The sequence below is a fragment of the Rhododendron vialii genome, chromosome 7a (assembly GCF_030253575.1).
Source record: "Rhododendron vialii isolate Sample 1 chromosome 7a, ASM3025357v1".
Lineage (NCBI taxonomy): Eukaryota > Viridiplantae > Streptophyta > Magnoliopsida > Ericales > Ericaceae > Rhododendron > Rhododendron vialii.
The window spans coordinates 14,026,338-14,152,565 of NC_080563.1; the positions used below are offsets into that span (position 1 = coordinate 14,026,338).

At 37.8% G+C, this 126,228-nt stretch overlaps 9 protein-coding genes and 1 non-coding gene across 16 annotated transcripts; 8 read left to right on the plus strand and 2 right to left on the minus strand.

Annotated features, from left to right (window-relative positions):
• The first annotated feature begins 6,663 nt into the window (after positions 1-6,663).
• On the plus strand, positions 6,664-8,180 carry LOC131332678 (uncharacterized). The gene is made up of 2 exons (XM_058366976.1): positions 6,664-7,171; positions 7,902-8,180. Exons 1-2 carry the CDS (start codon positions 7,007-7,009, stop codon positions 8,178-8,180), a joined length of 444 nt encoding a protein of 147 aa, XP_058222959.1. The 5' UTR covers positions 6,664-7,006.
• A 1,112-nt stretch (positions 8,181-9,292) lies between these two features.
• Positions 9,293-13,484, plus strand: LOC131332679 (uncharacterized). Its single transcript, XM_058366977.1, has 4 exons — positions 9,293-9,349; positions 9,510-9,574; positions 11,800-11,973; positions 13,010-13,484. The coding sequence occupies exons 1-4, from the start codon at positions 9,293-9,295 to the stop codon at positions 13,203-13,205; spliced, it is 492 nt and encodes a 163-aa protein (XP_058222960.1). The 3' UTR covers positions 13,206-13,484.
• Positions 13,485-16,679: 3,195 nt separating this feature from the next.
• LOC131332097 (bax inhibitor 1-like) lies at positions 16,680-20,683 on the plus strand. Its single transcript, XM_058366164.1, has 6 exons — positions 16,680-16,987; positions 17,798-17,941; positions 18,041-18,132; positions 19,734-19,920; positions 20,030-20,185; positions 20,348-20,683. Exons 1-6 carry the CDS (start codon positions 16,874-16,876, stop codon positions 20,396-20,398), a joined length of 744 nt encoding a protein of 247 aa, XP_058222147.1. The 5' UTR covers positions 16,680-16,873; the 3' UTR covers positions 20,399-20,683.
• Positions 20,684-25,348: 4,665 nt separating this feature from the next.
• Positions 25,349-39,229, plus strand: LOC131332098 (uncharacterized). The gene is made up of 2 exons (XM_058366165.1): positions 25,349-27,877; positions 39,093-39,229. Exon 1 carries the CDS (start codon positions 25,452-25,454, stop codon positions 26,910-26,912), a length of 1,461 nt encoding a protein of 486 aa, XP_058222148.1. The 5' UTR covers positions 25,349-25,451; the 3' UTR covers positions 26,913-27,877; positions 39,093-39,229.
• A 1,744-nt stretch (positions 39,230-40,973) lies between these two features.
• On the plus strand, positions 40,974-46,505 carry LOC131332099 (uncharacterized). Its single transcript, XM_058366166.1, has 3 exons — positions 40,974-41,307; positions 44,257-44,367; positions 45,925-46,505. Exons 1-3 carry the CDS (start codon positions 41,191-41,193, stop codon positions 46,198-46,200), a joined length of 504 nt encoding a protein of 167 aa, XP_058222149.1. The 5' UTR covers positions 40,974-41,190; the 3' UTR covers positions 46,201-46,505.
• Positions 46,506-66,011: 19,506 nt separating this feature from the next.
• Positions 66,012-73,934, plus strand: LOC131332100 (GATA transcription factor 26-like). The gene is made up of 8 exons (XM_058366167.1): positions 66,012-66,523; positions 68,401-68,769; positions 69,211-69,646; positions 70,534-70,600; positions 71,001-71,104; positions 71,635-71,821; positions 71,919-72,039; positions 73,372-73,934. The coding sequence occupies exons 1-8, from the start codon at positions 66,484-66,486 to the stop codon at positions 73,674-73,676; spliced, it is 1,629 nt and encodes a 542-aa protein (XP_058222150.1). The 5' UTR covers positions 66,012-66,483; the 3' UTR covers positions 73,677-73,934.
• An 11,046-nt stretch (positions 73,935-84,980) lies between these two features.
• LOC131332101 (uncharacterized) lies at positions 84,981-92,292 on the plus strand. 6 transcript variants are annotated; one of them, XR_009201592.1, is made up of 5 exons: positions 84,981-85,072; positions 85,927-89,434; positions 89,525-89,682; positions 91,410-91,623; positions 91,821-92,292. XR_009201592.1 is itself a non-coding variant. In XM_058366168.1 (2 exons), the coding sequence occupies exon 2, from the start codon at positions 85,979-85,981 to the stop codon at positions 89,396-89,398; it is 3,420 nt and encodes a 1,139-aa protein (XP_058222151.1). In that variant the 5' UTR covers positions 84,981-85,072; positions 85,927-85,978; the 3' UTR covers positions 89,399-89,508. The 6 variants fall into 6 exon arrangements, 1 of the variants encoding a protein (XP_058222151.1); XR_009201589.1 differs by lacking the exon at positions 89,525-89,682 and having other exon boundaries at positions 85,927-89,456; XR_009201590.1 differs by lacking the exon at positions 89,525-89,682 and having other exon boundaries at positions 85,927-89,456; positions 91,882-92,292.
• A 2,466-nt stretch (positions 92,293-94,758) lies between these two features.
• Positions 94,759-102,119, minus strand: LOC131332102 (ATP-dependent Clp protease proteolytic subunit-related protein 4, chloroplastic). 2 transcript variants are annotated; one of them, XM_058366170.1, is made up of 9 exons: positions 101,811-102,119; positions 101,647-101,682; positions 101,330-101,536; positions 99,342-99,397; positions 97,104-97,230; positions 96,821-96,898; positions 95,755-95,868; positions 95,562-95,666; positions 94,759-95,051 (listed from the first exon to the last, which is right to left on the minus strand). In XM_058366170.1, exons 1-8 carry the CDS (start codon positions 102,066-102,068, stop codon positions 95,592-95,594), a joined length of 951 nt encoding a protein of 316 aa, XP_058222153.1. In that variant the 5' UTR covers positions 102,069-102,119; the 3' UTR covers positions 94,759-95,051; positions 95,562-95,591. The 2 variants fall into 2 exon arrangements, with proteins under 2 accessions (XP_058222153.1, XP_058222152.1); XM_058366169.1 differs by having other exon boundaries at positions 94,759-95,057.
• Positions 102,120-111,712: 9,593 nt separating this feature from the next.
• Positions 111,713-114,769, plus strand: LOC131332103 (light-harvesting complex-like protein 3 isotype 1, chloroplastic). The gene is made up of 3 exons (XM_058366171.1): positions 111,713-112,353; positions 113,902-114,039; positions 114,284-114,769. Exons 1-3 carry the CDS (start codon positions 111,990-111,992, stop codon positions 114,523-114,525), a joined length of 744 nt encoding a protein of 247 aa, XP_058222154.1. The 5' UTR covers positions 111,713-111,989; the 3' UTR covers positions 114,526-114,769.
• A 3,300-nt stretch (positions 114,770-118,069) lies between these two features.
• Positions 118,070-118,141, minus strand: TRNAW-CCA (transfer RNA tryptophan (anticodon CCA)). Its single transcript has one exon. It is a non-coding gene; the product is annotated as a tRNA-Trp (tRNA).
• Positions 118,142-126,228: the final 8,087 nt, after the last annotated feature.

Sequence of the window (126,228 nt, forward strand, 5' to 3'; positions counted from 1 at the left end):
GCTGCTGAAGTAGAATTGTTTAGTAGTTCTTTTTTTTTGCTTTAGCTTAACTGAAATCCATGCGGATGACGATATGTTAACTCGTTTCCCTAGTTCGATGCAATCGATTGACGTGCTTGTATATCTGTATAGAATTTTAGATGTTACAACCAGTTGAATCTGTTTTAGGTTTGGACTCTGTTTTCGTATATTCTGGCAAAAAATCTCTCTCTCTCTCTCATCTAATTGCTGCCGAAGTATAATTGTTTAGTTCGTTGTTTTGCTTTAGCTGCTTCGAAGTATATCGCATACAATTATTTACGTACTTGTATCCACAATGATATGATGATGTGTTAATTCATTTCGGTAATTATCAGTCACTGGCCGACGACAACGTGTGTACTCGTTTTGGTATCGATGCAATCGATTGACGTTGGCGATGTGTTTACTCGTTTGATCGCCGCTAATTGCTGCTGAATCAAGTATAACTGTTTAGTTTGTGTTTTGCTTTAGCTGCTTCGAAGTATATCGCATGCGATTATTTACGTATCATGCCATAATTTAACGGGAACGACTTCGGTGTCCCGTAATTTTTGGCATAACAAAATCATTACAAGCATAACCAAACCAATTATATGTATAACCAAGCCATAACAAGGCATAACCAAGGCATAACCAAAACTCCGATCCAACGGTTGAGATTGTGCCACGCATGCCAGTTTGACCAAAAAAAACCGGTCTAACTGGTCACCCTAACAGGTCATCGAATTTGGCATAACAAAATCACTAAATAGCATAACAAGTAAACCCAAAAAGACATAACACGTGAATTTAATGGCATAACATGAGTATAATATTTCCTAAACAGGTATAACATTAACCCAAAATAAGCATAACAAAACCATTAAATGACATAATTGTTGAGTTATAACCATGTGGGCATAACATAAACCATTGAAAAGCATAACACAAAACCAATAACAAGTATAACAAAAATCATAAAAGGCATAACAAAAAGCAAAAAGTAAAAGAAGCATAATATGACCACATAAAAGCATAACAATAATCTCTAAAAGGTATAACAACAACCTCTAAAACCATAACAATACCACCTGTCATTTTTTCATTTATTTTTTTATTTGAAAATGTTTAACCATGGTTAAGTGGGAAAAAAATTTAAAATGTAAATGTGTCTTGCGATTATGTTCAACAGTAAAATATAATGGACCTCAATAAATCATTTATTTTAATAATCAAGGCCGTTAATTTGGTTCTTCTTGTTGATTTAGTTATTTATGAAAATTTTGGGCTCCATCCGGATTATGAAACTCTTTGATTGGTACAAAAATTCAACATAAGAATGATAACTTATATCCGATAAAGTTTGTAACGATAAGCAATTTACTTATTTTTTTTGCAAGAATGATCTAATCTCTCTTACGGAAATGATAGACGGTTCTGATTTTTAAAAAATTGATCAAGCGGTCATCGAGTTGTGAATTATAGGACTTTAATACCTACGTAAGCATCGAATGTGTTCCAATCATGTGGTTGCCGATATCTGATCATCACTAAAGTTGGCGAAAAATATAGAATCGATAAGATGTGCAATCTTAACGGTTTAGATCGGTCATCAGAAAAAATTATTGAATAGCTTCCTTTAAAATCTATATGTTGAATTTCATTGTTTCTAAACTAAGGTCTTATGCTTTTGTGTAATGTACAATACTCATACTATCGCAACACAATCACAATGATCGATACCGTTCAGATTGTTTTGATTGGTGTTTTAATTGTTCTCGTAAATTTTTGGGACTACCGGGTTTAGAAAGCCCTTTTATTGGAACGTAGATTCATTATTATAATGACATTTTACATCCGATCAAGTATGTATTGATAAGAAATTTAATTCATTTTTGGCAAAAGTATTATAATCTTTGTTACGTAAAGTATAGACGGTTCCGATTTGGAAAAAAATAGCCGAGGCGGCCCAAGAGTGGTGCAGTATGGGACTTTAACGCTTCTGGAAGCACCAAATGTATTCCGATTATGTGGTTGTTGACATCCGATTATCACCGATTTTGGTGACAATGATTAAATGAATAAGATGTTAAATCCCATCGGTTTAGATCGAGCATTTGAAAAAAAATTAGTTGCCAACCACCTTTAAAATCTATACATTACACTTTTTTGATTATGAACCAAGATCTTGTGCTGTAGTCTAATGTACAGTAGTCACACGACCGCATCACTATCACGACGATCGATACCGTTAATTTTATTGTACTTGTTGTTTTATCATTCTCATAAAATTTTGGGTTTAACGGATTTTGAAAACCTTTTCATCGGAATGCAGATTCAATATTGTATGTTCGATTTTCCGATTATGTATGCAATTGGTCCCGCCCATACAAGGAGAATCCCCCAAAATTTTGAAATTAGACTTTTTTACGGCAAAAATTTTGGGATCCGGATCCTCTATGAGGATTTCTCTGTTAGGATCATGTGATGCTTTTAATATGGAGCTGCCAACATATTAATGAGAAGATCGAAGGGCCCAAAACAACTCATCTTTCTTTTTGACAAAATACGCTGCTATAGGGAATAATTGTCTAACGGAGAAAAAACCCTATGTCCTAATCTTCTTCTTCTCCGTCGCTCTCAGTCCGTATCTTCATCCCCATTCAGGTTCTACCTTCTATTGTGGATCGTTGCTTCGTGACAAGGTAACCATTGCTACTGTAAATAGGGTTTCGTAGGGTTTTTTTCATTTTCCTGCACTTTTTTTTGGTTTCTTTGTTCATTAGAATAGTTAGGTTTCTCCTGCAATTCATCCGAATAGTTTTGTACGGCCGCGTGTTTAGATCTTCGGGGCTACGTGGTAGGAATATTTGTCGTATCAAACGCGTGATGATACAAATGCACATGTGCTCGAGCACACACTACCTCCGCGTGATGATACAAACGCCATGGATTCAGCTCCACCAACCATAAACGATGGGGTGGTCGCTGTCGATCCTTTCTTGGTTGAGGCTCTTCAAAACCCTTGTCATCGTCTCACCAGTGAGTCCTCCTTTTTTTCTGTTTTCAATTTCGCCCTAATTTCTCCTGTCATAGCTCCTTTGTTTTTTGTTTTTTTTGGCATGTATCTGAAATTTCGGTCATCTGTTACTTCCTAGACTTTTGAATTTGGGTTTTTTTGGCATGTATCTGAAATACAGGTAGTTGGACTGGTTGTATAGGTTGGTATGGATTAGGGTTAGGGTTAGGGTTTTGGAGGGCAATGAAGTTGGGGTTGAAATTCTCAGAGCAAGTCAACCCATGTGCCAAATCCTGTGATCGAAAAATGGGATGAGTTTAATTCAACAATATGAATTTGAGATTGTGCTAAAATGGCACCAAACCGGTGCAGTGATATTGCTATATTTATTGGCTTTTCGACACTGTAGCAAGCTCGAAAAAAATGACTTTGGCAATGTCATTTTGGCACCAACAGGTGGACCTGGTCTGGGACCAATAACTAGTTTAGGTCCAAACGGATATGTAAGCAACATTTGCAGGTTTTGAACTTTTAGATGGGTATTCTTTTTCAAATATCAAGCCGTTGTGGTTGTATGTCTTCAGCTGAATCGTAGAGCTTTTGGTAGCTGGAACTTAGGAATTGGGATACCTGGTAGGTTATATGGTAGTTAGTTAAAAAATATTTATGTGCTTATGGATATTTAATGTGTAGTTATTTATCTTATCTATATGTTCGTTTATGTTAGTTCTGCGAATGGAACTTGATGTTCAGAAGTTTCTGAAGAATTCCGACCAGCAGCAGTTTGAGTTCCAACATTTCCCCACCTCATACCTTCGTCTTGCGGCACACCGTGTTGCTCAACATTATGGTCTGCAGACTATGGTTCAGGATAATGTCTTATATGTATCCTGTCGTATCCCGTATCCGTATCTGTGCTTTATAGGTTACTTGTGTTAATTGTGTTACTTGCGTTTGAAGTGGTTTACTTTATTCCTATCTGCACATTTTTAGGTATGATTGTGGGCTATTTGTTATAAAATTCATGCAAGGGTTCAATTTCCCATCCGGTGTACACAAGGTTAGTGCTCGTAAAGTAACATCGTTATGTTGTATTTAACTGGTTGTGATAGTGTTGGATTTCTAAGCTAGCTTTGGGTTTTGTAGATGGACAATACCGAAAGGCCAAGGTTGTTATTGGAATTGTGTGGTGACAAGAATAATCGGGATGCCTTGGAGGTTTTAAAAAAATTTGAGGCATGGAAGGCAGAAAGAGGAAAAACGGGCTTTGTGTACGCAGGTGGTCACGTGATTCGTATATAACTAACAATCTGTAGGCATATTTTGTAAAGGTTAAGTTTTTTGGGGGCCTGATTTTATATGGGTTATCAAGCATCGTTCCTTATGGTAGTTTTAACTTTTTAGGGTATTCCACTTTGTATTATATGGCGCATAATTGGAACCTAATGCTACGTTGTTTCGTATTTATTTAGGTGCAATATTTTGGTTATGTAATTTCCTTGTTCCCTATGGGTGATCAAACTTAATGGGTATTCATTAATGCCTGCATGATGGGAAAGAGTTACCTCACTACTTTCGAATACTTCTCGGGGATTCGCACACATGGTTATCCAAATTCCTGATTATACTATCATTACCCGTTCTTTCCATGTGAATCAATTGGCAAAGATAGTGTAATAGGAATTTGGACAACTTGGGGCAGGACCGGCAGGTTTTTGGAGGAGTTGAAAGATTACAAAATAGTAGGTAGCTGTTTTTTTTTCTGTCTGTTTTCGTTTTGCAAATCCAGGAGCTGCTTTTGTTTAGGTAGAGTAAGTTTATTGGTTCATGTGAGTTGTATACAAAGGTTTTAGCAGTTCATAGGAAGGGAAGTTCTGGGGGTGGCCATGGAAGTGTGTTAATGAAGTATGAGTTTTTCCCGGCTGGGAAAAGTGGGTGCAAAGGAGCTACTAGCACTTGTTCCAAGGCTGTGGAATTCGGGTTATTACCACCAGAAGAAGATTCAGTTGCAGTTAGAGTAGTGGATTGTGGTGATTATGATGATCAAGGGGGTTCTTGCTGGGCCCAATCTGTCAAGCTTTATCATTGAACTAATTGATTACAATCACAAGCATTAAGCGAAGGGGCTCGCGCTCTTAATCAGCCATTCCTTTTCCTAACAACTTGAGCACTTGTTCAAAACCATTCCCATTGCCTTTTCCTAACAACTTGAGCACTTGTTCAAAAAAAGAGGAACTGTGGTTTCTTGTTTGCAGAATGGTGTTGCTAATGGAGTGATTACTTCTTTTTTACTGTGGAATTCTGCACTTGTTCAAAATATTCTCCCGTGGAATTCTCTTTGCTTCCAAATGCCCAGATTGGCTGGAAATTAAGACATCTTAAACCAAAAAACATAGGCGACTTGGGATATGAAACTCCTAGTCTTCCTTCAATATTCATAAGCTTTTTTTCGATCTAAACCCATATGGTTGTGTTTAGATTGTGAAACTGACAATGAAAATGAGAAGATCCACATAATTTTATTTGAAAGAATAGAAGTTCCATTTGATACACAGGAGGGAGAGAGAGAGAGAGAGAGAGAGAGAGAGAGAGAGAGAGAGAGAGAGAGAGAGAGAGAGAGAGAGAGAGAGAGAGAGAGAGAGAGAGAGAGAGAGAGAGAGAGGGAGGTGTGCTAATGACATAAATCAGCTGCACTTTCACCATTTTCAACTCTACCATTCAACTCGTTCCATCTATCAGATCATAAGAACGAAATACCATACGGAATACAAAGAGGTTTTTCGTTGATCCCCGACTTCTAATCTAATCTCTGAAAGACCATATATGTAAGCTAACGTTGCTTTAAGTGATATTCACTTGATAATAAGTTGTTCGACAACCTATTTAACCGACAGTTTGAGCTTTGATTCTAATTTATGAAAAGTTGCACAAACCATATTTACAACTGATTTCAAGGTTTTAAGTAAATAACAGGAGTAATAATTACCAAAATCTAAAAGTAAAACTTTCAAATAATAACAAAAGCGACCGATTTCTTAACATATACTCCCTCTGTCCCATAATATTTGTCCGGTCCGCGAAACGAGGGCTACAAAATAATGCATTTCTTTCGAGAAAAAATTAAAATTTTTTTCATAAGTTAAAAGAACTCGTCGAGATCTAGTAAATTGTTGAATTTTTTTTCAACTTTTCTTACAAAAATAGTATTTTTTTTACGTCTTCATTTTGCGGACCGGACAAATATTATGGTACGGAGGGAGTAAAATAGAGGAAGAATTCAGAATCAATGGAATTTATTATGAATAATTGTGAAAAGCTCGCCTAAATTCTTACATCATATCTTCCCTGTGTAGTCCGTCACGGGACATTTGGTGGCAGTGCCCCATCCAGACGGGTTGGAGATCCAGGTATGACTAAATTTTTAGCTACTTCACGAGCTTTAACAAACTAAAGAAAGAAAACAATAATATTTGCACATAAATCTTAGCTTGGACTTGAGTTAATTCACTAGCTTTCACAAACTAAAGAAATTTCTGTCCTCTCAAAAACTTCAAAAAGTGAAGTTAGCAGCAGCCAAAAAATAGGCTTTAGTAAATCAACCCTTTTGTAATTTTAGTTTGAATTATTATTAGTTTTTGCTGAGTATATTAGCTGTTGAGGAATAGTTAAGAATTTGAAATTGAGAGAGAGACTTGTATTTGACCTTCTCTCATTCACCCCGGTCACTATCGACCCTCATTCAACCCGTGACTCATTTCAAGTTTCAACTCGCTAAAATCCACCCATTTGATACCTCTGCCTAAATTTATTGTACAATGAAGTGCACCTATGCATGTTGACTTTGCTTTCTTTGTTTGAAGGGTTACTGTATAGGGCTTTTATATGTTTTGTGGCTTTAAACTCTGTTATCTATAGGTCCTGGGATTACTGGTCGAGGTAACGGGGGAAGATTTTAAGGAAGAATATATCAATCATGTGTTACAAGTAATGACAAGCATTTTCCAGTTGGCTGTCAATGTTTTGAAAAATAGGCAGCTGGGTCTCTCTGTTGAAGCTACAGATTGCTCTTGGAAAGAGACATACTACTCATTAATTTTGTTGGAGAAGATACTGCATCAATTTCATGGTACGTGCCTAGCAGGGCATCTTGAGGTATTAAACCTTTTTATTACATCTGTATGGATGTGCATGGTTAATGAGTACGTCTGTGTATTGTATGCTCAAATATTCACAACATGCGAAACATAGTTCTTCAAAGCCTGGTTGGGGGCGTCAGTGGTTGGGCATGGGGCTCTAATAGGGGGTGGTCTTGGTGGTGGAGCTGTATGGTTGATAGAGTTGGATTTGCGGTCAGCTAGTTGCAACGGGAAGGTCAAAGAGTTTTAGAACTCAATTGAGAATGACTCTTTGAGTGCCTGCTCTCATAATGTCGTGGTCTGCATGTTGGGCTGGCATCTTAGAAGGTTTTTTGTTGGTTGGTTATGGTTGTGCAAATTTTCCAGTGGCCATCACCTTATCATGAATTATTGGCAAATCAATTGCAGTACAATGTGCTGGTTAATTATTTTTCTGAGAAATAACCATTATGTTAAAGAGAGGCATTAAGGGAATGCTCTGAAAAATTATGAAGCATATCCTCCCCAATCAAGTGAGCTTTCGTGTTATTCACAATTCTTCTTGTAGCATTAATTCCAAAATCCGTATATTTCTTCTGTCTTTTGATGTTGGGGAGCCTTACCTTGATTTGTCAATTTGTCTCTTGTTCACAATCATCTGGTCTAAAAGCTTAAATTGTAATGTAATGGATCTAATAGTATGTACGTAACTATGTATATGGGTCTAACGGTATTCATTTATTTTTCTATGATTTATCAATTAACAGGATATGTGTGAAACAATTTGTGAGCTTCTGTTGCGCCCGCATGTATGGTTGCGTGATGTATTGAACCGCTTGGTGGCCTTTTACTGTGCTTCTGTGACTGAGGCCAACAGAGCGAACCACGAGAAGTCATTAGGAACGTTTTTTCGTATGACACCAAGTAAGCTTTTTCTCATAGCTGTTTCTCTCTGCTGCCAACTAAAGGCCCCCGCTAATCGACGATGCAGCCAGCACCCTAATAACACGAAACCTCACCTTCAAGACTTGTGCTCTGCGTGCTAGGTTATGGTTTGAATACAAGCAATAATACATCATTTCTCTTTTCTTCACAGGCATATAGCTTGATTCCAAATTTTACGTTCGTTGTTAATGGGTTTACCACAGCGGTTTTCATCAATTCGGCTAATTTGTAGTTTGGTGGATATGATATTGGCACAGGTGTTTTTTGCAACGGTACGTGGTGAAGAATTTGGTTGGATAGATTGTTCAAATTGAAGTTCATGCGATTAACCAATTGCTCAAGATCCCATCATTCAACCAAAAAGAAAAGGGAAATAATTTCACACTCCTTTTTTTTTTTATATCTACACTCCTTTTTTTAATTATAATAAAAAAATACACTAAAAAATAAGAAAATGAATGTGGATATTAAAATTGGTTTATTGATATCTGCACTCCTTTTTTTAGTAGAAAAAAATGCTAAAAAAGAATGTGGATATAAAAAAAAGGTAGATAATTGTATTGGACAAGGGTTGTTTGGCCTAATTAGCCAAATGGCTTATTTTTTTGTCCTTATTCATATTTTTACTCATTTGTTAGTTTTTGGTTATTAGCTAATTTTTTCATCTTTATTCAAAAAAAAATGAATTTTGATCGTAATTTTTTACTTTTTAGAATCCTTTAGACATTATGAAGTATTTATCAACAAAAACTGACGAAAAATTAACAAATGTGAAAAAAAAATTGAATAAGGACAAAAAAAGAAGAAGAAGCCATTTGGCTTATTAGGCCAAATAAAGAAAAATGATTTTTGCACTCCAATAATTTTTTATGGTGGCACTTCAAAACTTTTAGTATAAAAAATATACATAGCCAGACATACTAAAAGACAAATTTTGAAGTGCCATCGTAAAAAATTATTGGAGTGCCAAAATTATTTTCCCCAAACAAATTGATGATGGGATATATTATTTGTGTCAATTATTTTTGGATTATTTGTTTGATTTCGTGAGAGGAACTTAAAACATAAAAAGTTTCGGTAAATATTTTTAAAATTTCATTGAAGAAAAAGGGTCCTTAGTGAGCTTTTTGCCCTAGTGGTCAGGGCCTAGAATTTAGGAATTTGTTTTCTCTTAGATTTCATGTTCAAAACCCTCCAAGTGCAGTAAACTCCTATGGGATTTTGCTCGGTGCTGGTTGATATTAGGATTGATTCTCCAAAATTAGCGGAGGTATGCACTCACCTGAGTTATTAACAACTAATAAAGTTCTCATAAAAAAGTTTTAAGCAAATGGTAAATAAAAAATTAGTCCGAACGTGTCCTAAGTTAAACAGCCTTAATTGCTCTAAAATCTAAATAATGCTAGAATGATATTGTGTGAAAACTTTAGTCGGCTTGTTTGGTTATGGGTATAGTAGGATATGAACTTGAGCTGATTCAGCTGAAACAAGAAGGGTAAGTATCTGTACTTACCCCTTAAACTATCCAAAATATGTTTGTTTTGTCTTTAAACTATCAATTGCACACACTTGCTTCTTAAAGTAACCAACCGTTACTTACTAAGGACAATTCCCACTTTCCACACATGTTTTGGACGGAAAATTCATGCCTTTGATGAAAAAGTGGTGACCTAACGTTACCAAATAGTTTGGTGCCCAAAAGAGAGTTATTTTAGACTTTTACTCTCAAAACCAAACATTATAGAAACAAAATTGATTTGGGGGTTTTCAACTGAGAAAGCCCGAACACCCCACGCGACCAAGAGAGAGACCGATTGCTCACACCGGAAGGTTTTCGATTGGTTTTTTATTGGATTTGCCAAACCGAACACAGTCGGCCTCTTGACATGTCAATTTGACTAGCTTTTCACTTTTGACATATGTGAAGGGTAGTATTATTTACTTTACACGGACAGAATTGTCCTGCTCCTGGATGGTCAAATAGATGGGGCAATATTCATCTCCTATTATTTTGGTGGGGGGGGGGGGGGGGGGGGGGGAAGGAATAGACGTGTTTTTCAAGCCACAAGCTCTAATGCCTGTTTGATTATCAGGTTGTCTCTCATATTCGTGGCTATGTGAGTTCTTGAAGGTACATCGGTTTTTTTTTGTTTTTCCGGAATATTATATGCATGAGCGGATGTTAGTAGATTAGTCCATTGAGAATTTCAAAGGTCTTTCATAATCTTAAATCTCAAACGCCCACAACAGAGCTCGACCCTTTGCCTCCCACTTGGGTAGGACAGGAGTTATCAAATGATACTAGCAGGGTTTTTTTATGTGCTTGGTTGGGACATTTCTACTAGGGTGTTTGAGGTCTATTAGAACATCTCCAATGCAAGCCACCAAAATAGATACCCGAATCTTTATTTTCATCTTTATTTAATAAAAAAAATGCATATAAAAAATGCATATAGTGACTTTACTATTCATTACAGCTCCAATTCAAAACTCTATTTTCATCTCTATTTGCAACAACTTTTCCTTCAAAAGTTCAAATTATGAATTTTCAATTTTGTATGAAGTATGTCAAATATGGATCTCATCTTGAAGCTCTCATGAATATCTACATAATAATATGGGGATGTAATAATTGGACTGAAAATACAAAAGTCATTATTGTTATAGCCACAAAAGAAGGTGAATTTTTTTATAGACACTCATTTTCTTCTTGGATGTGCATTCAAAATTTGAAGACTTAATTAGTGCTCTTCTTATATGTTGTTTCTTTTTTTCCAAGTGTGTAGGGCGCTGGCTGTGTGCCTTGGCTGTATTTGTCTGGAATATGCCTACTATTTGGTTTGTTTTTAATAAAATTTCAATTAACCAAAAAAAAAGGGATAATATATATATGATGTAAAAATTTGATTCAAAAGAATCGAGCAAAAAAGTCAAAAAAAAATTAGGCATCCTTAAAAATAACTAAGTTCCACATCTCCTAATTTAAAACAATGGTTTTTACATTTGACTTCCATCAACGTTAAATTTGTACTCTCGTGATCAACACAAATCTATTTCACATTTATACCACAAAATAATTTTCAAAAAACACATTGGAAAAACAAAATCAAAAAGCGTAATTTTTGAAGCAAAAATGCTACACACACAACCACTCCCACACAACAACTCACACAATCGATGATGTCATGACGTCATTAAAAAACGGCATCGTTTTAATTATTGAAAAAAAAGAAGCCAAGTCGGGAACAACAGCTTTCAGCTTTCCCTTTCCCTTTCCCTTTCCCTTTCCCATTCCCCTTCGCGAACAGAGCTTCCCTTCCAAAGTTGTCAAATCCGTTCCGTACCGGCCGGTAAGTACCGTACCGGTGCGTAAACGGAACGCAAAAAGTCATGTTCCGTTCCGGTTGAAATACCGGCCTGTTCCGGCCAATACCGGGTGTACCGGACAATACCGGCCTGTTCCGGACATATTCCGGTGTTCCGGCCGGTACAAAATTACCCTCTCTCTTTTTTTTTTTTTTTACATTTTATTTATGTTTATACTTAAAATATGGTAGATATATATTAAATATATATAAAAAATATTAATTGCGGTAAATCCGGAACGGTATCGGGATACAGCCCGGTACCGGTACGTACCATTCCAGTAGTGAAAACGGTACGCTGGCCGGTACGGTATTGACAACTTTGTTCCCTTCCCCTTTCCCACCACCGGAGAAGCAAGAGGGGCTCCCACCCCCACCACCGGCGACGACGCTTCCCACCTCCACCTGTGACCACGCTTCCCACCTCCACCTCCACCACCAAAACCCAACCCCGGCGCTCCCCACCGCGGAGCGACCGCCCCCACCACCGGCTTCTGGGCAGTCCGACGTTGTTACATCCACCACAAAGGTCTCTCTCTCTCTCTCCTTAAACTGATTGCTGAGTTGCTCCACCATAAATTGAGTTTCTTGAAGAAAAAAAAACCCCAAATTCGAAAATTAGGGTTTTGATTTTTTTGCTAATCATGAACTTTGATGATGGAGGAAATTTCTGTCATTGTGTGTGGTTATTTATAGATGATTATCATGCCTTTGTTCATATACATACATGAAAATGAATGTCTTTTTTTTCAGTTGGGAATTCATGCTTTCGTGAATTGAGTTATTTTGGGGTTTTGGAATCAGTTGGGTTTAAGAACCCTAATTAGGGCTTTTCTTTGTTGCTTTTTCCTATTGGAACTGAAATTTGTGATTAGAAGCAATAGAAATTAATATTAAGAGTTGATTTTGATAACTAGGTCACTATAATTGAGTGTTCAAGTGCTGTTACAGGTTGAACCTGAGAACTAAGCACTGAAAAGTGTAGCTTAGGTGCAGGAAATATGTGTTTCATGCTGAAACTGTGATCGCTAAGTGCTGAAACTGTACTTAAGTGCAGTATTTTGATGGTTATATGCTGGCAATTGGCCCTAATTGCTGGAATTAGATCCTAAGATGCCAAAACTGAGTTCCAGGTGCAAAAGAAAGTGGGTTTTATTTGCTGAATATAAGACCATAAGAGTTTTTTTTTTAAAGAAAAGCATTGAGAGGATTGTTTTGATTGATGGATCAAAAACACTAACATGAATACAAATTTCAGGTGCAGATATGGGCACATCAGAGGTGCCGAAACCATAGTTGTACATTCCTGTTTGGAAACCACTGTGAGTGTTGGTTAACGACCAGTAATCGGGCTGTGTGCTGAAATTGCTGACCAATGGGTCGTTTCATTGGCTTATGCTAGTTTGGGGCTTAGATGCCGGGCAGACGTGCCGTATTTGCTAGGCTTAAATGTTAATAATTGCCTATGCTTATCTACTGATGTTCGTGGATGTTTAAGTTTCATTTAATTAGCATTCATGTCTCACTAACACTCCTGGAATCTGTTTTGGGTTCCAATTTTGCAGGACTAGAGTCAGAGTCCACTACGGGTCACGTTTTGGTGGTTGTGTCTCACTCGGGCATACTGGGATGAGTTCAATCATGTCTTTGTTCATATGGCGCGGCCAATGGAGAGAGATTGAAGCTATTCAGGTGGAGCATATCAGGAAAAGTATCACACATCCCAGTCCTTGGTTGATCCGAAACAAGTTTCAACATTAGCTATGGGACCAATTGCTTTGCAAAGACTAGTGGAGACTCGAAAAGGCAGTGAAAGAAATTGAAGCTATTCAAGTGAATCAAAGGCCAAGGAAAATGATCAATTTATTGTAGTTTGGAAGATCAATATGTACTAAGCTTTGTAATATCAAGTTGTAGTATTGCAAAACCTAACTTCATATGTAATTGATAATTGTGATGAGAACAGCCCGGCGTGGGTTTTAAATTTATTGTATTATGGTTTTCGTTGTGAATTGATAATTTGGCAATAGATTTTGGCTATGAATGTGTCTTGTGAATGGTGAATTAGAATGAGAAATGTCCGGGGTGGACATAGACATGTTAGAATGTTAAATTGGCTTCTTTTTTTTTTTTTTGCTCTGTTTTACGTTGAGATCATGATATTATTATTATTGAACATGAGATTCTATTCGATTCGACATTATCATTTCGTGGCCGGAGGAATAGAAGGTCAATTGAGTTTTTAAAAGCTTTTTCTAGAGTAAGATTTGGTTAGTTGAGATTCTTTTTGGAAGATTGAAATTGAATTCAATTCATAGTTCCAGCGTCATTTTTTTTATCCGAAATCCTATTGCTACCGACGGTACCATAGGGAAAATGCACCGACGGCCACCGGACGGCCGATCCGAGCCGTCCAAAAATTTTAAAAAATAAAACCGAGTGGGCGCACGCGAGAATCAATGGCATCCGAGGTGTGTAGGGTACTTGATCCGAGCACCCATTTTTCGTGTATATTCGGGTATATACATGAAAAAGGGGTGCTCGGATCAAGTACCCGGCACACCTCGGATGCCATTGATTCTCGTGTAAGCCCACTCGGTTTTTTTTTAAAAAATTTTTGGACGGCTCGGATCGGCCGTCCGGTGGCCGTCGGTGCATTTTCCCTACGGTACCGTCGGTACTAATAGCAGTACTCTTTTTTTATGGAGGATGATTTGGTCAGTTCAAGCTGTTATCGATAACTTAAAATAAAAACAAAATAGTACTAAGTTTGGATGGGGAATTTAGTCAACAATATCAATACTAGAATTATGCTAGTGTATTTGGTTCTGGAAAAAATAAGGCATAGTCTCCCCTGTTTTTTGGTCCTAGCCCGACTTCTTCCCTTCTCAGTCCGTACAACAATAACAACAATAGAAACAACATGAGGTTACGCATAAGCCCATCCCGGGCATTTCTCATTCTAAATCACAAGTCACAAGCTATATTCATAGCCAAAATCTCTTGCCAAATTATCATTTCACAATGAAAACCATAATACAATAAATTTAGAACCCACGCCGGGCCGTTCTCATCACAATTATCAATTACATATAAAGTTAGGTTTCGCAATATTATAACTTGATCTAACAAAGCTTAGTACATGTTGATATTCCAAACTACAACAAATTGATCATTTTCCTTGGCCTTTGATTCACTTGAATCGCTTCAATCTCTTTCACTGCCTTTTCGAGTTTCCACTAGTCTTTGCAAAGCTATTGGTCTCATAGCTAACTTTCGCAGCAACTGAGCTATCCTTTACAGTTGCATGATCAGATGATTTCTTTTCCCATCCTCTAGATTTAACAGATGGCTCTCTCCATTGGCCGCGCCATATTTTTACTCCGCTCGAACTCCACCAACGAACATCTACAGTAATGAAAAGAATAACATTACAAAGTTGAGCATTATGCGACCAACTTAAATTGGAGACAGAGTAGCAAGCCATCAAAAATAAAAGATGGTCAACGGATTCATCTAAAGATGGTCAAGCCATTAACTAAGTCCCAGTTTTGAACGAGGTTATAAGTGTTTATGTTGGATTGTATTCATATTCAGATTGGTGGACTGTTTTGGTGGTGTGTCCGGTTTGTGTCCAGTGTGTATCCTACAAGAATCCCCAAGCTTCGTGAATTATCATATGAAACTATGGAATGCTGGGTCCTGGAAGCAATGATCAGTCAGTCCATCCATTTGAGAAGGGAAGAAGGTATCCTATAGTCAAAGCAGCTGTTGCTGCTCATTCTTTGCTGCTGTTCCGTCAGTCCAACTCAGTGTGTTGTTGAGCCATGGCAATCTCGAGGGCACGTTTAGTTGTATCTCATGCTGTGCAGTTGGTATCTCAAATCTTGTTTTCTCTTTGTTTCACAATCCTACCCTTATCTTTGTATAGAACTCATCACTCCAAGATTTCTGTACTCCAATCCATTAATCGTAGAAACTCTTCAATACATGTAGGTGGCGATTCGGTACTACAAACTTGCACCTAGTGATAACAACGGAAGATGCTGCACTGACATGATGTCTTTGAGGAACTGTGAAGACGACTATCAAAAGACTTACAAACAGGGCCTAAATAAACATGAGCTGGAGACAGTGAAAAGTTTGGGGCCTGATAGACTCAGCATGTTCAATACTACTCATTGAGCAGCATTTCAAATCAAAAGTAGGGGCTACACAGCAGTTGCTGATAAAACGTCTTGGAACTGTTAATGTTGGGTAGCTTATGTTTTTTTTGCTAAGCAATGGGTACCTTATGTTAGTAAACCAGCGAAGTTGAGGAAAAATAACGAGTAAGATTTTACTGTCAAATGCCAATCCAAAAAAATGGAGACTTAACTAGTAAAAATGTGGAGACAAATGACACAATTATGGAATAAACATCAAGAGAAACTGCATCCGAAAACCTGTATAGTAACTGATCTAATTTATGTTCAATCAGAATACAATGATTTCAAATGCGCTTCTCCTTTCATTAGGGCCCAGTGATACCAACCAAGTATTAGTGTAACAAGATGACAAAACATATACAATTATTTACCTGCCGTTGCTCGAGGCACAACTTCTCTGAATTTGCCATGCCAAGAACCTCTGATCGGGTATCTGTGGGTGGCAACTTCTCCTGCATAAAGTTACTTTGGGAGTCAAATAGAATTTCAGGGATTGACTTTGAACGCCCACCGAAACAATTTAGGGGTTTTTTTTCTTCAATAAACTCAATTTAGGTTTTTTTCCCAGCAACTCAGCAATTAGTTCAAGGGGAGAGAGAGAGATACCTTCGTGGTGGGGTAACGTCGGACTGCCCAGAAGCCGATTGTGGTAGCGGTCGCCAATGGTGGGTAGCGCTGCCCTCGTCTGCGGTGACCAGGAGAATCAGCCTGAGATAGGGAGAGGGGATTTGAGAACAGAAGACTTGGGGTTGGGTACCGGTGGTGGGGGTGCGAAGCGTGGTCACCGGTGGAGGTGGAAGCGTCGTCACCGGTGATGGTGGTGGTGGGAGCAACCCTCTCTCTCGATTGTCTTCTCCTCGTGAATGTGGGGATGGAAGGAAACGGGCATTCGTTTCAGGAGCTGGGGTTTTTTCCTCTTTTTTTTTAAAATCAAAACGACGTCGTTTTGATGACGTCAGCATGTTGTGTGTATGGTTGTGTGTCCGTACGTTGTGGGTGTAGCATTTTTGTTTTGCGAAGTCGAATTTCAAAATTATTTACGTTGATTTGTTCAATTTCGACCCGAAATACCCTCAAATGGTTTCTTCCTGGCCAAGAAATTGCGGGCTTCGGAAACCACCGCCACAAAACCCCTATATATATGGCTGAACTACGTACAGATGTACCCAAAAACAAAATAAAAACAAACAGACTACGCTTGTCCTTGATTGAGGGAAAAAAATGGAAGCTTTCTCGTCCTTCTTCGAATCTCGTTCGGCCAGCTCCAGTTGGACCTACGATTCTCTCAAAAACTTTCGTCAGATCTCTCCCGTCGTTCAATCTCATCTCAAACAGGTCTCTCTCTCTCTCTCTCTGTCTCTCTCTCTCCGCCTTTTTTATTTGGGGGGGATGCGAAGGTGCGAATTTTATGTTTTTTTTTTATTGATGATAGTCATGTGGACGGAGGAATCATCATATATCAGGGGAAATTTAGTTGGAACGTTCGGGTTTTCGTTCACGATTTGAGGAATTAGGGTTTGTGCTTTCGATTGAAATCAGGGTTCCTATTTGATTATGTTGCCGAAATGTAGTTCTCTTTTGAATTTTTTTTCCCCCTATGGTCGTAGTTTTGTTCCGATTCGATATGCTGTTCTCGATGGGATACAATTTGCGAGGATTTTTTTTCTCTCTCCCACTAGTGCTGCGGAAATTAGAGAAGTTTCCGTTTCTCGGACGAATATTTTGTGGTGCACTGGAATGGAAAAATAAGGAATCAACAATAGTCTTTGGTGTTCGTGTTTAATCGCTGTTGGACTTTTTGGCCTACAGATTATTAGATCACTGTATCAGCTAATTTAACTTGGGAGTTAGGAACTTAGGACTGTTGCGAATGTGACCTACCGTATAGGCTAATGTAATTTCTATTGAAAGCTATTTCTTCAAATTATGATGATGAGGGTAGTTTATATTAGTTTCTTTGTGTTACTAACGAGTTGATAGAGAGAATTTAGACGTGATTTTGACTGTGTCGACAGAGACGCTAATCTTTTCATGTATAGAGCTTTAAGCACTGATTGGTGGATGAGTAAAAATTAATGGTTTTTATCATACAAATTTCAGTTTCATTTTTACGAGTATTAGCTAACGTATGTTGCTGGTTTGCAGGTTTATCTGTCTCTATGTTGTGCTCTTATCGCTTCGGCTGTTGGAGCTTATCTTCACATCCTCTGGAATATTGGAGGCCTCCTCACGACCATAGCTTCTATTGGAAGCTTGGTTTGGCTACTCTCGACCCCTCCATACGAAGAGGTAGTCATCGTTGCAATTTTTTTTTTTTTCCTTTAGTCATTTTTTGGATCTATCTTTTGATCAATTGAAGTTGCTTTCCTGCCGTTTCTTGGTAAGCAGCGAAAAAGGGTTGCCCTCCTCATGGTGACTGCTCTTTTTGAAGGGGCTACAATTGGTCCTTTGATTGACGTGGCTCTCCAAATTGATCCAAGGTGTGTGTTCATTTTAGCCATTCTTTTTTCTTTTGAACTTTTTTAGTGTGTTTAACAGTTGTTTGAAGTTGAGAATGATGTCGTTTTCCTTCGTCGAACTGTAGACCCTTGGAGTAGTTTTTTAGTATTTTACTCTCTTTTCCGGTTTTAGCCTATTAGTTAATGGGAGTGACTTTTTGCCTTTATAGCCATGGGGGAGTAATAACACTGAATGATTCTTGGGTTTTGAGCTTTAAAAAGTTTGAAGTTGGGTTTTTATATTTCTGATTGTATCTTTTAAACATGTATACCCCTTGATCCTGATAAGGGAACATGTAAAGCTTGCTTGTCGGTATGACTGGTTTAGTGTCCGGGCGGTGGATTTATTTAATTTTTTTTATGGTTAAATGGAATATATTATAAATTCTGAAGACGAAGAACGGGGATAAGAAACACCCCTCTTGTCTTCGAACAATTGAATTTAATACAATTAGGAATTGACGGATAATTGAAGATAGAACAACAATGCACTTTGGCATCTCTGACAAGGAGGTCGGTACATTTGTTGCTTTTGCGAACGATATGGCTAATCGGCGGGTTCCCCAACTCCTGAAGGATTGATCTGCAAGTGAGGATTAAGACATGGAGATAATGATTGTTATCCACAGTGTTAAATAAACTCACAACATTAGAAGCATCTGATTCATTAAGAACCGAAGTGATGTCAAGATTTTCAAGTGTTTTTAAGCCGTGCAACACAGCCCCACACTTCCGTGGTGAGACTTGAGATGTTGCCCAATTGGCGTGAGAAGCCTCCTATCCAATTACCCATCCAATCTCAAATCAATTGTACTGCGCATGCTTCTGAGTTCAGAGTACGACCATTCCCATCAATATAGAGTTTATAAGATCCATGAGGTGGTGGCCTTCATCCAACACGGGTAAGGGTGGGTTCGGCTCGGGAAGGTTGAATGAGATATTGCCACTCAAAGGCTTTGGATATGATGGTAGCTTGTGTTTGTTCGGGAGGGATTGTTTGAGTATCTCGGTGGATTAGGGAGTTTCTGAGGAGCCAAACATGCCAAATGGTTAAAAGGAAGACAATGTTCCGACATGCTCCTGAAATATGAACGCAGTGGGAGAGGGAGTTAGATATAAGCCACACATGGATATCCTTGTTGAAGGAAGGTGTGCAGGAGTGGCGAATGGTGATGAGTGACCAGAGTTTCTTAGCAACCACACAATCAAGAAGGGAGTGGGTGGCTGAATCTAGACTGGTCTTTTTTTTACTCAAATCTCATTTTTTATTTTAGTCTGTTTATGTCTTTAAAACATTGCCTGTTTTACATAAACAGTGTGTGGAATCATTCTTAACCTTATGTTGGGTTGAACCTCTTGCTTGCCTGCTTGCTTTGTGACCTTATGATAAGGGTAATGCATTTTCATTTTTAGTTGCAGCAACACACTTTGTACTCGTCCATTGTTCTCAGTTATCTCATAGTGTAATTGGTGCATTTGCGATCTTTGTATGCCCTTACTTTGATTTGAGACTGGTTATTATGTTTTTGGGTTCATATCTGGATAGCCCTATTGACTCAAGTCTTCTACCAACTTGTATACAGCATTCTGGTCGGGGCTTTTGTGGGAAGTGCCGTGGCTTTCGGTTGTTTCTCAGTGGCAGCAATGTTAGCAAGGCGTAGAGAGTACCTTTACCTTGGAGGCTTTCTTTCGTCTTCGGTCTCCCTACTGTTTTGGTTGCACTTTGCATCCTCTGTCTTTGGGGGTTCTGCTGCCCTCTTCAAGTTTGACGTATGTCTAGTTGTCACTCTGTTGTCAGCCTTTGTTCTCTTAGTTAGAGAAAATTGATTGATGGGGTACTGATATTCTATTCATGCTTGCTTATTGACTCTTTTTGCAGTTGTATTTTGGGCTCTTGGTGTTTGTGGGCTACATTGTAGTCGATACCCAGCAAATAATTGAGAAGGCTCACTTTGGGGATCTGGACTATGTAACGCATGCCCTGACCCTTTTCACGGATTTCTTCGCTGTTTTTGTCCGAATTCTGATTATCATGGTGAGTTCTGATTAACTGCATAATTTATTTGCATTTGTAACTACCCAACTGCTGCTTCCATTACGATGTTTGCAACCGATTTCTGTGCCAATCAGTGGTGTACTCTCCCAAAGTTATCTTTTTTAAACAACTGAGGTTTTCTCCTGTATTTTTGTTGTGCAGCTGAGGAACTCTGAAAATGACGAGAAGAGAAAGAAAAAGAGAAGATGCTGAACTTGGCCGAGGAGCTGCATAACTGAAGAAGATTGTCTAAACAAGGTCAAAATGGATCTTTTTCAGCTGTCTATATGAACCTGTGTTTTTTTGAGGCCTTCTTCCGGAAGTTAAAAGGTGTTAATTAGGTGTTAGTACTCCGAACTTGTCAATTGTTGGTTTAGATTGCTAACACCTATGACTAATGGTACATGTCTTGGATTTCTTATGTTAAACATGCAATGTTGAATTTCTTTTCCACTAATATGAGATTCTCCTGTGTGTGTCAGAAGTTCAAATGTTCAACTGTAGCAACCAAGCTCTGTAACCTTTTGGAATCATGATATTGCTTTTGTTGGGAAACTTGCCAGGTTATGATCATTCTTGTTTCTTTCATATTGGAGCTAGAATAAAAGGAGTTAACATGTTAGTAATCACAAATCCACTGGCAATTTCCATGTAGAACACTCCTTGGTCTTTTTTAGAGAGAGCAGATATAAGAATGTGAAAAAGGATGGGGAGATGATAAAAGAGTGTATAGTGAAATCTAAAGGGATGTCCATTCTATTCCTCTATCGTTCAGAAAAAAAAATGGTGGGTGTTTCTTTGGATGTCGTACATTTTGCCGCTCCACCGAAAGTTCCTCTACACTCTGCTTGGTATTAACCGGCCTTGGATTTGGCTTTACTCATCTGGTTCGGCTGGTTCATTTATACCCATTGACCTGGTGGTTCTGCTATGTTATTACTCTTCTGGTATTTTCATAGTAGAAGTGTAGAACTGGCCTGGAATCCTTGCATCCTTTCACATGATCAGTCCCATCCCATGTGAGAGAGGCGTTACAAAAATAACCGTTGCGTTGAAAATTTTCTCTAACAAAGGAGTTCCTACTTGTTTGGGGGGGGTGAAATGACAGCCCATGACGTGTTTTGATAATTAATACCTGCCAAAGACAAGTTAAGAACATTTGTTAATGCTGAAAATGTCCTTAGTGGGTATTAATTATTAAAAGGGAGCTAGATAAGATGGGAATGGGACTAGTCGGGGGACTCGGGCCTGCACCATCTCATATGAGAATCCATAGGCACACCTCAAAACGGAATTAAATTATATCTTTCATCCAACCCCTCCTAGGGCATTGTGATTACAAGTTGGTGAATTGAGATTATTAGGCATGAATCTCACCATACAACGCCCGCAAGAGCTAATCTCCAGGATTTTGACTTAAAAAATCAGTTGCCTCGTAAAATTGAGTTTGATCTAACTTAATTTTTCTTAAAGAAAGCAGATATTTATGATTAGTGATTATTGTTGGGAAATGATTTTGTCACACCATTTTTTGATAATGCCACACCCTGCAAGTGTATTTTTGCACCAAAAAATACACTTGCAGGGTGTGGCATTATCAAAAAAGGGTGTGGCAAAATCACTACCCTTATTGTTTGATATTTTGGCTCAATCATTCGTCTCGATGAGACTAAAACAGGAAAAAGAGAATATTGTTGACTGAAATTTGAGAAACTTCAAACAAAGACGATCCTGAAAAAACATTAAAGACAACAAAACTGGTGGGCCGGCTTCATTCTAGTTCAAAAATTGAAGGCCATCAAAGATAGGTTGAGAGTCTGGAATAAGGAGGAATTTGGGGATGTCAACTCTGCTCTACAGGAGAATGAAGCTAAACTACATCAGCTCGATTTGGTAGCCGAAGAAAGACCTTTTGATCATGATGAAAAGGCCCTCAGATGCAAAGTAAGAGCAGAATACTGGAGGCTCTATAAGCTTTCAGAATCTTTATGGAGACAGAAATCACGGGTTAAGTGGCTAAAGTTGGGGGACAAGAATACAAGGTACTTTCAGATCGTGGCGAATAACAGATTTAAGCGGAATATGGTAGGTTCGGTCAGAGTTAATGGTAGAGCCGTGGAGGACCCCAATGATATTAAGGAAGCTGCAGTTGTCCACTTCCGAAGTAACTTCACAGAGGAAAGGAAGATTAGACTGACTTTGGGGGGACTTTTTCAGAGATCCTTGTCCGGCGATGTCACCTTGCATTTGGAAAGACAGTTTGAGGAAGGGGAAATTGTGGCTGTTCTAAAAGGGTGCAATAGCTTAAAGGCTCCAGGCCCGGATGGTTTTAGCTTTTCGTTTATCAAGAAGGGGTGGGATTTCATGAAGGACGTAATTATCCAATTCTTTTCAGAATTTCACAGGAATGGAAAGCTCACGAGAGGTATTAACTCAACCTTTGTTGGTTTAATTCCTAAGGTTGATTGTCCTACTTCTTTTAAGGATTTTAGACCTATTAGCATGGTGGGGAGTGTTTATAAAATCCTATCCAAAGTGTTAGCTAATAGGATTAAGGAGCATCTTCCTGTTATCATTGGTGAAGCCCAAGCTGCTTTTGTAGGGGGTAAACAAATATTGGATGGTGTTTTGATTGCTAATGAGGCTATTCACTGTTGGAAAAATTCTGCTCAAGGAGGTCTAATTCTTAAATTAGATTTTGAGAAAGCGTATGACTGTGTGAATTGGGGTTTTCTTTTGGATATGCTTAAGAATGTAGGTTTTGGGGAGCGGTGGTGTGAGTGGATTAAAGAATGTTGTTCCACAGTTTCTATGTCTGTCTTGATTAATGGATCAGCTACAAGGGAGTTCCAAACCCAGAAAGGATTGAGACAGGGGGATCCCTTATCACCCTTTTTGTTCAACATAGTAGCTGAAGCACTCAATATCATGCTGGAAAGAGCTCGTGCGAAAAATATCATTAAAGGCGTAAAGTTGGGGAACAATGGAGTAACTATTTCCCACTTGCAGTTTGCCGATGATACGATTCTTTTTTGCAACAACGATCTGGAGGAAATGGGGAACATTAAACGAATTCTTAGGTGCTTTCAATTAATGTCTGGCCTAAAGATCAACTACTCTAAGAGCTCCATTTGTGGTATAAATGTTCAACAGGAGGATATTGAAGCGCTTGCACATGTGATGGGCTGTAGAGTGGAGTCTTTGCCCATTAAATACCTTGGGCTTCCGTTAGGTGCTAATCCAAGGAAGGTCAAAAAGTGGAGCCTATTCTTGAACGGACTCAAAAGAGGCTAAGCATTTGGAGATCGAGAACCATCTCTACCGGGGGAAGACTTACGCTTATCAACCATAATTCTAGCACTCTGCCGATTTACTACATGTCCCTATTCAAAATGCCAATGGCAGTTGCAAAGTCGCTGGAGAAATTACAAAGACAATTTTTTTGGGGCGATACACCGGACAAAAAGAAAATGCACATGGTGAATTGGGAGAAGATTACTTTGAGAAAGGAAAATGGGGGCTTAGGGATCAAAAGATTGATACAACAAAATTTGGCTATTCTTGCTAAGTGGTGGTGGAGATTTGGCAGTGATAGAAACTCTTTGTGGGTAAAAGTTATTCGTGGGAAATATAATTTGGACCGAAGGAGCTGGCTTCCATATACACAGGGCTCAGGTTCAATTTCTAATGTATGGAGGGACATATGCTCAGTGGGAAATATTGATTCGGCCCTGGGATTTTCTCTCCGAGAGGGCTTCAAGGTGCAAGTAAACTTAGGTCATGATACTCTATTTTGGGAACATAGCGGGCTGGGTTATACTACGCTTAGAGAGGAATTTCCAAGACTATATCGCCGGTCCATGCAACAGGATGTGGTTCTGACCAATATTTGTGAAGGAAGGGGCAGTGGAGATTGGAATTTGCAGTTTAGAGGAACGCTTCGTGTCCGGGAGAATCAACAGTACGAGGACTTAAAACAAAGACTGAATGGTGTGACATTGGATCCCTCAAAACCAGACTCGCTTCAGTGGATATGGACAGCAGATAAAACCTTCTCGGTGAAATCGGTTTATAGGCAATGGGAATCCCTTACACAGACTCCAAACACTCTTCTGGGTTTGATGTGGAGGAACTTGAGCCCCCCTAAAGTGGAAATTTTTTCATGGATGGCCACTCAAGATAGAGTTGCAACTCGGTCGGTACTTGTTGATAGGAATGTAATTTCTGAGATTCACTTGGCAGTGTGCCCATTCTGTGCTCTTCATGTGGAAACCCCTCAACATCTTCTCCTACACTGTCGATTTGTGTGGGTAGTATGGTCAGGAATTCTGGAATGGTGGAACCTACAGTGGGCATGCCCATCCGCAGTAGCAGAGTTGGCGCTTTGGTGGTTTGGGAATAGGTTTCGCAACTTGGAGAAAGCTACATGGGAAGTTTGTTTTTATGCAACTCTTTGGTCCATCTGGTTAACAAGGAATGATTATATCTTCAATGGAGCAACAACCCAGGCTTCGGAAGTGGTGGAGTTAGTCAAAACTAGAGTAGCCATGTGGATGAAGGCTAAGTTTGACATCAAGATTTACACAGTGGAGGATTTTAAAGGTTATTTGGTTGGGATACGAAAAGTGAAGGTGTAGAGTAAGTATTTGAGGGTGTTTTATCTAACTTTGGTTGGATAGATCTTTGTACTTTTGGTTTCCTCATCGATGTACCCCTTCGAGTTTAATAAAAAGTTCCGTTTGCCGAGCAAAAAAAAAAAAAACAAAACTATATGTTTCACTTTTTTTTGTCTTTACCGAACTTTTAGGTTTTTAGTCATAGTCATAATTTTTAACCTTTGAGTTTTGTATCAAGAAAATTTAATACAAATCTGAAAAATATGAGACGAACAATGACAATAAGTCAATAATAATTTTGCCTAAACACACCCGGCAAGGCCATTACCAAATGACTGTACTCGCCTTCTCAACAGGTCCATCTCTGAGTTTTCGGAGGCCCTATGCCAATTTTTTAAACGACCCCCTATATATTCTACTGAAGTAGATAAATTGTTTTTGAAAGATCAACTTTAAAGATAAATATTACAAGTATTCGGAATAAAGGTAAAACAAAACGCTACTCTCTCTCTCTAGAATGCTCCTTCCCCACCCCCTCCTTTTCTGTACCCCTTCAATCCTAGTCGAAGGAAGAACTAGATCAGATTGAGAGAAGCACAAGAAAAGTGAAGAATAATCTTGATTCTAATTCCTCTGAACTCTCCAGTCCTATGGACACCGAAATCCATATCTCTCAAGTTAGTGAAACTCCAAATACGCAAGTGGATACTGACATGGAAACCCACCCCTCTGCCAAGGTCGCTTCAGACCAGGGATTGCCACACGCTAAAACTACTGAAATCTCTTTCAAAGCTGCCTTGGTGCAATCTAAAGCACTGACTAAGGATGATATTGAAAAAAGAATTGCTGAATTTGGGGAAAGTGACGATGAAGACGAGGAAATGGAGGAGAGTGATCCTCCCCCCACCAAATCCAAAATCAAAATCACCTTCTCAAAAGAACGACTCAAGCGGAGCAGAGCTCAGTGGAGAGGCTGCCTAATCATAAAATTGTTGGGGAAAAATCTAGGATTCAAAACCCTTATGGATAGAATTCACCGACTCTGGAATTTGGAGGGAACAATTGTTCCGATCGATGTAGGACTGGGTTTCTACATCATTCGTTTCGAAACAAAAACAGACTACCACAGAGTTTACACGGGTGGTCCTTCGATCATCCAAGACCATTATCTCACTGTAAGGAAATGGCACAGCAACTTCAAGGCAGATATGGCAGAAGCCATTAAAACGGCTGTTTGGGTTAGGGTTCCACTCCTACCCATGGAATTTTATGAAGAGGACAACATCAATGAGATTGCTGAAAAGCTGGGAAAACCATTGAAAGTGGACAACAAAACTATGGTCTCGGTTCGGGGTAGCTATGCCCGGATCTGCGTTGAGATGGATTTGAGCCAGCCGCTTCCACCATCGATTGCAGTAGAGAAATATGATTATTATCTTGAATATGAACATTTACATCTTATTTGTTTCTCTTGTGGTAGGGTGGGTCATCGACGGGAGACCTGTGGAGCGTTACCGGCGACGGAGATGACTGGTGGTGTTGCAGAGCCTACCGTTGACAATCACATCAGGGCTGACAACAAACCAGTCCGTTTTAACGGACAAATTGCTCAGGAGGATCCAAAAGAAATTGGGTATGGGGATTGGATGGTTGTCTCTAGACGGCCTAGAAAACTAAATAGCCCAAATGGGCCGAGAAACCCAGAAGCCCAAGCACAAAACCACCCCAATGCCAGGAATACAAAGCCTATGGGACAGCCTCGAGTAGGCCAAAGATATCAAAATTCAGAGCCCAACCAACAAAAACAATACAAGGATAAAGGCCTAGCATTACAACAACCTGCTACTAGTAAACCAAACAAGCCTAATCACATTGAACAAATTCCTAGTGGTTCCAGATTTAGCCCATTGGTTGGGCAAGCCTCTACATCTAGCCTAGTTCCTACCTCGGATCAGCCTACTCCAGTTTTAATTCCCATCCCCAAAAAGGTTACTCCCAAGAACGCCAAACCTAAACAGCCAAACCCTAACATCACTATCAACCTGCCCTTTACAACCCCTAGCCCCACTCTCATCCCCACCACCAAGCCGCTACCCAATCAACATACTTAAACATCTAAACCACCGGATTTGGCAGCCATCACCACGGTAACTTACCATGAATTTGCCAGGAATGCAGAAGCTGCTGCTCAGGGACGACAAGGAGAGGGTGGTACTCAATGCAAAGACAGAAGCTCTTCTCCACATCGCGACCGTATGGTGGGCGGAAGGAACAAGCATGAAGATAAAGATAAACGAGGCTATCGGAGGAGGTCAGTATCGGTACCACGTGAAGCTCCATCCCTTGTGGAAACCACCAGCATACCGCATGAGGATTCTTAGGCTTCTAGACCTTGGTAACGGATTTTCTTTGGACGATAATTTCTTAATGCCCAGTTTCAATATTTTGCTCTGGAATTGTAGAGGTGCAGGTAATGACAACTTTAAGCGTCATTTTTCTGAGCTTGTCCGAATGCATAAGCCTGAGATCGTGGGCCTCCTTGAAACAAAAATTACTTTCAAGAAAATGGGGCTCTTTTTCAAAAATTTGGGTTTCTTCGGTTCGGCTTATGTGGACCCTAATGGTAGAGCTGGAGGAATTTGGCTTGTATGGGATACCTCCAAGGTATCCATAAACATTACCCATGCCTCCTCTCAAGCTATCCATTCTGAGATCACGAAGGATGGCTTTGAGGATTGGGTTCTTACTACTGCTTATGCCAGCCCTAACCCCAGAAATAGAGAAATTATGTGGGAAGATATGGAAGTCCAAGCCCATAGCAACAATAAACCTTGGCTGGTGGCGGGCGATCTAAACGACACATTAAATTCTTCTGAAGGTCGTAGCTATTCAGTGGATACTAACTCTAGCCAAAGACGAAGGTTTGCCGACCTTGTCAATAACTGCAACCTGGTAGACTTGGGATTCTCAGGCCCCAAGTTCACCTAGAACAATGGGAGAAAAGGTATGGCAAATGTCCAAAAACGTCTTGACCGTGCTCTCTGTAATGAGGAATGGCGAAATCTTTTTCCAGAAGGTATGGTCCAAAGCCTTCCTCGTACTTATTCTGATCATACACCTATATTGATTCATGTTTTCGGTAAAAATAGATTTAATCCCATTAGAAGACCTTTTCATATGGAAGCTGCGTGGTTAACGAATCCTTCTTTTGAACATCTGGTTGCTAACGCTTGGCATGGGCTGAACATTTTTGATAGCATTAAAAATGTGTCTAAAGAAGCAATGGTCTGGAATAAAGAGGTTTTTGGCAATATTTTTAGAAGGAAACATTGGGTTCTTGCTCGTTTGGGAGGGCTTCAAAGATCTTTTGATTACCATTTCTCTCACAGCCTTCAATGTTTAGAAAAAGATCTTATCGCTGAATTTAATGAGATCCTTAATCAGGAAGAGATTCTTTGGTATCAAAAGTCCAGGACTAAGTGGATCACTTCGGGTGATAAAAACACTAGATTTTTTCATCTATCCACCATAATTCACAGGAATAAGGCAAAAATCACATGCTTGAAAAATGCTAATAATAGTTGGATCGAGGAACCTAGTGAACTTGCCAATCTTGTTCAATCCCACTTTACTGACCTTTTCACTAGGTCCCCTATTTCTTCTTCCAGGGCTCACTCGTCTGGGAATCACAATATTATTCCTGATTCTGACCATTTGCTTCTTAACACTTGCCCTTCTAATGCTGAGATTTGGGAAAGTATTAAAAGTATCCAACCTTACAAAGCTCCTGGTCCTGATGGCTTTCAAGCTATTTTTTACCATAAATATTGGAACATAGTGGGCCCGGAGGTTTGTAAGTTCATTCAAACTTGTTTCACTACTTGGACCATACCGATTGAGCTGAATAGAACTTTCATTGCTCTTATTCCTAAATGCAAGAAGCTTGATACTGTCAAATTGTTTAGGCCTATTAGTTTATGCAATGTGATTTATAAAGTCATCACCAAAATTCTTGTTGCTAGATTGAGGCCTTTTCTCAAATCCATCATCAGCCCCACTCAAAATAGTTTCATTCCTGGGAGATCCACCTCGGATAATATTATTATTATTCAAGAAGTTCTTCACACTTTGAAAAAAAAGAAAGGGAAAAAGGGAGGAATGATTTTTAAAATTGATTTGGAAAAGGCTTATGACAAGATATCTTGGGATTTCCTTGCTGACACTTTGGGATTTTTCAATTTCAGCCCTAATTGGATAAAGCTCATAATGACTTGTGTTACTAACCTATCCACTTCTATTCTGTGGAATGGAGAGGCTCTCCCTGAATTTTCTCCTGGACGTGGGCTTAGACAAGGGGATCCCCTTTCCCCTTATCTTTTTCTGCTTTGCATGGAAAGATTATCAATTCTTATTAATAAGAAAGCTAGTGAAGGTAGTTGAAAAGGAATCAAGGTTTCTCGTCATTCCCCTCATCTAACTCACCTATTTTTTGCCAATGATTTGATCTTATTTGGTGCAGATAATTTTAATACCTGCCATGCCATGATTGACACCCTCAACACTTTTTGTGATATGTCGGGTCAGTGCATTAGTTTCAACAAGTCTAAGATGTTCGTATCTCCTAATGTGCCTAGGGATAGGGCTAATCGGTTGAGCAATATTGTGGGAATCCAGCTTACTAATGATTTGGGAAAATATCTTGGTATTCCCCTTATACATGGTTGGGTGAGCAAAAATCACTTTATTAACATTGTGGAAAAGGTCCAGCGTAAACTACTGGCTGGATAAACAATACCATGAATCTCGCGGGTCGGGCTACTATGATACAATCTGTGTCCTCCACCATCCCTAGCTATTCTATGCAGACCATGTGTTGAAAAATGTATGCATTATAATTTGTGAAAATTTATATGCATCTCTATTAATTATTTTGATGATTAATTCAATGATATTTTTATTCGGCAAATACAAAATTATCGAAAAGTCGATTCCCGAATTAAATATTTTCGTGACCTTGAAATATAGCATAAAGTCTCTTGGATTCATGATTTATATTTACAAAGACTTTATTGAGCTCAATACATGCTTTAACGGTTTATTTAGATGAAATTGTGAGCCACAGGTTGACGAACCGGCTGACAAGCCGGCTGTCTGAACAGAAAGCTGTGACAACCGGACGACCACCCGGATGACCACTCTATCAAACGGCTAGTTTCCAACGGCTAGTTTCAAACGGCTAGTTTCCAACGGCTAGTTTCAAACGGCTAGTTTCCAACGGCTAGTTTTCAACGGCTAGTTTCCAACGGCTAGTTCCAACGGCTAGTTTCCAACGGCTAGGAAGCATATGGATGGCTATATAAGGCATCAAGAACTCATTAATGAGTACATACACAAGCTACAACATTCCATATTATTGCAAGAGCAAATTCTCAAAAGATCAAAGCCAAAAATTCTCATTGTTCTTCCACTTTCATATTATTCTTGAGAGAAAATTTGTACAAGTCGTGAGCGATAATTTTCATACCTTCTTCACATACTTGTATTTCCTAAGTGAGTGTTTGAGTCAAACACTTGAAAGCTTAGAAGACCAAATTCGGGTTGGAATTTGGGTGTTATTGTTTTTGAGAAGTTTTCGGAGAAAATTCTTGCGGTTGTGCTAGCTCCTCGGGAAAGCTAGAGGCATTCGGTTCTTGTAAGCACCCGCAAGACTTACAAGTTGTAATCTTTTAAAGATTAGTCTAACCTTCAAGTAATTGCTTGAGGAGAAGTGGAGTAGGGCCGGACCGTGGACATATCCGGACCGAACCACTATAAACGGGTTCTATCTCTCTATCTCTCTATTTTGATTGCATACTTATTGTTTGCATATATTGTTAGAGATAAATTTTTATTGGTAATTATTACTAGCAATCCTATTCACCCCCCCCTCTAGGTTGCATAATTTGGGTAACAATTGGTATCAGAGCCTCGGCTCTTGTTTGTAGATTTAACCATCTAAGAGTTAAGATCCATGGCAACCACTAGTAATGTTTCTTGTATCGAAGGTCAATCGTCCAATAGACCTCCCTTGTTCACCGGAGAAAATTACTCTCATTGGAAAAATAGAATGATGATCTTTATTCAATCCACGGATTATGATCTATGGAAAATTATCAAAAATGGTCCCATTATTCCTACTAAGAAAGTTGGAGAAGAGACTATGCCTAAACCAGATTATGAGTGGAGTCATTTGGAAAAGGCTTCAATAGAAAAGAACTATAGAGCTATGAACCTTCTTTTTTGTGCTATTACTCCCAATGAATATGATTGTGTTTCCGCATGTGAATCGGCTAAAGAAATATGGGATAAGTTAGAAATGTCACATGAAGGAGATAGTCAAGTTAAGGAGTCCAAAATTGATATTCTTGTGCATAGCTATGAGCTCTTCAAAATGAAACCGGATGAATCTATATCTCAAATGTTTGCTAGATTTGCTAGTATTACTAACGGTTTAAAAGCTCTTGGAAAGATTTACAGTCAATCCGAAATGACAAGGAAGGTGCTCCGTTCCATGCCAACCAATTGGGACACTACCACCTCCATCATCCTACAATCCAAAGATTTCTCAACATACACGATGGACAAGCTCATGGGATCTCTCATGACGGAGGAAATGCATCACAACCTCAAGGGTGAAAAAGAGAAGAAAGTTAAGGATCTTGCCTTCAAAAGTACAACAAGCAAATCAAAAAGCAAGGAGGATTCAAGCAACGAAAGTGAGGATGATGAAATGGCGCTCATCACAAAAACGTTCAAGAAACTCCTCAAAAATAGAGCATCTCACAAAGGCAGAGGATTTTCAAGAAAAGATGGAGGCAAAGAAGAAAATAGTAAAAAGGATCCAATCATTTGCTACGAGTGCAAGAAGCCCGGCCACATCAAAAGTGAATGTCCATATGCCAAAAAATATTCAAAGAAGGACAAAAGGAGAGCTATGATGGCCACATGGAACAATAGTGACGATAGTAGCTCCGATGAGGACGATGAGCAACAAGAGGTCGCTAACTTGTGTTTCATGGCCATCGAAGAAAACGAGGTAGATCTCGACTCATCCTATTCCTTTGATGAATTGTTTATTGCCTATAAAGAGTTGAAAGTAGAATTTGAAAAAGTTGTTTCTAAAAACAAATTTCTTAAAAAGGTTGCTAAAGATCTCTCACTAGAAATGGATGATTTAATTGAAGAGAAAGATATTTTGGAGGAAGAAAATGAAAGTTTAAGAACCTCTTTGGCAAAAGAAAAAGAGTATTTGAAGGATACTTCCAAAAACGAATCTTTAGAAAAACAAATTGATGATTTAACTAATTCTCTTTCAAAACTCACTAATGGAAAAGAAAGTTTAGACATTCTTCTTGGAAAACAAATGGTTTCTTTTCACAAGGCCGGAATTGGTTATAATCCCACTCAACACAAAAATCTTTTTGGAAAAGATGTTCCTCCTTCTAGCCATTCTAAATTGACATGTCATTATTGTGGTAAAATTGGTCATATTTCTCCTACTTGTCCTATGAAAGGATACTCATCTTCTAATGCAAAAAAGGTCTGGGTTCCTAAGAACCGTATCAATGCTAACCTTCAAGGACCCAAGATGATTTGGGTACCAAAAGTCAAGAAATGATGTGCTATTGTAGGTATGCTTCAAAAGTTCTCTCAAGGAAGGAAGTTGGTACCTTGATAGTGGATGTTCAAGACACATGACCGGTGACAAGAGGGCTTTCAATTCTCTTTCGCCTAAAGATGGTGGACATGTCACATTTGGAGACAACAACAAAGGCAAAATCATAGGAATCGGTGATATAGGTAATTCTCCTATTATTGAAGATGTTTTACTTGTTAGTGGTTTAAAACACAATCTTCTTAGCATAAGTCAATTATGTGATAGAGGAAATCGTGTTATCTTTGAAAAATCCAAATGTATCATTGAAAATGTCAAAAGCAACAAGACACTCTTCGTTGGACAAAGACTTGAAAATGTATATGTTTTTAATCTCAATGATTTAAGTAATTGTGATATAAAATGTTTTTCCGCTTTGAGTGAAAATAGTTGGCTTTGGCATAGGCGCCTAGGACATGCAAGTATGGATGCTATTTCAAAACTCTCTAGAAAAAATTTGGTAAAAGGTCTTCCTAAAATCAAATTTGAAAAAGATAGACTTTGTGGTCCTTGCCAACAAGGAAAACAAACCAAGGTTTCTTTTAAGTCCAAAAATGTTGTTTCAACTACTAGACCTTTGCAATTACTTCATATGGATTTGTTTGGACCAACTCGCTCTCCAAGTCTTTGTGGAAACTATTATTGTCTTGTTGTTGTTGATGATTTCTCTAGATATACATGGGTGATGTTCCTAGCTCATAAGAATGAGGCTTATCCTAATTTCACTAAACTTTGTAGAAGAGTTCAAAATGAAAAAGGCTTTGTTATTTCTAACATTCGTACGGATCATGGAAAAGAACTTGACAATTCTTTATACGAAAAGTTTTGTGATGAACATGGTATTGGTCATAACTTTTCCGTACCTCGTACTCCTCAACAAAATGGAGTAGTAGAGAGAAAAAATCGTACTCTGGAAGAAATGGCCCGCACTATGCTTTGTGAAAACTCTTTGCCAAAATATTTTTGGGCGGAAGCCGTTAATACCTCATGCTATATTTTGAATCGAGTTTTAATTAGGCCTATCCTCAAGAAAACTCCTTATGAGCTTTGGAATGGTAGAATACCCAACATTAATTACTTTCATGCCTTCGGTTGTAAATGTTATGTATTAAACAATGGAAAAGATGACTTGGGTAAATTTGATTCAAAATCGGATGAAGGCATCTTTATTGGTTACTCTCTTACTAGCAAAGCATATAGAATTTATAATAAGCGCACTAATCTTGTTGAAGAATCTATTCACGTTTCCTTTGATGAATCTAATCCTTGTGCTACTAAGGATGTTGTTGATAATGATGACTTAGAGATTACACATAAGATTCATGACTTGACAATTCAAGAAAAAGTTGATGGTGATACTCAAGTAGAAAGCTCTCAAATCAAAGAAGATGAAGTTATTAATCAACCTCAAGATGTCATGGGAGACAACCAAGATCTTTCCAAGGATTGGAGATTCGTGCAAAACCATCCAAAGGACTTGATTCTTGGAGAAGTTTCGAAAGGGGTAACCACTCGCTCGTCTCATAGAAATTTTTGTGAAAATCAAGCTTTTGTTTCTCAAATTGAGCCTAAAAACTTTCCGGAAGCTCAAGATGATGAAAATTGGATTTTGGCCATGCAAGATGAGTTAAATCAATTTGAAAGGAATAAAGTTTGGGCATTAGTACCTAAGCCTCTTGATCACACTATTATAGGTACTAAATGGGTTTTTCGTAACAAGCTAGATGAATCCGGAAATATTGTTAGGAATAAAGCTAGACTTGTTGCTCAAGGTTATAATCACGAAGAAGGTTTTTGATTTTGAAGAAACTTTTGCACCGGTAGCTAGATTAGAGGCTATTCGCATATTACTTGCCTTTGCATCTTTCAAAAATTTCAAGCTTTATCAAATGGATGTGAAAAGTGCATTTTTGAATGGGTTCATAAATGAAGAAGTTTATGTCAAACAACCTCCCGGCTTTGAAGATCATGTATACCCCGATCATGTTTTTAAACTCTCAAAAGCTTTATATGGTTTGAAGCAAGCACCACGTGCATGGTATGATAGACTTAGTTCATTCTTGCTTGACAATGGCTTTACTCGTGGAAAAATTGATACTACTCTTTTCATTAAAGCCAAAGGTAAAGATATGCTCATTATTCAAATATATGTTGATGATATTGTCTTTGGTGCCACTAATGATAATATGTGCAAAGAGTTTGCTAAGTGTATGCAAGGTGAGTTTGAAATGAGTATGATGGGGGAGCTTAACTTCTTCCTCGGACTTCAAATCAAGCAAACTAATGAGGGGATCCTAATCAACCAAGCCAAGTATGCGAAAGAACTTATTAAGAAGTTTGGCATGGAAGGATCAAAGCCAACGAGCACACCAATGAGCACATCAACTAAGCTAGACAAAGATGAGAATGGTAAGGCCGTCAATGAAAAGATGTATCGAGGTATGATCGGCTCATTACTTTATCTCACAGCAAGTAGACCGGATATAATGTTTAGTGTCTGCATGTGTGCTAGATTCCAATCATGTCCTAAAGAATCGCATTTAAAAGCCATTAAACGTATTTTTAAATATGTTGCCGGTTCTCATGTCTTAGGATTGTTTTATCCACGTGGAGTTGCATTTGATTTAATTGGTTATTCAGATGCGGATTTTGGAGGTTTCAAAGTTGATCGTAAAAGTACAAGTGGGACTTGCCAATTTCTAGGGCACTCTCTAGTGTCTTGGCATAGCAAGAAACAAAATTCCGTAGCTCTATCTACCGCCGATGCGGAATATGTAGCGGCCGGAAGTTGTTGTGCCCAAATATTGTGGATCAAACAACAAATGGAGGATTTCAATTTGCAATATGATCATATTCCTATTAAATGTGATAATACTAGTGCAATTAGCTTAACCAAGAATCCGATTCAACATTCTCGAACAAAACATATTGAGATTAGACATCATTTTATAAGAGATCATGTTCAAAAAGGGGATATTGAACTTAACTTTATTAGTACCGACAAGCAATTGGCGGACATTTTCACAAAACCCCTTGGTGAAGAACAATTTTGTTTCATTCGACGAGAACTCGGCATGTCTAATCATTTATGAAAAAGTTTTGTGTTCTTGATGTCAAAAGTTTTTTTTTTGGATTCAATGTTGAGTTGATTGAATTCGTAAATATCATACTTGATGGAGAGTACAAATGATCTTGATAAAGAAATCACCCTCCAAACATTTTATCATATGTTTCATTTTCCTGTGTTTGGTATGCAGAAAATCAGTTTTATGGTCTTTAATGCTACTCCTCTTAAACGTTTTCTGGACTTAACCTGCATTTGTCAGTCGGATGTCCAAGCGGATGACCAACCGGACGACCGTGAGGTTGAGACTTATTCAAGCTTTTGCGTTGCTAACTCTGATTTATTAAGTCTGTTACACTTAGTTTGTATGAACTTCATGGCTTAGTGCTTAAATTGTCTCTTATATACTTCGCCGATATGAATTTCTTGTCTCTAAGTTTGCAGGGATAATCATTCTCGATAATACCCCTCGCATTCTTTAAAAAACTCTCTTTTAGGGGGAGCATGTATTAAGGGGACACAACAATAAACACCCGAACACAATTTTCTTCCCCTATTCTTATCTCTTTCGGCGCCGCATCTCTACCGCATCCCCTATCCTATCTCTATCTCTTCATCTATCTCTCTTTCGGCGCAGCATTTCAAACAATTCGGCAATCTCATACTCTATAAATTCAACAACACTCTCTCTATCTCTTCATCTATCTATCTTTCCTTCTCTCTCGGCCTAAATCTCTCATCAAGCAATGGCAAACATACCGCAAGGGTTACCGTTTGAGTTTTACGAAAGAGATGCCGAACGAGCAGAGTTCAGGTTGTTTATCCAAACCATTTGGATGCAACTCTTTATCTTCATTCTGCTGTGTGCGTTACTTACCATGAGAATACCACCATGGTTCGGATGGAATGTAAATGTGGATACTCTGTGGTATTGGATTGGCATTATAGCTGCCGTTGTAGCAGCCATTATTCGAGAATACGAAAATCAAGGACGCCAAGCTCTCAATGAACGAAGATAGAGTGCTACAGGGTAAGAGCGGCATGGTGCTGGAACCATGGCCCTATTGTTTTTCTCTTTTTAGTTTTTTTTATGATGTCACAGGGGGAGAAAAAGCCAAGTTTTAATTGATCTATCTTGCCATTTTGGGCAAATTTAAAAAATTGCTTGCTATGATCTGATGATTATTGCTATTACTCGTTGATCATAGATAACTGCTTTGGTGCATGTATTAAGGGGGAGATTGGCATAACTCCTACTTGAATAAAAACTATCATTTTGTGTCATCATCAAAAAGGGGGAGATTGTTGAAAAATGTATGCATTATAATTTGTGAAAATTTATATGCATCTCTATTAATTATTTTGATGATTAATTCAATGATATTTTTATTCGGCAAATACAAAATTATCGAAAAGTCGATTCCCGAATTAAATATTTTCGTGACCTTGAAATATAGCATAAAGTCTCTTGGATTCATGATTTATATTTACAAAGACTTTATTGAGCTCAATACATGCTTTAACGGTTTATTTAGATGAAATTGTGAGCCACAGGTTGACGAACCGGCTGACAAGCCGGCTGTCTGAACAGAAAGCTGTGACAACCGGACGACCACCCGGATGACCACTCTATCAAACGGCTAGTTTCCAACGGCTAGTTTCAAACGGCTAGTTTCCAACGGCTAGTTTCAAACGGCTAGTTTCCAACGGCTAGTTTCCAACGGCTAGGAAGCATATGGATGGCTATATAAGGCATCAAGAACTCATTAATGAGTACATACACAAGCTACAACATTCCATATTATTGCAAGAGCAAATTCTCAAAAGATCAAAGCCAAAAATTCTCATTGTTCTTCCACTTTCATATTATTCTTGAGAGAAAATTTGTACAAGTCGTGAGCGATAATTTTCATACCTTCTTCACATACTTGTATTTCCTAAGTGAGTGTTTGAGTCAAACACTTGAAAGCTTAGAAGACCAAATTCGGGTTGGAATTTGGGTGTTATTGTTTTTGAGAAGTTTTCGGAGAAAATTCTTGCGGTTGTGCTAGCTCCTCGGGAAAGCTAGAGGCATTCGGTTCTTGTAAGCACCCGCAAGACTTACAAGTTGTAATCTTTTAAAGATTAGTCTAACCTTCAAGTAATTGCTTGAGGAGAAGTGGAGTAGGGCCGGACCGTGGACAAATCCGGACCGAACCACTATAAACGGGTTCTATCTCTCTATCTCTCTATTTTGATTGCATACTTATTGTTTGCATATATTGTTAGAGATAAATTTTTATTGGTAATTATTACTAGCAATCCTATTCACCCCCCCCCCCCCCTCTAGGTTGCATAATTTGGGTAACACCATGGAATTTCCTGTAAGTGTTCGTGAGAAGCTTGACAGACTTAACAGGAATTTTCTTTGGGGAGATACTGAAACAAAAAAGAAGATTCACCTTATAAACTGGAATCAAGTTTGCATGAATAAGCCTAATGGGGGTCTAGGAATTAGAAAAGCTAGGCATCAGAACATTGCTCTATTAGCTAAGCTTGGCTGGAAGATCACTAATCAAGAAGAAAATCCCTGGATATCTTTGATTAGGGATAAATATTTGCAGAATACTTCTATCTTTTCTTGGACAGGTAAGAAATCTGCCTCTTTTGTGTGGCGTAGCATTATGAAATCCAGAAAAATCCTAGAAAAGGGGATCAAATGGGTCATTGGAGATGGACAACGCATAGATCTTTGGTTGGACTGGTGGTATGGAGATGGTCCTTTAATTCATAATTTTCCTGGTACTCACTGTTTTAACAATACTAAATTGAGTTCTATCATTACTACCAATGGTACCTGGGACCTCTCTTCTATATCTCAAATTGTGGATATTGCTACTATTGATGGTATTGTTGCTTTAAATCTGTCTTTGTTTTCCATTTCCCCTGATCATCCTACTTGGGTAGGTGCTTCTAATGGTACTTTTACAGTAGGGACAGCTTATAACATTACTAACCCTGCTTCTAGTACTACCTCTGAATGGACTTGGATTTGGAAACTAAAAATTCCTTCAAAACTGAAATTCTTCCTCTGGATTGTGTTACACAATAGTCTCCCAATGAACTCTTTACGAGTTCGAAGGGGCATTATTCCCATGGACTACTGCCCTAGATGTGATGAAACCCCTGAGGACATTAATCACATCTTTCGCACTTGTCCTAAAGCTGTAGATTTTTGGAAATGCCTCCGGCATCATCATTGGTTAAGTGCGAGCCTTAATTTACCAGTCAAAGACTGGATTATTTTCAATGCCAAAAAGAAAACTCCTTTTCGTTTGGATGTTAACATGCCCTGGGCCATGGTTTTTGTGGTTTCACTTTGGCAACTGTGGAAAGCTCGCAACAAGATGAGCTTTGACAATGTTGAAACAACATCAACTATGTGCTTAAGGCAAGTTAATATCTACGCTAAGGAAATTTTTATTGCTTTTAAGGCTTCGCATGCCAATGATAAACATCATGGGACTCTGATATTTTGGGTTTTACCCTCACCAGGACATCTAAAGTTGAACACGGATGGCTGCTTCTATGAGTCCACCAATACGGCTGGCTTTGGAGGAGTGATAAGAGATAGCTCGGGGAACTGGATCCTAGGTTATTATGGCAAAGCAACCTGCACAAGCAGCTTGGAAGTAGCGATATGGGCTATTTACAGAGGTCTCACGACCATTTTGGAAAAGGGCATGTCAAATGTTACCATAGAGTCTGATTCGAGTATGGCAGTTGGTTTTTACAATGAAAGACCACCTGTTGATCACCCTCACCGTCACGTAGTTGAAGAAGCTCGAAGAATTGCTGCTCGGACAAATTCATCGGTCGTCCACATCTATCGTCAAGCCAACCAAACTGCCGATTGCCTGGCCAGACTTGGATCGCAGCAGAATCAAAATTTAGTAGTCTCTAGCTCCATTCCTTTTGCAGCTGGGGAATTTGCCTTGGCCGATGCTATGAGTGTTGGCCATCTTAGGATCTAGTCTACGACTCTCGTAGTCTTTTTGAACCTTTATGAATGCCGGTTATCTGGCTTGTAGACTTTGATTGTCTAAGTTAATGTATGATTTTCCGCTTGACCAAAAAAAAAAAAGGTAAAACAAAACTTGGCATCACTATTCTCGCATTTTAGTGACAAAAAGAATAATTAAGCTCTTATACTTACCAACGCTGCTACACACAGATTTTCACACACAAATTGTGCACAGATCACGGTGTGGGGCCACTACGGGTCCCATACAAACTATCCAAACCGTTCATTAAATTTAAAACATTTTTTCAAGGGCCTCCGCGAAAAATCAGCTTAATTCGATACTTACAGGTGCTCGATTCAATCATTCAATTTTTCAATAAGATTTTCGGATAATGAAAAGTTAGATGATTGAATCAAGCACTTATAGGTATCGGATTGAGCCAATTTTTAGCGAGGGCCAATTAACGGATCGGATCGTTTGAGTGGGACCCATAGTGGACACCACACCGGACTTAGGGGTTGTTTGATAAAACTGAAAACTGAAACTGAAAGCTGAAAAATTAAGTACTGAAAACTGAATGCTGAAATTTTTAAGCTGAAAAACTGTTTGATAAATATATTAAGTACTGAATTAAAAAAATGATGAATTAATTTTGTTCCAATTCTCTTTTAATTTACTAACAGTCATAATATACTTATTGTAATGGTGGAGGTGGTGGTGGTGGTGGAGTAGTGTTGGCGATGGTGGTGTCGATGGTGGCGGAGGTGGTGGAGTGGTGGAGGTGATAGAGTGGTGGTGGTGGTGGAGTGGTGTGGTGGAGTGGTACGTGGGAGTGGTGGTGGTGGTGGAGTGGTGGTAGTGGCGGTGGTGGTGGAGTGGTGGTAGGAACGATGGTGGTGGTGGTTGTGGTGGAGCTGGTGGTGGTGATGTGGTGGTGGTGGTGGTGGAGTGGTGTAGGTGGTGGAAGTGGTGTAGTGGTGGTAGGAGCGGTGGTGGTGGTGTAGCGATGGTAGTGGTGGTGGTGGTATGATGATTGAACGTAAGTTCACAAAAATTCAACCAAAATTAAGTAGCTCAAAGCTACTTAATTTTTTTTAACTTTTTAGCCTATATTTTAAGTGGTACTTAATTTGTTAAGCAATGTAAAATATAGTTATCAAACCTACTGAATCACTTATTACTTAATTGATTTAATTTTAATTGCTTAATTTAAGTTATCAAACAAGCTCTTACTGTATACCTATTTCTTGTATAGGAATATATATATAATGTACAAATATACGAGTAAAAGCTTTGAGGCCTAAAATTAGATAAAATTCGAGGGTTGGATGCGGCCGCATCCTCGGCTTAGGTCTACAATCAGCTATGCTTCTCATCATCAAGACATCAACAATTAAACAAAAGGGCTTTCAAAATTAATTGACGGTGCGCGTAAGAACCAACGTTACGCCAAAAAAAAAAAAACCGACCCGACGAAGCCATTAGCAGCCCCCGTAATCCGAATCAAGCACTGTAGAAGAACACTCAAGTTGCGTCAATGCGTTGTGGTGTTCATTTCTATCGTTTGAGAGAGAGGGAGATCCATTCTATAGACAACAATTCCTTACGTTATCGGAAAATTTGAGACGATGAATAAGTTATTGGAGTTTGGGAGGAAAGCAATGTTCTACGTCAGGGTTTTGTCTGGGTACGAGGAACGTCGAATCCGATCGTACAGATTGCAGCTTCAAAAGCGTCTTCAACACGTATTTTTCCTACTCTACCCATATCACGCATATTCTTTTATTTTCTTCTTTTTTGTGTATCTTGAATTGGGTTTTACAATTACAATTACGACCCAACTAGAAAAATAAGGTTTTTGGATGTTCTTTGTTGTGGTTTTCTTTGTTTGCGCTCGTTTTTTTCGGGTTTAACATTTTCTTGTTGTGGGTTTTTGTTTTGCACTTTGTTTGTTGGGTTTAAAGATTTCAATTGAGTTGTGAAGTGCCGATATCTTTTATTGGGATCGTTTTCGTGTTTTGTTGTTAAGACTGTGACCATGTTATGCAGTAGATTTGTCAGTGTGGGAAGAATTTGAGGGGTGTAGTGTTTGTGAGGTTAGTGAGTTTGAATGTGAATACGAACTTATCAGCAGGTAAATATATCACAGGAGATGATTTGATCCAACTCACTGACTGATTGATTGATAGTTTTCAAGGTTTCAGTAGTTCATGTTAAGATAATCGAAACCAGATGCTTGATAGGTGTTAATCACTTTTGAAAACTTTGAATACTTCTTTGTAAAGGTATTACAACTTGTACCATACCAACTGAGCTAATTTATGTTGGTCTCATACTCATACAAGGGTGCAGTGCTAAGAAGGTCTTATTATGGCATAAGAAGGTATTCCTCAGGCAAAGAGGAGAGCTTTCTACATATAAGCTATAGCTATCAAGCAAGATACCCGCAGCCCTAAGTTGAATAGAAATGCGAATTTTGGCATTTATTCTGAGCCCTGGCTTCAGTGTAAACCCGACTAAATGCTGCTTTTCTGGTCAATTCTCTGGTGGATTGGTTGATTTTGGTCATACGGTTCCCTCATTTGTCGTTCTTGATCAACAAACTAGCTTGAATCTACCTAATAAACACATTTATGCTCTTTACTAATTAGTAATAGAACTAAAAATGTAAAAGGGCAAACCCAGTGCACGAGGCTTCTGCCATTACGGGGTCTGGGGAAGGGTTGATGTACAGCCTTACCCCTACAAGCAGAGAGGTTGTTTCCACGACTCGAACCCATGACCTCCAGGTTACAATGAACTAAAAATGTCTCATGTGCAAAAGAACAGGAGAGCTGACTACTAAATGGCATTTACTCTCTGTGTTACTTTCCTAAGTTCCATTCTACTTTCGATGCTGTGCTCTGTGGTTTCAATCTGACTATTTCAGTGTGAGTAGTCCTTGTAATACCTTGTGGGTAGCTAATAGTAGTTCAGAAGTCATCCCTTGCAGGTCTTAGGCTTTCGTTAGCTTCATAAGAGGTAGTTTTTGTTGGTTGTAGTGGGGCAGGCTGCAGGCGGTAGCGGCCTGGTGTTACTTATATCTTGGTTCTTCATAGTTCCTGTGGCTTCGTAACATTTATAGTAAAATGACATTCAAAATTTGAAGGGCAGCATACAACTCATTTGAGTTCCATTTTCATGTTTTTTTTTTTTTCATAACATGAAAATTATAACATACTACTTTTGAATCATTATCTTTTGTCTGGCTTCTCCAACCGTGGACTCCTCTTCATGGGAATCATTTGTCGTTTTCGTTCTGTTTAGGATTTAAAAGCAGGTCTAAACTGTTTATCACAAGCCTGCTTAAACATATGTCCGGATACAAATTCCATTCACCTTGTCTTATTCCGAACTTGGGGCTTCCCTTCAAACTCCCATGATGTGTGGGTGATCCATAATGTAACCTTATAGCCCTAAAGCCGAAGCAAATATGAGTCATATGACTCATGTTATTTGCTTAACCTTCTTTTGTTATAATTATCTCTTGACCTCAATCTTATTGGGTAATATTCGTGATTGTCAAGAGATAGCATAAGCAGTTCAAGTTTATTGGGTTTTTTTTTTGTTATTTACTTATCAAAAAATGATAATAAGCTTGAACTACTTATTCTTTCACATGCATAGAACGAGAATAACAGGTGGTAGTTTAGGGGGATAGTGGAAACTGCTTGCATTTTGAATGTTCAAAAGAGCACAGTGTGCGGGGATCGTTAGAAGAGTGCTATCGATAAATTGATACGTAGGCGGAGAATCATTGTTAATAGGTGTTGCATGTGTAAAAGGGATGCAAAGATGGTGGATCATCTTTTCATTCATTGCCAGGTAGCATGGGAGCTTTGGTCTGTGGTGTTTTCTTGGGTTGGGTAAATGGGCCATGTTGAGGAATGTTATGGAACTCTTACTTGCTTGGAACGGGGCTAGAGTGGGCAAGAGAAGGAAGCGTGTTTCAGCCATGATCCCTCTTTGTTTGATGTGGATTATATGGCGCGAAAGAAATTCGAGATGCTTTGAAGGGTCGAAAAACCTTTATTTAGAATCAAAAGTTTTGTGGTTAGTAGTTTGTATAGTTGGGACAAGGGAGAATTTAATCCCTCTATTGATCAAATTTTACATTGGTTTGAGCTTTTATTGTCGAATAGGGGTGGTGTATAGGGCCTTTTTGTGTTTGTGGCCTCCTTTTTGTATACGGGCGGCATTCCCTTAATGCAATCTTTCTATTATAATTACTTATAAAAAAAAAATTGATATGTAAGATACAAGACAAATATTGATGTGTAATTCTGAAGAAGTCTGTATGTGCAACCGCTGGTGGTCGGTTAGGCACCTAATATGAAGGGCAAGTTGATCCAGATTTTTAGTTTCAAGGACCTGAGAAAAGTGTTCACTTTATTTTATTCCCAAGAACTGAGTTTCTAAAAGTTGTAGTAAATGTCTTTTGCTTCTCTCATGTGTTGTATGATGTGCCATGCAAATGAAAGATGGCATACAAGTTTGTAGACATACATTTGGTGCTGAACATTATCTGACAGGCTGATAATTAACTACTCAGAAAACTATGTTACGCACTTGAGTAGTATTTTTATTCCACTCAGATTCCTGAGATTTGCGATGTGTTCCTTTTAGATTTGTCTTTATGATCTCTCTCTCTCTAGGCAGAAGAAAGGAAGGCAGCTGTACGAAAAATCCCTGAACAAATCATATTAACAGAGGTTCGCCGCATGGTAGAGGATATGCAAGCGATGAACAGAAAGTTAGAAGAGACAGTGAGCTTCGCTTTCCTTCTAATTTATCTTTGTACAAACATTCAACTACTACTACTTAGGGTGAACCATATGGCTCTACTTTAACTTGCCTGATCTTGATATTTATATGTGTTAATTTGTTTAAAACATTGTGAAATTCAAGTGGGAAAATGGTGTTTGAAGGTGGATGATAGTGTTGGGGGAGCTTTGATGTGGCCAGATAGTGTGGCTAGTTGCCTCGGGGTGAGAAATAAGAAGTTGCTGGGTGTCGTGTTTTATGTTAGCACTTGGCATAATTAGGTTTGGGGAAATTCTTTCCCTAATTGGTGGTCCATCCTTGGGCTCTGGTGAAGGATTTGGAATGTGATTCAACATTATGTATGTTACCTCATTTGCTTATACACAAATGAAATTATTCAGTGTGGCCAATTCACCATTTGGTTCTATTTACAACCCATCATTGGAGAGGAGAGGTCCTATTTTACCCCTAACTACTTTTTGGTGTTAAAAGGGGCAAATGGCTACCCCATTGGACATGCTCTAATGTTGGTTATTGTCGGTAGGGTGATATCTTTTCTTGCTTCGAATAGTTTCAGACAATATAAGCCAAATTAGAGTCTCTATTGGTGATCGTATCTGTTAGAAAATGACAATGACAAAGGAGTGCAATTTTGTTCACCTTCCTTAAAAGAGGGTGAACATTACCCTTCCTCTTATTGGTTGAAATGGTGTAGGTCCCACCCGTGCAATACACTTTTTGGTAAGCATGACATCACTTTGTGGTGGGATCCACACCATTTCAACCAATAGAAAGGAAGGTAATGATCACTCTCTTAAGTGGAGGGTGAACAAAACTCAACTCATGACAAAGGGTAGAAATATTTTGTTTTGTTGCTGACTATATCGGTTAGGATGTTTTTAGAAGGTTTCACTTCTCTTTGGCCCTATAAAATAACATGAATAATGTTCTTGGATAAGACAAAACAGGAGGCCCTGTCCTGTCTCAGGTGAATTGCTAAAGTTATTGGCATCTAGGATTCTATCCAGTTCTAGTCGATGATCCTTTTCTTCATTTTTGCTTGTCAAATGACCACTTCAAGTCATGGCGGCAGTTTGATCACTTGTTCGCTTGTCGTCCTTCTCAATTGATTTCAAGCAGATAACTTCCATTGATTTGTTTCGTCATTTATGTTTGCCAACTGGAAGAATTGGGCATCCTTTCTTAAAAACTTAATGAAGCCTAGTATTAGTATTTTCGTTTGAATCACTCTGGAAGGGGAAAGAGCAACCTCTCGATTGTACTAATGATTTAAGTTTAAGATGAACAGTGTATGACATTCCATTGAGAGATTGGAATTGATTGTTTGTGTAAATATCTTTCTAAGATGGAAAAGGTTGTTGGTGTTTTGGAATCTGAAGTTCTGAACTCTCCACATGGAGTTAAAATTCTTTGTTTGATGCTTGCTTTCACAATTTCATATCTTTTATCACAGCTTTAAAATTTGGTTCTGCCTTGATCAAGGGGGTGCTTTGCTTTGGTATACTTTGATTTGATGTTGTTGATGTCTTTGTGTCCAGGAGGCGTCTATTAACGAATATTTCAAGCCACTCGACAAGGAGGCTGAGATCATAATGAAAACGCAGCTTGATGGAGAGGAGAAGTCAATGAAGGAGATGATGAAAGCCATGCAAACACAGGCTTTGCTTGAGAAAGCTGAAGCAGATAGAATTGCGACTTTGAAAAACGCTGAAGCCGATGGGATCGAGACTGCAAAAATTGCAGAGGCAAACCAACATATTGAGGAAAAACCATCTGCATCCACAAAACAAGCTGAAGTGCGATCATTCACATAACGTTGATGGCTACATATACAGAATTTGCACTTAATGGTCCGTCCTCTTCTATTCACCCCCCTGCTGTTGTTGAAATTTGAAATGATTTTGGCAGTGCCAAACCGGCCATATTTACCATTTAGCCCTTCAATAAGGCCTTTTTATTTGATCCTCCCATGTAGAGATGAAATTTTTTTACTTCAACGTTGAAGGGCTAACTCTTTCCTCAAGTTTGTAGTATAGGTTTGCAGCTGTTTTTAAATTGTACCTCTAATTTCGTGTTGGTGTTGGAAATTTAAATGCATTTCGGCCCGCTGTTTCGGACATTTAGGAAGCGATACGAACATCCCCTTTGCATGGTTGTTCTGTTGGCCCATGGGCATTCCCTAAGCATGAATTCATGCTAAAAAATACAAATACAAATAACCTTCTATGGGCTAATGCATGCCAAGGATTTGGGAAAATATTTTCAAGGAGATCAGTATTAATGCTATAAAACGGTCTTTTACCTTTTCTCCCAAACCCTTCTTCTTTCGACAAGTTCGTATCGCTTAACACAGTACCACTCGGGTAATCGAAGTATTGAATTATAGGCCTTGTAACGTCCAAAAAGAGAAAACGGGAACTATAATTCTGGTAAGAAACTTCTTTTGATATTTATGTGCAGTTAACTTTTTGTTCTTTGATTTTAGTGTACAAGAGAAAATTTTGACTCAGTTTTTTTTTTCTCTTTTTTGTGGGGGGAGGATTCTTATGGGTATCCTTAGTCATTGTTCCCAATTTCTGTAGTTAGGCTAGAAATTGTCAGGCCATTTTCCTTTTAGTCTCATGGGTTCCAATCAGCTGTGGTTATTGGTAGTCAATTCTCAAGTTCCATAGAAACGTACTCGGTTTGGGTTCTGAGGGAGGTTTTTTAGAGTAATGAGTGGAGAGATATAGATAAAAAAAAATTATTGGAGACCGTGTCCAGGAGTTACCCCCAAATGAACAAGGCCGCGTGACTCTTCCGGGTTATTTTCAATTAGTTTTAGTTTTTAGCTCAAGCAAAAATTTTAAGCTCTACCCAAGCAAACCTTTGTTCAGAATCCAATTATGATATTCACCCACAGACCCGCAGATAGACTCACACACATCAAAGAGAGAGGGAGAGAGAACGAGGTACTAAGTTATTGATGCAAAAAGGAGTAGTAGCACTGTAGTGAGTGTTGCTACAGGGACCGAATTGGGGGGACCGAATTCGGACCGACGGCCGCCGGCGGGCCGTCTCCGGCCACCGGACGGCCGATCCGAGCCGTCCAAAAATTCTAAAAAAAAAAACCGAGGGCCCCGCGCGGGAATCAACGTCATCCGAGGTGTGTAGGGTGCTTGATCGGAGCACCCCTTGGACGGCTCGGATCGGCCGTCCGGTGGCCGGAGACGGCCCGCCGGCGGCCGTCGGTCCGAATTCGGTCCCCCAATTCGGTCCCTGTAGCATTTTTGCACTGTAGTAGCCCAAAGGGTTGGTCCGGTTGGTTGATGGGTTTGTTTAGCACATCATTAACCAGGGTTGATTCTTGGGGTTAAGCCGTAGAAAGTAATTTTTGGTGAATCCCCGGCATGAATGGCTTGCTTTTGACCGAACCGGGGAGGGGATAAATCGAGGTACGCAAAAGGTGGCCCGGACACCCTGACCATCGAAAGAAAAGAGTAGCAGCGGGGTGGACATTATCCTTTGTTGGATTGACTAGATGTGCACATGGAGAGGGTTAAACAAGCAGGGATGGAAAATGACACCCATCTGTGTGCTCTCTTTCCCTAACCACAACCAATAGCAAGTTTGGATGGCCCCAAAGAGCCATTTGGCCATTAGGAAAAGCAAGAAAATTTTGCCCATTAGGAAAAAAGCAAGAAAATGGAATAAACCCCGAAATGGTATGGCATATTAGGATGTTGGAATAACACTGATAAAGGAGAAGAATATGTTCAAAATTGTATGGCATATAGGGAAAAGGAGATAACATTGATAAGGATCAACACTCGGTTCAAAACCAACCACCCAAAGAAGAGATGGAATTATTACTTGGGACAAAATGAGATGACGCATATTAGATGTTAAACACGTTTAAGCCGTTAGAGGGAGGGGTAATCTTATTAGTCGGGTCATCAATACGCTTCCTCACATGTTAGCCAAACTCAACTGTATAAGCGGGCAAAACACGTGCTAGTATTTTATAATTATTAGGTATGCGATGAGTTTCGAACCAGATCAATTGTCTACTATGATATCATATTGGATGATAACTATCAACTCGTCTAAAAGTTTAAACTGTTACAGAATTGTGTAATTTTATTATGGGAAAAAAACCGAAATGGTCCCTGTAGTTAAATATTTGTGTCAACTTGGTCCCTGTAGTTGTAATTGGCTCGATTTATACTCTGTACTTTTCATTTTGTTCCAATTTGGTCCAATTCCTAACTGCCGTTAGTCCGCCGTTAATCCTTTTAAATAAAGACAAAAATAAGCCAATAAAGACAAAATTAAACCAATAAGCCAATTTTTTCGTCTTTATTCAAAAAAATTGAATTTCAATGGTAATCTTTTACTTTTTAGGTTCTTCTCATCATGACGAAGCAATAATCCCGAAAAAAATTGACAAAAAAACTAACAAATGCGAAAAAAAATTGAATAAGGACAAAAAAATAAGCCACTTGGCTTATTTAGCCGAATAACCCCTAAGTTTATGTAATATTCTAACTTTTGGACATGGTTCTTTATCATGTTGTAACTTTTGGATCTATATCATGTTGTGACTTTTGGACATGGTTCTATATGCATTTTCAGTATTATGCACAAAAAAAAAGGCATCTCAGCATTTGTCCACAAGTTGAACAGGTAAACATCACTAGTGGTTATGTTGTCTCATGGCTGATCATGAAAATGCTGAATTAGAGGGCAACTTTTTGCAGAAAACTATAACCAAATTTCATTTCAGGTGTCTCCTTATCAATGGAGAATGAAAGAATAAGCTATGTTTTGATTCAGAGGTATATTAGGTAGGCCTGTGCAAAAAAACCGTCCACCCGCGGACCCGACCTGACCCGAAGGGTCCCGGGTAGGATCGAACATGTGCTTCAGATGGGTACGAGTTCATTTTCTGTTAAAAATCAGATTTTGGTTTGGGGTGCGGGTTGGTGCGTTTCTTACCCGACCCGACCAATTCTTAAAGATTAATTTGGTTTTTTGTCAAACCTGACCCGACATAAAGAATCGGGCTCGCGGAATGTTCTTACCCCTTTTCGGTTTCGGTTTACGAGCCTAAAACATTTGTTACCCGCCATGTCGGGTCGGGGTCGAGTTCGGGGGTCAAACCAGACCGTCCGACCCGTGCACACCCTTAATATTAGGGCAAGAGGGGAATGAGAGAATTATTGTTTTAAACCCCCAAAAAAGGGGCCATTTGATTTTGCAGTTAAAAAGACTAACGGCGGACTAACGGCGGTTAGTAATTGGACCAAGTTGGAACAAAATGGAAAGTACAGAGTGTAAATGGAGCCAATTACAACCACATGGACTAAGTTGACACAAACACTTAACTATAGGGACTATTTCAGTTTTTTCCCCTTTTATTATTTAGCTAAGATATACTATAATCAATAAAGCTATGAGTACATATGAGAATGTACATATGTACGTATGAGTTTTGTGGAGCCCACCACGGGTCCCACAAAAATGATTCTAAATTTGCAATGATGAAACTACTTAACTGCTTGGTTTTGTCCCTATGCATTCCGGAAAAATCCTTACCGATATCGGATTGAGCTGATTTTTTACAGGGCTTCATAAAAAATATTCTAAAAATAATGGGCGGTTCGGATCATTTTTTGTAGGACCCCAAGTAGACTCCACAAAATCCATTTGTACATGATATGTACAATACATATGTACCTATACCAGTACTCTAACAGAAAGTCTACTCACACATACAATCTGTGCACAGATTTTGTTGTGGGGCCCACCACGGATTCCACAAAATCATCCGAGCCGTTCATTAAATGTAAAACAATTTTTCAAAGGTCTCCGTGAAAAATAATCTTAATCCGATACCTATAGATGCTCGATCCAATCATATAACTTTTCATTATCCGGAAATCTGAATGAAAAGTTAGATGGTTGGATGAAGCACCTATAGGTATTGGATTGAGCTTATTTTTACGGGGACCCTTGAAAAAATGTTTTACATTTAATGAACGGCTCGGATGATTTGTGTGGGACCCGTGGTAGCCCCACAACGAAATCTGTGCACAATCTATGCACAGATTGCTGTGTGTGTAGCGCAGTTCGTACTCTAATAGTGGAACTTGAACTACCTAAAGGATCCATTGGAATTTGTGGCAAAAACCGAGGCCCCACGAGAGAGAATTATGATGCGGTCCTTTGGATTTACATCTGAGACAAAGTCCAATGCATAGGTTCTATCAACTGCATCAAATTAACTACGAAATAGTAATAACCTATTCTCCTAGTGGAGTGACTAGGCTTCTTGTTGGTTTGAGTACTTCAACTAGTAACCAATTAAAGATAGGCAAACATAATCCAGAGTGAAAAAAACAACTTAAATTTCTTTCAAAACTGTATTTTTTTTCAAGAGTAAGGGAGTTTGTATATAATATGAATCTACATCAAGGTGGATGTTTGACAAAATTATATCCACATACTTAGCCGATCAAAAGAGTAAATTCTGAATAGTTTAGCACCATTTGATTAAAAAAAAAAAGTACTATAATACTATACAAACATGTTAAAAAGTAAAAACTGTGTCGGTACCGGTATGTACCATTTAGAACCTTGTAAACTAGGGAGAGCATCATAAGGGTGAAGATAGCCTCCACTTGCTAGACCTAGGTCCTTGATTGATTTCAGAGGATGGGATGGTGAGATAATTTGTATAATTTGCTTTTGTGTTAGCTATGGAGATATGTGAAGAAAAGTTTGTTTTATTCAAGTCAGTGCTTTGTCATGGCCTAATACTTGCAAATAGGCTTTTAGACTGCCCAATTAAACTTTTAAACTTTAGCTTACTCCGTATCATGTTGCCAAGATTTCTTAGCTTTTCTGGCACAGCCATATGGAGAATAAGGGGAATTAAAGGCATCAATATAGGGCTCACACAAACCTGGTGTGGGTGGATTGGAGTGAGCAGATGATGATTCAAAGAGGAAAAATACATTTTTTTAAAATAAAGAAGCAGGATAAAGAGGGTTATATGTAAGTGTTCTAAAAAAAAGGAATTAATTGGTCAGCGATTAATCACTAGCGGGGCTTATCTGACTAGATCCAACTAATTGCTATGAGCCGATTAATCACCAACTACTAATTTTCTATGCGTCGATTACTAGGTCTCGAAGTTCGAAGGTAACCAACCATCCGACTAGTATCTAGCGACTTTTAAAATATTAGGTGGGCTTGGAATCCAGCGGACAAGTGCCGAACGAGAGTAGTAGGGACGGATGTCTAGTCCACAGATATTGCATCCACCTCCATCTCTCGGCCCCTCAATGCATAAATGACACCACAAATACTTCTAACTAATTTTGGCACCCATTTTCATCTGACCAGAGGTTGGTCCTACTCAACTTGAGCAGCATTTTACGTCAAAATCAAGATCACTTTTTTTGTTTTTGGTTTAGCTACGAAGAGTGTCTGGATGAACTTATGTGCACCTCGATAGAATTAATCTCCAGTTCGGTTAAGAAAGATCATCCACACAGAACTAGAAAATTCACGAGAGAAACTCACGGATGCTCTTGATGAGAATTCGACTAGAGACTTGGCACTTACAAGGCACTTATCTTCTCCTTTCTATCACTTGAGCTAATCCTTTGAGTTCATCATCATGATCACTTGGAATCTTTGTTACATAAATAGTACGTACTCATTCTAAAGAGGTATGGCCTGAGGTAGACTAGGTCCTTTTTTTTCCCTGTTTAAGGAATTGCGGTCCTAGCATCCCTTTTTAGGGTGGTATTTGGTTGGGATTTTTGGCTACTTTGGAATTATAATTGTGTACGAGCGTGTCAGAAAAGACTTGTAATTATTCTTTTCAGATTTAACTTATAAAAGCCAAACTTAATCAAGCTTTTGTGTGGTCAGTTCAATTATCTCAATGAAGAGGATTTTTCCTTTGAAGTATTAAAACAGCACAACGATTCATTAGAAATTCAACAATCAAAGAGAAACAAGATGCCTTGATAAACTCAAAACAACTTGCTTTCCAAATGATTCTCCAACTTCGAAAAAACAAGAATAGATTACAATGTGACTACTACAAACTACTTCTGACTATTTTGAACCAAGTCTAAGTCCTAATTTACTGTCCATGGACAAACCAAGCATAGCATAACTGTTTGTTGATGATTTGTCTGGGGTTTTTTCCTTCTACAATTTCTTCTATTTACAAGCAAACTCTTGGGTCTTTTTAACTGCTTCCAATCTCCTGCCAAGTTGTCTTCGAAGGCTTTCTTCTTTTGAATTCAAATTTTTCCTCCAAAGTTCTTCAGCATTTACTTGAACTCTTTTAGTAGCAGACCAGCTTCTCCATGATCTCCACTCTTTCTGATCCCATCATGGTTGGTTCGGGTAGTTTTTTCGCACACATCCCAACTCCCTTGATCGTGTCCTTTAAGCATAATTGCCCATTCATGTTTCCTTAAAACGTCAACATTTGTCTCTCTTACTTCGAATTGGATAGTTACTTCTTTTTATTCATTTCTTGAGTGACACCTGGCAATGACTGCTTTTACCCACAAAACGACAATGGGTTAGTCAAAACGTCACCGTTTTTTTAAGTGCATGATTCCATGCATTCCAATCTATACGTGTTCTGTTTTGTTCAATGCAAATGGCCACTTATCACTTTCTAATTGGGCCGATAAATTCCTCATGCAAACAGGTGGTCCAAACTTGTGTATGATCAATGCAATCTATTTCAAATCTATTTTCAATCAATCTGATAATAGTCCCCTATCTATTTTGGGTTATGTTTGGGCGGCATCTCTTTCCAATCTCATATCTTTGTTTATTCATGGTTCTATCACCTGAGTCTCAGTCATATTTTGGACAAGTGTGTGTGCGCAGGGATTTTAGCCAAAATACTTTAAATAGAATGAGTGGTTTCAATTATATTTTTGGGATACAAAACGAGCCTAGAGCGAATCTATTATGGTTTGTACAGATTTTTTATTTGTACCAGTAGCAAGGGCTCTTTGGGTTACTATTTACTATTGTCTTCTATCACAACAAAGGGGGAAAAGGGAGAGAATAGAAGTGAGTGAATCCAAAATACTTTAGCTTAGAAAAGCATAATATACATCTCTACCTGTCTGCCAATTTCTACCTGTCTGCATAATATTATTATTAAAATGAGCTTATAATATACAGTTTCGAGTACCTGTGCTAATGGGTGGTTGGACTGGCATGAACCATGATGCAACAAAAAGCTGAAAAAATGGGTTTGGTCAGCTGGATGTACTAATTAATCGAACTGACGCAGAATTTTAACTTTAATTGGTTCAAAGATCTTACAGATGTAGGTATTTAATTTTTGGAATCAGCATGGACTGGACCGTCCAATTAGCCCATTTGTGGGCCCTTCCCTCCAGAGCCCATAATTATTCAAAATCGTCTGTATTCTAGAGCTAATCGAGAACATTAGTCACATCAAGAATCATGTTAATCAGATATCGTTTGATATCATTTCAGCACATATTTTTGTTAGAACATAACTAGATTAAAATACCGAATCAGAACCATTTAACACATATATCTCGAGACAAATACATGTCGGAATTATATTAACTGGTTTCCGATCAACCTAGTTTTGACGTGGTTAATATGCGATCGGCAAGTTCTAAATCGTGAACGGTTTGGATCATCAAAATGGGTCCGAGAAGGCGCACAAATGGGCCAACTCGAAGGTCTAATCCATTTTCTCTTTATTTAAAATGTGGATAAAATGATCTTTATTTTATTTTATTTTAATCTTTTTACTGTCGAACTTGTGTAATGTTTATAGTAACCTCTTACTTTCTCATGAACTTGTGGCCATCTATTTATAATTATATATTAACCATGTGGATCCCTCTTCCAAAAATCTCTATGTTATAAGTTTGTGTCCTTTTTCTAGTTGCACGATGCGATATAAAATCTATGTTATAACCAATTCATTTGTTACATCGTGAGACAAAGAAAAAGACTTGAAACAAGCCATAAATTGATACATAGGACCTCTCCTTCAATTAATTAATTACTCTCCCATCCAAGTTTGAAGGAACGATCATAACTCTTTTAGTCTTTTTACATTGTGGCCCTAGGCATGAAAATGCCATTTTAGGAGATCAATTTATGCAAGTGGAATGCGAGCCCTCTGGGACGGCTCTATGCTCCCATGCATTTGGGTGAGGTTCAAGTCTCATACACCCGATTCCTCTTCGCCTTTAGCTCCAAACATTTGGGCCGGAAATCAATTTCCAAGATCAAAAGAATAAAGGAAAGAAAAAATATTTCGATTGATCTAGTGTTGAAGTTGAGCTAAGAGCTTCAAGTGGGAATTACCTGGCCAGCTTTGAGCAAGAAAGTGGTATGTAGATTTATGGCTTGTCTGTTTCGCCATTTTATTTTGGTTGCTCAAGTAGTTTGACAAGTTATATAAAGCCCCCAAAATTTGGTTTGTAAATTAAAAGAATTTTGTAAAAATATGGACTAAACCAAAACTTTTCGAATCAAAAGGACTGGGTTTAGTACTTCAATTTGATTTTTACAACTCAAACGGTCGATAACACTTCCGATTTAAAAGTAGAGTACAAGATTAACGAACTACAAATTACAAAGCCGACATCAGTACTGGTACATCCATGGCTCCACTATTTCTGCAAAACCTACATACTCTATGGAAGCATCGTTGGGAAGTTTTTCTCCATGGCGTGGAATGTCAGGACAACGTAGTACCGTGAGTGACAATACTCAGTGAAATAAGGAAAACTACCCGATACCCATAGCATGGCTGATGACACACATAGGAAGTGGTAAATCAAATAAGTTTGAAAATCAACACATTTCGTCCCTAAATATTAGTCCAATATTCCATTTTGACATATCCATTGGTAAGTGTCTATTTTGAAAAGTTAATGGGGTAAAAATTTGTATAATTATCATTTTGTCATTTTGAAAACTACTTAATGGGTAAATAAAAAGGATAATTTTGAAAAGTGGAGTAAAAGTTTATGTAAAAGGGGTAATGATGATATCTCATTAATAAATTTAAATTACAAAGCTGGACACTTAAAAGGACACGGAGGGAATAAGAGTTTGTATAGTGCATACATCATTTCAATCTCAACCAATCAAAATGGTGCAACAAATTGAACGTCAAGAGTGTATCAACACATAGGCCAAACCACAGGGGTGTGAGTGAAGTACTTTGTCCTATATTTCAAACCAACTACCATAATGGCATAATCAAAGCATATTACGCAAGTAAGTTGATGTTTTAGCCAAACAAATTGTACTTGCTTCAAGTTTCGTTTACTTAAAGTAATAAGCAAATAAGGTAGGGAACGAAATGGGCCCCATCACCAATTGTTACCATCCAATCTATTCATCGTCAAACTTGTGAGTCTATGGCACAATTGTCATTATCAGAAGTTTTGTGCATTTGCTAAAATTATTTAGGTCAGTAATCATGACTTGGCAATTTCAACCGAATGACTAAGAAATACTAATCGGAACTTTGAATTAGAAGTTGAATGCGAAGTTATAATGCGTGTGCCGTGTGCGCATGCATAAGTGACAGCAAGAGCAAAAGCGTCTTCCAAGAATATCTAAAACTACTGATATTCACGAGAATGAAAATTAAGCGCAAAAGCATAGAATGATAATTGAGAGCGAGAGCGAATGGTCCTACTCGAGAATTATGCGACCTAGATTGGGAGGGCAACTTGGAATGAACTTTGAATTCAATTCTCCTTAGGAGTTGCACTAGAGGAGGGAAATTCCTTACCCAAATTCAACCTCCCACCGCTTCATTTTACAACTAATAATTCCACCCCTTGGTGGAATATTGTGGACTTCCTTACCCAAAGATTAGTTTAGCTTCTAAAAAATTTTGTTTTCTTGATCAAATTGTACATGTTACTTGCCAAAAGAAAGGGTTCGACATGCCTCTCATTGCATTGGAACATATACATGAACATTCTGAGTGAGATAATGCTATGGTGTCTACCCTCCATTTGGGAATACCGTAATTTTTGACATAACTGGACCATTACAAGCATAATCAAGGCTAGTGATATGTATAACCAAGACCTTACAAAGGCATAATCCCCCAAATCCCCAGAATTGATAGACACTGTAGCATTTCCCTTCTGAGTATAGTTTTTAATGGGAAATGATATTGGCACTCCAAAAATTGATGCAAGCACTCCAAAATCAGTGTAACTCCAAAGCCACTTTCCTTTGTTTTTTTGGAGTGTCTGCATCAATTTTTGGAATGCCAATATCATTTCCCTTTTTAATCAAAATAGTACAAGCATTAGATACATCGGGGTTGTGCAGCTATGATCCGTTGATTCACAAGCCTAGACCATTCATATGTACAACTTAGGTTTAACAAGGAGTGCTACAATAGATTACCTAGCACCATGACTTCTTATTTCTTATCATTCTCAAACATTGTGCATAGATCGATTTCGGACACGAACAACTCACGTGGCTGATTTTCATATTGAACTCCTACAACGGGACCCGTTCCTTGTGAGAAGTTTGTGCAGTTATAGTGTCTGACCTTAACGTTGTTTTTTATTATCAATAAGGCAATAACCACAAACAAACAGAGAAACACTTACACATACTCATAAGGTATGTTGGGTCCACAAACACTGCAAACATCCGGTATGTGAGACTCACATCTTTGTGAGTGTGTGTTTGTGTAATTAATTTTATTTATGGTTCTAGATTTTTTGCTTTTTTATGATAGCATAACTTTGACATCACATCAACTTGTGTTTAGCATATCGAAAATGTCATCCAAGTAACTTCTTGCTCCTCCGATACCTACTTGTTTGGTTTGGGATTTGGGATTTCAGACTCTCTCTACACACGGTTTTCAATAAATTTTCTCTTAATCATTACTCACATTTCTCTCTCTATCTCTCTTCATTCAAAATCAAAAATCCAAATACCAAAACGAACAAGCCCAATATTGATTTGGACATGTGTATAACGACCCACGCCAGCTAATTTGCTAATTTTTTGCCGAACTACGTAATTCAAAAAATTAACCTCAAATTATATATACAATAATTTGTCACATGTCATGGTATATCACATTCATAACCCACGTCTCACCAGGACTAATTTCCCAAAGATGGGCTCTCACAAACACATGTCTCGGAACTTGAACGGTTGGAAGAAACACATATTTTTAGTCAATTAACAAAAAAAACGATTGAGATCTTCCAATGAATTTTTTTATTACCGAAACCAATAGTCATCTTAAGGATGTAAAACCAAAATTAGGGTTTGGTGCTATAAATCAACATTTTGGTATCTTATGTTAGCACAACAATTAGATAGGAGTATTTAAATGTATTGTGACAACAAGATAGTAACATGCATGTCTAAAATGTAGGGTTGTTGAAGGATTGTTTAGGCATTTTACAATACCACTTTGACAAAAAGGATAGAGGGTATTTTGGACATTCCATCTTGCTTTATTTATGCATAGAAAGTTTGAGATTTGCATTCTAATTGATTGTACCGGAGTTTAGATCTTTCTGTCCTAATAAAGACATCTTACGATCGGTTTCATTTATACTATATAAATAAAGAAAATGCACAAATGGGAATTGAATCCCACCGTGACTCATCACTTCACTCTAATAATGCACCTTAATTACCTCTCAGCCATACACGTGGCAGATAAATACCTTAATACTAAAATCATGATCTTCACCGGTTACATATATCAAAACTATCGAATATTAAAAAGAATTTTTTTCCTAAATAAAAATGCTTATTGTCTTATACAGTATCTTATTCATGTTTCCGAGTAATGGATGAATTCCTCAATACTGAATTTTTTGTTGTTGTTGATGTTTTTCTAAAAAAGATTTCTTGCTAATTTAAATAATTTTCACACTCCTTTTGTATCCTCATGCACTCGGTTTTTTTTTTTTTTTGGTTATTACTCAAGTGAAATTACTAAACTTGTTGTGCGGCAGGCCCCTAAAGGACCCAACCGCAACCCGGCAATCGTTGATAGCCATGATATTGGTAAAAAACAATAAACCAAACATACTCGAAACAAATAGAGAAACCAAACAAAACAAATAAGAGACACCAAGATATGAGTATGACTATAGGTACATATGCATTGTACATACCATGTACATATAGATTTTGTGGGGCTCACCTCTGGTCTTAAAAAAATGATCCGAACCGCCCATTATTTTTAGAATATTTTTTTTATAGAGCCCTATAAAAAATCAATTCAATCCGACATCCATAAGGATTTTTCCGGAATGCGTAGGGACAAAATTGAACAGTTAAGTATTTTCGCCCTTAGAAATTCCATAAAAATCCTTACCGATATCTGATTGAGCTAATTTTTTACGGAGCTTCATAAAAAAATATTTTAAAAATAATGGGCGGTTCGAATAATTTTTTTGAAACCCAAGATGAGCTCCACAAAACTCATATGTACATTATATGTACATTCTCATATATACCCATAGCTTTATTGCTTGTACTAAACCAAAACAGTTGAGCTTAAATTGCTCCACTGGCATGGATTAGATCCTCTTACAGCCTAGTCTTCTTGGGGTCCACAAATTCTTATTTCTCATAATCTTCATAGTAAAAACACTATTAGTAACCTACCATCAGGAACCACACCCTAATGCAGTTGGTTGTCTATCACTCTCCTCCTTTAGGAGGCGGAGGTTCGAGCCCCCTTCGTGGGCAGTTTGGGGTCAGGGTTATGAACAGTCCATGCACCCCTCTTGAGTCCAACATATTTCTGAACAGGAGTTGAACTCATAAATTTCAAATTTTCGATACGCTTAATAAAATGGACAACTTTGATACGATGATGAAGTTGACAAAAGTATAAAAGGATTTCTGAACAGGACTTGGACCCATAAATTCAATTTTTCGATACGCTGAATAAAATGGACAACTTTGATACGATGATGAAGTTGACAAAAGTATAAAAGGTAGGAGTACTGCGCATTGCAAATTGAGTATAATACAAAAGAGGGGGAAAAAAAAAGGTGGTAATTTAGGCGCCGTTTCGTTATTTCTTACATATTGTATAGTTATTATTTATTTATTTATTTCATTGAAATAAATAAAATGAGTCATATGATGGTTTGATTACTCCACCAACTAAATAAAGCAAATAAGAAAATCATTTTATCTACTAACCTCTGTTTATTTTGTGTTTTTCTTAGTACTCCAGCCAGTCTCTTGAATCATTGACCCATGGCTACAGAACAAATTTAAAAAGTCCATCAATACGTGAAGCCCACCCACTGGATGATGCCTATAGCCGTCCAATTTTGAAACCCTCCCTTGTTTTCTCTCTCTCTCTCTCTCTCTCTCTCTCTCTCTCTCTCTCTCTCTCATTTGGGGTGGCTTTGCCAAAGCATTCTAACCCGTTCGCCTAAATAAGCCAAGTGGCTTATTTTTTTGTCTTTATTCAAATTTTTTTCGTATTTGTTAGTTTTTCATCAATTTTTTAGAAAGTATTGCATTGTCATGACAAGAGAAATTTAAAAAGTAAAAAATTTCAATCGAAACTTATTTTTTTTGAATAAAGAATAAAATAAGCCAATAAGTCAATTTTTTCATCTTTATTCAAAAAAAATTGGATTTCGATCATAATTTTTTATTTTTTAAATTCCTCTCATCATGACGATGCAATAATTCCCAAAAAATTAACGAAAAACTAAAAAATACGAAAAAAAATTGAACAAAGACAAAAAAAATAAGCCCCTTGGCTTATTAAGCCGAACGGGATTAATTGATGTGAAAACTTAAAACTATTCTTTTGTAGGACTTGATTAGAGAGGACAAAGACTTGAGTTAATTTAATATTTATTACCGTCTCAACGAATAACATATCGCCTTAAAATGGACGGCAAGTAAAATTTTAAAAACAAATATTCATTCTTTTAAGACAGATGTGATGTACTCGTGAACTATCAACTTTAACACTACTGCTTAGTTTTTGCGAAACTATGCCTTGTGCTTTTTACAATTTCAAAAAGAATTTTTTTTTAAATTTTCCTTAGATTCTTTATACTTCTAACATTTCTCTCTCTATCTTTCTCCATTTATTATCCCTATTATTTTTCAAAAAAAAATTCAAACGCCAATCCAAACATAGCATTAATATTTCGGCTATTCTTATACTTATAACGAATCCAATCAATCTAATAAATTAAAACTTGACCCTCTTTAATCTCAAAGTGAGCAATTTGGCTTGGATCGTCTTGCCGCACTACAGTGAAGGGGTGCACCACAACATCCCTGACCCAACTAATTTGAAACCCAAGGCCAGGGCTCTTCTTGAGGCCGTCTCTAGTGGTGCATTTTGACAACATGATCCACCTATAGCTAAGAATATCCCCATTGTAATAAGTAAATGAATGTGAATAAGTAAATTTAACAATAATGCTCAAAAAATACCTCATATTATAATAAGCAAAGTTACAAATTTTTTAGTAAATAACCAAATTTCACTCATTCTATAACCAAACTTAACAACTTTTACCAATAACCAAACTTAACAACTTTTATCAATAACCAAACTCAATAACCAAATTCAAAACTCAATAACTCAAAAACACCCCACATTGAAATCGTTTCATCAAGACGAATAATTTGATGTGGTCAAATGCATTATTAGAATTCGTTTGCGATTGGACAAATATGCATTGTGTATTGTGGGGTTTTTTTTTTGTTAGGGATGTAAAAATAACCAATGTGGAGGTTGAGGTTATTAAGTTTGATTATGAACTAAATGGATAATTAAATACTGACGTGACACATTTTGATTATTGATTTTGATTATTACCATTGCGGATGCTCTAATGAGGAGGAACTCCATGACCACAAATACTTTGCACAATTACACATATGAATGTGTGGAGTCCACATACAATAACGGTGTTGTGTGTGGGCTCCTCACACTTGTACGAGTATATGTTTAAATGTGGATGCACGATTTGCGTGGTTGTAACACATTTTAAAAAAAAAAAAAATCTTACAGGTACTCGTATGTTGGACACCGCATATTGCATTGTGTGCACAGAACAAAAAATGTGATGAACTCCACACAATATGTGAGCGTATGTTAATGCTGTTAATATGGAATTTTCCTATTTGTTTTGAATCATGTACTATTTGATATCCTTTGCCTATATTTACAAAATCTTGTTATTAATAGTACTATATTAATTGCATTTGTAGAAGAGTCGTTCAACAATTACAACTGTTGATTCCAAATTGGTCACAGCCCATATAAAAGTTTCAACTAGAAAAATCCAAGGTCAGTGCATGACACATCATGCTGGGACCCACATGCAATTGGGCCAGATAAGGGCTGTGGGTGTGGCCGTGACAATAATTTGCTCCACGGGCATGTGACTCTAGATCAGTTCTTTTTACCCAACACCTCAATAGATAATAAACAAAAATATTTATCAGCATCAAGCCACCACATAAGCGCAAGAATATGTAATGATATATTTCTTTCCCTGTTTTTTTTGTTGTGTTCTCTGGCTAATGACTAAGGGCTTTACTATTTTAAACCAGCAATATTTTGGATTTCTAATGGGTTCTAAATAAAACCATGTATATCTAGCCAAAAAAAATGTCTGTAGTCAACTGGATATATATCTTTGCTTATCCCTTAAGTCCATTAGTATGTTAATTACACTTCTAAGTTCTAGCACCTTCAAGTTTCAAGAAATTCTACTTTAGTCATTCTACATCCATTGAGTTTCGATTTATGTAGCACTGCAATGTAGACCTAGCTTGCATCTAAATGATTGCCAAACGTTTGTAATGCAATGTCACAACCTTTTTAAGGGAAGACAAAGAAAGTTCTTTTTTTCTTTCATATGTCTTCTGTCACATTTGCTCTGTAAATCACCATCTTCCACATCGTTTTGCAACCGTTCCACACAATCAAAAACCACCGTTCACCATTTTCTTATACTCCTCACATCACCATAACACCCCCAACAAACCACCCCAAATGCACTTTGTACCTTGTCACACACGCAGGGAGGCAACCGACATGTGGTGGTCAACCGACATGTCAAAGAGAGGCAAATACTCACCCAAAGAAAAAAGAATGTGTATGGGTCGATATAATATAGGACGTGATAATGAAAAGGAAAAACTAAAAGGTGAGCCTATCATCCACCAAAGTTTTTTAAGCCTATCATCCATCAAAGTTGCTTACCGTTGACAGCCTCAGACCACCCAACCACCATTAACACACACACACACACACACACACACACAGAGAGAGAGACCATGGAGTTGTGATGGTCGACTGACATGTCAAAGAGAGGCAACTACTTACCCAAAGAAAAAAGAGTGATGTGTATGGATCGATATAGTATATGACGTGATAATGAAAAGGAAAAACTAAAAGGTGAGCCTATATTATCCACCAAAGTTGTTTACCATTGACGGCCTCCGCCTCCGACCACCTAGCCACCCTTAACAATCTGCAAACCACTTCAAAACGAATCCTACTCAATGCACACTTATGCAATGTAAAATCTTGTATCTTGTCTAGAAACGGTTACAGTCTATATGACTATATGTGTGGACACCCCGCTTTTTGAGATGGTTTTGAAAATTGCACATGACACCCATTGCAACGTGTCTAATTTTGAAAGTGCCCATTACGCAGCACTTTATTCATTCGTGAGTCGCCACTTAGTTTTAGAAAAACTAAGAAAACATAAAAACAAATATTCTTTTTAGGGTCCAAAACCTAAAGTACGGAAGGGAAGGTAGTAGGCACCCCTTTCTGTTCAACCAAATGGTTGGCCTCTATTACTTTGATTTACGGGTTTAGAAAATAGCTTTACATTCTTAAAAGAATACGCAAATAATAGATAAATACGGGATAGAGAATGGGGAAGAACAAATGCCATTTCTCGATGAGAGATGGCTCTGGAAATTTAAAAGATCACTGCAGCCACATTATTGAAGAGCAAGTCATGTGTCTATTTAAACAAATAATCCCATGGCCATGACTATGAAGCAGCGGCCGTGTGACCATTATTACAACCAGACTTATGAAAGAAAGAACATCATGATAACAAAAGATTCAAAGGATATTAATAATGCAATTCGGAGGATTGAGTGGTCATTCCAACTTTGTTTCCTTGGCTAGTTAGCAAGTGTTGAAATGCGGATTCCACTCGATAAAACTTGAGGATGTACTTCGGCCTTTCTGAGTATAAAAAAGTACGAGTGTGAGTGTATGAAGGAAGTTGAGAGGATCAGAGAGAGGGCTTGTAATAGTCCCACATTGGGGGTATATTGAAAAGTAATTCGATATATAAGATAATACGAGCAGCTACTGTATAACTTGAGGTTAACCTTTTGAGCCACGTAGTAGGCGAAAGGTAAAATAGGTCAACTGGCGTGGGTCATGACAGGTGGTATCAGAGCCGACACCAACCGGAAGTGTGAGGTAGGTCCCGCGAGAAGACGTGCTTGGGTAGGCTCGACATGTGAGGAGCTTAAGGGCTTGGGTGGGTCCCACATGAGAGGAGCTTGAGGTGTTTGTCGTGCTTAGGCGGGTCCCACATGAGAGGAGCTTAAAGTGCTTTTCGTGCTTAGGCAGGGCTTGTCTCACATCGATTGGTGGGTGAAAGTGATGGACCTTGGGGTGCAATAAGGACGTTGCAATCCTAAGTGGGGGAGACTATAACAATCCCACATCGGTGGTATATCAAAAAGTAATTCAATATATAAGATAACGCGAGCATCTACTGTATAACTTGAGGTTAACCTTTTGAGTCACGTAGTAGGCGAAAGGTAAAGCAGGTCAGCTGAAGCAGGTCATGACAAAGCTCTTAGGAGAATTTTCATGTTTGTGAAGGAGAGAGCCTTTCGTATTTATAGGAGAGGTGGAACGTGGCAAAAATGGGTAACCACGCTCTTGGGAATCAATTAGGTTCAATCAGGCTAAAAATCGAAGGAATATCCTGGATTTTGGGGGGAGCGCACTAATCACACGATTTGTGGTACTTTAATTGGCTTGCAGTCTTTTTGATACTGCCTAGTCGCACGTGGGAAAAGAGAGAGATGGCCATGTCGCACGTGTTCAAATGATAGAATGGTCGTTCGAATGGTTGAGCGGTCCTGGTTAAGAAGAGACGACCTTGATTGTATGCTTGTATTGGGAGGATTCTTTATGCCTCAGAATTGACTAGGTCACCTTTTGGCTTTGCCTGAGTGATGCTTGATTGTTAAGGACTAGCTTCATCATTGGATTCCAAGGGGGAAACTTAGTTAAATTACGTAGCCAAAATGGTGTGTCTTGGGCATGTAATGTGATGCTATTTCTTAGTGCAATTAGAAGACCCTTTATTTCCAAGCTTTGCCTTTCGTAGGTACCCACCTCGACAATGCACAAACGAATTTTTGTGAACTATTTAGAAACCAACGATGGAGGCCACTACCTCTTCTCAAAAGGATCTAAAATCTTGGTTCAAAATGGGCAACATTTTGTTTTCTCACATGATAGCTCAACTAGGTTTGGCGTCATAAGATCTCTAATTGAAGGACCTTTCTGATGCAAAGACAATGTTCTTCGAGTTAGGCATGCAAGAGGGCGGATATTGGATCCATACTGAATACTCAAAAAATTAGTGTAACTGAATATGCCCCAATAGCTATCGGGGATGGGACAAGTTGCGCCATAACTGAACCACGTGGGTTCAGGCATTCCCCGAATTTAACAAATAACAATGGGTTCGAAAGGATTGAAATAGTTTAAAATGAAAAATCAGACCAAGCAATGCAGTTCACAAATTGACCATCAATTACAAGGTTGGAGATGATAAATTTGGAAATTTGGAAAAAGCTAGTAAAGACTATAATAGATCTGAAGTTGACTTATTGAATTGGGATAGCATACGTACTTGGGAATTTATCTATGTTGTGAACGCCGACTTTTGGGCTTGCGAAGAAAATCGGAGAGGAGAGAGAAAAAAATCTCGCCAACGTCAAAAAGAGAAGAGGATAAATTTTCCTTCTATCTTTTGAAAACGTAGGTAGGGGGTTGCGACATGCGGGTTAAGAGTGAAAGTATGAAACTAAAGTGAAAACCCTAATTTGAAGTATCGGTTTAAATAGTATATCTACTTATTAAGGGTTGTTTTGTAATTTTAGAAGTTTGGTTCGGTTAGGTTCAGATAATAACTAATGCCACAACCGAACTAAATCTGATTGGTTATTCCTTGGCCTATACGATGATCGTATCCACGGGAAAAAAAAATGGTTATGGTTCGAGACAAAAAGAGCGGATCGATTTGGATACCCATCGGGGCGATGGGGATCCCAAAAAAAAAAAAAACTATGCAATATAACAGAAAAAAGAAAAAAAAACAAAAAAAACTATCCAGTGTCAACTATGGACGAAATTGGAATTTCCCTGAAGCTTGAAGGGTTAAAGTTTAATTAACCCAAATAAATGGGTTAAGTAAAATAATGAAAAGGAATTGAAGATTTAAATAACATCAAAATAAAGCAAAAGTAAGCTGAAACATTTACTTCTTATTATACAAAGAAGAAGAGGTCATACACAGCACAACCCCTTTCCCATTTCACCTTCCTTTCCCAACCATTTATATAGATTACTCCAATGGTCTTTTCTCTTTCCAATTGGATACAGATTCCGAACTGAGAACACATATCTCAATCCCCCTTTGTTCTTGTTGATTTTTGTTATTTTCAGTGGTTTTTCAAGGACTCCGAGATACAAAGTCTTGTGGGTCTTCCTGGGTTTTTGTTTTTTCTACAGAACTTTCTCAGTTTCTTGCAGAAAAACGCTTGCTTTACCCAGTAATAGATATTGGGTATAAAGGTTGCAGAGAATAATCGTAGTTTCTATTTTCTCTTCCTTTTTTTTCTGGGTAAAATTTTCTCAGGGAATTGTATTTTTTGCTCTTTTTCCTTCATTTCCTTTGGAATTTCTCGTTGGGAACTAAGGAAAAGAGTGAAATAGAGACATGGGAAAGCAGGGACCTTGCCATCACTGTGGTGTCGCAAGTGAGCTCTTGTTCCCTCAATAATCTCCCCTAATATTTTTTGAATATTCAAGAAAATTGGGCTCCTTTATGCTATTTGCATCATTTTTTTATCATCAAAATCACTGCTGATTGTTTTAGCTCCATGTTATGAATTGGTTCAGCTATAGAAAAGGATACCCATGTATTGGTTGACTTGTATAGTAGATTCCTTGTGCAAAGAAGAAAATAATGGAATCATATGTGTAGTTATGTATGCATTTTTGATTGGGTTGTAACAGAACCACAGGTTCCCTTGAATCTATGAAAATCAATGCTTATTTGAGTACGAGATTCGTTTTCTTGTTCGGAATTGGGTTGTCCTTTTTGTGTTCTTCATAGTTTCTAGGTTCTCCTTGGTTGTTTTGAATTCCCAATTGATTCTCTTTCACTATATGTTCTCTGCGAAATTTGGCCTGGAGTCCTATAGATGACTGACCAATTTCGCAGTCTATAAGTAGTTCACTTTGCTGTATCAGTTTCCTTGAATTTCTCTGTGTTAAAATGAAATTGGAGTTCACTTTGCTGTATCAGTTTCCTTTGATTCCTTTTTGGTGTCAAATTTTTGGCTCGTTTGGTTTCTGGCTATTGTGATAGTTCAAATTCATTTATAAATCTCCAGCTCGGTGTTAGTCTAACAACTATGCTCATGATCATTGTGAATTGATCTTGCAACCAATGAAAGTTATCCCTTTTCGGTCACATTCCTCCATCTTCTTCCACTGAGATTGTTATACTGCCTTTTGCGTCGAATCGTTCAGTTTAATTTCTCTTAGGAATTGAATTGTGTCTTTGTAGTTTGTACGACCTCAAATTCAGATATGAGCTTCAATTCCATTGCTTTGTCTGCATCCCTGTGCACCGTTTGGACATAAATCCACTCCTACTACCAGTCCATTGTTTATGCAATTCATTTGACTTCGAGTTCTTGTTAATAGACATTGTCTTTTTTGTCTATTAACTTGTGTAAATGTTAGTGTGATTTGGTTGAGAGTAGGTGTTATTTCATTTGCCATTTTTTGGTACATTTGAGCTTGCCCTCACCAAAAGCTCAAAGGTTTTTTTTTTTTTTTTGAACGGCAAAGCTCAAAGATATAATGACTAAGATCTAAGAATGCAAATGGTATAGGAAACGTCCTATGCTGTAGGTCTCTTGGGACGGTGATTCAAGTCTTAGACTCTCAGCTGAGTGCTGAACCACAGAAAGTAGGAAACCACAGTCCATTTTCTAAAACATTGTGGCTCTATTGTATCTTTAGCTTGAGAATCACACAGTTGCTTTCATTCTATCAGATGGACTTGACTACATCTTTGTTGTTTGCTAGCTTAATCTAAAGATCCCCTGTACCTTTACCTCCACCTTCTAATTTGTTTTCTTTCGAAAATGTATTCAATAGATTTTGACTTACGTTGTATAAGTGATGTAAGGGATAAGAGATTATTAGCAACTGAAATCGATCCAAAAAATTCAGTTTGAAGAAGGTATGTCCAAACCAGAAAATCCTTGCAAGTAGAGGTTTATAGGATGCAGTTCTTCTGGCCTTGTGTACTTGTGAAGTGCATTCATTTTTTTACATAGAAACGAGACCCCGGATTTGCATAGTAATGACATTTCCATGAGAGCCATATATGCATGCATGGGTGTGCGAGTGTGTACATAAATAAGTTTTGAAACTTCTATGTATCTTTGAGTTTCACACTTATTCCAAACGAGTGGATGCTTCTGTCATGTTTCTTGTTGTTTGACTGAATTTGACCTCAGATAAGTTGTTCCTTCTTTTTCTTTGATGCTTTTGTATCTTTCTTATGTTGCCATTCTTGTCCATTGACTTATTTCTAAACACTTGCATGGTGCTGTAGGCACTCCTCTTTGGCGTAATGGGCCCCCAGAGAAGCCAGTATTGTGTAATGCTTGTGGATCGCGGTGGAGAACAAAAGGAACACTTGTGAACTACACCCCTTTACATGCCAGGGCAGAACCTGATGAATTTGAGGATTACAAGTTTTCGAAAGTGAGGAGCATATCTATTAACAACAAAGAAGCTAAGGTGCTAAAAAGAAAACAAAACCATAACAATGCAGTAGTTGGAGTGGTTGACCCAGAATATACTCACGGTTTCCGGAAGGGTCTAGATGAAGATACCAGTAACCGGTCAAGTTCTGGCTCTGCTATATCTAACTCTGATAGCTGTGTACTGTTTGGTAGCGCTGATGCAAGTGATTTGACAGGTTGGTTTGCCTCTATATCTTCATGGTTTATGTTGGTTCCGTACGAAGTACAAACTCATTGTGAACTCTGCCGATATTGCTATTTTATAGATTGCAAATTTCCAATGAAAGGGTCATATTCCAGTTCAAATGGCAAATGCCCGTCAAAACAGAAATGCTATATTATCTGTTTTAGCAATGTCTCTCATCATGGCATGCCTGGCCCAATGCTAAACTTGTTTTGCAATGAAACCAAACAAATAGAAACCTATATTTCATCTTTATGTTTCTCAACGCCACCTTTAGTTGTTTCATAAATCGGGTGCTTTCTTTTTCCTTTAGTTTCATTCCCTAGACAATTTTGTTTGTTCCCCAACCGCAAGTATTTTCAGTCCCTTCTTAATTTGACAATTTTGTCATGATATGCTTGCATTAATGTCATTGATAATGATACATTTACAGATCCAGCTCATTCCGTTGTATGGGACACTATGGTACCATCAAGAAAGAGGACATGTGTCGGTCGTCCAAAGCCGTCTTCGGTGGAGAAGCTTACTAAAGATTTATGCACGATCTTACATGAACAAAGGTCCTCTCACTTCTCTGTATCTTCTGAAGAGGATTTGCTTTTTGAGAGCGACACACCTATGGTCTCTGTTGAGATAGGACATGGAAGCATTCTTATTCGACATCCGAGCTCTATAGCTAGGGAAGAGGAATCTGAAGCTAGCTCTCTTTCAGTTGAGAACAAAAGACACCCACGAAACGAGGCTTATTCACATTTTGCAGCCCTCCCCATTGATATATCTAAGAAAAAGGGTACTAACTTTTCAAGTCTGGGGATCGAAAAATGCAAGAAACATAATGGACAAGGGCTGCAACATATGCAGATTAAATGGTACTGCCTTTCTTCTAAGTTAACCATGAATTAGTCAAACTCCTCATCAGATATGAAGCTCATGGTACTGATTTTTCTGAGTGTGAGGCCTGAATCAAGGATCAACATTTTATTTCGATATGTTGTTTAGGCTAACCCTTGACAGAGTATAATGGAGAAAATGGATTCATGTAGCTGGACCCAATTGATTGGGACTTAAGGCTCAGTTTGGTTTGGTTTGGTTATGTTGTTTCAGCTAACTAGGAAAAAGAAACGTCTCAGAAACATCTTGAAAATGTAGCTGGAACGTAATGGGACTGGCTAAAGGATTTAGGAATGTATGGAGAGGTCATTGTTGGATATTTCTAATAGGTTTGGAAACAACTCAATGCTCTCGCATGTTTTGCAGAATTTTGAGATCTTTCAGTGTATTTGGTAAGTGTTAGTGGGGACATTGGTATTTCAGGGATTCTACTAATGTCTTTTTCAGTCTCCTAAGAAGGAGAAATATTTTGTCCATTTCAATGTATTCAAAACGAATTTTTTCACTTGGCCAAATTATGGAGGTCTCCATCACAATGATCTCCAATTGATTCGGTATGTGCTGCTACAAATACTGTTTTGTTCCCCAATGGGATTACAAGGTCTTAAATACATCTAAAAAAATTAATAGTGGATATTATACTGCCCCCCATCGACAGTCCATTTGAATTTATCTTTTTTGTGAGAGTAATGGTGTCGTGACGCGAACTCGTTATAAGGAGGGCAGAGTTCCACTTTACCTGGGTTACTAATTGCGTAACCCATCCATTCAAACTTTTGGCTACATGAAAATGTAATCACTTGTAACCTTTTCCTTCACTGATTAGATTTCTATTTATTTACTGAACTTCTTGTTGGAGTTGTAGGGACAAGGCTCAGCAAGAAAATTTACAGATCCATCATAGTTCTCCACTTCTTAATGTTGATCTAAAGGTCAGTTGTGTTCCTGTACATTTTTCCTCACATTATGTTTAGAAGCCATCTGAATGAAAATATGGTATCATCTAGTTTTGCACTAAAGGGCCTAATGTGGCCTCATTTGTCAAGCTAATTGAGGCAAAGATCTCGGCATCTGTGGAATGATTGTCATTTTGTGAAACTTGCGTTTTCTTTTGATATTATCAACTTTCCAGATTTTATTGTCTAATTCAAATTGCAAAAATGCTCCCTACTAATTTATTATGGTTTCTAGGATACGTAGGGTCTTAACTCCTCTGTAAAATTGTTTTTTGGAACCTGCAACACTCTTACTCAAAATTTGTTGCTGCTGTAAAAATATGTTCTCTCTGAAACTGTGCGGAGTGATCCTGATCACTTCCCATATCTGTTGCAGGATGTTCTCAACTTCGATCAGTTTTCCAGTAACCTGACGAATGAAGAGCAGCAACAGTTGCTGAAGTATCTCCCTTCTGTGGATACTGCCAGACTTCCTGATAGGTAGAGAGTCCTCAACGTCTAATTTTGACTCGAGTACCATCAACTGGATATTATATTCTTCTTATTTTACCCATCAAAAAGAGTGTTCAAGTTTAGATCAACTCTGAAGCAACTAATACTCCCTCTGCACTGTATAGTCTTTTTTGGCAGTCGTGCCTTTTGATCGGATTAACAAATAATGTACTTCAGTGAAAAAAAAAAAACCACTGAGCTAGTAGCCTGTCGTGTGAGCCTCCCACTGGGGGCCTGCTGTGCCAAAAGCAAGAGGCGCCCCGATAATTGCATCATGCCTGGGAATACTTGGACTATATGGGAATACTTGGACTATAGGGAAATAATGATTTTATATCATCTAAAATACAATAAAGTAGGAAAGATAATTTTTTAAGATATGCAGAATATTGGAAAACCAAGCTAGGGGACGGAGGTAGTGCGATTTTCTTAGTAGTAATGACTAACAATGCAAGGAAATCATTTGAATCCTTCATGGAAAATTCCATAAACTGAGATTTCTTTTGGTGATATCACAGCCTTAAAAGCATGTTTGCAAGCCCTCAATTCAAGGAGAACATATCCTCCTTCCAGAAGCTGCATGTGGAAGGGGTTTTTGATCTTTCTTTGTCAGAGGTGAAGCCTGAAGACTGTAGGACGTTGAAGAGGCTTACATTGGGCAATTTGAGAAAGTCAAAGTGGGTGGAACAATATAATCTGCTCAAGGTTTGAAATTCTTTGAGGAAAATGCATATTGTGGCATCATTTATTATTGGAAATGAGAGTTCATTTGTACAATGTTGATGTTCTATTCTGGCTGCAGGACCGAAAATGTAATAGTATTAATGAAGGTTCGGTAGTTCAATGTGGGCCTAATGCAATTGCAAATGGTAATTCAACCAATGTAAAGAGATTGCGTGATGGTCAACTTCAAAATTCTCCAGGTTAGCTCGTATGTGTCTTTAGTAGTCAATCATTGGATGCTCTATATGTTGTTTGACAATTCTGATGAAAAGGCCAAGGGTTGAACCGCAAAAAGGGGTATGAAGCAAAATACCAACAAGATTTAGCTTCTGTCATTTAAATAAGCAAGAAGGACCTAAAATACAAAAGAATCTTACACAAGTTTTAGGGGTTTCTGTAAACTTTCCCTAAAAATTTCCAGAAAATGAGGTTTACTGGAAAGATTCAAAGTTGGTGTGATGTGAGCCAAACTCAACACAAAATTTAAATTCTTGGGTAGACTAATTAGAAGTGTTGGTTTTGACTTGTGAGCAAGTGTCTAAGTTGTAGATTCATGTAAGGTGATTGAGTTTGCTGAGTTATCAACGTGATAAGTTAATGGCCTTCAATAACGAGAAGAAATGTTCTTTACAGATAGGACTATGTTACTCTCTTTAGTAGATACACCTAACTTGTTTGCATCCAGCACATACCACACCATATGGTTTTCCATGTTTTGAAATTACTATTCATTGATATCTGGGAATCCATGTATGAGAAGTTCGTATGAGATGTAAAACTACTCTCTTTCCAGTTGACTGCAATTTTTGCATAGATACCTATCTGACAATTGTGTGCACTGCCGTGTTATTATCTATCGGCTCATCATACTTGGAATTTCTTTCAAAATCATTTTAACAAGGAGGTCAAAATCTTTTTTATTTCCTCACTCATGGTCATGCATCAATAGCGTTCTCTTCTATGTCGGAAGGTTTACCGGGGGGGAGTGGCACGTGCCACCCCCAACCCCAGGTCAAAAGAAAAAAAAAAGTCATGTGTTGCAGAAAAAGAAACAGCGTTATTCTACAGAACACATGTATTTCTTTTCAGGCATTAAGTATGTTAACGAGTGATTAACCTATGGAAATATGTAGTTTGTTATGTATTATGAACTTTTATCCTTAGAACAGGTGTATTTTTGGGGGGTATTACGTATGTTAACAGATGATACCTAGGGAAATCAGATCAAGGACGTATCTGCAATTAGCATAGGGGGCTCTAGTGGATTGTCAATTCCAACCTTGTCGTTGTACAGATTTTATTGCACAAAGAAAGAATAATCAAAACTTAGGTGATGAGTTTACACCAGAAACTATGTTCAACTTTAAGTTTGAATTGGAGGGTTAAAAAGATTACCTGAATCCATAAACCTACAACTCCTCGGTATATTTAGATACAACCAACAAAGAAAACTCATGATTTTAACCCCAGCTTCATGCATGAGTCCTGTTTGCTTTTACTAAATATATTGAAAAACACCATGTATCTTTCAGGAGCAAAAACAACAATGAAGATCCCGAAAAGGGTTACGAAGGGTATCTATGAACACAAGGAACTCGTAGACAATGACAGCTGTTACATCAGTCCAGGAAGTCTATTTGCATTGCCTCCTGATAGTAGCTCCCTCATGTTGGACTCTTTCCAGTTTATGGATGAGAGTTCAGATCAAGATCTGCTGCTGAATGTGCCATCCAACTGCTCATTCCCCGAGGCGGAGCTCCTTCTCCCTGCTTCAAGCTTCCATGCCCAAGCAAGCACTAGTAGTAGCTCAGTACAACCACAACTTATTCGCCCCTGACGCTACTTTTTCCGCGTTATTTAGGTACTTAACTGCTAAAATTTGCTTGTTGGGGGTTATTTATTTTGAATACTAACGATTATGTGAATGAGGTCTGCTTTGAAGGTTGCATTTTCTTTTTGTTGGCCTATGTTGATCTTGGGGTGCTAAGGGATGAGCTTTTTGTATAGGTTGCACCAGATTGTAATATATTTTGAAATGCAGAAGAGGTGAAGTAAATGTGTTTATGTATTCAGCTTAGTTGTTGACTTGCAAAAATTTCTTTCAAATAACCCCTTCTGTTGGTTGTTGTGGTAATGAAATTCTCTTTTTTGGTCTCTCCAAAACAAAATACATCAAAACTTGTTGGAAGCATGTAAAGGAAATTGTAACAACTACTTTGATGACTTTAGATTGATAAGTTGACCAGGCCATAGCAACCTCCTCCGGGCATGACCATAAGAACTCTAAACCCGTGGTAAGTCTCGTAAGGGACTAATCATTTATAAATTTCTACCGCCCCACCAAGGGCTACTAGATCACAGCAGAAGAGCAAAGTTTGAGGGAACAATGGTCACCACTCGATGTTCAAAATAAAAATGGCACCACTCAAACCTTGGATTTCTTGACCACCAAACTACTTAGAGAATAAGCCGTGTACCACTAGGCAACCCTTGGTTGTCATATTTCAAGTTAATGTGATGTAATTTCAATATTGCTTTGATATATTTTTCTGCTACATGTGGGGATACACTCCTTTCCTAAGCATCAAAACATGTGAAATGCATCAATTACAAGATAAGGCACACAAGACCAATGTTTTTTCGAAAAATATATATAATCAATCCTGCTTGCGATTGTCTAAATAATTGGTACTCCAGATCCAATGTGAAGTCATGCTGTTTTGGTGCTCAACTTCAGTGATATACGTAACTATTTGAGTCTTGTATTTGATGATGATATGCAAAAAATAACAAGAAACAATCACTTTGGTTAGCTCTAAAAGGGTCTGAAAACAAGTACTCCGTACTACCTAATGTTTGTCCGATTTGCAAGAAAGATAACTTAGAAAAAATAGAATTTTTTTCCAAGAAAAATTCAAAGATTTTTCAACAATTTACTAGATATCAATAAGTTCTTTTTACTTATGATTTTACTTATAAAAAAAGTTTGAATTCTTTCTTAGAGAAAACATATTATTCTTGAGTTCTCGTTTTGCGTACCAGATAAACATTTTGGGACGAAGGTGATAAAATTATGACAATGCCCCTAAGCAACTTATGAAACGTCCCCACGTCCAAGGGCCTACCAGTGGCTGGTTCCTTGTAGGACTCTGAATGAGCCAATTCAAGTCAAGTAGTGAGTTACCCATGCTTGGTTCGTAACTTCAAGGAGCTTCAAAGAATACATTTACGGTTAATTTGTGTAATGGTGAACGCCTCCCTCTCAAATACATTTAATCAAGTTGAACTCAGCAGTTTGATTTTCTTAAACAACATAACTTTATCCAGTCGAGTAGCGAATTGCTCACACGAGCTCTTACGAGTTAACAGTGTTTTTCAGTTTAGGTGGTTCATGTAACACATCAATCTTAAATGAGCTTTTAACAAGTCGAACACAATTCAAATTTACAACAACTTCGTTCATTTGACAGTCTTAATAGTTTCTATTTGCCGGTTGATGGTTTTAAACTCCAGTGACCTCTTTGAAATAAAACACAGATTGCTATTGTTCTCTAGTTGTGCTTTTTAAGGCTTTAGTGTTTACTGCCTCTACTTGAGCAAGTAGGAAGCTATGTACCATGAAATATCATGACTACTGGTAAGCTACAGGCTTAAACTGAAATGAAGCTGAACTCATTGAAAGTTCACACAATTTCTTCCTTGTCCATCTTATAATCACAGTAGTGCTTGGAAACATGAGACAAAAATTGAAGGCCTATACAGGATTCATTTGTTTTACAACTAAACCAAACAAAACCGAGCCTTTAGTCTCATTCATAAGTTGATGACAAAATTCATTTTATACACAATGCTTACTGCTTAGCATCCAACCAACTTATTGCACAATACAATTTGTTTCCAGTGATGGACTTCATGTCTAGCCCATCTCCTGCCCAATATGCATCGGAGTCTCCTGGAACTGGAAGATGGGAAAGGAAGACCTTTTTAGGTGAACCCTTGAGATATCTGAGGATTCTGTATGCAGCATCTAGCAGGGACAGCTTATGGCCAAGGCCGGGGAAGCCTGTGCTTCCGGCCCCCAAAAAAAGTTTAAAAGAGGGCCCTCAAAATTTTATGATCCCTATATATATATAGGGCAAATGACGGTCAATGACGTGTTTTGATAATTAATACCCGCCAATGATATTTTCAGCATTAACAAATGTTCTTAGCTTGTCCTTAGCAGGTATTAATTATTAAAACACGTCATGGGCCGTCATTTTCCCATATATATATGGTCCAAAAAAATTGCACTAGTCTCCTTTACACAAAATATGCCCAATTAAAATTTACGAGTCACAAAATAGGCCCAAATGATGGAATTACTCATTAGTAACACTAAGGCGTTAAAAAAAAGAAAAGAAAGAAAGAGCTGGAGCCTAAAAGATATTTTCAATTCGGTGATTGCAAAGTACTTAACCAGGCCCTATCTCCTACGCTACCATCTATGTTGGATTATCATTTTTTTTTTTTATAGTTAGAGGGAATTAGAGAGAAAAAGAACTCCTAAAAAAAAAGCTACGCAGCCGATAAAAAGAAGAAGAAAGAAAAGCAGACGCTTGAGGAGTTGAAGGGGAGGGAAAATATAGGGAGGCCTCATTCAAGAGGTTTGCTTCCGGCCTCTAAAACTTATGAGCCGACCTTGGCATCTAGATGTATCGTTCTACAATTAAACAATCCCAGTCGATTCATTTCTCTCTGGCATGTGACTGCAACAATAAGTGGAGAAACTATACGTGCATTGGAAAAACAATCCTACTATAGTATATACAAATACCTCAAAGTCACTATTTACAGAGGGATTCCTCAGAATTCTTCTAGCCCACCAAACCAGATATTCCTAACTCAGTCATCGTAGTCCTCTGGTGGCCACCACCTAGGCCGAGGGAGAGTCATGCCGCGCCTCTTGGCAGTCTCCAAGAAATCAACATCCTCCTCCTCCTCAGAACCACCACCATCCAACTGCCCTGCAACCATTTTCAGCGCATCCAAAAGACCCTTGAAAATCTTATCCTTTGCCGCCAAATTCCCCTGCCCCGTCTCTTCTCCTGCGACATTGGCACCTTTCCTAATTGAAGGCGGCAGTTCACGCCGCCCACCAACACCACCCACGACCTTCCGATTTACAACCCCACTTGGACCAACATACCTGAACTTGTCAAGATCCTCTATATTCTTCCTACCCAAATCCCCATTTCCATTTTTAACAACTCCATCGCCTCCACTTAACGCTTCGTGATTATCCACCTCAGTTTCTCTCAGAGGCAAATCAACAAACACGTTGTCCTCACCCAATTCTTCAACCTCTAGATCAACAACTTCAGTCATAACAGCATCATCATCGACACGGCTAGTCCTCTCGGTAATCACCACCTCCTTACCGGCTGTCATAGCATCAAAACCCCCCAAAACTCCGTCAACGCTGTTAGACGAGTCGCCGACGCCGTCAACCACTTCCGTCCCCAAAAACCCCAGCATATCATCCGAGTCCTTACCCAAATCGACCGCTCTCTCGGCGACCGCACAGGATAACGATAAATTCTCTCCGCCGCCGTCTACGGCGGTTGGTGGCGGCGGTCTCTGGTCTTCGGAGCTGGCGGCGGGGAGGGAGTCCTCCTGAGGGGTCTGGAATTCCTCGGGGGGAGAGACCATGACGATGCCGGTGGGATCAACGGGGATACCGAGGGGCTCCGAGGACGGCGAAACGACGCCATCGTCGGAATCGGCGGGGAAGACCTCCGATTGACGGGAGAAAGGGCAGGTCTTGAGGATCTCTTCTTGAGAAGGCGTGGGCTTGCATCGTTTGGTGAGAGAGGCAAATGGGTCGTCTTGTTCTTCCATTTTTCTGAAACGGGTGTTGGTTATGGATTTTGGAGGTTTTGTTTGTGTTTAGGGTTTCGTCTACGTTTCCCGCCTTTTCTCTCTCTCTAAATCTCTCTCTCTCTCTCTCTCTCTCTCTGTGTGGACCGGTGGTTGTGTTCCCGCCTTTATTTTATTTTTTTATTTTTTGTGATGAAGTAGAAAAGCGTCTCCCTAGACGACGTCGTCTTCTCAATTTTTTTTTTAAAGCGTTTCTGGAACATATGAAAGGGAAAGTACATGAGATGCACTACTGTTACCGAAGGCAAAATGCGGTGGAGCCCACCCCGAATCCGGCATAGATGATTCGATTTTTTTGATTTTTCAAATATGAGAAGTTTGATCTGAGCACCTACACATATCAGATCGAGCTGATTGTCGCAATGCCGACTTGGCTTTTTTTTCCTTCTAAAATTATTAAACGGTTCGGATCATTCGTGCGGAGCCCGGAGTGAACCCTCACGGCATGCTATGGCCGGAGACTTTCTGAAAGTGTATACTCTCCGACCCAATTCTTTAGCTTTTTCTTTTGGAATTTGTGTCATTTTTTAATGGATTGTCTATTGTAATCTAATATCATTTTTATATGATTTTGAAAACTTTATTTAAATGAACAAATAAAATCCATATTGTATATAAAATACTACTAATTAAAAAATATAATTAAATTTTTTATTCGATTAAAATAGAACGATATACAAAATAGAACGAAAGGAGTAGAGATAAATCTCAAATATAAAAAAGTGATGTACATATTTTTCTTTTGATTTGGTACTGAACTCAAAGTTTTAGTGGAGAGTGACAAGTCCATAGGTTTCCGTTGTTTCATTTTAAGAATAGTGATAGAAAGGAACGAGGAATCGTAATATTTTCATAAATTTGATACCACTATACATCTCATATCTGTACCGCGACGCTAACTTAAATGTTTTGTTTTGTTTTTTTCCCAAAAAAATATTCATACTTTTTTTTGTGTAAACAAAAAGGTTTACTTCGTTAGAGCATCCACAGTGGCATAATCAAAACAAAAAGGTTTATAAGGTTAGCAACATTTGCTCAAAAATAGCTCACATTGGAATAACCAAACTTAGAAACATCTTAGCAACTCATCAAATTTTGGCCATTGGATAATCAAAACTATCAATCTTTTGCCAATAATCAAATTTAATTGTCTTCACATTTCCTCAATCAAGTACACCATCATTACACAAAAACCTTCTTTCTTCCATTTTCAACGTGTTTATAACAAAATACTTTTAAAATAGTTTTTATTTTTTTGCAAAAATAGTTTTTTCACACATTTTTTTAATTAAAACTGTTTTTCCCAAAAAAAAATTTAAGCAGTTTTATTTCAAACAGTTTTTTTATTAAAACTTTTTTTTTTTCAAAAACTGTTCTTTTGAAAAAAAAAACTTTTTCTATTCAAAAATTATTTTTTTCAACTTTTTCCCGAAAACTGTTTTTTTTAATCAAAGTTTTCAAAAAACTATTTTCTCTTTTTCTAATAACCTATTTTTATTAGTTTGAAAACTATTTTAAAAAAATTATTTTCTATGTCAGAATTTCTAAATTTTTATAAGTTAAAAAAGTGATGTGACAAGTTTTGGTTATTCAATTTTGATTGTACCATTTTGGACCTCTACATTGCTAACTTTAGCAACCCCTTAAATGGATAACAAAAAGATAATGTGGCAATTTTTGATTATCCACTTTTGATTATTCCACTGTGGATGCTCTTAGGATGACGTTCTTTTGTACTATTGTTTTTGCAAAAAACAAAGCGACCATAAAAAGAAAATGAATATTGTGCTTCACTTTTTTATCAATGCACTATTAAGTTTACCTTTTTTATTGCGCTTTGAAAAATATAATCTTTATTTTGAAGCACTAAACGCAAACTTTGGAGCGTATACGTAAACAAGTGGAGTGTAAAAATTATTTTTCTAGAGGGAAATAATCATCTATGTACAAAAATGTGCTCATACTCTTTAGTTCTTCCGTACGTGTGATTCCCGACTCGCACGCGAAGAGGTAAACGAAGGATTCATAACACATAGATCACAACAAACAACGGTGCACTTATAGCACAAACAAAGGGGAACAAATTCTTTGAAATCCTTGCTCTGATATCATGCTAAAGCATCAGACTTAAGACCAATTGGTAATGAGAGGAGAGGCCGCCCAGACTCATATACTAATTTTAAAGAAGATAATTATTTAATGTGGGACAAACTCCGAGAGAAATTATTCGAACCTGCTACCACTGAATGTTTTCACGCAGGGAAGCTAACGGAATATAATGAGAACGGGGACATTGGCACTTAACCAAAAGTGAGGGCTAAATATTTTCATATATTTAGACCGGAGTTTCTCTGGGTTTTTTTTGAGCTTTTTCTTGTTTTGTCTGTATTTAAATTTTTTTTCTAAATTTTTAGTTTTGCGTCAATTTTTTTGACTTTTTGATTCGTCTTAACGAGACAAATCGAAAAGTAAAATCTTTTTACTCTTATCCAAATATTTTGAATAATGACCACTTTTTGAGTTTAAAAATGGTTCTTGATCAAAATATTTGGGTAAAAGTAATTTTTTTTATTTTTCCAATTCGTCTCGTCGAGACAAATCGGAAAGTCAAAAAAAATTGGCACAAAACAAACGGGTGTGAAAAAATTTAAATAAAGATAAAATGTTAACTTCTAAAAAAAGTTAAGCGAAACGGGGTCTTAATACCTCATATCTATATGTCTATTAAGTGATACTAACATGTTTTTTCAATATTTTTTGTGCAAAAAATTATTCATACTTTTTTTTTTGTGTGTGTAAACAAAAAGATTACTTCTTAAATATGACCATCTTTTGTATTGTCTTTTGCAAAAACAAAGTGATCACAAAAAGAAAATGAATACAGCACTTCGCTTTTATATCAATGATGTAACGCCCTGAATTTTGGGAATGTTAAGTCATCCACAGTGGTATAATTAAAAGCAAATTGTTTTTAAAGTTAACAATGTTAGTGTAAAAGATTGTTCATAATGGTATAATCAAACTTAGCAACAACCTTAGAAATAATCAAATTTTAAGTTTTGGATAGCCAAAACTAGCAAACTTTTTCAATAATCAAAATTTGTGGACTCCACACCACATAAGTTAACTAATTCCAAAATTTGTATACACTCGTATTTCAATTGGTATTTTTTTCTTCTTTTCTTCACATGCTCTATATCTTTTTCACTTCACCCACAAACTATTTCTCTTTCTTTCCCTCAAAAAGTGAAGCTTATATCTCTCGATCATCTATAATTCAACCCATCATCGCCAGATTAAAGTATTTCACTTTTCTTTCCCGTTTCTATTTTTTTTCCTAAAAAAAAATTCATAATAGGAGGGAAGAAAGTCACTGATTTTTTTTCAAAATTAAAAGAGGGAATCGATCAATATATTTTTACCAAAAAAAAACGTAAATGAAGGGAAATGAATGGCAGGAAATAGAGAGGGAAAGAGAGTGAAATTGTAGTGGACCATTATTTTGGTTATAGACTAGAAGTGACCATTGTGAAGCTCAACATTGTTAAGTTTAGCAACTTCTTAAGTGAATAATCAAAAGCTGATGTATCAACTTTTGGTTATCATTTTTTGATTATACCATTGTGGATGGCCTTAAATAGACAATTTTATTGAATATCTAAATAGAGTCTGGCTCATTATTACATCATAACCTCCATAAGATTACTTTCATTACAAAAGAAAGGGAAACTATGGTTTCTAACTATAGCTTCGCCTGCTCCTCCATCCTAGCCAGCTCTTCAGCTCCAAAGGCCTCCAAGGTGTAGAGTTCACCTTATTCATCTATAAAATCTGACACATTATACCAGCGTCGCCACCAATATAATATGTCAGGGTCACCAAAAGGTAACACCGTGAGTTACGAAGGCTCAATAGAAAACTCATACCCACTAACCCTTAAACATTAAATCATAACATTAACAGTTAACAATGACACATCCGCATTTACTATTCAAACTAACGTTGGTGTCCATGATTTTTTAAGTTTCTCCTATGTGACTCGTCGTGGATCGTGTCTCTATTTATCACTTATCAAATCAACATTTTCAAAATCGTTTTAACACACCCAACATCGGTTCTGCCGTTCCGGTCTCTTGAGTATCCTCACAGTGGTTCCGCCGCACCGGGTTTCCATTGGCACACAAAATTTGCATTGGCTCCTCTCCACGGATAACCAAGCCATTCTTCACCGTGGTTCTGCCGCTCCGGGTTCCTATGGGAACGCACACAACCTCACAAATGGTTCCGCTTATCCGAATTTTCATTGGAACACACACACACACATTCCCACAATGGGCAAATCCGGCCACATTGCGATTTCAAAATACACCTTGTCATTAACACACCCTAGGTGTCATGTTTCTATCTTCCTTGATTTTTTTGTGTCTCGTCACATGCATAGACTCCGCGGTAGGATTTTTCACGTATACATAAATCATTTATTGTAATTTTAAAACTAAACTAGCAAGATCATCCAACTCTATGTTATTTAGATTGCTCAAATCACAACTTAAAGTATAACGCCACATGTACGGACGCCTTTGGAATGAAAATCACTTATGCTTTATCACACAACAAGTAATACAAGCAATTCATGTATGTATGCTCATAACCATCTTTAAGATCAAAATACGAATACTTCCGATCAAGCGTTAACATTCTAATCTTTTAAAATCCGTTCTTTCCTCCTTTGTGGGAAATTCTAAACAACATATGTTTATTGAAGCAAAGGTCGATTATTCAACATACTTATACTTCCATTAGCAAAAATAAGTTTGTTGACTATCATGTATTCCAAACATTATAAATGATAGATAACCTTATCTACTTAAAGAAAATGGTTAAGGATAATCTTTATTATACTTTGAACTAAAAAGTAAGGACATGCTACCTTCCAACATACGGTTCTACGCTATACGTTGAGTTAGTGGACAAGGGACTCTACATATACTTAAAGATAGGGGATAAGAATAATCTACCGTTCTTCTTGGCGGTAGGGCGGCTACGGAAAAGTAAGTCGGCTATCGGACGGAGTGACTTCCTACGGTAAGCTTCAAGTAGCTTCGAAAGAGAAAGATTTCTCTCGAAACTAGTTCTTGACTAAAAACTACTAACTTTTGGATCGAGAGGGTGGTCGGGTGGCGTTTTAGTGGCGACTTATGATGAGTTTCAAGAAAAACTTCAAGAAAAACTCAAGAACACCAATAACAAGAAAGAACAAAGTAAGAACTTAAGAATTTCTAGAGATAGAAGTTGAAATGTTGGAAGGTGTGAGTTAAATGGCAAGAATGGGGTGCTATTTATAGCAAAAGTCTTGACTATTACCCAAGAAATAAAATTTTCCTAGCAATTATTGTCCAATGGGTACAGATTTTTCTAGAAAAATAATAGGCCAAAAGGTACATATACTCATATATAAATATATTTGTGTAGATAGAAAATCTAATAAAATACTTTACAAGGTACTATATAATCTTTTAAGATTTTCAAGTATCCAATAAAAAAATATAAGATCAAAATTTTATAATAAACAAATCTAATAAGCAAATGTTTCTATTATATTATTATATTAGAGTACTTTAGTACACATATTTATAGTTTAAAAAATATAGGGCAATAGATTTATAATGTACATATACATATTTTTAAAGATATAATTACATGAAAAATCTAGGAAGTGATTATTTAATAAAACCCTAATACTTGTTGGTAGACTAACCTTATTATCTATGGGGTAAAGTTTACCTTAGCGTGTATTGACCAATAGTTAAAGATTATACGTATAGTCTAGGATTCCTTAGAATTATAATAATAGATATTTTTTAGAAAATCGAACATAATAATATGGTCTAGAATTCCTAAGTAGTACATACATTTATATATAACCATATATGTGTACTTAGAAATCTAGGAAGTTAGATATTCACATATCTTTAATGCATATAAACACATAGGAAAATCTAGGAGGTGATTTATTTTAATAAATCCTAGTACTAGTTAGTAAGACTAACTTATTATCCAATGGATAATATTTTTCCGTGCATTTTTTGACCAATAGAGAAAAGGGATAAGGTAATATATACTTGAATAATATTTAAAATAACCAAATGTCCTTTAGGCATGTGTATATAAGTCTATATACAACTATATATGAGTACTTTATCAAATCTAGCACAAAATATCTTTGATAGAAAATCTAAGTTTCCTATTGTCCAATGGATAACAAGTTTCCTTAATTTTTATTGTCCAATGGGTAAATGTTCATTTAGGGTTAGGAGAAAGTAACTAGATGAATTGGTAATTAAGTTTCTCTAACTAATTGGTTAGAAGCTAACTATATTGGTCAAGTAGAATTTATAGCCAAGAAATATAATTTAAGACTTTATCTCACTCACTAAGAAAATATCCAAATGCTTCTACAAGCATACTTGTCTTTAGAAAATGACTAGATTATTTGGTGCGAAGAGATTAAATTTTTAAAAGTCTCAAATCTAATTACGAAGGATTTTTAGAAATTAAAAAGGGATTTCAAAAGCAATCCCAGTGATTAAAAATAAAAATTCAAAATTTTAACGAAATTTTTATTTACCAAAAATCAGGGTCGTTACAAATGATCTCTCAAATTTGTCTTTTAGTACGACAGAATGGGGAAAGAGAGTATTTTGATCATAAACTACTCATCAAGCCATGTTCCACTAAGGGTTCTTAAAAAATAAATACTTATTTGTAATTTTTAAACTTAAAAATAATGCGATCATAATTTTTCAACTCTAGTTCGATTATTATTCTTGACTTGACTTATTATTAAAAAAAGTACTCACTATCCAAATGAAAGACGATTGATTTTTATTTTTTTTGGTACCGTTCAAGAAATCTTATCGTGATCTACCAAACAAAATTCATATTACACAAAAAATTATTTTACTAAATCTATTATTTTTATACTTAAAAATTATAAATAAATACTTACTGTATTTTTTAAGAACCGGACGCATATGTATGTCATATCAAAGTCTCGCTCAAATCCGTGCGGAAGAGTGACAGGAATGGGCTATTAAGCGATGCTAAAATGATAGATTAAAGGAGTAAGGTGTAAGATTTACTAGATAAAGGAGATAAAGTAGAAAAGGGTAATAGTTTAAGGGGTAATCTGTAATTAACCCTGAGATATATACCATCCAGTTTCACGCCGACCAGAATCAGAAGATTCAGAACTAGCCCAACCTCGCAACGCCCGTGAATCATCTCAGGCGCAAAGCGAATTAGACCGGACAGGTACACCTCTCTCTCTCTCTCTCTCTCTCTCTCTCTCTCTCTCTCAGCATCTATATCTAATCTATATATCCGTATCTATCTATATGTTCGTCTTCTCTCTCTTTCGTTTTGCTGTTTCTTTTTTGGGTAATTGAGATGCTTAAACATGATATGTTTGGGGTCTAGTAAATAAAAACACTCATAGGAGGAGAATTGGGATGCCCGATTCACGCACCGGGAGTGAATCGAATTTAACGCGGATGCATATATACACATGTATGGGCCCCTAAATTCTTAGCATATTTTTGTTTTTTTGTGTGTCAGTGTGTGTGTGTGTTGAAGCAGTGGCTTTCTGGGGTTTTTCCCAGGGCCAGGCCGGCTTGATTCGCTGCATTGGTTCGTAGTTGCGTTCACTTTTCTGGTTTTCATGCAGTTTTTCTTGCCAAACGGAACGTTCAGTTTCTGTTGTTACTTGTTTAGAGTAAAAGAACTGCTTTTCCAGAAATTTTTTACATTGGGAAATCTGAATCACAGTCCTCTGGTTTGTGGTTAAGGTGCAAATCGTGATCTAATGTAGTAGTTAAGGTGCAAATCGTGATCGAATGTAGTAGCTATTTACAGATGTATGTGAATTATTTGCTCTTTAACCACAGCCTGTTGAGCGGTTGTTAGCATGACCTTTTTTGTTTGATTTTTTCTCTGTAAGTGCTTTTATGATGATAATAATAATGTTCATCATAATTGTTTCAATTTTCGTAGTTTTTATTCCACTTGTTCTCTTATTTGAATGCGTTATGAACTTATGCGTATAGCGTATACAGACTAAATTGGATAAGTTTTGATTTGTTTCTTTCCCTTTTGACCTTCCCATACAGTTGATCAGATTCCGAGCATTTGTATCAGTTTGCTTGCTAGTTACTGTGAAGGATGGGATCCTTGACAAATCTTGCTCCGCCCAAATACAAGAGGCGGAGGGTTTCTTGTAAACGGGATTTTCCACCTGGGTGTGGACGGAATGCTCCACGTATCAATCTGAAGCCTAGGGATTCTGAGGTTGTACCATCACTTGATGATAAAGAGAACTCGATGGCTGGTGAAAAGAAAGTGGATGTTGCAAGCGGGGATTGTGTTAAAGCTTCTGAAAATGAGAATGGCTTATTATCTCATCAAGTGGTGAAAACTGCTGTACGGGATTTTCCACCTGGGTGTGGTCCGAGTGCTCCGTGTATCAAAATTCAGGCTGGGGATTCTGAGGCAGTGGCATCACTTGGTGACAAAGATAATTCCTTGGCTGATAAAAAGAGAGTGAATGCTACGAACGGGGATGGTGTTAAAGCTTTTGAAAATGGAGAAGAGTCATTATCTCAACAAGTGGTTAAGGATTTTCCTCCTGAGTGTGGAAAGAATGCACGACACATCACTCTGAAGGCCGTGGGTACCGAGGCAGTGGCCTCATTGGGTGGCAAAGAGAATTTGATTGCTGATGAAAAGAAAGTAAATGTTGCTGAGGGTGATTGTGTTAAAGCTATTGAAAGTGGGAATGAGTCTGTATCTCAGCAAGTGGTACAAAGTGCAGTGGAGTTAGAACCACCCACCACTTTGGATGATTTGGTGGGGAGGGTGGTCGCTGCGATTGGGGTCAATGTCGAATTTCCCTCCACTGTAAGGCCTCTGGGAATTGGATCGCCAAAAGTTTCAGAACTCAAGGAATCAGAACTACCAAACGAGTTGCATGATACTGACGCACCAGCTGAAAGTAAGACATCACTTGAGATTGGGTCTAAAGCAGATGGGATGGTTCCGGCCAGTAGGTCAAAAGCATGGTCTCCGCCTGAATGGCCTATTTGTGATTCCAAAATGTTGAAAGACCCTCCTTTGAGAAGCAAACTTCCTAGGAGAAGGGTTTCGGCTACCCGTGACTTCCCTCCCTTCTGTGGAAGGAATGCTCCATGCCCAACTGAGGAGGAGCGGCGGTGGATTCTCTTGGGAAACAAGACTCCGTGTCCTCCAGATAAGCCTGCTGCTGGTGAGATTGAGCTGTTAAGAGGGACAGTGAAACCTAAAGAGGAAGAGAGTCCACCGAGAGAGACATCAAGACCTGGAATGGAAGAATTGGATGCTGATGTTGGTGACGGGATGAAAGAAACTTTGGCAGAACTAAATTCCAAGGCTGATGAGGAAGGTAAGCCTTCAATAGTGGAACTGAGGGCTGATGTTGAAGTTAGTCCATTAGGAGAGAGAGAGGTCGCTGTTGTTGAAGAATTGAAGGAGGACGTTAGGGACAGTCATGCCCAAAAGAGGAAGTTAGAAGGAAGGATTCCCGATCAGAAAACCAAGTCTCAGAAAGTAATTGGAAAGGATGTTACTGGTGTCAAAGGGGAAGTGGGAAAGGAAATTGTGGTTTACCGGCTTGGTAAAAGTTCTACGAAAAAGACTCCAGGCGGTGCTGCCATTGCCTTGGCAGATAATTCTGACAGGGTGATTGTGCAAGGCATTATGGCTGCACCAAATTGTCCTTGGAGGCAGGGAAAAGGGGCTGCTGACCCTAGTCCAGGTACTGCTGTGACTGTTAGTGAGAAGAGAAGACATGCCACCAGATCCATCACGCCGGAAGAGAAACCTAAATCTGCCCTCACGCTAAAAGCTAAGAAGAAGTTACTTCCTTCCCACAAGGAAGCATATAAGGGTAAAGGCCAACTGGTGGTCAAGGATTTGGGGGATTTTGCTGTACAAGTGCGAAATGAAAGTCCTTCTGGGGGCAAGAGACCGCATGATTTTGAGGTGGCCGTTCCTCCTTTTGGTCCTAACAGTTCAAGACATGGTGATGAGCGCATCAAAGTGAGGGAAACATTACGTCTCTTCCAAGCTATTTGTAGGAAGCTATTGCAAGCAGAAGAAGCAAAATTGAGACAAAAAGGAGACCCTGCCAAAAGAATTGATTTGCTAGCGGCACAAATTGTCAGAGATAAAGGGAAAGAAGTTAATACAGCAAAATTTGCAATAGGATCTGTGCCTGGAGTTGAAGTAGGGGACGAATTTCAATACAGGGTAGAGTTGGCCCTTGTGGGGATTCACCGGCTTTATCAAGCTGGTATTGATTACACAAAACATGGTAAGATGATCATTGCAACAAGTATCGTTGCTTCAGGGGTTTATGCGGATGATTTAGATAACCCTGATGTTTTGACATACTCTGGTCAAGGAGGGATTGTAACGGGTAAGGATAAACAACCCGAGGACCAAAAACTTGAAAGAGGGAACTTAGCTCTCAAGAATAGTATAACTACGAGGAATCCGGTACGGGTAGTTAGAGGTTTTAAAGAGACAAAAACTTCAAAAACAGACTCAAAAGCCAAGGTGGTTCCGACGTATACTTATGATGGCTTGTATACGGTGGAGAAGTATAGGCATGATGTAGGGCCCCACGGTAAGCTTGTTTTCATGTTTGAATTGAGGAGAATTCCAGGTCAACCGGAGCTTGCATGGAAAGAAGTTAAGAAATCAAACAAGTTTAAAGCACGTGAAGGACTTCGCGTCGATGATATTTCAGGAGGGAAGGAGTTTTTTCCCATTTGCGCTGTAAACACCGTGGACAGTGAGTTACCGCCGACATTTAATTACATAAATGAGATGAAATATCCGGATTGGTACTGCCCTACTACCCCTAGGGGTTGTGATTGTATTGGAGGATGTTCTGACTCTAAGAAATGCTCTTGTGTAGTAAAAAATGGAGGAGAGATTCCGTACAACCACAATGGTGCAATAGTGGAGGCAAAGCCTCTGGTCTACGAGTGTGGTCCTTCTTGCAACTGTCCTCCTTCTTGCTACAATAGAGTCACCCAGCTTGGCATTCAAATCCAACTTGAAATCTTCAAAACTGAGTCTAGGGGATGGGGTGTTAGATCCCTAACTTCTATTCCTTCGGGGAGTTTTATATGCGAGTATTTTGGGGAGCTTATTGAAGACAAGGAAGCTGAACAGAGGCACAACGATGAATACTTGTTTGACATTGGGAAAAATTACAGTGACTGTTGGGCCGCAGATGGACTTTCTCCTGAGGTGGTGGAGGAGGGTTGTTTCACCATTGATGCAGCAGAATTTGGGAATGTGGGGAGGTTCATCAACCATAGTTGTTCCCCCAACCTTTACGCTCAGAATGTCCTTTATGATCATGAAGACAAGAAAATGCCACATATAATGCTCTTTGCCGCTGAGAATATTCCACCTTTACAAGAGCTGACTTACCATTATAATTATTCAGTCGATCAGGTCCGTGATTTGAGTGGCAACATTAAGATGAAGAACTGTTATTGTGGTTCTGCAGAGTGCAGTGGCAGGATGTATTGAGTTCAAAAGAAGAAAAATGTTTGGGTTTCTCACCACGTGGGTTTGCTTGTTTCTTGTTGTAAGTTCTATCCGACTATTACTTTGTCTGCATTTTGGAACTTGAATTATTATTCCTGTTTGTAGTAGGTTGTCATGAATCATTGCAAGCATGTAATTTTGGGATGTATGGAGTATCTACGCAAGGAAACATGCAGATATGAATCCGCATGTGGAGGCAGAGATCGTATTGAATAGAAGAGACGCCTGAATACATTCCTAAGCTTTTCAACAGGACAGAAACATTAGTAAGCAGAGATTATGGGCCATGTTTGATTCACGAATTCAGGGTATAATAACAAAATGGGGGAGGACGGGGACATGTAAATAGCATGGGCGATCGATAGAACTATATATTGCATAGGTACCGTATTACTTCTCATTTGGTGGAAAAGGATGGTAGTCTCACATGTGTGGTCTCTCCAATCTGGAAACCAAACATGTCTGTAGAATGCTAAATTATATGTTTATAATAGATTATATGTTGTACAATTGACACGCACTCTTCTACAGTTTCTCCATGCCTATTCTCAGTACACACGAGCTGTAGTTGATTACATGTAACTTTAGCTTTTTATCTCCACCTTGTCATTCCGGAGATAATAAGCCTTGGCTGAGTGGTGGTGATCCGCATTTGTCACTGGCTGCAAACTGCTCTGCTTCTACTGGACTTTTAACTTTTTCATGAGGCTTTTCTGGCGGCAGGGTTGTTTAGCCTTGTTGCCAATTCAGTGCTTCAGCTTCTTTTGTTCCTATTTGGCTGTCACACTGAGTGAAGTACTGTAGTGGTCAGGGGCTCATTTGTGGTAACTGTACCATGTTAGAATACAAATGTCATAACAAGTTATAAGGCTTATAAGCTAGGCTCGTTTGTTGGACGGATAAGGATTTGGGGGCTAAGGAAGAAGGGGAGATAAGAGGTGGATATGATAGAAGGGGTTATTAGTTAAGAGGGGATTAGGTAAGAAGGGGTTTGTTTGGTTTTCTTAGAAAGAGGAGATTAGCTTATACTTGGTTTGTTTGGTAGTTGATATGGAGAGTGGTAGATAATGAAATAGTTCAACAAATTACTTCGTTGCCCTCATGTAATTCTTATAGTGCACATTTTTCTTTTTTATTGTGCATTCGAATTTTGATAATCTCATAAATGTATTCAAAATGAAAATTAACCTTCTACTGTTTACTTTTAATTAATTCCACCATGTGGATGACTTTGTGCCTTGATCTCCTAATTTCCTTCGAAGTTAGAACGCACAGCTGTAAAGGGGCAACCTAGTAATTAGCAAAGGGGGATAACCGGATAAGGTAATGACTGGGGTAGGGGTCGGCTTCCCTTATCCTCTTGCATGGGTCTAAGTAATCCCACCAGGATAAGCTATCCATGATGACTGGTCCAAACAAACCCTGGATATGGGTGGCAAATGAATCTTGTGCGTACATCCTATGGAGCTGTTATCTTTGTGGGCTTTACCAAAGGGGTTGGTCTTGCATTTATTTCTCTTATCTATATACTCAAGTGTTGTTCTTTTTTACATCGAAATAAACACATTAGATTACTAAGTAATGAAACCATGTTAGTTCAATTGGTTTCTTACTTCCATGAAACTGAAACATATCGCCTCTGGTTTGGCATGCTCAACTTTGAGGACTCTTTCTTAGTTCACATACCGTTCTTACTTGATCATGTTTTCTCAATGCACTCACCTACGAGTTGTCTAATTTAGTCATTATCAATACAAGTATAGCCCAAAATCAAGTTCTTTGGTACCTAGTCCATAGATGCATCTTTTTGCCAATTTGCAGTTTTAACCTAGGTAGGACAGGAATTACCTTTAGCTCTATTTGTGTAAACTGGTTACTCTCATAAATCCGGATTCTGTCTTCTCTTTCTAGTGTGCGTGATCTGATTCTTCTGTTAACAAACTTCATTTCTCAGCCCTTATTTTTTAGGATTTCCTTTGTGGTTCTTGTTCAGGTAGGAAGGCTTCCATTTGACGGAAGGAAGCGATAAAATAAAAGGGGGGGCAATAAAATGTTGCTGTCGGGATCATATTATGATTTTCTGGCAGCTCGAACATGAATCTGTACATATCCGTCTGGCAGTGGCTTCTCCATATTTTTCTGAATAAGGACTTTTATGCCAAGGCATGGCTGCTAAGAATCTGGTGGACTATCTGCCTCCACTGTAGGTGAGATCACCACCTACCACGGAATGAATTATCTGCTTTATTTTTCGTTACTGAAAGAGTGATTTCAGAGAGGAAATCCAAAATATGTTTTACTTTGTAACCTTAGTGCGCTTTACTTTTTCTGTCCAAACAATGGAACCATCCGTGCCATTGTTCATGAGTTTCTGTAGCTTAGCATGGTTTTTGAATTTGTGCAGTACTACAGATGAATTTTGTGGAAAATAAGTAATGAAGTATGCGACTGGTGGTTTGTGACAGGGTTTACATTTCTTCTGCCACGGGGAGTTTCTTTCCAAGAATGCTTGACTGGGTGGATTTCTGGATTTGTTCAACTAGATTGTTACCTGGGACCGATGAATTGCTAACCAAGTATGGCTAAGCCTAATTGACTACCCTTACACGACAATGGGTCAGATTTTGTCGAAGGCTAGAATTGATTGTTATTTCTCATATACTAACTAGAGTGGTTAAATTGCGGACGTGTCCGCGTCCGTGTCCGCATGCTTCTGTATATTAAGTGTTGAACTTTATTTCGTTATATTGATTGTTATTCCCCTAGTTGGTTAGCCAATTCCGAAGCTAGGGATGGCTACTTTTGTTAGTTTGGTTTAGTTGTTCGGTTACCATATTTACTATTCTTCTTTTGCAATGGCAAGTGTTACGCCCCCAACATTGTGTCATACATTCATGGATAACGTTGCGGAGTTAAAGCAGCGGGCATTAGGCCTGTGGATATTCACACTACCTTAGTCTATGTTTCAATGTCTGTAATCTTCGCCTAGGGATAGGAATTTGATTACCAGGAATCAAACTCCTAGTAATTCGATAACCAGACTAATTCTATTCCATTATTCTATTCCGTTTGTATTAATTCAACAATCTTATCGAGTAATCAATTCTTTGGAAATTTGTTTGAGTCAAACGTTTCTTCTTTTTTTAATAAATTGAGCCAAAAATCTAGGATTCTTGCGGGGGATGGGAGGGATTAGATCATTGGTTGGGAAAAATGTATCACATTCTCATTCCTCTTTAAGATTACTCAAGAGTTTGACGGGCGATTCTTGGATAACTGACGTATGGCATCAGAGCATATCCAACACTATCTATTTCTTCATTTCTTCCTCTATTTCTCTATTATGGAGGAAATTTTTTATCCAACCCATCCTCTATTTTGGAGGATAAATTATGATACTCCAAATATAGAGTATGGAAAGATAAATGCAGGGTCCTCCAAATCACTTTACTAAAAAACGCAAAAAGAATTTGGTTTGGAGTGAAAGTGATTAACGATTGGATAAAAAAGTAAGGAAGTATTTGAAATAGAGATGAGATATAGAAATTCATGATTGGAATTTGTGTGAATAGTAAAATTTGCCAGAATCACTTTTTTGATTAAAAATGCTATTTCCATCCTCTCAAATGGAGAAATAGAGTGTATTGGGTTGGAGATGCTCTCATGCTCTTACAGAACTGTATTCTTTTTGGTTTCTTAGAATGGGCACCTGGCTCCGTCCTTCTACAGTTCTACCAATCTAAAGGGAAAAAAGAATGACATCAACTTCATTTTCATTTTTTTTTCTTCTTTTTTGGTATTGATTTTTACATTGCATTCCTCTACAAATGCACTCTTAAATTTAATCCATCCGTCACATGCACATGATTTGGTATGTACGAAGATTTACTTAGCTTGAATTTTGGGAAAAAGTTGGACATTTCGTAATCACCTTTATCGAGCCCCATTCCCCTTTTGCTCCTTAAAAAATAAATACTTATTTGCAATTTTCAAGCTTAAAAATAGTAAGCTTAATGAAATCAAAAAATATGCAACATGAATCTTATTTAATAAATCTCAAGCCTACAAAAAAAATTAAAAAATTATTTTTGCAAGTCTATTATTTTTAAACTTGAAAATAGGTCTTTATTTTATAAGTACTTATTTGAAAAAGCAAAACAAGAAAGTTGATTTTTTACGAGGATCCTCAATAAAATATTTTAAGCAAAATGAGCGACACCGATTATTATTCTTTAGTTACAAGCAATAGAAGAATACAAAGTATAAGAATTACATCAAACTAGAAACAAATAAAGAATTAGTACTATAAACCCAACTAATACCCCATTAAGGAAAAATAATAGTCTCGACAAATACGAGGAGAATAACATCCACTACAGGTAAAAAGATTCTAACTCATAATAAATGCAACAATCTTGAACTAGCCCTGATCGATTTTGTGTATGATTTTTTTCTTTTTGAACTTCTTGTGTAGAAGCTGTTTGATAATCCAATTCAACACTTAGAATTGAATATATCAAGCAATATACCTTTTTTTTTGGTACATAGCACCATACTTACTTTACTTTGCTTAAAATTTTACTAATGTAGAAATTAATTAGCCTATTTCCTATTTAATTATGAATGAATTTACAAATACTTGTATACCGCCCTTTATGTACTGCCATCACATTTCACTACCATTGCCACCGCCACTACCTCCGTCGCTACCACCACCCCAACTCTTTATCACCACCCAACCAACACCGCCACCTCTTTTTCACTTCTACTTCTACCGCTACAAACACAACCACCCTCCACCCCTGAACCGCAGCCATTTCCTCCACCACCACCACAAATAGAAGAAGTCAACAACTGCCATCTCCACCACTACAACCACCCACCTCTTTACCACCACGATTACACAACCACTCGTTGTCACCAACACACTCTCCACCACCACTACCTTCGCTACGACCAACACCACTTTTCCACCACCACACAACCACCCGCCACCATGACCACCATCTCGCCACCACACCACCATATGCAGTCACCACCGCCCACTATAACCACCATCTCTCCATTACACCACCAAAATACAATTATTGCCTCCACCACCCCCTCTACGCCACCATCATACCACTACCACCACAACACAAATACATGATGAGTATTAATGAAACTAACAGAAAATAATTAAAAATAATATCATAATTTATTGTTTCTTGTATCAACCTAACTTTTCGTTTTAGCTCTTACTTTTCTTTATCAAACAGCTTTTCAACTTAAAAAATTTAGCTTTTAGTTTTTAGCTCATAGTTTTCAACTTTCAATTTTCAATTATATCATACAGAACCTGATTTTGTCTCCTTCATTTTTGAATTTAATTCAGGCAATATGTATATGTTCGCAAAACATTTCAATTCTGATACCTTTAACGAACACAACATATCAACAAGATAACCAGTGCCAACAGTGTTTTAGCAAGATATAGCCATACAGGTACAGTTAGTATTATTATTTTGTGCAGAATGCTCCTCTTTAAAAGTGGGCGCTTGTTTTCGCTCTGGAGTTGCTCTTTCCAAAATCTGGTCTTGAGTCCGCTTTCCATTTCAGCATTTCATTTGAGCATCTCCCAAGGTCAAGGGGCTAGCTGAAGCTAAAAGTTCGACAATAAAAAGTTGCAAATTATCACTTCAAGAAACGTTTCAAAAGCGTAAAAACTATTTCTTGATTGTCTTCAGTAGAAAAACATCAAATCAAAATGCCATTTTTTATTCCCATCATGAGAGAGAGAAAAGTGATCTTGCTAAAATTTAGCTACAGCTAAACCCAATAGCCGAAATAGCACACAATTCAATCACCGAATGTGAAACTTCTATATTTGACATTACATGCTAAATAATAGCAGTAGCAGCCCAAATAACAAAACAAAGAGAAGGAAAAAACCCTTGCCCATCTCTTATGGTCAAGCCCTGGTCGAACATTTTAGCTTTTGATGATACAATCTACTTTAAGAGACAGGAAAGAAGAATGTTTCCTTCACTAGTTAATAAGTAGCTGGTAAAAGAGGTTTTACTGCTTGAGAATCTACACCAACAGAGTGTTTTTTTAAGGTAAAAAATACAGAGACATGACGACAAGCAAGCGCTCAAGACTTTACCTGGAAATTCCCCAGAATCACTTCCCATCTTTAGATACCACTAGTTACAGGTTGCCCCTTAGCAACAGCTCCTTTACCTATTTCGACCCTCGCATTGCTAAGTACCTGCAGAAATTAAGACAATAGGGTGTAAATATACACTAAGTATCTGAAAGCTTGATACAAATACACTCGGTCTTTTAATTGGAGCCACCTTATCTATAAGGCCATATTCAACCGCTTCACTCGCACTGAAGTACTTTGGGCGCCTGATATCAGTTTCGATCTGCTGTTTTGTCTTTCCTGTACGCTCGGCAAAGACTTCAACCTTCAACACAAAATAAAGAAAAATAGATTTAGTACGAGCTTCCATCTGGATGCATATGTGAGTTCCTGACTCAAGGCAGTCAGTTAAGCATAAGGGATATACCAATATATTCAGATATGTCTTTATTTGGTTGCAATTGTATAACATTCAAAGTATCAGTCTATCAGAAAGGAAGAAGGAAAGGAGTAATACATCAAAGATCTTTTCATTTCTCCAGTAAGGTTGTTTATTGATTTGATTCATAGGCATCTTGTCATACCATCATAAATTCCTTCAATACAACCAGCTCTCACTTAACCATGTTTGTAAGAAAATTGAGTGGGTATTGCACTATTGCTAAAGGAATAGAGCAGTTCTTCCATGGTTGGCTTCAAACTTTTAGTAGGGTCAAACACAACTAATTTCAAACAGTAGCAGTTGGTCCGGGAAATTGATGGGATGGTCGCATATGCAAATTTACTTAACAGATATAACTATCAAAGAACATAGGAAACAAAACTCCCAAGCCCTCTCTATCACACGCACACTCAAATGCCATTACTAAAACCAGGGGCTGCTCTATTAAGGGCTGGGGGGGTTCAAGCAAACCCCCTAGGTTCAAAAAATGTACTAAAATTTTCTATTTTTTCACATATATTTTAATTTTTCTTTAATATTGAATGCACTGGATCATTCATACAAAATTAGAGTAAACCAAAGTTCACTTAAATTTGTGTGTAAGTAGATCATATAGCCCAACAAAACAAAATAAATTAGGCCGATGAGTTTTCAATCAAAGTAGATATCTATATATTATATAGTGTTCTGCGTACAATATTTTTCTAATACATTTTTGTCACCGCTAAACAAAAATCCAACAACCGCCCCTGACTAAAACTAGTATTCCATAGCATCAGCATGCATGGACCAAAGAAAGGAGAAAATGTGCAACTTAAGTGGGTGTTAACATTACCATAGCTTGCTTGATAAGCTGTAATTCCTTCCTATCACCTTCCACATTTGATGCTTGCCCTTCAAATTCATCCATTGGCTGCAGATAGGGAAAAAAAATGATTTAGGACAAACCATCGATGACTTAAAGCTATTATCTCATCAATGACTTAGGACAGACCATCAAGATACAATAATCAGTGCCATGCAAGAGGAACTAAACAATTGATCCAACGATACACAATTCCTATCATCACCAGAACACCATTGCTAAGGATGTCAGATACTGAAGGCTGAAAACATACCTCCCTAATCATAATGGTTGATGAAGGCAACGCAGTACGATGTCCTTTTACACCAGAAGCCAAGATTAAGGCTGCTTCTCCCCAAGCATGGCCAACACACAGTGTAAAAACAGGAGGTCCTAAACACCTGTGGTTGACAAGAATGACAATTTCACATATCAGGGAAAAGAGAACTCTCGTGAAAAAAAAGCAGGTAGACGTTATAATCACTCTTGAATGTTGTATTAGAGCGGTAAACGAATTTAGTAGACGGGATCATAGGAAGGTCCCTGTGTTGCTTGTACAGCAGGAGGCAAAGAGTGATTACAGGTCTCTGTGTTGAATCAGGATATCTTAGTATGGTGTCAGAGGGGGTCGATCGGACCTAATCACTCTTCTGAAACCACAAAATTATAGGTATTTCATCATATAGTCAACCATTTGTCTTTCTGTTGGAAAAAAAAAAAAGAAGCAAAAAAACCAACCCTCCATGCTTATGTTGACCAGAACTGGGAAAGTACCTGGGGTTGCAAACTGCCCCCACACCCCCCCCAAATGGGTTAACAGAGACGTAATACAATTAGGAGAGGGTTTGAAAACGAAGTATCACAGCCCAATCGTGGTTGGGCAAGGACCAGATGAGAAGTGAAACATCACTGTACCTAGCTATCTCACTGCCAGTTAGGCATTAGGGAATAGGGAGCAGAAAATAGAATGATCATCATCTATGTTGTCATTCCACCACCATACTTGTCAGTGCCATCTTCACGCACCATCAACCTTATCGTTTTCCCTTTCCTGATTTAAGTGGGTTTTTTTTCAATTTCTTTGCATCAACCATGTACATTGTCTACATGGATGTTGTTTTATAAAACCTTCTGTATCTGGCTATTGAGGGTATATACATACAGTGGCGACTATAGGAATTGTAATTAGTGGTGTCATACAATGATATTGTAGCTTCATTCTTGTGAATCCACCATATGTCACTAATATGTTTGACAAACCGAATCACGTTTGTCTACATGGATGGGTATGCTTTTGTTTTCTATCAAGTTTCTAAGCAAAGTGAGGTGGAAACATGGCAGCCTTTATATTTTGTCCAATACATTTATTTATGGGTTCAAAAACCTTGTTCCAGTGGTGACATGTCACTAGGAATGTCCAAAAGGAGAAAAAAATTGTACTCGGTAAAATGTGTAAATTTACACGTGAGTGGGTTCACCTGACACCGCTCGTAAAGAGCTGGCGTCGCCCCCTCTATACATATGTATACTGCTAAGCACAACCATGTGCATAAATATACACTCTGATACCAGTGGATACAAGAATTGACATCCATAATATCATTGTCTACAAAGCACCGAAAGGCCTAGCTCATCGCTGTATCCGTGTCAGGCATGTATGGACCCAGACACACTTGAAACACACCTGAATCCGTATGAGTTGAGCAACGTAGCATGATAAGTAAACATTTTTTTTTTTTCTCAATTGGACACAGCTGGTACACGATTTTTTTAATTTAGATATGGCATGGCGAAATATATATTGACTGAACTTGTTTTAAAAGTAAGTGGTGGAATTTGAACAAAAAGATTTGACTTATATACAGTGAGATGACCGAACCCCTAATCTCACAACTGTCCTCTCCTCTTTGTATCTTCCAAAACTTCGCTCTATCTCATGTGGACGGTGTTCCAACACCATTGATCTATCACATGCAACATAACTCGATCTCGATTAGCTCCAACCAAGTACTCACTAGTCATTTGTTATTATGTAAAATTAGTGTTAGTTTCCATAAATATGGTTGTTGGTTGATATGATATTCATACAAAACAATTAAAAACATGTTCAAAAGGAAAAAGAAATTTTCTATTCCCAAAGGCCAAAACTGTATCCGTATCTTGATTCTTTAACAATTGTTATGTTGGGTGTCCCATGTGTATCTGTCTCTATGCCTGCACTTTTCAATCGATGTTGAGAATTTCCCTCCCTCCCTCCCTCTGACAAACGAATATTCCTTTATTTGAGAAGATAAACATGGGGGAAGATGCCAGGAAAAATTATGAGTGAGGTGACGTGGGGTGGCATGATGGGATAAGAACTAACCCCTATTCCAGGTAGCTGGGGTAGGGAAGGGTCTCTCTAGACTCCAAGGATAGTACAACTCATTCATTTTGTTTAATGAAATGGCCCGCTTGACAAATAAGGTAAAACTTCCAATCGCATGTTAATCATAAAGGCAGAGGTTTTAACCTCATATGATCAAGAATTACAAATGCCTCGCGCTCACGACCGAAACAATAGTCATCCTGGAAAAAGTGCAAAAATCATATTTAGGGCAAGATAATCACACCGAAAATCTACTCATCTTCTTTACAGAAACTAAATGAAACAACTCTACAAGCAATCCAACAAGAAATATCCATCATTCAGAAAACAAATCAACAAGAGATAGAAAAGTCTTCACAAGAGAAGGATGGTGACATGACATGACATTTCATCTTCCCCAACTATTGACCTCCTTTTATCTCACATTGGGAGTCATATTGCTTCAGCTATGTCATGTATGATGTATCAGGTAGCCCAAAAATTCTAAACTGAAGTCCTGATGGTAATAACCTACATTAATTTCCATTAGCAAACGGTAATCTACTATTGTAATTATGTTTATTCATATAGCTGGCAATTCCGTAGGAGAAAAATACCGGAGTCCGCACTTTTGTGGTTTTGGTGAGTGTTTTTGTTAGTGATATGGTGTCATTCTTTTCGAGTAGCAAGATATCATAAGGTGAAGATTGCTACATCCTTTGCACCAATTCCATCAAGTATGACTCATGAGCCATGCACTTCCGCTCAACATTGCCCACTTTTGATTAGAACTAGCTCTCAAGATTTAAAAATGTTACCTTCATGAAAACAGAGAATTTTCAATTTTTTTTTTTTATTGGCAAAAGTAACATTTTATTCAGGGGGGAAAGGGATTCTAACCAAAGGTTGAAAAATACAGCCTTATGGGAACAAAGCCCAAATACACCACAAGGGGCCAAGCCCAGAAACACCCATGGGCCTAAAATGCCCAGATCAAAATAATAAAACCACACTGATAGGAGTCAGTGTGGTTTCGGAAATCTCAGCCATGAAACTAAGGATATGGATGGAATACTTGGTTTCTTTGATGAGTAGCTTGGTCGAAGATCCCCACCCATCACCCCAACTTCCAGTCGAAGATGGGATTGGGCTGCGGGCATCAAACATTGGGGCATATTTTGATAACTTTGTCATTGTGGAGCGTGCCAATGTGATTACTCACTGCAAGAATTAACAACTCACCATGTGGGTAAGTCATTGAAGCACCTCGGCTTCAGACATCAACCGAGCAGGTGCATGACCTCTACACTGGATAAGGCACCCTCGGTGTGAGGTCGGCAGATGTTGGAAGGGTGTCCGAGGGAAAGTTGTACATATGCATCCACAAGATGACGTCAAATATCACATTTTCCGTAATGGGGATGGGGCATGTCAGACCCATACGCTAAGATCTTTTTGGAAAGATGGTAATGATGGCACTTAACCATGGTCACAGGTTTGATGACCAGAGGTAGCTGGCCAAATTTCTCCGATAAACATGTAAAGGAGTGGCAGAATCATGGATTGGGAAATGGTTACACGAGGGTATTGTGAGTAACAATTAATGTTTCATTGAGTTACAGTTTGCCCTGAAGTGGAAACTAGCTTGACCATTGGAGGACATTTCTGGCCTTCAACACCGGCCAGGTCAGTGAGGTCACTAAGGATCTACTCTTTAGCAGTCAACAGGTCAAAGTTCTCTTTTTCAAGGATGAACTCAAAAGTTGAATCCCAGTACAAAGAGGGAGTCCTAAATCGGGCCTCCACAAAGTCTTAACTAGATTTCTTTAAAGAAACTCTCAGGCCATCAAAACAAAATTATTTTCATCTGTTTATCAAAAGAATCTAGTTTCGTGCAAAATATGGTCTTTTAACTCAATTTCCCGAAAGGCAAAACATGGAACAACAACTGAGAGTTGAGACAACATTATTCTAGTTTGTCTTCCAGATTCCCTTTTTAACTCCAAGTAGTTCAAATTCCTCGTGACTAATATTTGATGTATTAGTCTGTGGACCATGTTGTTACATTAGGTGATATTGGTAATCGAAATCATAAAATTGAAGACGATGAGGGAAATATATGACGCAATGTGAGCAAAGAGTAGCAATGCTACCTCCATCGTGCCGGTGGAATTTATGTACATGTATATTGGCTGCTCGAGATCTTCATATGCCAGGAAAAGTAGCTCTTGCATTATCATTTCGATCGTGGTGGGAAGTAGAGGTGCGGTCAAGAAAACAATTCGATGTTGGAAATAATACGAGTCTAGATCTGGAGGAGAATGATCGAATTTATTGAATGGCTTTCCACTGCGTTTTTCCTGCCAACAGAAGTGTGGAAAACAACATATAAAACAGAAGAAGGCGAGCAAACCCTAGACAAGAGAGAGAGGGTGCGTAGGAAACAAAATGAGTTTTCTCAGAACAGTACCACGGTGAGGACGCTTGGGATTCGACGGCGTAGTCCCTGCCAAGAGAAGTGCGGAAAACAACACATAAAACAGGAGAAGGCGAGCAAACACTGGACGAGAGAGAGAGAGAGAGAGAGAGAGGAGGTGCGTAGGAAACCAAATGAAGTTTTTTTCAGAGCAGTACCATGGTGACGACGCTTCGCTTGGCGCGAGAGGGTGAAGGGGACGGAGAGCGAGGAGCGAGAGAGGCAGGTCGGGTCTCGAGGCCGGAGAATGGGGCGGCGAAGCTGCCGGCGGCGTGCGGGGATAGGGAACTGGTGGAGAGAGAGGTTCTGACAGAGAAGGAAGGTCGCGGCGTTCGTTCGGGGAGTTTAGGGCTTGAGCTGCTCGATGGGGAGAGCATGCGCGGTGGTGGTGTCGTGGGGAGGACGTGCGAAGCCATTCTGGAGAGAGAGAGAGGAATGGGAGCAAGTAGCAACTGTGGAGTTTGGATTGGGAAAGCCCGGAAAGGGTTTTGGAATGGGTTGGAGAGTCGGACCCCAAAAGTTCACCCGGTCCGATTCAGGTTGTTTTTCTTCTTCTTCTTTTTATCACACGGTAACATCGATGTTAAAAGTTCGTTGTTAGTGGTTAATAGTCCTGTGCAAAAAATTCGTCCACCCGCGGATTTGATCCGAAGGGTCTCGGGCGGGGTTAAATATGTGGTTCGTACGGATACGGGTTCAATTTCTGTTAAAAATCAGATTTTGGTTTAGGGTTCGATTTGGTGCATTTCTTACTCAACCCGACCAATTCACAAAGATCAACTCGGTTTTTAGTCAGACCCAACCCGACGAATTGGGTTCGCAGACGGTTCTTACCCCTCTTCGATTCGATTTGCGGACCTACAATATTTTTTACTCGACATGTCAAGTCGGAATCGAGTTCGAAGTCAAATCCGATCCGCCCAACCCGTGCACACCCCTAATGGTTACAACTAACCTACGAAGGTAATGAATCACCCACACTAGGGGGTGTTCCGCTCTTTATCTAGTTATTGCATTTGTATTTGAAAGTTTGGAAAATGATTTTCCCCCTTTTTTCCCCTTTTATCTATGGGAAAAGTGGCGTTAACAAAAAAAAAGAGTGGCAAAATCAGCAGCTTTATCTATTTGCACAATTTCTTTTTCTTTATTTATGTTTTTTTTAATGGCTTTGTCATTATTTATGTGAAACTATCAAATTGGATTACTATCTTCAACATAGGGGTGAGTTAAAAAACTGTCAAACCGTTAATCCAATCCAAATCAAATTGTTTGATATGGTTTTTAAGTAGTGTAGTTTGGTGCTGGTCTTAAAAAATTATAAACCGTGTTCGATAGTTTGATTTGTGGATTTATCTTATTGGCTTTGGTTACAATCCAATTGGAACCGTTTATACACACACATATATATAATTTAGATACAACAAATAAACATGGGTTAGGCCATGGTCAACTAATTTTCTAATCTAATAATCTATTTCAACACCTTACTCTTTCTCTTTGCTTGCGACTGTCTTCTCTCTCCATATTTCTCTCGTTGTTGTATTCTATATAGGCTAATAGGATCGGTTTTTATAACATAAGTTTTTCTTTAATGTGTCTGTGAAGATGATATCACAGTTTCAAGCGAATCCTGATCTGAAACTAAAACAAAATCGTATTTTAATGGTTTCGATTTGTTTGGTTGTATAAATTATATGAATTATTTTGATCCTCCAAAATAATATCGACAAAACCCTAATAAAAATCTTGAGGCCTATTGAAGCCGAAGAGAGTCACTAGCCCCCGAGTCCCTGACCATAAGATAGCTCGGTTTTACGTAATATTCTACAAGCAAGTTATGTTTCTGTTTGTACCACAAATAAACTGCTTCGGTTAAGTTGATTTGTAGTTGCAGAAAAATACTACTACCTCCGTTTCAATTTGAAGGTCTAACTTTCTTTTTTTGGATGTTCTAAATTAATTGTCCACTTTCCAAAATCAACAACAAAAATATCCTATTTTCCCTTTATGCCCTCCTTCAAATCCAATTATTGGTTTTGCAACTTTTGATTTGAATTCCTTCTTTGAAACTTTTGGATACCGGCCGCCAAGTTTGCTCCCCATATTTTACCTATAAATTGGAGCCAATTTTGCCGCTTGACATCTTAGGATTTGGTAATATTAAGGATTTGAGGGCCAAAAATGGAAAGTTCAAATTATGTGCATCTAAGAGCATCTCCAGCCTTGACCCATTTTAAGACTCAAATTTAAAAATGGGGCAAAAACCACAAAAATCTCTCTCCAATCTTTGACCCAAACCCTTCCCCATTTTGGGTTTTACCTATTTTTTTGCCCAAATCTGAGACAATTTTTGCCTTAACCCATTTCTCCAACGGCTAGTTAGAGAGAGAGAGAGAGAAAGAGGGAGATGTGTAAAATTTGGGTTTGATGGTTGGAGATGTGTCTACCTAAAATAGATTTTTACCCAAAATTTGACTTAAATTTGAGGAAAAATATGGGTGAAGGCTAGAGATGCTCTAATAATTGAGCTCTCTTAAAAAGTTGGAATCCCAAAGCGGGACTCACAAATTGAAACGGAGGGAGTACGATATGAGGTACGAATGATGTGGGACCTCTCATCTTCGTACCGGAGCCTAAAACTGTCCCTAATGGGGTTTGGAAATCCGTTTGTAAAATCTTTAACACCTCCTGGCCAAAGAGATCCGCCCTAAAGAGTAAGAGCATCTCTAGTGGTGGTGTTAAAAGTTGTGTGTTATATGACGTAATGTATATAAAATGGGTCCCATTTATTATTTGTTAATAGTGTATAAATTTAAGAAGTGAATGTGTATTGGGACTCAGGAGGGCTGCTGTCCCTTCAAGGGACAGCAGCGTGCTGTCCCGGCCCAGGGAGTCCCGCTTCGGGCTTGGTTCGACGGTCGGAAATGTTCACTTCGTAGAGCTCGTCGAGTTGAACAAGTGTACGAAAAAATCAGTTTGATCGGATATCTTTAAGTGCCTGATTGGAACCTTTTTGTCTTGAAAAGAATGGATCCGAAACACTGGATCAAATCTACTAGAACCCATTATTGGCAAGTTATATGTGTTCTGATCAGCCACTTAAAAACATCCGATCAAACTAATTTTTTGCATACTTGTTCAACTCGACAAGCTCTACGAAGTGAACGTTTCCGATCGTCGGACTAAAACCGGAGCGGGGCCCCCTGGGCCGGGACAGCATGCTGCTGTCCCTTGAAGGGGCAGCAGCCCCCCTGAGTCTTGTGTATTGTAGTAGTGTAGTTAAGATGTGTAGTAGTGTGAGTAAGAAGATATAAAAAATATATACTTGTGTCCATGTGGACCCACCACCCCTCCCTTTCTTCTATCATCCCTTCCTTTCTCCATTAAGAGTCATCATCGGACCGGGCCGGCCGCCGAGTCACTACCCAAGCCCACTCGCAGGCTGGGTTCAGTGGGCTTTTATTTTTGCGGGCCGGGCCATCTTTGAAAACATAAAGCCCAGGCCCATCACCGGGCTTAGCCCAATCAACGAGCCGGTGGGCCGAGGATTGGGCGGGCTGACGGGCCAGCATTTGGGCGGACCAGCTCACAACGGTCAGAATTTTCAAAAATTGCCTCAAAAAAGTGGAATTTTTTTTACATGCACACATTGTTTGTGTATGGACAGTTTTTAAAAACTCCCTAAAGTTGGTTTTTTGGTCCTCAAACAACTTGAAAACAATAAATTATTTTTTCCTAAAAAACAAGGAAAATGGAGTAGATGGTTATTGTATATATTCAGATGATGGGGTTCAAGTGGCTAGGAATTTAAACAGAAAGCTCGAGATAAGTCATACTCCTCACATACATTAACATGGGTTTGGATTAAAAAGTTGAGCGATTTACTTTTTTTGTACTTATTCAAATTTTTTTTGCATTTGTTTCTTTTGAGTCAAATTTTTTTTACTTATTGATTCGTCTCGACAAAAGGAATCGGAAAAGTAAAAAATTTTGATCGAAACTCATATTTTTTTGAATAAAGACAAAAATAAGTCAATAAGTCAACTTTTTTTTACTTATTCTTGTCTTTTTGAAAAAATTATGAGTTTTGATCAAAAAAAATTATTTTTCTGATTCCTCTATCCGAGACGAATCAATAAGTCACAAAAATTTGATGAAAAATTAACAAGTGCAATTTTTTTGAATAAATACAAAAAAGAAGAAGTTATTGTTCCACTTTTAAAGCCAAATGAGCCTAAATATTCATTTAGTGAAAACAATTTGTCTAAAGTCTTTAAGCTGGAGTATTTATTTAGGGAGCTGATAATGCCAATACCAATTTTGTTCCTGCCAAAACCCTTTTTGTTTCTGCCAAAACTCATTCATTGCACGACTTAATTGCCCTTCACTACACCACTTATTTTACGAAAATGCCCCTTCAAATCCAAAGAATTATTTTTGTTTACGTCTCTTCTCAAATTACCTATAGTTTTGCTCGTGAATTGCATTTTTGCTTGATGTTTAATATTTGTTTGCTTCTCTTCTAAAATTAGCTCTAGAATTTGCTAATGAATCTTTGCATTGTTGCTTGAAACATGGAATTGGAAAACGCATTGCACTTATGGAATTTTAAAGGGTATTTTTGTAAAGTAAGTGATGTAGTAGAGGGCAATTAAGTCATGCAATGAATGAGTTTTGGCAGGAACAAAAAAGATTTTGACAAAAACAAAAAGGGTTTTGACATTATCAATTCCCTTTATTTATTTTTTGGAAAACCCACCCTAATTAGACCAAGAAAATTCATAACCGTAATATTTGTTTGTTTTATGTGCTACCAACCGTACGTTATGATGGTACTTATTTCTAAATTGACCCTACTTAGTCAATCGTTTCCTTTTCATGTTCTTAATTTAAAGGGTTAAGCACGTACATCAGTGTAATTATACCGGGCATATTAGGTAAAATTGAGAAGGAAAATCCCAAAATTGGGCTGGACCAGAATAGCAAAACAGAGAGCTAAAATACCTTTTATGGATTTTTTTTTTTTGATCCGCACCTTTTATGGATTGGTTCGGTATAGTTACTGAGGAACTGTTCATGAGCAATTGGTTAAATAATTGTTTTTCCCTCCCGAAAAGTGGTTCTGCTCTTTCACCCACTCCTCTCTCTCTCTTACTTATAATATTTCATAATATTTTATAAGAATAGAGAAGATAACAGAGAGGATTGGTATAAACTTGAGAGAGATTTGAGTAGATAAAATGAAAAAAATAAACTGTTAAATATGTAAAATATATTTTGTTTGGTGTACATGCTCTTAAGAGTCCATAATTGCCAAAAGATAGGTGCTAGGGGCACATCACCTTAACCCACCTGTACGTGAGAGAGGTGTAATTAATGTGCCTCTAACAATTTTTTTTGCCGAAATCTACAAACGTCTTTTCTCACCCATTCCATTTGCACCATTGAAGATGTTGGCTTTTCTTTCTTCTAAACTCAAAGCTGAAACCAGCGGGTGCAAGATAGGATATTATAATATAAGCATGGGCTAACACCCCTAAATTATGAGGCAGCATCACTCAATACTCCCAAACTAAAAAGCTCACAGTTGGATCCCTCAACTATTTCAAAACAACTTCATCCTAAATTTGTGAACGAAGAAGGATACAAGATTGCAAGTACCCTTAGATTGTAAACCAAAATTTACAGGATCTAGAACATCATGTATTTTCACTGTCAAATGCTCAAGTGCATCCTGCGAAAAAATATAAAGGGTTTCATTAACCTGGTTCCATGTAGATATATAAGACAAAAGATCCAAGCTGATACCAGAAGAGATAGTAAATCCAGCCAGTAATCCAAGAGCAAAGCAAGCTCTTGGGAGAAGGAAAGTTTATCTCTCTTGACCCTCTTTCTTAACATTCAGACTAACTTACGTAGATAGGGTAAAGTCTTGAATTTTTCTGTAATGAGTTGAAAGAGGACCTCATCCTCAAATAGCCTAAACTTCATCTACCCATCATAAATGTGAAGAATTTAAGAAATCCCTGTAACTTTAACCTAATTACAGTAAGAATTTTATCAAGAAAAAGAGAGAAGAGAGAAAAACCGCTGGATCTTAAAGTGAGAAACCCCTAGATTTCAAAATGTTATTCAATCTCACTCAATGTTTACAAAGATGCGTAATCCCTGAATTTATACAACAAAAGCACTTACTAACTAACTACACAATTTGGCACTAACTAACCAACTCAACAAACTAATCACTGGTTAAAGTAGCTGCTAACGTGGACCCTTCTTGGAAGTTAGAATCAACTGTGTTCATCACTCTTACAGCCCCCTGCAAACTCATGGGAGGGTTGCCTACCATGAGTTTGGACCGCAACAACTGGAATCTGGAAACACTCAAAACTTTGGTAAAAAAATCAGCAAGTTGTGTTTCTGAACTAATATGATACAAAACAATGTGATTGTTCAACACTTGTTCAAGAATGAAATGGTAATCTATCTCAATATGTTTTGTTCTAGCATGAAACACTGGATTACCAGCAAAGGCAATAGCTGATTTGTTGTCACGCCATAAAACACGAGGAGTAAAAGAAGGAATATGCAAATCAAAAAATAACTGTTGTAACCAGATCAAATCTATAGCGGTATGTGCCATGGCTCTGTATTCAGCCTCTGTGGATGACCGTGCCATGGTATGTTGTTTCTTGGCACACCAAGAAACCAAGTTATGTCCCATGAAAATACAAAAACCAATGGTGGACCTTTGTCAACTGGATCCCTTGCCCATTCAGCATCGGCAAAGGCTGTCAAGGTTAAGGGACCTTGAACAAAATGCAACCCCTAAGTGACAGACCCTTTGATATACCGCAAAATTCTTTTGGCAACTACAAAATGACTAAGCTTGGGTGCATGCATATGCTGACAAGCTACATTAACAGAATAGGAGATTTCTGGTCGTGTCAATGTCAAATACTGAAGAGACCCCACTCATGTTCTATACAACTTAACATCTAGAAAAGGAGTATCATAAATAGGAATGCCAGGCTTAACAAAAGCTGGAGAAGAGGAAGGTTTGCATTCCATCATCCCAGCTTTTACAATTAAATTAGTGGCAGTTAAACACAAAAATAACTAATTATCGATAAGAGTCCAAGCAAGAAAAGCAGGATTTGTGATCAGATTGTTACTTGTATCGCAAACTTGCAGAGGTGTTGGTGTGATGGTACCTTTGACATACTCGAGAAAACCATTCGCCCGCAGTGCATTTAGAACCTGTGCATGTCTTCCAGAGTATGTAGTTGTTTGAATTCAATTTGATTGTAACGAGCGAGTGAAAATTTGACACAAGAAAAGCCAAAGCAGTTGGCATGGTGACACCATTTTCAGCGGAGCTCGAGGTTGAAGACGTCGCAATCAAGAACACCTACAGATCTCAAAATGTAAATTAGAAACATATGTGAACCTTGGATCGAAAGACTCGCGTCATTTGCGCTCTGATACCATGAAGAATTTAAGAAATTTCTGTAACTTTGACCTAATTACTGTAAGAATTGTATCAAGAAGAAGATAGAAGAGAGAGAAACCGCTAGATCTCAAATTGAGAAACCCTTGGATCTCAAAATGTTATTCAATCTCACTCAATATTTACAAAGATGCGTAATCCCTAAATTTATACAACAGAAGCACTTACTAACTAACTACACAATTTGGCACTAAGTAACCAACTCAACAAACCAATCACAGGTCAAAGTAGCTGCTAACGTGAACCCTTCTTGGAAGTTAGAATCAGCTATGTTCATCACTCTTACAATAAATACAATAAACTTTGGTCTAAATCTATTCTAATCCGTTCAATCCAAAACCACTACAAAACACTTGCATGTGATGTTTGTTATCTTAATAACATGTGGGACATAACTAGTTAATGGGTTTTTTTTTTCTTACATAGATATCAATCAAAACCGAGACTCTGCTTCATTGTTCACAATCCAAGGTTGTTTTGCACTGTCTGTTCCTATTATTCTTCGTTCTTAATCAACTTTTCCATCCCGTCTATTAATTCTGTTAATTTATTATATGAACACATCATATCTCATTTGATAGAAATGAGCATGCACATTGATCATGGTTACGGTGTGTGCATATATATTCCTCATTATATACATCTACATTCATGGAGGTGTGAAGATCATGAACGAGATTTTTCTCATGATTTACTGGATAAAATTACAAGATTATTCCAAGCTTATTCATAGCAAGTGTGAAAACACTTTATACGAGATTTTTCTCATTTGTACTTATGTATTACATTATACACATTACTTTCAATAACGAAAAACACTCTGAAAGATAACAAAGAATAAATGAAGGAGATGATTTGTCAGAAAGAAACATAAAAATGCAACATATTATCGAAAATTAGGAAATCAAAAAAAAAAAAAAAAAAAGAGTATAATTGGTCTCCATAGTTTGTGTATCTAGATACACAATTGAAGTGATACAACTTTACAATTTTTTGTATGTCAATATGGTGAGAAACTTTCATTGATAAAAAAAAGAGAGCAAAGACCAATAAAGATGTATAACTTCCCAAGTGTGAATACCAAAACTTTGCAAACCAGAAGTTGTTAAAGCACACGTTAGTTTATTTTATTTTGGTAAGGTAAAATTTTATTAAAACAAACCACATTACACAAGACAGAGCATACCCTTATCAAACAAAACCATACAAATGGATACCAATCAAAGCTTGAAAACAGAACATTATAAAACAAAGAAAATGAACCAACAACAAAAAATTACATGTTATCAAAAACTTTAGCTGGCACATTCCACCAAGAACAAAGAGCCATGTTAGGGCCTGACTTATTGATTCCTCGCCAAGAACTAACACATGCACGTATATCAATTCGCACTTTGATCTCCAACTGTTGAACATAGCTCCAAAAGCTTTTAAAAAATCTGCCATTCCTTTCACCCCAAACATGATAAAGGAGAGCTGCCAAAGCAACTTTTGATAATGAGCACGAAAACTGAAGGCCATTGTTAACTTGAAATATCCAGTCCATGATTTGGGGCAATCCATTGAAGGGACATTGAAACTTTAGGTCTTTTTGCAATGATTTCCAAAGTTGAGAAGAGAAAGAGCAGTGAAAGAAGAGGTGCTCATGGGTTTCCACAAAAGCAGAACATAGAACACATTGATCATTCATAGCCATACCCCCCCTTAAGGAGTCTATCCTTAGTAGCAAGTCTCCCTAGATTTGCTAGCCACTGGATGATAGTCCAACGAGGAACATGGTGCTTAAGCCAAATGATTTTGAACCAGCCAACTTTAGAATGCTGCCTTCTAATTGCATTCCAAGCTAACTTAACAGAGAACTTCTTGTCAGATGTGAAATTCCAAATAACTGTGTCCTCTTGAGATGGATGAGGGACAAAAGAAGCAGGGGTGGCCCTCTTAATGTCCCTAGTCACAGCATTTCTACTTCTTGGCCATTGCCAAGAGTGATGAGCAATTATGGTATCAACTTTGGCATGAAGGTTCCTGCCCAAATTATAGACAACTCTGGATCCAAACCTAGCAAAAAGAGGGCCAAGTGAATGTCAATTGTCCAACCACAAAAATATATTTTTCCCATTTCCCACCACATTAGTTATCCAAGGATGAACTAGGGATCACGGAGAAAACAATTTCCTGATTGTCTAAGAGGCAGAAGCAGGAATAGAAATGTTCCAAAGACAATGATCCCTTATTATGTAAGTGTGGATCCAAGTAACCCACAATGTATCAGCTTTAAAGGCAATAGCCTTATGCTTGGGCATATCAGCCTTATTCCAGTCTTTAAGGACTCTAAAGCCCAAACCACCTTCGTTTCTAGGAGAACAGACATCAGCCCAAGTCACTTTAGCATCTTTAGACTTCATTTGAATTCCAATCTAGAAAAAAAATCACGACAAAGCTTCAATTTTATTAAAAATCTTCGAGGAAAAAGGTGCTCTAATAAATTTGGACACTAAAGAGGACAGACTGAATTAGTTAAAGCACACGTTTGCCGATCTAAAAAAAAGAAACCACAAATCAATTGATCAAGTTTACAGTTGACGGGGTCTGATTCATACCTAGGTTTTCCTAGTTTACTCTGGTTAAGTAACACTCTCATAGTTAAGGGGGGTATCTGGCCAATTACCCTTCCAATTTCTGTCTTTTTTAAGTAATCGAACCAGACCATATACCATCTATTTTTATCACTTCAGTTCAGTCCCAGAAAATCCCCTTCTGAGGCAGAGGATAGCTCATAAACACCGGAGAGCATGTTTTGAGCTTTCACCCCTCAGAACCTAAGAAAATGTCCATGGCCTTGTTCTCGTCGCCTCCAACCCACCTCCCCCCATCCTTGTCTCCAAAAACCCATTTGACACGCAAGACTTTTCTCTCTCTAAAACCCACAAAATCCCACTTCTTGGTTTCCATTAGAGCCACTGAGAATGGGTCTGGGGGCACAGTGGCCTCTGTTGCTGCCACTGTAGAGGAAAAGAAGGTTTCTGTAGCTCCTGAGGCCGCAGACGGTTCTTTGGGGCCCAACGGTTCGCCGGTGGCGGCGGCCAAGGAGGTGGCTGAGTTTGGGGATCCAAGGTGGGTGGGAGGGACTTGGGACTTGAATCAGTTTCAGAAAGATGGCAAGACTGATTGGGATGCTGTGATTGATGCTGGTAATGCTTTTCATATTTTATAACAAGTTTTTTTTTTTTTTTTTGTGTTATTTAGTTTTCTTTTCTAGCTCTTTCTTTGTACTGCAAAAATGGGATTTTTAATTTATTTCATCAACTACTTGATTTGTTTTAGTTTGGTTTGATTTTGTGTTTTTTTTTACCCGAAAATTGTGCAAAATGGGCATATTTGAAGGTTGTGCTCGTTTTACCCAAACCAACCAAGCCTTCCAATCAATTGTGGTCAGCTACATGAATCCTGTTTTGCCATTGACGGTTGTTCTCCTTTTAATTAGGTAGATAGAAAATATAGACAGAAAATGAGTATAAATTTGAAGAAGTTACAACACTTGTTTGGCGTTGGAATTTGAATTGTATTACACTGTTAGTCTGTAGCTACCTTAAACATGATGGATCTGACAACCCCAGTAAATCAAACAGAGTTACAAATCGTTCCGAAATCGCATGTGGGTTGTGCTTGTTGGGAGATAGGGAAGTGAATAAGTGTTTGCAGGTAGTATTCTTAGAAGTTAGGACCCTTTTTGGGTGTGTTTTTGACGGTACAAAGAACTGGCAATGGAAGATGGAAGGAACAATTTTGTGCAAACTCATATACTGCAGATTGAAATATTCTTATAGAGGACTTGGACCTCTTGCTTTAACCGACTAACCCTGGGTACCAAATGTGCTAGCCAACAATCAAAGCACTTGCAGGCTGTAAGAGGGTTGCTGTCATTGAACTACACTTGATGTAACCAGAACAATCAATTTTGCATGGCTTAGCGTGTTGGTGTGAGACTATCTTTGGTTGAGGCTACATAGTCCAATAATTGTTCTTGGTCTTTTGTTAATACAATCTTGAAACGACATTTAGGAACGATTTGGGCTTGTTCATACACACCCATGTGACTGCAGATGCTGTCTGGGCAATATAATGTTCAATGCTCTATTTGGGAACAGCAGGTAAGCATCTCTGAAGAAAGGATTCAAATTTATCTTCTTTTTGGGCATTGGTTGTGGTGGTCCTGGATGGTCCCGATTGCTTCAACTAGCATTCCTTAATCCTCTCCTTTTCTCTTTTCTGCTATATCGGAGTAATATGGAATCATGGATGTCATTTTGACAAGAGATTTTTTCATATTGCTAATCATCTAAAGTATCATGCACTGTGAAAACAAAAAATAAAACTTAACTCCAATAGAAATGCTCGTAGCAATACCAAGTAAGCTGTAGAAAGACTCGGATTGGTTAGTGTCTTTGGAATATGCATGGTTAGTTAGAAAAGCTTGGGCCTTAACTATAATCAGAGCAGTGTTGATGAGAGTTCTCTGTGGAGTAGGCCTGGATAGTCAAAATAACATTTTTGTTGGTGAACGATTTGGGGACTTGTATATACCCCCATGTGACTGCAAATACTTCCACTGACGTTCTTAATATTGCCATGAAATGTTTGTTTTCCTACAGGAAGATAAGCATAAACATCTAATTTTTTTCCCACTACTTTTGGCTTCACTTGATTTCTGATGAACCTTCCTTGCTAATCCATTCCAGAGGTTAGGAGGAGGAAGTGGCTCGAAAATGATCCAGAATCAACTAGCAATGAGAACCCTGTATTTTTTGACACATCAATTATTCCGTGGTGGGCATGGGTAAAGAGATTTCATCTTCCCGAAGCTGAACGACTCAATGGTTTTGCTCAAACTTCTCTTTTCACCTAAAGTTTTATCCTAAAGCTGTGTTTGGTTCATCGATTCATGGACTGATTTGTAGAGAAAAAATGGAAGGAATAGAAACAAGATTCAAAACTATCCACTTTTTTCCATACATATTTCAACCACTCTTTTTCTTTCCCAGTACAAATCTACGATCCAAAACACAGCCTGAGGAAATTCTGTGCTACCTTGTGCTAATATAGCTAGTTCTTTCTATGTAGGCCGTGCTGCAATGATAGGCTTCTTTATGGCTTATCTGGTTGATAGCTTGACTGGGGTTGGTCTTGTGGACCAAATGGGTAACTTCTTCTGTAAGACACTCTTATTTGTATCTGTAGTCGGTGTTCTTCTGATCCGAAAGAATGAGGACATAGACACCCTAAAGAAGCTCATCGAAGAAACCACATTCTACGACAAGCAGTGGCAAGCAACTTGGCAGGATGAGACCTCCAGCAAGGACTAGGCAAAATGGAAGCTCCTAGTTTTCTTCATCTAAACTGCCGTTTATTGTATTGCTGTAATTTCTGTAGCGAAGAGTTATGATTCAAAAAATTTATAACTCCGATCCGTGCCAGTTTTTAGTACCCTCTTTGATTACTTTTATTGTCGTGCATGATGAGAATGTATTTGCGTGTGGAGAAAACTGTTCCTGTATTCCGAACCGGTGATCGTCGCCTTTTTTCAGCGGAACCCTTTGTTTGTCCTTATTTGTATCTGCAATATCGAAGCTCACAAGTGAACGTGATTTTGAAGGACTCGAACTTCTTCTAGTCTATGGTAGTTGGTGGATATCCATGGGATTGGGTCACCTGGGTTTTAAGAAATAGACTATTTCTCCATGGTGTTTGCCCAATGCCAATGACCCCCTCAGATGGCTTTTACTTGGACAGTGAAAGATAACAGATGCAGATGTATATAGTTTAATAGGACAAATAGTCAAGAGTTGATTTGGACCTTCTCTCTTTTTGAGCTTTCAAAGACTGAAAAACTTACAAGACAATGGAGGGAAATGATTATCTAATGTTGGGATAAATCAGTTGTACAAGAAAGCTGGATGATGAGAAACATAACAAGTACTATATATTTTGGCCCAATAATGAATCAGAACAATGGACAAATTGGAAAGGAGCTTAAACTTTTGCAAGGGTTAGAAAACAGGAGATGCTTCTCTATGGTCTGTGTTTGGGCTTCGAATTGGAAGGTGATGGCTCAGCAGTGGTTGAATCAGGATTTTCAATTGAAGGGTGCAAATGTGGTCGGGTACTTTCATTTGACTTTGTGAAAAAGGAATTAGCAAATGAAGAAGGAATATTGAAGAGCGATATAAGATTATTTGAATTTGAGGGGACTAAAGTAAATATATTTACATTTTCAGAGATCAAGTTGCTTATTAAATCATGAATACTTTTCTATAGAAAACCATTAAGCCTATTTTGTTTGATTGATTTTGCCATTTTTTCCTGGTAGGTAGGTCTGTCTTTCTCATGTGATTTTGGAAAGGATGAACTCACTTCAACCGTAAAAGCATATTCCTCTTAACACATATTTTCTGCTACAAAATATATACCACACATTCGACAAAACTTCCCCCACAGTATTCCTCTTTCAAAATTATTCACAAACTTTGCTTTCCCGCTTTGACTTTTTGTCTTTACTTTACCACTATGTTTTGTCATCTAACATAAACATTTGTAATCTACTTCCTACAGAGAAATCAAATGTACTACAACATAAGGACTAAAGAGGTGGGAAGATATGGGCTGGAAAAGCATGTTATAATAATCACCGCAGGCCCTTATGCCCTGAGTGGGTAATCTACAAACTCGGGTGGGCATTATGGTATAATTAATGAGAAAATCTTCTTTATGGAGGTGCTACTTGTTTACAGCACTCAATCATAACCATTCAAAAGTGTTTTGGACGGTCAAAATGTTAATGAAACTTTTTCGAGGAAGAGTTAATTGTGACCGGTCATAATTAAAAATGAATCTCAATCATTGATAATGTGAATAGACTGCTGAAATTGATTGGTGCTGAAACTGTTTACATCACCTCTGTAAATAAGACAATCTCATAATTAATAACTTACAATTTTTCACGGGTGCCTGGGCTCTCGCCAGCCACCCCTACCTTTGCCGCTAATGTTCAGGCTCTTGAGTTTCATGCTCTTTGTTTCGATAATTTGAAACGTTCTCTTAACGTGATCTTCTTTTGTAAATCTTTACTCCACGCACCCCGTGAAATTTTTTTACATCCAACAATTGTTCTTTTATAACCGCAATTCGGAGGCGCAAGTCCCCAAATTTAGCACGATCCCATTCCTTCAGCAAATCCTTACAAGGAATAGCCAAGCAGCCCCCTCAACGTCTCATGTTCATCCAAAAGCTATGTGGAATCGTCTGTGGAATATCCCAACAAATCCTAAGGTACGTATGTTTATGTGGAAAGTAGTTCGCAATTGGATTGCTTGTAGAGAAAATCTGTTTGAAAGGAAATGTGCTACTAGTCCGATATGCCCTATTTGTGATCATGAATCTGAATCCATTGAACATTTACTTTTTCACTGTCCTTGGGGTCGAGCTGTCTGGTTTGGAAGTGGGAAGTCCTATTGGGTATTGAGAAATGAGAGGATTGCAGCTGATAAATGGATGGAAGATCTGTTGTGCGGAGATTTGGCGAAAGAAACTACCAAAGAAGATGTAGGGTGTATTTTTCAACTCTGTTGGGCCATTTGGAAATCCCGGAACGACTGGGTATTCAGTGGAAAAGTCCTAAATCCTGAGGAGGTGACTTTCAAGTCAAATATGGCGAACATTGACTACCTGCAGGCTGCTTTTGCAAAGGTGAGGAATTCTCCTACGGTTGCTGCACCGGTGGTTAGGTGGAACGCCCCGCCCCCTGGTGTTCTTAAAATTAATTGTGATGGAGCGTATCAATCTTCTCGCAGCTATGCTGCATTTGGCATTATTGCCAGGGATAGCGGTGGATTAGCTCGATTTTGTTGTTGTAGTCGTGTAAAGAGCAGTTCAGCATTGGCTATCGAAGCATGGGCATTAAGGATTGCATGTGCTGTAGCTTTAGAGATGGATGTTTTTGCGGTAATTTTCGAATCAGATTGCAAAAATCTTATCGACAGCATCAATGATCCGAAGGCTCGGGTGGGTTGGCAGATTACTACAACAGTAGAGGATATTAAAAGATGGGTAGGTGCAAAGCAATGGAGTTTTGTGTGGACCAACAGAAAGAATAACTCAGCGGCTCACTGGATTGCGTCGAAGTGTCTTCATAGAAAAATTCTTTTTCATATGGGTTGTATTCCGCCCGATTTAGATTCAGTGTTATGTAAAAGATTTGCTCTGATCTTCTGTATCTCTTATGATCTATTCAAAAAATAAATAAATCTTCTTTTGTAAATTACTCATAATAAGAGCAAATGATTTAGTATAAAGTATGATTTTCCAGTTGTCTTAAACAAATGGACAGTCAAGATCTTAATTCTCACTACTTTTTGAAAAAACTAAAAGTAATGAAATCAAGCGCTAAAATAGTTACGAGGTTATTACGACTCACAGCAGAAAAGAACCTTCTAATAAATGGTCCGAATCATCATAGTTGCATTCTATGGCGTGTAGTCATAATCGTCGTAGTAAATTCTGCGAGTACCAGAATATGAAAACGAAAAACATAATAAATTCTACGAGTACCAAAATATGAAAACGAAAAACGGAACAATCGTTTCACAAGTTCGCAACAAATATGGACAACCGGATGATCCGAATTTGGCAAAACTTATTTTTATCTTTAGTGAATTTTCTTCCATGGTTATCAAGGAAAAAAAAAAACAAGTAATTTTGGAGTGAATCTAAAGTGCTGCTAAGATGTGTGGAATCTTTTAGTGGATGCGGGGGGGAGAGAGAGAGAGACCATGGAAATGTTGTGTCAGCGTCTGAAATTTTTTCAGCGGCTACGGGGGGGGAAAAAAATGGTTCCGGTGGGATTAAGGGGATTGAACCCGACGTGAATCGAACACGCAACCTTCTGATCTGGAGTCAGACGCGCTACCATTGCGCCACGGATCCCTTGATGTCTTATTAAGAAGACAAAAAACTTTTTTAACAATAAATCTAAGGACACATACATTTTTACACAAATCTTGCACATACACTTTTATGGGGTTTACCTCGGATCCCACCAATATGATCCGAACCGCTCATTCTTTTTAAAATAATCTTTTAAGGGTTTTTGTAAAAAATCAACTCGATAGGATATTGGTAAGGGTTTTTTCAGAAATAGTAGGGTAAAACAACCTAATTCGCCCTGCTATTTCTGAAAAAGCCATTACCGATATCTTATCGGGTTGATTTTTTACAGATACTCTTAAAAAATTATTTTAAAAATAATGAGCGGTTCGGATCATATTGGTAGGACCCGAGGTGGGCCCCATAAAATATATGTACAAGATTTGTGTAAAAATGTATGTGCAAGTGGTAGCACCGCTACATATTTAATCCTCTGCTGCTTTGTTCTTCAATTTACCTGAGAAACGTTGTCAAACACTTCCTGCCATTTTTCAAGAGGAGAGAAACTTATGCAAGTTATTATTCACGGCTCCGCGCAATCTCAGCCGTTCATTTCAGTAAACAATGGTTGAGCTATGTTTGTAGACTATTACTAGTAAAAAATAGTATCTATTAACGGTAATAGTTTATTTTTAATTCGGACCGTCCAAAAGTGTTTTGGACGCATGAGATGAAACACCATAAATTTTATTTACTGGAGGCCCCGTTAAAAAAGTTTTTCTCTTTCGAGAGATTACCGACCTTTTTTTTTGAAAACGAGAGATTACCGACCTCAAATAACATATATGGAAGATAACTATTCAAATGTCAATTCACTGATCATAAAATATTTAATTGATGATGTGGTAATTTGAAGAGTGAAAAGAACTACACCAAAATAGTGTAGCAAGTTTACTTCATCCCTAGGAATGCTTATTGTTGACATGGCAGTATGGCACTACAAATTTGGTTTGCTTTCGATTTTGCTACAGTCTTTGGAGACGCGCGAGCCTTGGGACAAACTTTCTGGCAACTATTTGGTGCGGTCCTTTTTGTTGTTTTTTTTGCAACTTTGCTAGTACCACATTTAAATACACACCTCACACTTGATCAAAAAAAAACACAAACTCACATGAGCAGTGGGTTCCCCTTTTAATGTGGTACTAGAATTATTGTCTCTCTTTATTCTTGCTAGATAGATTTGGATAAATTCATTGTCAATTATTGAGCAATAAAATATATTATTTTATTTTTTTTGTGTGGTGAATTAGAATACGTTAATGATACACCCACCATATGCCCACCCCCTTCATGCTTGTGAGGCCCACTTCGGGTCCCGCACGGATGATCCAAGCCGCTCAATAATTTTTTTTTAAAAAAACAAGTGGGCTATAGCGGAAATCGTCTCAATCTGATATGTGTAGATGCTCGATCCAAACTTTCAAAAATCAAATGATCCGAGCCGTTCACAAATGGAAGATTGAAACGAGCACCTACACACATCGGATTGAGACGATTTCCGCGTAGGCCCACTTGGTTTGTTTTAAAAAATTATTGAGCGGCTCAGATCATCCGTGCGGAGCCCCGAGTGGGCCACATGCATGTGGTGGGTGGGGCGTGGGGTGGGTGTATCATCTCTCCTGAATAAGAGATAGTGTACAGGCTGGAACTTAATAAAAGCCCAACATTTCTTTTTTATCGTCGAAAGTCCATTATGGGAGACAAATTGTGATCCAAAACTTTAAAATTAAAAAAATTCCATCTTCAAGTCAAGGGATTTTTCAATGGATTTTTCTCATTTTCATATATTTCCTTTCCCATCATTGTCGTGTATCCTTTCAATTACTCCACTGCCAATATTTTATTTTATCCTTTTGGTGATTGCAACAATTAATTGTACTTAATTTATGGGCTTAAAAAGTCATAGGGAGATGCTTATTGCTATTCGCAAGGAAGATTCGTAGGAAAGTACGTAAAGAAAAACGCATTTGGATTCATTTTGGGTCTCACATAAATCTAAAAAAATATCCATAAATTTTTGAATATTATTTTATAGGACCCTGTAAAAAATCAGCTCCAACTGACATCGGTAAGTATTACTTTTGAATTCATATGGGTGAATTGAGCAGTTTCGCCTCAACAAATCCAAAAATAATACTTACCGACATCCGTTATAGTTGATTTTTTTACAGAACTCTATAAAATAATATTAAAAAATTTATGGATATTTTTTTAGATTTTTGTGAGATTCAAAATGGACCCAAATTCATTTTTTTTTGCGTGGTTCTCTGCAAAACTTCTTTGCGATTAGAATTTCCGCTTATTCAAAGTTTCTAATCCAAAACCTTTGCCAAATGGGGAAGGGAAAATTTCACATAGGCACCTTACCTTTCACACAAATCACACATAAATACCCGACCTTTCTTAAATTTCATATAAACACCTGAGTTTTCTAAAAACTCATCAATTCAACACCTGACATCACCCCTTCGTCTAAAACCATACGGAAAAAAAGTTAAAGTGCTCCAATTTTTTATTTGTTTGAATCAGTATAAAGATCTTATTTTTCTGATCATTTTATTCTAAAGAATCATAATTAATTTTTGACTTTAAAGCTCTCGTTAGTCAGCCCTAAGAAAGTCGTAGAATTAAATATCTCTTAAGGGCTAACTAACGAGAGCCTTAGAGTCAAAATTAATTATGATTCTTTAGGATAAAATGATCAAGAAAATAAGATCATTGCACTGGTTTAAACGGATTGAAAACTAGAGCACTTAATTTTTTAACCATATTTTTTAATATATAAACGATCTATATATGGTTGAAAAATTAATTGCTCCAATTTTCAATTCGTTTGAACCGATGTAAAGATCTTATTTCTCTGATCATTTTATTCTAAAGGGTCATAATTAATTTTTGACTCTAAAGCTCTCGTTAGTTAGTTGGCCTTAAGAGATATTTGATTCTACGATTTTCTTAGGGATGACTAACTAACAAGGGCTTTAGAGTCAAAAATTAATTATGATTCTTTAGGATAAAATGATTAGAGAAATAAGATATTTGCACAAGTTTAAACGGATTAAAAATTTAAGCACTTAATTTTGGGAAATGATATTGGCACTCCAAAAATTGATGTAGGCACTCCAAAAAACAAAGGGAAGTAGCTTTGGAGTTACACTGATTTTGGAGTGTCTACATCAATTTTTGGAATGCCAATATCATTTCCCTTAATTTTATAATCATATTTTTTAATATATCAACGGTCTATGCATGGTTGAAAAATTAATTGCTCTAATTTTTAATCCGTTTAAACCTGTGCGAAGATCTTATTTTTGTGATAATTTTATCCTATAGAATCATAATTAATTTTTGACTCTAAGACTCTCATTAGTTAGCCCTAAGAGATATTTAATTATACGACTTTCTTAGAGCTGACTAATAAAAGCTTTACAGTCAAAAATTAAATATGATTCTTTAGGATAAAATAATCAGAAAAATAAGATCTTAGCACTGGTTCAAACAAATAAAAAATTGGAGCACTTAACTTTTTTTCTGTTTGGTTTTAGACGGAGGGGTGACATCATGTAACGACCCTGATTTTTGATAAATAAAAATTTCACTAAATATTTGAATTTTATTTTTAAATACTTGGATTGCTTTTAAAATTCCTTTTAAATTTCTATAAACCGTCATAATTAAATTTTAGTCTTTAAATTTATATTTCTTGATTAGAAATCCTACATGGCAAGTAAAAATAGTTTTTAACCGATTAGTTGGAAGAACCGAGTTACAAATTCACCTAATTACAATCTCCTAACCATTGATGGACCTTTTTGACTATCTTTGAGCCTTGTGAACCCCTTCAAACCCTAATTGAACCCTTGGACCTTAAGAAGTAATCATATTATATTCCATGACTTGTTATTTCAAACCTTATTCTACATTATTATCCCTCTACCCATTAGATAATAAATGTTAGAGAAAATTTTATCCATTGGTTAATAAAACAAAACTTGTCAATGTGTGTGTGTGTATATCTATACATAGAGAAATGATTTTGCCACACCATTTTTTGATAATGTCATACCTTGCAAGTGTATTTTTGCACCAAAAGATACGCTTGCAGGATCTGGCATTATCAAAAAAGAGTGTGACAAAATCACTACCCTATATATATTTGACTAGACAAGTCAAAACCAAATCCTATCACCTTACTTCCAAAAGAAGCTAACTTAAATGTCACCATTTGACTAATAGGCTTAAATCTAAGTTACCTACCAAAGTCACTTTCCTAGATTGCCTATGTACTTATATGTACATAAATATGGGTACATATGTACCTTTTAGGCTATTTTAAGCATACCTATATATGTCTATATATACATAGTACTTTTGACAACCCATTTCTAGACTTTCTTTTTGTTCTTTCTTGCAAGCAACCTATTCTAGGACAAGATAAGCCAAAAAACCTTCATGATTTGTTATTTCAAGGCTATACCTATCATCATTACCTCTTTACCCTTTGGACAATAATTGTTAGGAAAAAGTTTATCCATTGGGTAATAGAACTAAGTCTTGCCAAAATCCAAAAGTACACATCAGATTTGGCTAGCCAAATCAAACCAAACTCCACACTCAACCTAAGTACCACATGACAACCTATTCTAAACTTTTTTTTGTTCTTTCTTCCAAACAAGCCATTCCTAGTACAAGAATAGACTAAAAACCCTTTTTAATAACCTAGATTTTGGACCAAAAAATTGGATGACAAGGCATAACATGCTTTGATGTGATTTGACTATACAATGAGGCAAATCCATGGGGGGAGGGAGAGAGAGAGAGAGAGAGAGAGAGAGAGAGAGAGAGAGAGAGAGAGAGAGAGAGAGAGAGAGAGAGAGAGAGAGAGAGAGAGAGAGAGAGGCTTCATTTTTCCTATAAATAGGACCCTTGTCCAAGCATGCAACTCACACCTTAAATCTTCAACTTCTCTCTCTAGATTCCTTATGTTCTTACTTTATTTTTCCTAGTTCTTCCTTGTTCTTGAGTTCTTCCTACGTTCTTCAAGAAACTCATCCTAGGCAGCTACTAAACCGCCACTCAATCACCCTTCGATCCATAAAAGTTTAGTAGTATAGTCAAGAACTAGTTTCGAGATAAACCTTTCTCTTTCGAAGCTACTGAAAGCTTACCGTAGGAAGTCACTCCGCCCGAACGTCAACTTACTTTCCGTAACTGCCCTATCGCCAAGAAGAACGGTAGATTTTCCCTCACTCATTAATCCTAATATAGAAAATTATATGATCATGTAGATTTTTCCGTTCTCATTATCTCTAAGTATATGTAGAATGATCTTACTCCTTAACTCAAAGTATAAAAGTAAAATTGTTTGATGCTTGTATTGTGTGAAATGTATGTGACTATGTCAAATAACTTGATTTATTTTTCAGAAAAACGTATGTTGTTTTGAACTTTCCTAAAAGGAAGAAAGAACGGATTTTCAAAACATAAACTTGATTGAAAGTATTCGTATTTGATCTTTAAGACGGTTATGAGCATGTATACATAATTACTTGAATTACTTGGTTTAATGTGTGATAAAGCATAAGTGGTTTCCACTCCAAAGGCGTCCGTACATGTAGCATTATACTTTAAGTTGTGATATGAACATAATAAAGTAATATAGAGTTAGATGATCTTGATAGTTTAGTTTCAAGATTACAATGAATGATTATGATTACATATGTGAAAGATCCTACCGCGGAGTCTTTGCATGAAAACGAGACACAGAAATCGAGAAAGTATAGACATGACATCTAGGGTGTGTTAATGACAAGACATGTTTTGAAACCGCAATTTGGCTGGACTTGGTAACCTATTGTGTGTATGGAAACCACGATGTGGCCAGACTTGGTAGCAATCGTGTAGATTGCGACAACTCCAACGTGGCCGGACTTAGTAGCTCGTTGTGTGAATGAAAACTCGCAATGTGGCCGGACTTGGTAGCCCTTTGCGTAGATTGTGAAAACCACAATGTGGCCGGACTTGGTAGCCCATTGTGAAGATTGCCAATGGGGCTAGACGTGGTAGCCTCATTGGTAATATAACTTGGTTATCCGTAGAGAGGAGCCAATGCAAAATTTTGTGTGCCAATGGAAACCCGGTGCGGCGGAACCATTGTGAGGATACTAGGGAGACCGGAACGGCGAAACCGAGGTTGAGTGTGTTAAAATGATTTTGAAAATGTTGATTTGGTAAGTGATAAATGGATACACGGTTCGCGACGAATCGCGTAGGAAAAACTCAGAAAATCATGGATACCAACGTTAGTTTGAATAGTGAATGTGGATGTGTCATTGTTAACCGTTTTATTAGATATGCATGTATTATGTGAAAATCGTTAATATTATGATATACAATGTTTATAAGTTAAGGGTTTGTGGGTATGGATTATTCTATTGAACTCCTGTAACTCATGGTGTTACCTTTGGTGATCCTGACATATTATATCGGTGGCGATGTTGGTATAATGTGTCAGACTTTGGAAATGAACATAGCGAACTCTATATTTTGGAGGCTTTCGGAGCTGGTTAGGATGGATGAGCATGTGGAGCAGTAGTTAGGAACCCTAGTTATTCCCTTATGTTGAATAAATGTACTATTGTGAGAGTTCTGATGTAATAATGAGCCAGGCTCTATTTACGTTTTCAATAAAAATATTTATTTAATGTTCCCAAAATTAGAGGCGTTACACGTCAGGTGTTGAATTGATGAGTTTTTAGAAAGCTCAAGTGTTTATATGAAATTTAAGAAAGGTAAGATGTTGAATTGATGAGTTTTTAGAAAGCTCAGGTGTTTATATAAAATTTAAGAAAGATTAGATGTTTATATGTGATTTGTGTAAAAGATCAGATGCCTACGTGAAATTTTTCTATTGGGAATTAATTTATGAGCTTAAGTCAGGAGGAGCTGTGCTGTTGGCATACCACTGAACCACAAAACTCACCATCGTCAATTATTTTAACCAAATTAAAGAATCCTTTTCGATTAAAAAAAATTATTTTAACCAACTTGATCATGTGAAATTCTCAAGTTAAGATGCGAACATGCCTCAACTTTTAAAAACGATTAAGGGAGATCAGAACCCTGTTTTGTCAATCTATAATAATTAATTCACTAACACATTATTAGTAGTAAATCAGCAGAACCTTAATCAAAATTTTTTTTTTTTGGGGGGGGGGAGTTAGCTTTTTTTGTGAACCTTGCTGTGTTTGGATGAATTTTTGAGAAATTTTTTATAAGAACAATAATTGAAAGTAGGAGTAATGAGTGAAGAGAAATAAGAATATTGATTGAAGATATGGTAATGAGTGAAGAGTAATGATTGAAAATACGATAATAAGTATTTTTTAAGTTGAATTTTTATTTTTTTTTTGAAAATGAGAAACGAACAAGGCATGGGAATCTTAATCTTTTTTTTTGGGTTTATGGAATGAAAGGAGGGGAAAAGGGAAGGAAATATGGCTATGTTTTGATTTGATGGAATGAAATGGCTATCAGTAGTACGTAATTTTTCATTTCTATTTAAAATCCATTCCCTTCATCCCACATCACTTTCAGATTGCGAAGGGTTTGAAATGAGTTACACATTGTTCAATACTATATTATGTGGACTAAAATTTCAAAGGATGTACAAAATTACGAAACCCGCCCCATTATCATTCTTTATTATAAGTGGCTAAAATGTCATATAGGCAAAAAAAATAAAAATATTCAAGGTCCAACTTTATATGGGTAAATAACAAGAAAAAAACGTACTGCAAGGTAGTTCAAGAAGAATGTCACTAAGCGGCATCCTGCAAAGCAGTGTCAAACAGTTGATCTAGACGTTCATCTCGGTACAGACGATTTCGATTGAATCTAAACATATACAAATTTGAGCCGTCTATTGCTCAATGAAAATCATAGCCGTTGAATGGTGAGGGTCCGAAATGAACGGCCGGATCGACCGCACAGCATCTGCTTTGCAATGGTCCCCATTCCCACAAAAAAAAAGTCAAACAGAAAACCAAACTGCCTTTTCAGAAGAGGGAAAAAAAATTACATACTTT

What these genes read in the sequence shown, in the direction of transcription:
- LOC131332103 (XM_058366171.1), top strand. Translation starts at nt 111,990, where the DNA reads ATGTCCATGGCCTTGTTCTCGTCGCCTCCAACCCACCTCCCCCCATCC. An exon ending in GGATGCTGTGATTGATGCTG is followed by an intron (nt 112,354 to 113,901) that starts GTAATGCTTTTC and finishes AATCCATTCCAG; the next exon opens with AGGTTAGGAGGAGGAAGTGG. An exon ending in CGAAGCTGAACGACTCAATG is followed by an intron (nt 114,040 to 114,283) that starts GTTTTGCTCAAA and finishes CTTTCTATGTAG; the next exon opens with GCCGTGCTGCAATGATAGGC.
- LOC131332678 (XM_058366976.1), top strand. Translation starts at nt 7,007, where the DNA reads ATGACAAGCATTTTCCAGTTGGCTGTCAATGTTTTGAAAAATAGGCAG. An exon ending in GCCTAGCAGGGCATCTTGAG is followed by an intron (nt 7,172 to 7,901) that starts GTATTAAACCTT and finishes ATCAATTAACAG; the next exon opens with GATATGTGTGAAACAATTTG.
- LOC131332097 (XM_058366164.1), top strand. Translation starts at nt 16,874, where the DNA reads ATGGAAGCTTTCTCGTCCTTCTTCGAATCTCGTTCGGCCAGCTCCAGT. An exon ending in GCTCTCCAAATTGATCCAAG is followed by an intron (nt 18,133 to 19,733) that starts GTGTGTGTTCAT and finishes ACTTGTATACAG; the next exon opens with CATTCTGGTCGGGGCTTTTG. An exon ending in CTGCCCTCTTCAAGTTTGAC is followed by an intron (nt 19,921 to 20,029) that starts GTATGTCTAGTT and finishes CTCTTTTTGCAG; the next exon opens with TTGTATTTTGGGCTCTTGGT.
- LOC131332098 (XM_058366165.1), top strand. Translation starts at nt 25,452, where the DNA reads ATGGACACCGAAATCCATATCTCTCAAGTTAGTGAAACTCCAAATACG.
- LOC131332679 (XM_058366977.1), top strand. Translation starts at nt 9,293, where the DNA reads ATGGGATTTTGCTCGGTGCTGGTTGATATTAGGATTGATTCTCCAAAA. An exon ending in ATTCTCCAAAATTAGCGGAG is followed by an intron (nt 9,350 to 9,509) that starts GTATGCACTCAC and finishes TGAAAACTTTAG; the next exon opens with TCGGCTTGTTTGGTTATGGG. An exon ending in TTGTTACATCCACCACAAAG is followed by an intron (nt 11,974 to 13,009) that starts GTCTCTCTCTCT and finishes CCAATTTTGCAG; the next exon opens with GACTAGAGTCAGAGTCCACT.
- LOC131332101 (XM_058366168.1), top strand. Translation starts at nt 85,979, where the DNA reads ATGGGATCCTTGACAAATCTTGCTCCGCCCAAATACAAGAGGCGGAGG.
- LOC131332102 (XM_058366170.1), bottom strand. Translation starts at nt 102,068, where the DNA reads ATGGCTTCGCACGTCCTCCCCACGACACCACCACCGCGCATGCTCTCC. An exon ending in TCCCAAGCGTCCTCACCGTG is followed by an intron (nt 101,537 to 101,646) that starts GTACTGTTCTGA and finishes TTCTGTTGGCAG; the next exon opens with GAAAAACGCAGTGGAAAGCC. An exon ending in AGCTTATCAAGCAAGCTATG is followed by an intron (nt 95,869 to 96,820) that starts GTAATGTTAACA and finishes TTTGTGTTGAAG; the next exon opens with GTTGAAGTCTTTGCCGAGCG.
- LOC131332099 (XM_058366166.1), top strand. Translation starts at nt 41,191, where the DNA reads ATGAATAAGTTATTGGAGTTTGGGAGGAAAGCAATGTTCTACGTCAGG. An exon ending in TTCAAAAGCGTCTTCAACAC is followed by an intron (nt 41,308 to 44,256) that starts GTATTTTTCCTA and finishes CTCTCTCTCTAG; the next exon opens with GCAGAAGAAAGGAAGGCAGC. An exon ending in ACAGAAAGTTAGAAGAGACA is followed by an intron (nt 44,368 to 45,924) that starts GTGAGCTTCGCT and finishes CTTTGTGTCCAG; the next exon opens with GAGGCGTCTATTAACGAATA.
- LOC131332100 (XM_058366167.1), top strand. Translation starts at nt 66,484, where the DNA reads ATGGGAAAGCAGGGACCTTGCCATCACTGTGGTGTCGCAA. An exon ending in TGATGCAAGTGATTTGACAG is followed by an intron (nt 68,770 to 69,210) that starts GTTGGTTTGCCT and finishes ATACATTTACAG; the next exon opens with ATCCAGCTCATTCCGTTGTA. An exon ending in TCAACTTCAAAATTCTCCAG is followed by an intron (nt 72,040 to 73,371) that starts GTTAGCTCGTAT and finishes TGTATCTTTCAG; the next exon opens with GAGCAAAAACAACAATGAAG.